Raw genomic sequence first — 126770 nt, 5'->3', positions numbered from 1 at the left:
GGATAAAGCAGTATAAAAGTCCACACAAAAAGACATTCATTTCAAATATTTAATCAGGTATCTTGAGTTAAAAATAGTCAAAAATGTTCACATCAATCCCACAGTAAATACTGAGGCGTGTAAACCAGTCTTCATTACAAATTCACAAGGATTTCTCCGACATTGTCGTATCCACTGAAGCCACAGTTAGTGGGCGCGTCAGGGTGTAATATTTCTTGCAGCACAACAGGGGGCAATGCTAAGCAACCATGAACTAGTGGACATTGTGAATGACTTGTTACAGTAATAACCTGGCTGTGAAAATCATAATAATGGTGATGGGTTAAGAGGTTGTCCAGTCTTTTAATCTTTATTATTCCTCATAGATATAAAATGGAGCTCGCCGTGCAGTTCACTCATCAATTAAGGCCATTTAATTTAGCTTATGTCCCTCTGGTAAAAATAACAATTTAGTTCAATAACAATTTAATTTAGGTCATGAAATCACATACCTGAGGCATTCTGAAATAAATTAGCATCCTATTTTAGCCTTTCATTTTAGTGAAAAGTATGCTGAATAATAAGTAAGTGGGACTAACAAATATATCAGATGGCATGCCGAGAAAACAGGTCAGAGAGAGATGCTTTATGAAAAGTTTATATTCGAGTATATGATCTGAAAAAGGCTCTCTAATAAGGCGGTGATATCTGGTGCGCTGGTCATGTCCTCTCCTCCTCTGACCTGATAGATCCAGCAGGCCATGAGGAAGGAAATGTGATTAGGAGCAGACAGCACAGCTTCAATAAGATTTCTTCTCTGTCACTGTCTGACCAGGTTCAGACCAACAGAACAGACCCCGGGACACAATAACACAGCCGGAAATGTACAATCATCAGCCGGATTACATCATCCTGTTACACAATCCTCCTTCTAGAAATCACCCCGGACATAAACATTATTATTAGGGCTCGTTTTGCTTTGCAGTTTTCAGATGGATTTGGGCTGAACACATTAATCACATTTCCTCTCCTCATTTCCAGATTGCCAGACCTTCAGACAGCAGTATCAGATCACTGATGTGAAAAACACAAGAAAAAAAATGAACAGATCAAACAAAAATCAAATTATTTGATACTAAATGCTTTAGTAATCCTTAATTACTTCGTTTGGTTCTTGGAATTACATTATGCAACTGTAAAATGAAAAGCTTAAAATATACATTTTGATATTACATGGGAAAACTGCAAACATAAAAAATGTATGAAATACTCAAAATTAAAAGATGATCAGCTCCATTTTAAATATTTAACATAAAACAGCGATAATAATTCCAATGACTTTCATATCTTGATGACTGAGTTACTTGTTCAGTTATATTTTCTGCAAAATTTTAATTTAAGAGACAGTTTGGGGTTTTTGAGGTGGGGTTGTATGGGGTACTTATCAATGGTCAGTGTATTTATTACCTACAGTAGATGGCAGTCAGCATGCTCTCAGTTCGGAGAAGCAACAGGAGTACCAGTGAAGGAAGCTTAGCAATGTCATACACTGTTACTCCAGCCTCTTCAAACTCGGGGCACGTTGACCATCATCTGCTGTAGCTAATACACTGACTATGCATAAGTACCTCATACAACCCTACATGAAAGAATCCGAACTATTCCTTTAAATGGAGCAGTTATTTCAAGGAAATTCCTTTGAAAACAAACACCTGTTTGTATAAGTCAAGTCTTGTTAAATTAACAGACTCAGAGCGTTGGTTTATTTTCCCTATAATTAGGACAAGATAACATGCTTTCCAGAAAATGTCCTAAGAAACTATTACGACATGACAGACCCATAATAAAAAGGGTTACCTCCATTTAAAGCTCTAAATGAAACTCAGTTTTATCTCAGGCCACAACAGCATTATGGTTCCTTTCAAAGGGCTGGTTGTAATTAGAAAACTACTCTATCTTGTCCCTGCATTTGATTATTTTTGGTTTTAGTAATAACTTAATAATTAATAATTAGCTCTGAAAGCAAAAGTCTATGAAAAACAAGGGAAGCTAATACAAGTGGACAACCATTATGCAAGTTATTAAAAAATAAATATACAAAGTAGTGTAAGACAAAGAAGACGTACCTCCTCGTCGTTAAACACAAACATTATTTCCTTTCTTATTAAGTTTTCTTCCCTCTGCATAATTTTTTCTCTTCTTTCTTTTCTTTTTTTTCTTTTCTTTGGCTGTTACTATTAATGGCACCGGCAACAACCACTCAGTTATTGTGCCACTGCTGGAAACTCAGGGTGCATTCAGGGACAAGTAGCTTTTGGACACCATACTTCTGTAACACAGCATCAAACTGCATTGCATTGTATTGTTTTGTATTGCAAAATATATTCTTTGCCAGCTTTCTCAGGGCCACATAAAATGACATGGATTTGGCCTTCAGCTTTGAGTTTGACACGTGGTCTAAAATGCTTTATCACAGTATTCTTTGTGTAGTTAAACATTTTCTATCTAAAATACTGGAATCCAGTTAAAAAATACCCAACATGTATATAAGATTTTAATTGTATATAATATACAATAATATACAATACATGTAATATACCAAGGGCTTGAACTCAGTGTAACTACAGCTCTGCTTCTACTAATGTTCAATAAGAAACAACAGCCCAGTCAGGTTTTCTTCAAGAAACTTAGACATAAGGCCAAACATCTCAGCACTTGAATAACAAAACATTTGTGAAGAGGATGATCCAACAACCTTGTCCGTGAGCTGTAGTCCTGTAAAAACTATCTAGGTATTGTGTTAAATGAAAGATTTAATTTTAATTTTAACTTTTATTGTCCATGTTTATTTGTTAATTTATTTCTTTGTAGCAGTCATGGGGTAAGTGGTACAGGGCAGAACTACTCAACTGGTGGCTTGTGGGCCGAATCTGGTCCTTCACTAACCTCAGTCTGGACATTTGATCATTTATAAATATAAGAAAAAAATAACATTGTGAATTAATTCAAATAAACTGCTAACATAGTACATGTATGGGTGTTTACATTGTTTATTTGAAGATGATTTTATTAGTAGGCTAATTAGCCCATTCATTGGTCATGTACGTTCCAATGTTGAAAACTTAATGAAGCAGAGAAAAACATAAAAAAGTGCATTTTTTCATACATGTATTTAATTTAACAGGTCAGATATAGGAAATGGAAATGGAAATGGAAATGTCAGACTCCTTGGCGCTTTACTTTTTTCAAAACTGGCCCTTCTCAAGAAGTACTCGAACAGGCCTGGTATATGGGATAAGGAGTAGGTTGAATGTGGTACTGGGTCTGTATTTGTGTTGTAAATCTGCTACAATTTAAGGTTTTCTTTTTTTATTTCACTGTAAAGGCAGAGACGTGGGTGCATACTGCGTGTGTTTGACAAGACTGTATACAAGCATCTAATTATGTATGTATGAGTGCATTCAGGCTCCTTTGTGTTATGTCACACTGCCCCCACCAAACTGGAAGGGCAAAACAAATAAAAAAAAAAACTTGTCTACGCAAAGGAGAGATTTTGTTTGAGTATGTGTTGCTGGGATTATGAAAGCACTTTGACATTGACTCGATTTATTGCTGAGTGGTGTGAAACTGTTTCTGCATCTGGTCTTTCCCACTTCTCTTTGTGTGGGTGTGTATCACAACCCGTTTCAAACTTTTCAAATTCATGTGAAACTCAACTGATCATTTACTTTCCACCATTCACACCCGGTAACTACTGTAAATGGCCCGTGAGACACAAAGAAGGACAGTGAGAGGGACTATGTCTGTTCTCTGCACCATGGGAGTCTTTTGTACACCACTGCTGTTTTGAAAATATTTTCCATTCCACTTTCCAGGACAGTTCATTCACTATGTCTGTGACGTGTTTGTGCTGCAAACCTTTGCGACCAGTCAAATATGGTGATTTGTCCGCCTCCTATGTTCTGTACGACCCACAGAGGCCTCGTGACCTACTTTCCTTACATAGCTGACTCCTTATCGACACAACCCCCTTCAAAGGTTGCTTTGCTTGGGGGAGTGTCCCTCCATGGCCTTCAGCTGTGAGCACAGGCTGACACACAGCTGAGTTGCGCAACTCTTTTAAAATCCAGACACTTTAAACAAGGTAGAAGAGAAAATAAAGTTGACTGTGGACTTGGATAGGACATAATCTGTCTGCTGGCTGTTTGTACTCTTTAGACTTGGACCTGCAGGCGACCATAAAACCAACCGGCAGAGCATATGATATCATGACCTTATAAAGACAACAGGGCAATTTTCAAAAGCAAACACTAAGTAAGTGCTGTAAGGAAGTAGAAAACACTGAACATTAGACCAATAAACACAATACCTCAATCTAACACATGATATATGAAGGTGAAAAGCTGAATTGTGAAGAGTAGAAGCCCTTTTTTTCCCCTTGAAATAACTCTCACCAAATGATGCAGAGGCTAATTAGAAACAGTAAATAATGATTTGATTATTCAGGAGTTACCACGCCAGAAAATTCAAAAAAACAGAGTCAATTTTAGTTTAATTTTGTGGGATGAACTGTTTTGTAATCGTCTTACTTGCTGGTGCATTACCTGCAGTTTTTTTGGAGATTTTTTTTAGCAACCCCCGACACACATCTTCTCTCCTGGGGTCCTTTGTAAACCATTTGGCTCTAGGCTAAATCAGCAACACACCGGGGGAAGGAAGGCTCTCGCTTTATAGCTCCCAATGACTTGTCCAGATAAAGATTTATGACAATATTAAGTTTATATGACTCTTATTTGAATAGTAGTATATTAACTCTGAACTGGGCCTTTGTATCAAAGCTCACACTGGTTATGGCAGAAAATGGTAGTAGCCTAACATCACATGCTACTGTATCCTATTGTATTAATCAAATATCAGTCTAAAGAGAGGAAAAACATCACCATCACTTTCCCCAGTGTCATTTCACCACTCTTCAACCAGTTTATAAAATGATAACAAAGCTAAAAAATCTCCAGCTACAACAAAATGATCACGGTTTTGTATTAAAAGGAGATAACAGCTGAAATGGGGGATGGGCAGCTCACAAACAGAGCTGTTGTGTATGATTACAGCCTGTTGCAGCTGTTCCAACAAAGCACAACAGGTTTAATCTACACAAACAGGAAGTGTTGAACAACAAACCGTTTTCTTAAAGCAGAAAAATGTATGCGAGTATGTCAGCACCTAAAATGAGTACGTGTTTACCTTATTTGATCGCGGGACTTACATTACATAACACACAAAACTACAGCTAATGACACCCCAAACCTTAAAGTGATGTTGTGCACGAGCTTATAGTTATTTCCTGTGTGATTTAGCTTGAGAACGGAACGTTTTTGGTGTCAAAAACGATTGGTTTCGGTTATTTTTTTTTTCACTTCTCTCAGGAAATACCCGAGCTCCAACAAAGGAGAAGAGAGGAGGGTCAACGATTGACGTCACCAGTCTGGCAACAGGCGTGAATGCGTCCGGCTGTCTCTTCGATGATTGGTCGTTCGGTTTGTACTCGGTGCCTGATTGGTCAGATCAGGGTAAGAGCGAGCTACATATCTCTGCTGTAGATTCCATTTTGTTGCAATTCAGACGGAGTCGGGAGAGAGAAAAGTGGCGACCTACGGCCACTTTTAACACCACATAAGCTTCGAAAGCGACGGATTTGTAGGAAATATAGCTTGCTGTGCTTCCTATATAGTCCGCCGAGGGATTTTCACAGGCTAATTTAACATTTTCTTTGACGAAGGGGTTTCATCCACCAGCCTGAAGAAGTCGGTAAGTGAATCAGTTTTGTCCCTCGTCGCCATATTGAGCTCGACGTTTCTTTGTTTTGGTTTGGTGCCAAGTAGAGTGACCGAGAAAGCAAAAGCGTTATTTACTCTAGTAATAGGTAAAGATATTGTCATTACAAGTAATCGCGATTGAGATTATTAATGAAACTGCTTTTTTAACATCGAAAATCGACTGCATAAATCGACTTTGCACCAGGGCTGCACTGTTTGGTAAAAAAGACATATTGTGATTATTTTGACTGAAATTGCGGTACGATTAGTGCAAATAATCAGTTTTCATTTACAATTTTCATGTTTACGGGGGAAAAAAACAATGACGATGATGTTTATTGTACCAAACAAACGTCTTCTTTAATCTGGAGAATAAGATTTCTAAGCCATGTCACCTATGTAGAACTACAGTATCTTGTTATAATGCTGTTTTCTTGTACATCTTCCCCTTTTCCAACAAAATGGACATTGCACTTGTCCACATTGCGAGTTTTATAGGGATTTATTGTGCAGCCCTACTTTGCAGGACAAAGCGACTGCAGTGAAGCCAAACAAAGTGAAATAACGTGTCACCGTTTTCTTATGTAACATTTGTTGTGATAGTTTTGCAGATTTTATGTAATGATATTGTTGTAATGAAAAGATGGATATATTCTGTTCAGCCGTTAATTGATTTTCAGCGGTGTTAAATGTAATGACGCACTATGATATACACGTCACCCTCTTGGAAGTAAACACAACATGCTGCGTTTACGACGGCAGATGATCCTTATTTCTTTCATGGTGGCGTAAATTCGTGCAATCTAGCATTTCTGACTGATATTTTATCGTCCCAAAGGTCTTCGACTTCTCGGAGCATCGTGTGCCGAGGTGAATTGATGTTCAGCTCGGTTTCACGGCACAACAACGCTCTTTGGCACATGAAAACCTTAGACCTTGCTGAACACAGAAGTGCAGTGAGAAGTAGACTGAGGACTACTTCGAGGACCTGGGGCCCGATTGGAGGCGAAAGATTGAAGAGAGATCTCTGCTTCGTCAACTTTCTGACAACAAAGAGGTGAGCTGCTGCTGCTGGAGCTGTTTTGCTCTGTGCGCGTGGGGGAGGGGCGACGCGGGCCTGCCTGTCTGGTGTTCCTGCACGTAACCACCCTGTGCTTGTTTTTGAGAGGCGGCGCGAGTGTGTGCGCGTGCGTGTGCATGTGCTGCGTGGACGGATTAACCATTGTCGAGTTTTCATCTGTCAAAACAGAACATTACCCGAGCAGATCAGTTAAGGCTGGGTGATATTTTTATGCCATTATGCAATATACTGCATGTATTAATATTTAAATGTTTGCTTCAAGGTGACATCGTGTAAATTCTTAAATATTGCAAAACTCTATAACAAAATTATTCCATCCTTTATCATAACAGGAGTAAATGCATACTCATAAATGCTGCTGTAAATTTTAATATAAAAAGTTGTAAATCACTGCAGGACAAAGTGACTGCACTGAGGTTAAACCAAGTGGGATGACATATTGCAGTTTTCTTATGCAACATCTTTTGTGATCATATTTATTGCTTTTGCAAATCTTATGCAATCATTGTGATTATTTTGACAGAAATTGTAACATTCACAGTTGGTGATCATTTTTGCATCACAGTTTTCACTGAAAATCTTGATGAAGTTAAACTTGTTCTTTAAAAATAAACCTTTTTACATCTGGAGAAGTAAGATTTGTAGACCAGGCCATCTCTGCAGTACTGCAGTACTGCAGTACTTTATTATGATGTTTTGCCTCACCTTTATCAAAACATTAACTATTAATTGTGCAGCCCTAATATACACACTTTCTCTAAAATGGCATACTGTAAATTCTCAAATAGTGCAAAATTATAATTATATCATAAATTACCCAACAATTAGGAGTTTAAATTAACCAGATCAACAATAAACAACAGTAAAATGTGACATACATGTTACCGCAGGTGTAATATTAATACGAAACATAAGAAATGTAACACACTGGATTGGAGCTAGGACAGTTTGCAAAGAAAAATGAATTACTTTACTGTAATGCAGCATTTAAAAGCATGAAAAACGACACAAAATCTGAGAGGATATCAAGTCTCCCATCACAATCAGGTGTCTATGTTGGCCAGTTCTAATCACAGCACATGGACTTCAGTGCACTGTAGTAATAATTTATTCTCATTATGTAGGTGACACGTAGTGCAGAAGCATTATGGGAGGTGGAGAGAGGTACAACATTCCAGTTTCCCACCCTGAGCGCCCTTTGCCTAAGAAGAACCATCAGCTTGGTCGGGCTAAGCAGAGAAGCCGTGACCAGAACGGGGCAGCAGCATCTGCAGGAGGGGTAGGGGGCCTTCACCATCATGGCCACCGCCGGAGCGATAAAGGCGCAGCTTATCACAGGTCTCCAGAGGCGCGGCAGGCCGTGTCTGCAGAGAAGAATGCTTCTGTCCGTTTTGCCACCAACTATGATCAGAACTGGGAGGGTGCAGTGTCTCACCTCAACACGCTCCTGGCCACCCAGGGAAGTCCGAGCTACGCAGGGCCGAAGTTCAGCGAGCCACCCTCGCCTAGCGTGTTGCCCAAACCCCCCAGCCACTGGGTGTCCTTTCCAATAGGCTCCTGTGACAACCGGGAGATGATGGCCTTCCAGCTCAAGAGCCTCCTCAAGGTGCAGGCCTGAGAGTGATACCCACACTTGATCTTTAAAAAAAAAAAAGCCAATGAACTGGGACTCTTCGAGGGCACGCGCCCACCAGGAACACCTCAGTGCTGTAATACTTTTAGCCGTTTTTAGATCGACCTCTTTGGGTGTTAGGAGGCATTTGCAGCAGTTTTTGTTGTGAATGTTTATTAAACATCCATATTTTTTTGTTTTTAAAGATCAATATTTCCAGATATTACAGCCTTGGAGTCTTGCTGGTCGGTGATGCTCTTAGTAGAGTCAGTTTCTGTGACTAATGACAAACTGGATATCCTTTGTACTTTTGTTTTGTTCTTTTTAATGTTGGCTGTTAAAGCAGATTGAGTGCACTTTTTCCTCAAACAATGGATATAGTATAGGTCAGGTAAATTCCCAACACTTTTATGGTCCATTTCTGTGGACAGACATGCCTTTTCATTTCCATAAGTTTTATGATGATTCAGTAGAATCACTCTAAAGCTTCAGGTGCTAAACCAAACTCAGATTTGTAGCATTTTTTTGACTAGGGCCCACCTTCTTTTCTTATGTATCGTGTTCCTTGTTTGGGATGAAAAAGACATTCAACTGCAGTTCTGCAGGGAAAAAGGCTATCTCACTGGAGGTAATAAGCTGTAGTGAGTATGTACAGGTCAAAAGTATAACCTCAAACTGAAGGGTAATAAGAGACCATGGCACACAGGCCTTGGACTGTCAACTCCTGTACCTTTTTTATTGCGCTGTGCGCACATGCACTATAGGAGTTGAGCTTGTCTGAGGCCCACAACACTCTATCATAGCATTATTTTGTACAAGTCCTTTTTTGTTGTGGTTGAAAGATGTATGAAGTGCTGTATGTAACCAAAGCAATGTGTTTGCTGTAATTTTTTTTTCTTTTCTGTTTTTTTTTTTTCCTTTTTGGGACATCCTCTGTGTGGTCGGCACTGTTGCCACTGCCACTTTAACCTTGCCAGCCCGAGTGGTGAATGAGTTCCCTCGGTCACTTCTAACTTCATCTGTTCCAATCAGTACTGTTATTGATCCTCAGTCTCAGCCTGTTCAGGACAGTGCTGCAGCGTCAACATGCGGAAGAGGGCCAGGCTTAAGTGTGGGACTGTTGGGTTTCACTCTGAGTCACTTGACATGGTCCTGTTGGCTGCACGCATTTGTAAGCAAGCTAAGGCAGAGCTGAGGAAGGGTTCCGAAGTGGCCCAGGGGACTCGACATGAGGCAGGAGGCTCGTGTTTATGTTTACAAAATAGGTCTCAATGGTTGACTATCCCATAATCAACAAACACTCTGCCTCTTGCCTCTGGTTTACCCTCTTGCACTGCAATCAGACAAGTTTTTAATAAGTTACAGGCCAGGATGCTATTGAAATGATGGAGGCGTAATTGACTATCTCCCTATGGATTCTCTATTTTTGTGATTCAATCCTCTATTGAGGCTCTCTTTGCTTTCCCTTTGCAGAATTGGAGCTGTTTATGGCCAGCCTAAAGATGACAAAACAAAGTATGAGAGCTTGTTAGTGTGTTCAAGAGCCATGTAAATAATGAAGTGTATAAAGTACTTGTAGCATATGTACATTTGCAGGCCAAGTTTGAGGCCTGTCTGACAAAAGTATTTTTAGTAATAACACTGAATGTATAAGACATGCTAAGGACATGTCTTGACTTCAATGTCTTGACTTCAATACTGAGAAGAATATTTTTGTTAAAAAAAAATCTGCCTATAGCATTTGTCAGTACCCCTGCACTGTTATCTTTCCAGAGATCTTGCACATGTTTTTTATTGTTTTGTATTATGCAGTGTAGGGTGAAAGATGCTAAATGCAAATTCAGTAAAAGCTGCAACTAAATATCAATTGGATCCCAGAGGAGACTTGCTTATGTATGAATTTGAGTTCCGAATGTGCTTACGGCATGTAAGCGTGATGCTTTTAATCTTGAGTTGACCTATTTGTGCCTAAGTTGAAACCCATGCTGAAACTGACCAGTTTCATTCGGTGGCAATGCCACAAACTGACCAAATGTTTTCACCAGAACCATCTTCACTTCTCTGCTGTTCTTCCGCCAGCCGACAACTGAACATGGTCCCATGCTGTATGAGTACTACCTTCTGTTGGTTGTTCATGTTAACATTTTCTTTCTAGCCCTGATTGAGTCATGCATGGCAGTCTCCTTATTCTAAATTGTAAACCTGTAATGAATTGGCTGTTAATTTATCCCTCTGAAATGTCACCGAAGATGATGAAAATGCCCATGTTTAAGATTGGTATCAATTGGTGTTTTTTAAAAAAAAAAGGCAAATGTTAAAGAATGCACTATGTGAATTGATGACAAAATTTTACAAAAAAAAAAAAAGAAATAAATCCCTTCCCCTTTCCCCCCTATTTTTGTCTGTGTTTGAGTATCTTCTCATCTTCTCAACACTCACATAGCCAAAGACCTTTCATGTCCATGTTAGGGCTGAATGAATGTACCAGTAATATTAATCCAAATGAAATGAAATTTAATGGTAAAACACTGACAGATAGCACTTTATTGCACAATGACTTTAGTTATTTTTGCTTAAATACTGACATACTTAAACCTTAGACCTTAAACCCAATATTTTTGACCAGATCGAGTAGCTATAACAGTCTGGTAAATTCATAGATATACATCACTTTACTGTGATGCTGTCTTAAAAGCCAGGAAAAGATATTGTTACTTGAATACTAGAGTATTCAGTAGCAGCTAAATGTACTCCACATATCATCCATTGCCACAGTAAATTAACAGCTACAGTGCAGTTTGATGGGCAGCTCACAGACAAGAGCTGCTGTGTTTGATTACAGCCTGTTGCAGCTGTTTCAACACAGCATGACGGATTTAACCGACACAACCGGGAACTGTGGAACAACAAACATATGTTCTTATCACAGAATAACTGTATGTATGTCAGTGTCTGTATTTAAACACTGACATAACACAGGACTAACTCTACTGATACCTCAAACTTTCATATGATGTTGTGACGGCGTAGATAATTCCTGATTTAGTTTGAGAGTGGAAAGTTTTGTGTTTGAACCTTACATGCTCATTACTATCATAACTGACCATGATAAAATAACGCCTTGCAATCACAGTGAGGTGCTGAAAAAATACAATCGGAGAGAATTCAGGTCTTTATTGACAAAGCACTTAAGAACACTTAAAATATTCAACTGAGTTTGTTTCACTCACTGATCAAAGTACATGAGAAATAAATTCAGCTCATCTTGAACATATTTGTACATGAAATACTGGAGGATTTGGTAGCAGCTAACTGACCCTACGTTGTCCACTGCAACAGTAATTATCAGCTACAACAGAATACAGTTTGGCTGCTGTATAAGAAATGCCACTGAAATCAGGCTTCCAAGGCCAAAAAACGTAGTAAGCAGGGGTGGAAGAAACAAATTAAAACTACTCCAGTTTCTGAAAATAAAGTCATTGTTTTGGGTAGTTGTATTTTTTCCAAGTCTGTAATTTTATTTGCATTTTGCAGTATGTACCGTACATAAATCATAGCTCCATAAGGCCTACAATTTCAATTTATATCCAAACCTTTGATTTTACCTTTTGTAAGCCAATAAATCATACGCCCAGGAAAAAAAACAAGATACTGCAGCAGACACAGGTTTGGAGAGGTGACTGTCAGCTGACCAGAACAGAGCAGCAGACCTTAGACTGAAAATCTGGAGAAACAGAAAGATTAAATACCTGCTATTGATAAAAAAAAATGTCAGCTGTTAAAAAGTGACTAATACTGAATAGTTTATGAGAAAAATGTTTTGTACTTGAGTGTTTTTAACAGCAGTAGTTTTACTTGTAGAGTAATATTTCAGTAATGTAACAGTACAGGTTTTCAGTACTCTTTCCACTACTCTGAGTGCAGGTAAGTCAGGGCCTTAAGGTAAATGTAATTTTTTTTCTTGTCTACATAACACAAACAGTGGAACCGAACTCAGACAGGCATAGTAACAACTCTATGTGAGTAAATATTGCTCAAGTACAAAAATATTATTGGCAAAGCCATACCGTAGCTTTTTTTTTTTCCCACCTTCAGCAACCCACATACACAAGTCCAAAAATGTAACCCAGCCACACTAACCAGGGATCAACTGTGCTTTCATTAATCACTTCAGAGCAAAAAATACCTCAGCTCCTGCTGCTCTCTTCCCTTTGGCAACAGATGTCTCTATAATGTGATAAACAAACGCAAACACAGAGTGTAACACATATTGTAGTTGAAAGCTGAACAGAAACGTCCTTGTAGACAGATAAAATAGATCTTTGGGAGAACAGTCAGTCAGTGACCTCCAGACTTGCGTCCAGCCCAGGACCTGGAGCGAGAGCGTGACCGGGACATGGACCTGGAGTAGGAGCGGGATGGAGATCGTCCGGCGGACTGTTTCTGGGAGCCGGAGGTTGTTGGGTGGAAGTCTTCAGCTGGGCTGTGGGACCTGGACTGGCTCTTTTTAGCTTTGGGCCTGGATCTGGAGGGGGAAGGGGAGCGGGATGCGGAGTGGCTGCGTGAGCCTGGTTCATGGTGTGTCCTCTGGTGGTCACGGGGAGGACCTCTGTACCTGGTGGGATGATCATTATTTATAAAATAAAATACATGCACTGTAAAGTTTAGAATTGTACAATCCTTATTTTATGTATTGCAAGACAACAAACTGGCCTACTTGTCATTTTCGTGGCTTCTGCTCCGCCTGTGTCGACCGTAGGACCGAGAGCTGTAGAGAGAGAACAAAAACAAACCAGTTTTTCAGGGTGTGACTTTAAAGATAACGTGACCATTTTATACATCGGATAAAAGAACAACGAATTCTCATAATTAATGGTGTATGACTTCCTGCTCTCTTTAAACAGATGGGACCGGTTATACGAGCTCCAGAGAATGAAATAGAATAATTACAGCAAGTAAACACAATGGAACAAGGAACAAATCCTTTAAAGCTTCAGTCTTCTTTGACTTTATCATCTTGCTCTTTCTTATTTGACAGTTAGGGAATAAACAGAGAAAAATCACACCTGATCTAAAACAAACATGACTTTCCAAATATGATACAATAAATCATATGAACTAAAAGCGACTTCACCTTGTAAAGGGTGTGTCATCCTCTCTTTCATGGTGCTTACTGTTGTAACATGAAGAACACAATCAATTCTCGTCAAATGGACAGTTGTCTCCGATAAAAGATCAGGGCTTATATGGACATTCGGCTTTTGTTTGTTTTGTAACCTAAATGTTAGTTTAAGTCACAGCTGGGTCTGTCTGACTGTTTTACAAACACTTACAGGATTGGGTAAAGGGATGTGTAATTGTTGACATTATAGTGTGTATAATTTGTTTACCTTTTGTACAGAGTATAATGCTAAGACTTAATTTAGATTGTATTTTTCCTTTAATTATTGTTTTATTTTGCGAAGCACCAACGCTTTTATTTTGAAGTTACTTGTCGCTCTGTTTGGCTGCTCATGCGTGGGTGGAGTTATTGGATGACAGCACCAGTAAGCTACCGGTCAAACACCTTTCTGCAGGTGGATCAAGAAGTTGTAATTCCCCTTTTTTGCAGTAGCATGCAGCCAACGAGTTTTCACGGTGGATTTGGCAACAATGGGACCAACTAAACCAGTAGTAAGAAAGCCACTTGTGTCTGCCTGTTTTTTGAGGGAATTATAGGATGGGCATTGAGAACCAGTTCCAGTTCCTGACTGATCAGTACCAAAATATTGAAAACAATAGCGCTAACAGTATTTATGTAATGTAACATAAACAGCTGGCAGAGAAAAATATTCAAAAGTGTGGGCTCACTTTATTAAATTTAATGAAAATGTGATGTGTTTATGTTTTGCACCAACTTATGGAAAGTGATATCTAAAAGTATCTGTATATGTAAGCAGTTTCAGTACAGATAAAATACTAAAGATACTGCAATTATTCAGTATCAGAGCCAATATGATAACCCTATTAGTGTAGTAAAACAAAGTCAAGAACAACTCACTCTCTGGGGCTCTCCGACCTCCGAGGACGGCGCTCATAGGAGGGGCTTCGGGATCTGCGTCGATCATAACTGCGGCTCCTGGATCGTCTTCGGCAGCTGTCCCGATCGTCGTCATACCGGGAGAAACTGCGGGGGGAGTGGCGCTCTTTGGACTTCATCTGGTTCGGGGCTTTATAGACAAATTTACATTAGGACATTAAATAATTATAAACTTGATATTTCCTAACAAAACTGAATGAGGCTTTTACAAAAGCAAATTATTCATACTCTTTCTGTCTCCCTGGGCAAACTGGATCTCGATCTGACGGCCGCAAACCCATTTACGGTCCAGGTTGTGAAGAGCGTCCTCTGCATCTCGCACATCCTCAAACGTGCTGTATTGTTAAGGCCTTTTATTTTGAAATTTGCAAAGTTGGGACAGAGAAGGCTGCACACATGCACAACAATTACACACACACACACAAAAAAAAGGAAGGCTGCAACACAGATTGACAGCTCCAGTCTATGAAACACAGCTACTGGACTTATATCAGCGTGTTGAAAAAATTATTTCAGGTAATGGATTAAAAGTGAAAATTAATGAAATTCAGTTGTCTTCAGTCTGAAATTACACAACATAAAACTGAAGACAAGACAAATACTGATGGTGATCAGATTCGGTAGGATAAAAAAAATTAGACTTGTTACCTTTAATTTGCTTGACCTTTGACCTTCAGCTTGATCTTTATTGTCTTGGCAGAAGAACTTGAGGTTTCCTGCTTGTCTTTGCCCAATAAACTCTTTGCTTTTCCTCGCTTTTGGTAGACAAATGGAAGCCTTGGCGCTTTCTGTTCTCCTCTTTGTATCTTCATGCTTTTGCTCTCTTTATTTTCCCAATTCCACTACTGCTTGTTGCCTGGGTGTCTCTGGCTTGAATCTACTCTACAAACCGCCTTTCAACTCTCTTTGGTGTGGAGTCTCCAGAACTGTATCTTTAAAATTCTAAGGCAACAACAGAAGAAATATTAGTTAGAATGTGCTCACATTTGTATACAATATAATAGATAACAAATGATTTTTGGAGAATAAAATTACATTAAAAATATTCCCATGCAGTGGGATTAACAGAAATTAACAAAAACAAAAATGAATCCCCACTCCCCCCTAACAAAGATGTCAAGTCAGGTGTCCTTGAACCCGCTGCAACCAAAAAGTCAGATTTAATGCTTTACGATCCCTCCTTGAAAACACCATTTCCAAATGAAACTAAAAGAATAAAGGATATTGAATGTAAGCAAATCCTCTTGTCCGCCGTGTATAGAAGTCAAGTGGAATGTAGACATCTACAATAGGTCCATAACGACCAAACTCACGCCGTAAATCCTCAGGCCTACAGTGTCATGAAATAAGCACATTTATTCTGCTGGCTGTCATATGGCTTTAAACTGGAGCCCAGTGTGCGAGGTGTGCACAAGAGCTGGTGCCAGCACAGCATATGACAATACTTGATTTGCACACAGATCCAAATCCGGTCTCTCTTCAAACAGGTGTTTCCTCCTTTAAAGGTGGAAACGTGTAAATAAAAACCCAGCCAGCAAACTTCACACATCCATTGAAAGCCAGAAATGGCATGCATTATCTATTAACAGAGGGGGCGAAGTCACACAGGTAGTTACCTGAAAATGATCACATTTGATTAAATCTATTAAAGTAATATTTAAAAATTCTAGATCCAAGAAGCTTTATGAGTATGAAGTGTGTTCTTAATGTAAAATGAGACGATTGAGTATGATTACAAAGTTATCAGCATATAAACTCATTTGCTTTATTTTGGACAATATATTTGTAAGTTTTAAAACACGATGTGAGAGTGAGAGAGAGAGAGCACCGGGATTAAAAATAGGCTGGTGAAAATTAAGACTTCAACAGTAATTTGCATGCACGTAATGTATGTGAAAGAAAACACCACAGACAGTCACACTGCAGTCATGCTGGATTATTTATGTCCACAATATAAAAAGCAGTCTGCATTTTTTTTTGGGGGGGGGGGGGGGGGGTGACGTTGCATTGCAACAACACAGCCTTTCAGTTACTTGATCGCTAGTTACTGCTTCTTTTTTTTTTCCAGATACTGTGTTAAATATAATTACCACATCTCTTCTGCCTCCATGTTACGTCGACGTCAGGTAAACAAACATTCTGGTGATGACAGATGTCTGCTAACTAACTAGCATGACGTTAGCTCAACCATGTTTGCAGACACACACACACCAGCGGGGTTAAAATGACAACATACCTGGACTCGTCGGCGATGTTTCTAACGAACAGAGATGTGTTTGGCGGCCTCATGTACCTCGCCATTTTTAACGACACGCTGCTACAATTAGGAGCCCGCAAACGTGTTATTTATAGCTATTTTTCGCTCACCCCGACCCTACAATACTGCAGCTGCCACGACCTACGTGGTCAAGTGTTGTTTTCGCACTGCGCATGCTCACAAATGTACAGCCACGAAGGCGGGCACACACACACACACACACACACACACACACACACACACACACGTACATTTATTTATTTAATTAATTTATTTATCAGTTTCTTGGTTGAGTATGGACTTGACCAAATATGAAAAGTAAAATTTAAAGTTAAATAAAACTCCTGAAAAACGAAAATAAAAAATAATAATAACATGAAAAAATAAAAAATAAAATTTATACATATCCAAATAAATTTTTTTACGATTCATAATCGTTAGCAGTTATAGCTCCTTCATGTGATTTACACAGGGTTTATTTAAGAATTAACCTAATAACAGTAAAATGTTGACAACAAAATCCAAACACCGATTTTCAACAGCACACATTTATTTTGGGGGACATTACATAGATATGTGTTAGTTTCCTGGAGACTTACCCTAATCTTTTCCCCAAATATCAGTATATGTGCAACTGGGGAAGTACAAGAAGCCTACACCATAGCAAAAATACTATATTAACTGTAAATGTCTGCACTGCAAATCCTTCTAGTACAGAAGTATGAGTTGTAGAGTGTACATAAAGTATCAGAAGTAAAAGTCTCCTGTCCCCATGTCTATTATTAGATTGTGAATAATGATGCTTCAATGCGTAAGCAGCATTTGAGGGTTGTAGCTGGCTGAGGCGGAGCTAGTTTAATTACTTTATACTATTTATAGTAGTGGTTCCCAACAATGGGTCAGGCACCTTCAAACGGTCAGCAGATAAATCTGAGGGTTTGTGAGATGATTAATGGGATAACACAGAAAAAAGTGTGTATGTGTTTTATGTAAAATATTAATCTGAAATTTAGTGGAGTAAAATTCCCTCTGAAATGTAGAGGAGTTGAGGTAGAGTAGCAGAAAATGGAAAATACTCAAGTAAAGTACCTCAAACACAGTTTTTGCCCCCAATTGCACCAGTCGTCCACACGTCACTGGTCTTTAGTCTTAAAGCTGTCCTTGAAAATAGTGTAAGCATGCAGACACACACGCACACACACACACACACGCACACACACACACACACACACACACACACACACACACACACACACACACACACACACACACACACAGCCACACCTCACCTAACCCCGGATCCAGTTATTTCACTTTAGATTATTCCATTTCTTTCTTAAATAGAATCTGTTTACTGTTCGCCTGTGAGACGAGTATGGTTGTTGGGAGTAGACCTCTGCAAAGAGTGTCATCCATGGTCATTTCAGGAAAAAAAACGACACAAACCACATTTATTAAGCAACACTTTTATTTAAATAGACATTGGTTTCTTCACTGCCAAGTTTACATCTTTTTGCTCTTCCTGACTAGAGTTGCTGAGCCCATGGTCAAAGTCTGAAACAGGACAAGGAACAAAGAAACGTGTTTAATTTGAGGCCTGGAGATAAATCATATTGTTTCATCTTAAAACATTCAACAGTGGGTGCATTTTCATTTTGTTTGATCTTGATCTGTACCTCAATCATCTCTCCTCCCTTGATCTCCTGGATGTGGCAGAACTTGCCGGTTTTGCAGACCAGTTTGCCACCCTCCAGATTGACGATGCACTGGGGTTCAGAGAAGACAACACACGTCACATATACTCAAAAACAGGCACGTTGGACCAAAAAGAAACAGAACAAAACATGACTGACATGCAGCACACGCCATTATAATAACTGATGGTACAAATAATAGAGTTCGTGAGACACTGTACACTTGCAGGCTCATTATGAACACACAAATAAGCCCATACCTCAAATTTCACAGATTTCAGTGTCAGGCATATTTATAGTGTACTAAATAAGATAATATGTGAAATACTGATGTGATATTAGAAATCTTACAGGAAGAGTTCACCGCAAAATCAAATATATATATTTTTCTCCTGGCCTGTAGTGCTAGTTATCTATCTTGATTTTTTTGGTGTGAGTTTCAGAGTTTTGCCGATGTTCTCCAATATAATGACACTAGATGGCACTTGGCTTGTGGTGTTCAAAGCACCAAAAAATGCATGTCTTTTTGTATGTGGGGAAAATGTTCTACCAACTGAGTTAAAAGGCCACCAGAACTACTGTCTTTCTATGAAAAAAAAAAGTAGACAAACCTTGATCTTCTTGCCGTCCATGGTGGTGATATCAGCCTCCTTGCCGATGGTAAAGGAGTTGGTCACAGTCTTTCCAGGGGTCTTGGAGGTGACAACAAAGTCGTTGCCGCTCTGCTTGATCTCAGTGATCGGCTTGATGTCCTTGGCCATCTTGATGACATCTGCTGGGAGCTCTGGTAAGCAAATCACATATAATAAACATCAGAACACGTAAACCTCATCAAAGCAGCCTCTTTGTCAACCCCTGCAGCAGTTCTCCTCACCCATTGCCTTGAGGAACTCCTCGTAGTTCTCCTGGGAATAAACCTGCCATGTTCCATTGAAGTCCATTTTTTCTAGACGGCCTGGATTCTCCTTTACCAAGACGGGCTGGAGGCTATGACAGCTGTGTGAAGCTCAACACAATGTGGAGGATGTGACTGTAGTGGTGCACCTTCTTATACAGTAAAGTAAGGAGGGGATCTAATGAGTAACCAAACTCTGTGGAGTAATCACTGCTGTTTGAACAACCTCCAGGTCACTTACTCCTGTTTGGCCAAACCTCAGCTTCCACCACAGATGAGTTCAGGTGGTAATTTTTGTCACTTGTGTTCAAGAGTTTAACTGATAAGAAAATGTAGATTTTCACAGCTCAGAAAATGATTTAATACTCATTTATGATTTATGAACCCTTTAAAAGGTCCTATATTGTTTTACAGATAAGAGGAAATAAAAACAACAAGGTGGCCTGAGTGCATTTATTTCTCATTGAAAAGGTATTTAACATGTGGATGTTTTTAATAAGATGTGTCAAGATAATATAAGGTAATGAAGAAATAGTATTAAAAATGATCTGGAACGCCCCCTTATGCACAAATGAACTCTTCCATGATGTTTTGTCGTGTCTAAAAAGTGGATCCCCAGAAAAAAACGTGTGGAAACCACTTCTCTCACATAAATGTAAAAGTGTTTATTGTCCATCTGTAAATGTTTGGATTAATGAGCTCTCTTCTTGCATAGCAACTGAAAGGCCTGCCTACACAAACAAAAAAAAAAGCCATGTCTTTCATAAGATATGAGATTCTTGTCTTACATTTCTGGAATGAGGACCTGATAATCTAACTTTGTTTTTTTAACTTTTTCTATATAATTATCATATTTATTTTACTGCTTCTCAGTTAAATGCAGGCATGCATGCACACATTTATACACCTGAGAATATATGTATAACAATTAATTGTCATTATTAATTGCTCAGAGTTTACAGGTGGGTTCGGGTTGGGAGAGAGGGAGGGAAGAAGTTCCTAAGGAGACCTAAATGTTGTTATAAAATAATTTTGGAAACTGTTCATATATGTTTGAACACTGACACTGGCGAATACACTGGTATGCACTAAATATTATCCATGTTTACATGCACTTTATTTAAGGACTCATGCATTAGGTGAACTTCATGCTTGTCTGCAACCTCTCTGCAGTGTGCCATTGAACTCCCTAATGTGAATCTACCTGACTGACTGGGGCCCTGTAGTAAGGTTAATGACACCACTGTCACTGACTGTTTGCTTTTAAAGTTCAAGACATAATCTCAGCTTGCAAAATCACTGACAAAGAAATCTGTAGTCCACATTGTCTTTGATAGTTGATCATACACTTAAATGATTTGAAATTGCTTTATTCATGACACACACAAACAAATGACACACCAGATTCACCAAAAGCTCTACAATACAGTAGCTAGAGTTTTAGTAGAGTTTTACAGTTTTTGTTATGACGGATGTTATGTGAACACTTGATAGGAGACGACGTAATTTTAAGGCCACAATTACAGGAGACTGGGGACAGTTGCAACCTATTTTGCATTTCTCTCAGTTACTCTGAGACTATTTGGACTAGACCAACCAAATCGTGATATATTAAACTCAGATTTGTCTGCTAATTACCCAAACCAGTTAAAGATGATTACATATGACAAATCATTTGCAATATTTATTTAAAAGGAAGAAGTCAGATGTTGCAACTGACCAGAGCCCTAACATGATCGGTTGGTTGCCACATATTAAAAATATATTAAATTTCACTAATTTTGCTGCATAGCATCTAAATATGCATAGTTTTACAATATTATAGTATTATTTATTTACTTAGTAATACTATATCAAATTCCATTTTTTGTTCATTTTTGTGTAGAATGTATGCATACCTCGAGTCAATGTGCAGCCGTTACCTATACTTTGCAATCTCTGTATATTTCATTGTGATACAGGAAGAATGGAACAATTTGCAATTAAACCTTTATTAAATAGGTACATTTGTGTTTGGGCGAACTGTTCTTTTACGTGCCACACAATGACTTGTGTACATTGAAAAATACTGCTGTGTGGTCTGTTTTGATGAGGCTGCTTAGCTTGGGGACGACTTGTTGCAACTGTCCCCACCACAGCCATGACAGAACATCATGTGCTACCTAGACACCCTGACCAAGACACATGCGAAACATGACACGTAGAAGTCAGTAAAACAATGTTTAAAACTAAGTAAGTTTTGATTAATCCATACAAAAGGTTCAGACAGTGTGACAGCCAGCTACGTTAGCTAACATTAGCTACCACAAGCTACTAGACAGAATTATTAGAGTTTTATATATTTCATTCATTTTTAATTTTTGTTTTCAAATTCAGCTTAGTTTCAGGGAGTTTCCAGATTGTGTTTCCTCACTTCAGTTTAGTTTTTATTGTTTAAAAATGTTTAGTTTTTTATTAATTTCAGTATTCGTGTCATTTCTTATCATAATATGTAGGGTATTTGTCAGGGGCAAGATTTATTCAATTCAGAATAAATATTACCATACAAACACAACACTTTTCACAGCAGCCATTTTGACATGAACTAATAGTGTAAACACAAGTGTTACCAGTGACACTAATTAAGGTTCTGTCCCATTCAGGTCAGAGGCAGTGTGCTGCTATGCTGCATGTTGGCACCTTAATTAATATCATTGGTAACACCTGTGTTTACACTACTAGTTCATATCAGTACGGCTGCTGCGAAAAAAGATCTGCTGACTCACAGTCATGTAGACATTCAAGTCTCAATAAACGTGATGCTAAAAGATTAAAACTATAAATATTAGTTTTCTGTTTAGTTTCATTTAACAGTATAAATCTTCCTGCTAGAAATATCAGACCAAGTAAGTCTGTAACAGCAGCAGCACTCGAGCAGTGATGCATTTTAGTGCTTATGGATTCAGCTTTTCATTTGCTACAGGGAAATTGTTATTTATTTTTCAAAACAAATTACATTTTTGATTAAGTCTTAGTGGACATTTTTCAAATGCTAAATAAAGTCAAGCTACCTCATGCAAAATAACGTTTCCTGATACATGAACAGTCCACACATTCACACCATCTACATATTCTTTTCTTTGTCTGTAGGGAGATGTCAATTTTAGCTTAAATCTTAGTCAAAAGTAAAGAGTGAATGTCAATTATTTATCTATTCTCAGTAAAAAGAAGCATAAAATCCCTGCAGTACAGTGTGCAGTCTTAACCCATCTCCACAGCATGAGCCGGAGGTTTCTCTCCGTACTTGTAAACGCTCACGGTCACATCAGCCGTTTCAGAGCCATACTTGTTGCGCACAAAGATGCTGTATTTTCCAGAATCCTCCATCTTGACGGTGTGGATAGTGATGGCGCTGCACTTGGGTTCCTTAGTGATGGTAAACTGGTTCTGGTCAACAATCTCCCTGTCGTTCCTCAGCCAGAAGACCTCTGGAGCTGGATCACCATCGAGGAAGCATGTGAGACACAAAGTCTGAAGAGAGGACGAGTCAAGAAAACACAAAATTATGCATTTTTAATATTATTATTATTGTTGCGCAGAGCAAATACAGTAAAGTTCAGTCATGAACCATTTTTCCCAGTTTAGATCTTATAAAAATCCAGGGTCCATCATCTCCATGGTCATATTCAAAAAGGGCTGAAGCTGCACGTTCCATCCATGATAAATTAATTATTATTAAAATAAATTAAAACAATTTCCCTCGTGGGATTTGAAATTCATCATGATAATGTGTTTAACTAACACAAAAGCTAAAGCAATAATGCAGTGCGTAAGCTTTGACTGTCTGTTTTCTGTCCCTGTGTCTAAGAGGCAGACTAATGGACAGTGAAGTATTTTTATATCCAAAATAGAAAAACCACAGCCATGCGAACATAAATGGGAAAGGGGGCGATCAATTTTTTGTAATCTGCATGGTCTAATATACGTCCTATAGATTTGTCATTCAGCAGCACTGCGTTCTGTTTATTTACAAAGCACTTCTGTGTTGTGTATCTCACATGTCTTTTACTGCACAAGGTCCCAAGACTATCTGGTCCTCAAAAATCATCTTATTAATACTGCGATTGGAAACTGGCTCTTAACTACTCTGCTCCACACAACTTTAACTTTGTTCTTATGTGTGATTTGTTGTGGATGTACGGGTTTTCATTGTTTTTATATGTACTGTAATCATCCATGTAAAAGAGAGCTTGCTCTCAATGAACCTCCCTGTTTAAATAAAGGTTTGATGATCATCATCATTCAGCACATCTGGATTAAAGCAGATTTTTTGTGCATCTAGAGTTTTATTTTTTCTCTTTTAACGAAAAATTAAGAGAAAAAATACTAGAATTTTCCTGCATGAGGCCTGTTGTGTTTCTAAGTAGAAGTGTGTGTTGTTACGTTGTCCTGACAGTTGTACCTTGCCCTCCATGATGGCTACGACATCAGGAAGACCTTTTGTCACTTTGGCTCGATCTGAAACAAAACAAGCAACAATAAATTCTCTTCCGACATCCACTCTAAAAAATCTTTTAACACTTGTTGTGGACAGAAATAACACATAACCCGTGACTCACTTTTCTCAGCGATGGCCGCTTGCCTGAGGAAGGAAAACAAAGGGTCAGATCAATATGTCACCACACAGAGTCAGGCAACAATAATCTATGCTGAGATGTTTTCGATCAATAGTTTTCAGCTATATTCGGTTACCTCTGACTGCTCAGTGTTTTCTGTTAGTGTCACAGCAAGCCATGCTAGTTGCATCATCCACTGCATGAAGTGCAGCACTTACTTCAACCTCTGGTACTCCTGCATGGCATCAGCAAAGGCTGTTCAAAATAACAGTAATAAGAATTAAGACAGAATAAGATAGCATCTTATCACATCTGCTCTGTAATCATCTCTTAATTGGAAATCATGTTTTACATCCTTCAAATCAATCTTGTCCACTTACCTTGTCCAGACAGGTCAAGATATCGTTTGTGTGTCTCTTTGCCGTCAAACATCTCCAAGGTGTATTTGCCTTTATCGTTCTCTGACGGGTTCAAGATTTCAATCCAGACTTTCTGCATACTGCTGCCAGGCTTCGCCCTGGTTTCTCCGTCAATCCTCTTCTCCCTACATGGTAGGGAGCACAGATACATTTTTTGCTACTGCTATAAAAGCTTTGGAAAGAGATCCTCATCAAAAACAGGTATGTTAATGACAAACTCCTGCTTTTGCTTCGGAGCACTGGCTCCCAACCTGACCCCTGCTAAGAGCTGCAAAATTTCACAGGGTGTCGCAAGGACTTGATTTTAAGGCATGTAAGAAAACTTTTAGAAATATATCTATATACAACAGGCCAATATCTCAGCATTTCATCTCTTTCTATGAAGAAAACTAAATGAAATTGCTATTTTAAAAGTTTAGATTATTACTTAAGAGTCAGGGAGAAGAAAACATTGAATTTGTCAAAAAAAAAAAGAAGTCTATTAAGTATCTATATTGTTAGAAGTAGTAGTAATAATAAGGGCATAGAAAAAAGCTCCAAATATTCACAGGAAATAATCTGCTGAAAATTCATTGCTCATTTTACACAAAAATTCTGGATTTATTGTGTTCAGTTATTAGTTTAATTTAACTGTTTATCAGTTGCTCTGTGCTGTTATTGTTATATACCGAATATAAAAAGGAATATCCATAAAATATGTCATTCAGGGGTCACCAGTTTACTTTAAGCTGTTCACTGCTTCTTGTAATTATGATCAGTTCAGTGCAAAGAATAAAAACCAAGTACTGTGTACAAAATGTAGTTGGCAAATTAAATACAGTTACAGTTCAGACTGGAATCATATAAAATGATCTAAGAAGATTTGTCAGTTTGCATCACACTGGTCATATTTACTTCAGCTGGTTGTTCACTTTTTTGTAAAAGTTACCCTTAAATCCCCCAGCAGGTGGTGCTGGTGGCTTTATTTAAGAAACCAGTTACACCCTTGTTACACCATGTCGTCACTGTGTTTCAGTAACAGACCACCTAAATATGATCCTATTAAAAATACATTTTTAGCACAGGCATTTTGTGATAAAAAGCATCTATAACATCCTAAGAGATCTAAATGGTGGTTCAGAGGTGGCTCTTAACCATTGCACCACCATGGTACCATTTTTTTCTTCCTAGAAAACATCACAATATTAATACAGACTACTTTCATACAAGGCAACATAAATTGGCTCTAATCCATACAGATGCTGGCATTGATTAACATAAATTTCAAACAAATTTCTTTAAATATCAGTTAAAATAGCATGTCTATTTTCTAAATATTCGTAGGTGTCAAACTAAAGTGTTTTGAGGAGTGCCTGGAAAAGAAATGATAAAAACTTTTTATTATAACAGATTTTGCAAGAAAACAAAAAGGTCATTTTGACCCACTACTGCATCTAAAGGTTGAGAAATTTCCTTTTTGCACATTCAAAGTTCTGCATTCAACTCCACGCCTCGTGTAAAACAAAGTTTCTGGTTGATTGTGGGCAGCACTGAACCTTTTGTGTGGACAAGCAGACATGACATTATTTTTTAACATGGATGGCAAAGGGAAACTGCAGCATCACTGACTTCAGTATTTTTCAACACTTTCCCCAACTTGTATCATTTAAAACTTTTGTTTGATATGTTATAAATATATATTATGATTTTCTGTTGCAACTTGTGTTGGGTCATGTCCTATAATGTCAGTAATATATATTCTTTGTCAGCTTGTTCTAAATCTTTGTTGAAGCTACGAGTGAAATATTCAAAACAAAGAAATCATGTTTTTATTTATTTTATATGTCCTGTTCTTCTTTTTTACACATTTATCAAAAAATTCAGACTAATCATTTTGGTATCTTTGTAAACCTCTGTAGATTTCTAAATAATGTTGAGCTTTAACAGAGTTTGGTTGCACAGAATGACGTGCAGTGTTCCACTTAATCGATTTGTAAGCAGGATGAACCAAGTGTCTCGGTGTCCAGATGTGCCCCCAGCTGCCACATGAGAACATTTGCATGCAGACATCAAGATCCAGCTCTGCTCTCGCATTTAGATGCTGAACTTTTGAAGTTGTTAGCTGAACTTTAATAAGCGTTTTACAGGCTGAACTTTACTAAAGGAGCCCCAGAATTTGTCACCATGAAGAGAAATGTCACAGCAAATTATTACACCTCTTAAACCACCACTGAGTTTTGTGTGTGTGCATGTGCAGCAGTAAGGTGAGCATGTGTGGCCTCTTTTTTTTGGTGTATATTGTGTACATGTTGATGACCTCTAGTACCCTACCAGCGAAACAGGCAGCTGCCATTCTGGTGACACTCATAGCGCTCAACCCTGTAATATGGAATATCCTCAGAAGTTATGAGCTACAATGCAAACTTCAACATGTACAACTAAATTTTGTGTACATTTATTGTCCAGTGATTATGTCTTAGTTGATCTGTCTTAGTCATATCATGTCCCCACAGGACGCAGCACCTTAATGGTTTTCCATGGTTGCCTGCGCCATCTAATATTAATCAACTTGCACTCTTACCTGCCCAACTAAAGAGCTCCTGTTGGATTGGCTATCGGAGCCATGCAGCACATACGTCTCCTGTTTTGAAAAGTGTGTGGATTATTATTAGTAACACGGTCATTTCTGGAAAGACACATTGATGTTGAGTTTTTCAGATGTAATCTTTGGACCTTTGAGCACCACAATCAAAGTGCCATCGAGTTATATTATATTGGATTGAAGGGAGACATCTCTATGGCCGATATCTCAAACTTGGCAACTGACGCCACAACCACGGAGATAGAAAAATAACACTACAGGTAAAAGGAAAAATCTGTATTTTTGATTTCTGGAGTGAGCTATCCCTTTAAGCAATGTTTTATTTATTTGACTTAAACCTTTATAGAAGTGAGGTTAGGTTTGGACTACTTCCTCTTTGGCAGCAGCTGCCCAGGTCAGAGAGGTGTTCTGCAGGCAGACTCACTTGAAGTACCAGCTGGTCTTCAGGTGGTTTATATAGTATTTGAGTGAGCAGTAGAGCCTGAAGCCTTCGGCGGTGCTCTGAACGCTCAGCGGGCTGGCTGACATTGCTGCAGAGACAGAGAGAGAGGGAAGGCTGAATTGCTGATTATTTGCATACATCTCAGTTTCTTGGCAATTTAAAACACTGTATCTCTTATCTGGGGAGCTCGACACATTAATATTCTGCAACAACACACACTGCAATTAATTAACACGGCTTTCAGTTGTATTATCCTCATCCCAACACAGCACAGCTGCTGTTAAAAAAAACACAAGTCATTGGCACATTTCACAAAGGTTGTTCTGTAAAGAAGAGCTTCCAACTGTGAATAACTCACCACAGTGTTTGCTCAGCTGCTGGAGAAGCTTGTCATACTCTGCAAATAAAAAGAACAATTATGCTTCCACACAGTGTTTATATTGCTTCTGGAGCTCAATAAATACTAAATGCATGATTAGAGGTCGGTAGTTGAATGCTGAGAACACATAATGAGATACGAAGGAAAAAAATAAAGGGCATTAATCGCCTCTCTTCCATTATGGATGGGAGATGTGTGACGACTGACATGTACGCAGAGACAAATGGAGATTGTTGTTTGTGGATACTTGTTCACCGGTGACAAGGTCGCGTCTCACCATCATCCAGTAACTCCAAGGTGCTGACGTCCTCGCCTCTCCCGTCGGACACCACCGCTCTGTACAAACCAGCCTCTTTCTTTGTAACCTGAGGGGAAAACGATCCACTGTTTTAAAATTAAACATTATTCATAACTTCTCAAATCAAATATTGATAGCTCCGGAGAACAATCAGTGCTTTAATTCAGCTTTTATTTCCAGGTTAACCTCAAAATTCACTCCAAGGTGAACGTGGGAGCATCTCACAATTATGCAGGATACAGAAATCCTACAAACATCGACTGTCTGTCTGTTAATCTTGTTTTCTCTCACTGCATCAGCAGTTATCATCTACAATCACGTTTACCTGAGATCTTAACTCCCCTCCATACCTCAAGTAGTCAGAAAATAGAGCTGAATCATTGTGGTTACCTGTGGGATGGTGAGTGTGCTGACGCCTGACGACTGGTCATACTCAAACTGCTTCACCGCCACGCCGTCTTTAAACCACTTGAGCGACGTATCCTTGTTTGTATTTGTCACCTGCGTGTGAACAGATAAACCATACCTGAAACAAAGTGCGAAGGCTATCCTCTAAAATTAATATTTATTAGTTGATCTATGTAATAAATGCAACCCCATGCGCTTGTTGCAATCACTGTAATCACTGGCTTAACATGTGATGTGTTATTTTCAGGGGGAATGTGGTTATTTACTTTCTTGTCAAGAGTTAGATGAGAAGATTGAAATGCCGTCCACTCAGTGACACTGGGGCAAGAAGCCAGTTAGCTTAGCTTAGCATAAAGACTGAAAACAGCTAGTCTGACTCTGTGTTTGTTTAATTTGTACAAAGACTGGAAAAGTAGAAAGAAATGTATTAATAGTATTAGTATTAATAAAAAAGTAGTTTATTGCCTTGGCTCCAAATGATCTGTGAACTTAGAAACACACTAGCAAATTTACACCTGTAAAATAAATAATTTGATAAATAATAATTAAACATTTCTGTATTCGTAATATGAGTCTAGGTTCGTTCTGTTGATGCCATTAGCGACCTATTAGTATTCAGTAAAATGTAAAAATGTACCTTGCACTTTATAATCAGTTCACAATCCTCATTTACACTCCATGACAAGAAGTCCTGGAAATAGGGTCCTTGGAAAACAGAACACATGAATGATTATCCATCTGTACTGAGCCTTAGAAACAGTGACCATCAGATGATAATTCATTCAGAGCAACCAGCGAAACACTAATGCATCATAATATGTCAATTAACGGCAATTATGGCGAGTTATGGCTGTGTGATGAAGCAGCGTACCAACAGTGACAGCTGGCTGAAATATGAATGCTGAGACAGTTCAGAAAAACATACAAGAACCAGACGTGTGTGGTTTAACGTCTCTTTTGCATCACATTGTTCAGCACGTAAAAGACGAAATGTGTTGTGTGGACTTTGAGTCTCACATGGACCGAATAGTGAACATGGTGTGAGAGAGTCTGTTTGAACAAGCGGGCACTGGGGCATTGACTTCTACACACAAAAGAGCTGTATGGCTTGTGTCCTTATTACATGTGAGAGCTCAGGTTATGGAAACATGGAGTTCAGTGGCACAGGAATATTTCTTTCTTTTTGAGATCTTTCATTGTGGAATCTTTCTGTCTTCGTTTCTTTTCATTCTGGAATCTTTCTGTCTTCGTTTCTTTTCATTCTGGAATCTTTCTGTCTTTCTGTCTTTCTTCCGGGCACCTTTCTTTATTTGTAGAGTTTTTCATTCTGTAATCATTTCTTTATGGAATCTTTCATTCTGGAATCTTTCTGTATTCGTTTCCAGAATCCTTTTCATTTCTCTCTGGAATCGTTCTTTATTTCTATAATCTTTCATTCTGGAGTCCTCTGTCTTTCTGGAATCATTCATCCTGGAATCTTGCTTTCATTCTGGCATCTTTCTTTCTTTCTTTCTTTCTTTCTTTCTTTCTTTCTTTCTTTCTTTCTTTCTTTCTGGTATCTTTCATTGTGGAACCTTTCTTCCTCTCTGGAATCTTTGTTTCAGTGTTTTTTTTTTCATTTTGTAATTTTTCTTTCTTTCTGGAATCTTTCTTTCTATGTTTCTGGAATCTTTGTTTCTCTCAGAAATCTTTCATTCTGGGTTCTTTATTTATTAGTTTTTGGAATCTTTGTTTCTTTGTTTCTTCTTTTCCGGAATCTTTCATTCTGGAATCTTTGTTTCTTTCTGGAATTTTTCATTCTAGAATAGGGTTAGGGTCTTTCCTTGTTTCTGGAATCGTTCTTTCCTTCTAGAATCTTTCATTTGGGAAATTGTTCTGTCTTTCTGAAATCATTCATTCTGGAATCTCTGTTTCTTTGTTGTTTTCATTCTGATTTTTTTCTTTGTTCCTAGAATCTTTCTTTCTTTCTTTCCTTCCTTCTGGAATCTGTCTTTCTTTCTGGAATCATTATTCCGTTATCTTTTCTCTTTTTCATTCCAGAATCTCTCTGAGTTTCTGGAATGAATCATTCTCCTTCATTCTAAAATCTTTCTTTCTTTGTTCCTTTCCTTTGTTCTGGAAACTGTCTTTCTTTGTTTCTGAAATCTTTCATTGTCAAATCTTTTGGAAACTTTATTGTTTTTTTAAAAATTTTTTTATTATATGTGCTTTTTCTTGCTTTCTTGTTTTTATCATTTGTTTTCTGTGCCTTTGCCTGTCTCCTCTGTAAAGTACGTTGGGTATGAAATGTGCCGTATAAATAAACTTGTCTTGCCTGGCCTTTATGTGACTCTTTGGTTTCAAGAGGTTTGCACAAGGCACAGCAGCTGTGTCACAAAAATCATCAAAAAGTTATTGCAACCATTGGATGTTATCTTCACCTTAGAAAGAGATGAAAGAGAGTCATGTTTGTTCCTTTCTAAGAAATGTGGTCTCCCTTGCTCACTTTATAATACACTGATAGCACACAGGTATAGTTTCAGCTGTAGGTTAAACACTCACAGAATATTAACTACAATGAGATTTTGATGAGTGCTGTGGAGCCACGCTGGGCCCAGCAGCAAAGGCTCTCATTGTATTTATTAGGGTGTGTTACTGATGTTCAGAGACTCTTACCAGACTTTCTCTGATGGTCGTGTCGCTTTGCATCAGCCAGGGCCAGCGTCTGACGAAACTCTGACAGAGACACAAACAACAAACTAAGTGCAAAACAGTAGAACCATACCAGTCATAGTTTTGATAACTTCACATGTGTGGGTGAAAGTCGACAAAAAAGGATGGTAAAAATAACAACAGATCATAACAGCACAGGTCATTGATATGCCGCACAAGAACAGAACCCAAAAATGTTGCATTTATACAGCAAAACATCAGAAGACAAGAATGGAAAAGATAAGTATAAGATAATTTGTTCATCTCAGCTGAAATGTCACAACTTTCTCTCCTTGATTCATTGTTTCAAAATGAGATCCTCTAATTATTGAGGATGAATGAAGAAGATCAGATATTTACTATCTTGACATAATTGCAGCATGAATGTAGACTTTAATTCCTGAAAAACTGTTAATTACAGAGAAACACCAGGCTTAAAGGGATGGATGAGATTATTTAAAGTGAGGTTGTAGTAAGTACAATCTGTGTATTACCTACAGTAGATACTGGTGGGCAAGACCCTTGTTTAGAGGAGCAGCAAGACTAGAGGTGTAGGAAGTGAAGCAATGTACTGCTGTGGACATGATCAGCAGCAAAACACACTTTTGTGTTTAAAATGGTTAGTTTGGATTCACCAAAGTCACACAATAACACAAACTAACCGAAGGGGCCAGTGATAGACCAGCAACCCCCGTGTTCAGTGAGGTAAGATTACAACTTTTGCCAAAGAAGTCTTTGAAGAGAGCAACATTTTGCTTATATAATGTTTTGAAAGAACCCTTGATTGCCTGATCCAAACACCATCACAATCAAATCAACATCATGATGCGATGCCTGTTCTGTTCTACTATTCTCCTACATTTAGTTTTTCATTATGTTCTGCAACAAAAACAACATGACAATTCAGCGGTAACTGAGCGCGTGACTTACTTTGATCCACAAAGACCAAAGTGAACTGGTTTTTGGCGCGGCCGTCCCGCAGCTGAGCCGTGTACGAGCCCTCGTCCTCCTGCGCCAGCTTATCAAAGAGTATCTCCACCAGACCTTTGGCCTTGTCAAAGTTGATCTTTCGGTGCTGCAGAAGGGCAAACAAGCATTGCCACACGCATGCAGCACATATCAGCTCATATGCAGACAGATGATCCCAGATGGCAGGTAAACACGCCACTTGCAAGCTACTGCATAGACGGTTAGTCATACAGAAGGAATATCGTGTGAATTAGTGCATGAAACGTATCTGAAATTATATATGCACACTGTAGATGAAATATTCCTTTTTTCTAACACATGCACACACACACAGAAACAAACAGAGACACACAGGAAACTGCCTTTGAGCTCATTTTCATGGCTTTTATGTTCATCAAGATAAGTGTATGCCTTGCATGTTGATAGGCCTCAGCAGTGGATGTGATTTGTGATGTATGGCAAGCCTAAGGGCCTTAATCAGCCAAATGGCTTTTGAATTCGCAAACCTCAGCTGTGATCATTTAGAAATAATGTGTAATCAGTACTGTTCAGATGGAGCCCTGATACTGGGAAATAATGGAATAAATGAAAATGAAATACGAGCGATGAATGGAGGCTGCTGAATATAAAGCAGTCGCCCGCGAACACGAGCACAATAAATATACTGTGTTATGTTTGTTCTTCCCTCTGTAGACACATCAGCGCATGGTTCAATAACCTCCACGGCAGGCTTGATTATTTTTAGCTTGATGTCATAACATATAGCAGCAGTGAGGAGGATTGTTCACATTCAGTTTATGTTCCTCGATGATGATCCTGTTGCTTTGTTTTAGCTCTTTAAAATGGCGGGGAAATCATTGTAGCTATGGTCCATGGTTGTTCCTGTTGTAGCATTCCATTATTTTGTCAGTAATGGGGTAAGAATGTTTATGAAATTGCTTTTTGTTTTTGTTGTAAATAGTTATGGCTTTTACCCAACTGCTTTATGAGAATGAATGAATCTGGAGGAGATATGTGAACCAGATATTAAAGATATTTTTTTTTAAAGTAAGGTTAAATGAGGTACTTATCCATAGTCAGTGTATCACCTACAGCAGATGGCGGTCGACACCCAGTTTGGAGAAGCAGAGAGGACTGCTGTGGACAGGGTCAGCAACAAAAGGCGTTTTAGCCACCTAAAGAAAAAGCCCACCTAAAAATTCAATATCAATTCAAGTGTATGCTATATATTTAGCTGACATATAAACCAAGTATTGCTCTCACCAAAGCCACCACACTCCACTGGCAAAAACAATAATTTCTTGCAGGACACAGGAGTTGCTGGTCTACCGTTGCCTTTATTGGTTTGTGTTATTGTGTGTTTTACAATGGATTCACTGAAGACACAAAGTAACTGATAGAGTCAGTGGTAGAAGAGCAAACTCACATGTGCTGTGTGGTAAACTGGTGTTTTGCCAACGGCAAAGTGATGTTGGCAAGAATGAGGAGGTTTCCCATTGGAAAAGGCTGTCTGACGGCAAGGTAAAGCGGTGAAAATTAGTTCTAAATATGCATCTTTCCCTATATTTTATTATATTTTCAACATCTGTGTTTTACAAAATTTGTACACAACCTATTTCATTTTATTATTGTATATTTTATTTCATTAATGCACATTTTATTCTATTACTTTATATTCACATTAGTGTATATTCTTCTTCTTCTGCCTTTCATTAGTTAATTTACTGTTATTTTGTAATGGAGCCAGCCAAAGTTTTTTACACAATGGTACTTGTATAACTTTTGTGACAACGGACATCTTGAATCTTGACTCCTGAATTTTGAATCTTCTCTCTTTTTTTAAGCTTCTTGTTTGGGATTTTAGCCTTTATTTGAAAGGAAATCCCAGGCTGGAACTGAGCCCCTGGACTCAGTGTCTGTATGTGGGCACACAGCAGTACATTGCTTAGCTTCCTTCTCTGGGACTCCTGCTGCTTCTCCAAACTGGGGATGTGCTGACCACCATCTACTGTACGTAATACACTGACTAGGGATAAATACCTCAGACAACCTCACTTCAAACAATATAAACTATTATTTCAAGTGCACGTATACAAAATTTCAGCATAACAGATGTGACAGGAAATACACTTAAAGAGGGTACATATACGTAATATCAATATATCTTAATATGTGTTACATATCATGCCATATGCCTGCAACCCAGTATTACCTAATGACATACTGTTGATTTACTGTCCTGAATAATTTGCTTGAAGAAAGTTCAGAAGAAAGTTATTCATTCACCTTTGCCTTTCTTTGACATCTAACCAAAGCTGACACCTGTACCAGATGTGGGCTCCTTCTCCACCTTCAGCTCAGTTGATCCTCCTGTCTCTCAGACTTTGTGAAATTAGCTCAGTTCACAGACCTTTCTGCTGCCGTGCACACCTGCTCTTCATCTTTACCGGCTGCCTCAATTTCCTCCTTCCAGGATGTTTATTGAAACACTAACAGCTGTTTTGGATTCATAGTAACTTGTCATAAACACAGATGGATGCAGATACGCACTAACATTATGAGCCTTGTAGACCTGCATGACATCAGGAAGTTTCCTTCTCTTTGAGCATGACAGAATAAAAGATAGATTTATTTGTTGTTAAATGTTTGAAAAAAGGGGAAAGAAAGTTTTGTAGAGGTCATACAGAAAATCTTATAGGGCATACAGTGTAAACCAACCTGTATTTCCTTATAGATAACTCTAACTTTAAATCAAAATAGAAAACGTAGTATAGTATGCAGTCTCTCACAAACTATTTACTTTCTAAACTTTCTGAGCCACAGCATCACAGGTTAACCTGACCAAGGATTCTTACCGGAGTGCTGGAGATTTCTCTGTCATTGAAAATGAGACGGAGCTCAGCGGAGTTACTCAGACTCTCTGTCTGAAGCCAAAGACGGACATCACCTTTCTCGGAAACCTCCACCTGCCAGCCTGACTTCAGAGCTATCACTGACAAAAAACAAACAAACACAGATAACATGTGTTTAAATAAAAACAAAAGGGTCTGTATAGATTTTAATCTGTTAATTTTAACAGAATATAAACTGCTTAGCAGGACCTTGCTTTGTCTTTACACCATATGTCTGAATGTGCACCAATACCAGTAATTCCAGTACAAGTTTACTGATGAGAATTACTCTGATAACAGCCGATGAGCTGCTCTTTTTGCAAAGTGTGATTTCTCTTAAAGGACCAGTGTGTAGGAAAGAGTGGCATCTAGTGGAGACGGTGCAGATTGCAACTGGCTGAATACCGCTTGTCTCACCCTCCTGTTCCCAAAGTCATGGTTATCTTTATCGTAACCTCAAGGAAATTTGTTGTGCTGCAAGGATTTACATGAAAACAATACAAAAGGGCAACATCATCAACAAAAACAATAAATAAAAATCTAGAACTAAAATAGATAATAATCATACAGTAGTTCAACTGATTGGAAATTTCAGATCAAGTACAAAGTTGCAGGTTTGCCAAAGTGCAGGTGTGCAAAATGTGCCAGCACATTGCAAAAACAGCAGATAATGTGCTAGTCGCTATTGAGTATATCTGTAGCACTGGGGATGAAAGAGGCATGGAGTCTTTTAGTCCTGTAAACAGGGGCCCTGAAACAGTAGTCTGAGGGCAGCAGCTCAAACTCTCTCTGGAGTGGGTGGTCCTGACAGATCAGTATGACATTAGCCCTCATAAGTACCTGCCTGTTACAAATGACCAAAAGCTTGATCTGATTTTAGTGGCAGTTTTAACAAGACTTCCAAGACGGTTCTTACAGGACAGATTCAGGTTTCCAAACCAAAGCACATGAGAAACACTGTCTGCTGGTCGCCACAAAGGCAAGAAAATCACTGGGGGATTCATGGGCCACACAGAATACTTTGTTAATTATTTTAATGGTGACAAATATGTCTTACAGTATAATGTTAATAGGTATAATCCTGTGAGCCCTCAGGAAAACTAGCAGAAAATTATCCAGGCTTTGACCTCTTCAGATTGTATTATTTCATCATTACTGCGTTCATTGTGCAATAAAAAACACCAGTTTATTGGAAGACAAATCAGTGGCTGCACCATTAAAAGCAACCAACTAATGTTAGCTAGCAGACATTAGCTGCTCTATTTACTTTGACACAGATAAACCACACAGAGACAAGCGAGAACAAGCTTACTTGTTGCAGCGCACCAAGTAAATACTTGTCGGTCCATTTGCTCCAGAACTGGCAGTTTTCACAATCATCTTTACGTCTCTTTGGCTTTCAGAAACACATTTTGAAGCTTGATGTTGCTTAGCTAATGTGAGTTTCTCTGTGTCCCACCAGCAACGTGCAACGTGAGGCTTGGCTGAATGAACAGCAGGCGAGAGCAAATGTAATCCTATTGCAGCTAATCACAACACATAGGTGCTTTAAAAAGACATAACTAATACCACACTGTGTCAGATGGTACAGTCTATGAATTGGATATCTCGGAGTAGGTCAGAGATATGTACCTTACTTTTATTTATTATATTACTGCATATCCTGATTTGCAAGCAGCCTCTTGCAAGCCTTAAAAAACTCAAAAGGGCCTTCTCCAGCCCACAGGCCACTAATTTAATAGGCCTGATCTAGGAGAAACTTCAGTGGCCAATCTGGGTTCCTGAAGAAACATGGTGGTTCAACATGGCAGCCTCCGTGGAAGAAGACCTGCGCCCTCTGTAGGTTTAAATGTCTCATTCCAAGGCAACAAAGAAGGTAACTCCTGCGGTATTCTGCCAATAGATCCTGTTAATCTTCCATACTGGACCTTTAAATGTTGGCGGAGCTGATTTAATAAAAAGTCTTCGGTACTTACATGGATTTCTGACTTGCCAGCTGAGTTCTTTGAGTCGTTCAAGGTCTGAAAAGAAGCGAACAGTAGCTGAAGGTTAATTAAACTTTGATCAAGACTCACATTTTATAACACCTACATACTGTCAAAGTACCAGTAGAACAATGGCCCTATTTTTAAGCTGAAAGTTGATTGAGAACATATGCCAAGTTGGATGAGTGACCTTGTGGAAAAAGGCAGTGAGGAGTGTGTAATTATTTGCTTGAGAGAAAAGCTTGATAACCCTTAAAATTAAAAGTCCTGCTGTTCCTGCTGCCATCAGCGTTTTCAATAACGCGAGAGACAATTGAGCTGAACTGTGTTCCTGTCATCGTGCCCGAGGTGAAGTTGTGAATTGGACAGTCAGTTTCCTAACCTTCTGCTCTGTTTCAGTTTACCTTCAGCAGTGAAGTCGTAGCTGGACGACAGGTTCGGGCTGTCGCTCACTTCCACCGTGTAGAGACCCAGATCCTCTTCAGAGGGGTCTGTGAAGGTGAGGACGGACCTGAGGGACAAATTGAAAAACAGACAGATGCATCTAAATAAGCATCCTCGGCCTTTGTTTATTCATCCACCCTGCAGCACAGGGTCAACCATCAGACTTCACAGTGCTCTACGGCCTAGTAGTGTCATCCCAACGCCTTTCAGCCAGCTGAGCCTAAAGGGACAGTTCAGATTATCTGAGGTGGGGTTATATGAAGTACATATTCATCGTCAATGGTGTATTAACTACAGTAGAAGGAGGCTGGCACGCGCCCTGTTTGGAGAAGCAGAGAGGAGTACCAGCACAGAAGCTAAGCAGTGTACTTCTGTGGACAGAATCAGCAACAAAACATATTTTATATATAATATTATATTTTATATTTCCTATATATTTTTATTGCTTTCCTTTGTCTACAGGCAGTCTTTTTTTTGAAGAGAAACCACCATATATAAGCCAAATATCACCTCTGTAAGCAGCTAAGATACCTTTTGTTGCTGACCCAGTCCACAGCAGTACATTGCTTCGCTTCCATGCTGATACTCCTCACTGCTTCGCCAAATTGAGGGCATGTTAACCGCCACCTACTGTAGCTAATTCACGGACTATGATATGTACAACCCCACTTCATATAACTGTAATTACTCCTTTAAAATTAAGTTATTATTTTACATGCTGTCACTGAGTGGAACTATGCATGGCTTCCCTAAAGCTACGAAAAGGGGTAAGAGGCCTTTTCCTCATGAGAAATACTGCAAAAATGTCTCTTCACAAAGCAAATTTAATAGTCCAGCCATATCTATGTTAATGTAATCTCTATATTTACATCCTATTATTTATAAAGTTGCAGGGCAAACAGCCATTTTTGGGTCACTGATGAACTAACAAGAGATGGCACATAAAGTGTGAAAAGCAAAGTGATGCTGAGGGATGAACAGACAGAGACCCTGGCTGAGGGGGAGTCTCAGCTGAGTGTGATGCCTGGCCGCCTTTCTCACTTGTTCATGCAGACGCACAGTCAGTGTTAAACATGAACATTACCCATCCTTCTTGGTCTCTGCTCGAGCTCTGCTGGAGTCAATGGGATCTGTGTAGTTTTTGTTCCAGAGGAACTCGCTGTCATCGTTCACCTGATCAGTCTTGTAACCCAGAAATATGAAACCGTCATCGTCCACTCCAATCTCAATGTTTTTGGTGCCTGAGGATGAAAGAGGCACTTAGTACTGATCATAAAGTTTACTCTGCAATGTGCATTCATAGCATTATTTAAGAGGTTTGCATCCCCTTCACATTGTGCACATAATGTAATATTATTAATCCATTTATCCACACTGTTACTGATTTTATCCAGAATATGATCAAATTTTTATTTCTGATTGATGTTTTCTCTCAGCAGTTTGTTCCACTAAATTGCATCTTCTTAAAATCACATATTTACATTCACATGCTTTTAATTCACTTTAATATAGTATGTTCTGATATCGCATTTGCTAGTTGCCTTTTGATTAAAGAAGCCATGTTGTGCTTTTGGAGTATTTTTTCCCCTTTCCTTCAAAGTTACAGAGACCAAAGTCTACTCCAAGGTTGTTCCCGTCTCCCACAGAAAACACTCTTGCCTTGTTTGTAATCAAGCCTTTTCCCCATTACTTGGTGACATTTCATTGTGACATGTTTGCATAATGTGCAGCAGATTTGGAACAGAAATTGGAATAGGCTCGGGGCCTCACACCGTGTCTTAACTGAATTCAAGTGTCAGACTATCGCCTCACATCGCATAACATCAGACGTTCTCTGTCCGCATTGTATCCATTAAATACGCACTTCTGCCATATAATCAAATCACATCACACACCCACCAGTTGGTAGATTTGAGACACAAAATAATGATAATGATGAGGAGTGGTGAATTTGAACATTTATCTGTCTCTAGCTGGTAGATTTTCACATATTAAAAAGCTAATTTTCCAACGTGCATGTACCTATCAGTTGTTACATCTCAGGTCTCAACTCTATATTGTGATATTTACATGTTTCATTACTGGAAATTACGTACAATATAGCCACTAGGTTTTTTATTAGCAATGGTCTTTTAACTTGATAAGTCACCTCCCTGGTGATCTCCTTCCAGCCACTCTATTAAGTTTCGTAGTTAGATGAGGAGGTATTGTATGGATAATTCCTTAACTTATAGTTGTAGGATGTTTAAAAAGGTCTTTCAATAAATAACCATTACCCAGACTGGAGTGTGTGGATGCTTTTCCTATTATTATATATACTGTATCTCAGCTCCAGAAAGCCTCAAGGTGATTTTTTTATAACAGTATTTGTAACTCAGGAGTCATGATGGCTGACCTGGTTGGGTCTCAGCTGTGACTGGCTCAGTGGGCAGAGAAGCACAGCCCACGCCAGCCTCGTTGACAGCAGACACACGGAAACGGTAGGTCTGACCTGCCTGAAGACCTGAAACCTGGATGTCATTAAAAAGGCATCAAATATTTACCAATTATTGTCAGAGTTTATAATGATTATGAAAACATTTGGCCCACAGAAACACAAAGGAATGAAATCCAGGAGCACTGCAAGTTTCTGGATGGGTTTTTAGAATAAGGATTTACTGCCACTTACAGTTATTAAATTCACTCACACTTAATACAACGCAGGAATTGTTTGCCCTGTTAAATCAGATAATGAAAAAATCCTCATTATAAATCATGAAAAATTGCTTCTTTATGCCTTTATCTTCCTGTTATCCTAAACTGAAGCTTGTAAACACTGTCACAGCTTCACCCACCTTGTAATGTGTGTCAGAGATCGGCTTTTCGTTTAAGGCCGTCCAGTCGTCTGATTGGTCACCCTGGCTGATTTCCAGCAAATAGCCAGTGACGGGGCTCCTTCCTTCATACAACGGAGCCGCCCACAGCAGCACGAGGGATCTGCTTCTCACCTCCCTAAGCTGCAGGTCATAGGGGCAACCTGAGAGGGAGGAGCAGGGGTCAGAGAAACAAGAAGCCAGGGACGTTGGGGTCAGAGTTTGTGTAGGCGCAGAGGAACAGAGCGTGTTTGAGTTCAAAAACCCAGCGACCAAAAAACTGTAATAATGTCTCACACAGAAAAAACAAGGAAAAATAGAGTTCTGTATATATTCCTTCATATCAAAAACAACCAACAAGATTTCTTCACCACAACAAAACAAACAAGAAATAAGAGTAAAGTCAAAATGACTTTCCTTAATCTCCCCCGCCTGACTACATGCCGGCATGTACAGTAGAAGTTCATTTGCTTAATGATTTTCGGTCACTTTTAAATTATTAACGGCATAGAGGAAAGCCCATTTTCCAAGATTAATGAGCTGCGCTTTAAAAGTGGCATTTGTGAGAAAGCCTCTCTCCATCCTCAATATTAATGTCACAAGAAGCTGATATGAGCAGGGCCAGAGCTGCCGGGCTGTCGACTGAGCCAACACACACTGGAGTGACTCTGTGGGTGAGTCTGTGTGTGTTTGTGTGCTTGTTTGTGGTAATAATGCAAGGACATATTTTCCACTGGGGACCCCTGCACACACTTTTCAAAATCCTATTTATGCTCCCTCATTTGTATTGTTTCAGGTTGTTTTTCTTACTAAAATCTCTCCAAACATCGTTCTCTTCTGCTTCTTCTGCCCACTCTAGTCCAAACACGAGAGGAGGAGGAGGAGAAATGTTGATGTTTTAATCTCCTTCAGTCATTACTGTGCAATCAGTAGTTCACGCCAGTTCACGCCAAAATGAAAAATATGTATTTTTCCTCCTACCTGTAGTGCTATTCATCCATCTAGTTTGTTTTGGTTTGTGAGTTTGAAGGTAGAGATGTCTGTAATGGAAGTGGATGGCACTCAGCTTGAGGTGATCAAAGTGCCATATAAAAAAATAATACTCAGTTACTCAAGATAATCAATAGACTTTGTTGAGAGCAGTTTAATGTCAGATAAACTGTATCACCGTGCAGAAGGAAACGTGCATCTAGTCATGAATGAGAGGAAGAGATGGGGGACTAGCGTCATATGACTTGACTCAAGTCAGACTTAAGTCCCATTTGAGGGCTGAAGACTTGCTCAGCAACACTGATTAAAGACTTTGAGCTTGACTTTGACTTGGTATTCATGACTTGAGACTTGGTTTAGACTTGAGACAGATGTCTCAAAAGGACGTGAATTTGTTTTATTAACTACATTAGTCAGCTTTATGTGTACAGCACATTTGATACGATACGGCATAAATTGAATGTGCTTCAAAATAAAAGCAAAGATACAGTGTACATGACAAAATAAAAAACAACATATAACACATGAAGGAGCAAAGCCATTAAAACATTTAAAAACAATAATAAGTATTTTAAAATCAGTTCTTTTTTACTGGGAGCCAATATCATCCATAAGTTTGCTTTTATATTTAAATTTACGTTTTCCTAGACAGACCAGCAGAGGCCAGTGCACAAAGCATCCATCATGGAGGGGACGACTCCAGAAATAATTAAATATGGATTCAAGGATTATGCCAAAGACAAATGGTGTGACCCTCCTGAAGGGGAGCAGAGCCAAACATGGCGATGTATATTTTCTGTGTCATACCTGTGTTTTCACTTTAGTGCCCTTTAGAACTGTAGCGCTATATGATAATTTCAGAGCCTCGCTCTCCGTTGGTATTCATTTAGGAGGCTTGTTATTAATGCCACAAAATCACAAACACCAGTAAGATTTCGAAGGGGTCAGCAGGCTGCAGCAGTTTTTGTTAATGTTAAAAATTAACTGATTTAAATGTGGAAACTGGGGGAGATCATCAGCATGTCATGTGACTTGACTTGTGCCTTGGTTGATTCGAAGACTTGAGACTTGTTTGTGAATTACTCCCACATCTGACGAGAGGCTAATGCCTGTGTCAACATGGAATATAAACATAAAAGCGTCCTCTTTGGCTGAGCTGTAACGTCTCGTCCATGAGCGAACGCACACTTCATTCTGTGCAGTGACACAGTTGGCGAGTAACTGCTCACAATAACATATGTGTATTATCTTGAATAACCGGGTCATGATTTCTGGACGCCAAAACAATCCAGATTAATTGATAACAATACAGTTGATGTATTTTTTTTATTTTAGGATGAACTGTCCTTTTACTCAGCAGCAGAGGGGGGTTCGTTCAGTGTTTTACAGACTTCTTTACCCTGGGGTTCAACTCTCGGGTTACATACAGCAGCAATTATTTGATGGTGGAGGTTGTTAGGGGTGTATTCAGCCTGGAAGAAAAACCTGCAGAACTACTCAGGACTGAAAAGTACCTCCAATAAATTCTTGTTGCTTCCTGAAAATATTGTTCATGTAACCTTTATTATTATTCATAGTTAACATTGTCCTAAAGGATGCTATAATAAAAGACTGATTTAAATGTAACTGCAACTAAAAACAGGTTAAATTGTATAAATGTGACGTGGCCCTGACACATGAAGAGGAAATCTGTTTCACTTTAGCACAGTCTTGCTCAAGGGCACTTCAGCAGCACAGATTCACACCACCAGCCTGGATAAGTTATACATAAGAAACCCCTAATGAATTCCATTAACTACCTCTAACTGGAGGCTGTTATTTCAGCTGCTGTATTATGCACTTGACTGCTGACCTCTGCCTCCATTCTGCACTTTAATAGCATAATATGCAAATAGCCTGTTTTTATTCCGGTACTTCATTTTGACCTGATCCATTTGGTTGTGAGATGACCCCATGCACTTCTAATGGTATTATTTTAAATAAAAATAAAATAATAGTAATGGTACCTTCAGTTGATGGATGGTATTAATATCCATTTCACCTCGCTTTTCTGAACCAGGGTCAAACAACTTTTATTATGTAAACTAACAGAAGAAACCACAGTTCAGGATGGTAATGGAGGCTCAAACGCTCAATGCTCTGAAATTGTTGAATAATTTGGAAATTATTAAATTTCCTTTGACTCAAAAATGTTTTTAATGCTATTTTGCTCACATTCACTGTGCAAAAAACATATGTGCAAGTTTCTCTGCGCTCACCCTAAATCTCAGTTTAAGTCACAATTAGTTTGGATATTGTCTACATGCATCTTACGCTTACAAGTGTGATGAAGAAAACAGAAACCTTCAGTTCACCTTCACTGAGAACTTACTTTTCAGTGGAGCAGAAAACATTGTCTGTTCAGTAGTTAAAATTTTGAAATGAAAAATATTTGCATGTTCATAGACTCTGATTTTTTTTTTAATGAGGCAGAAGGACTAGATGTCAGTTTCCAACCAGGAAAACATAAATAATCATTATTATTCTGCATCTTGAAATATATCTGCAGGGGATATTTAAATAATACCAGCAGTAAGCAAGACAGTGTGCAGGCTTTGTTTTGTTTTTCATTCAAGCTGTGCTGCCCTCAGACGCACCTGTCAGGTGTGCAGAGACATCTTCTCAATAGTTTCTGGTGCAGGATTAATACAGAAAATACGCTTTCTGAATGAACTAATCTATAATATGTAACATTTCTGCATTAAAATGTCTAAAAACATGACACCTATGTTGGGAAATGGTCAAACACAGAGAAATCTGCATTTTATTCAGTGTGACGGTGTGTTTCTTGTCACTGGTTGCTGTAACATTTGGGAAAACACAAGATTCGTCTGATACATCAGAGAGTGAGGAAGAAAGTTGGCAAACGTGACTTAACATAACATGTATAATACATTAACTCGTCCATGAACATGATTTCTGCCGGAGTCACATCAGACATTTTCATCAGCAATGATTGTTTCTTTACAGTGATGAAAACAAATCCCATGATGCCATGCTTCTTCACAACTATGTCATTTGTTATTGTTTTAACGCGAGAGACCCCATGGCAGCAGAAATTACATACTGTGCATTTAAAAGAGACGTTTTCTCCTCACCTGGTTCTGGCATCGTCCACTTCTCACACAGGAAAGCTTCACTGGCCTCAGAGGGTTTCCCGACGCCGGCCATGTTAGCAGCAAACACACGGAACTGGTAGATGTGTCCACTGGTCAGATTGCAAACCTACAGAAACACATCAGACATGGAAAAGCTTATCAACTCTAGTGCAATTAGTGTGAAACTGGTAGTGTGTCCACCAGTCAAGCTGAAGTGTTTAAAGGGATAGTCACCCCAAAATCAAAACTACATATTTTTACCTCTCTTGCCTGTAGTGCCTATTTTTCCATCTAGATAGTTTCTCAGATGTATTTTTTGTCACTTCAAGCACCACAGGCTGAGTACCATCTAGTTCCAATATATTTGAGAGAAGGCAGACATCTCATCAGCATGAAAACTTCATTCCTTAATTGATTTATTTTTCTAATTGATTTCATGCTCAGGGAAAAGATGTTTCACAAAGCTCAAAGCTTTATTTAGTATGTTGGTCAGGTTTGCTGCATATATTCTCGTCCTGGACTGAAAGCTGCTCTCAAGTTACCAACACATAGTACTATACTATATTATACTACTATACTATACTATACTATACTATACTATACTATACTATACTATTCTATATAGTAGTGGCAAATGTTTTTACATAAACAACATATGTGTATCATTCATACTCACATCTGTTATATGCATGTCCACAACCAGGCTTGGGGAGCAGATCACATGTAATGGGATTACGTAATATGGATACAAAAAAAGGTAACTGTATTCCAGTACAGTTACAGATAAAAAAAAAAATGATGTAATCACATTACAGACACAATTAGTAAAAATGGGGATTATTAGTAGGATTTCAATTCTTCATCTCAGACTTTGATAGACATTTTTTACTCTTTTCTGACATTTTATGGACCAAACAACTAATTGATTAATGGAGAAAATGTTCAACAAATTGATAATGAAAATAGTCGTTAGTTGCAGCCCTAAAAACATCATATTACGATTTCATCATATTTTATACTGAGGTAATCCAGAAGTAATGGAAGGTAATCAAGTTAGATTACTTTAATAATGTGATACTTGGATTATGTTACTGACTACATTTTTTAACAGGTAATTAGTAACTGTATTGAATATATTTTTAAAACCCTGCTCATAACATATGTATACACGCATACATACATACATACATACATACATACATACATACATACATACTTGCCCATAGACATATGCATGTCCATGCATACATTACAGATTATGCATACACACACACACACACACACACACACACACACACACACACACACACACTATACACTATTTATATACATATAAGTATACTAACATATGCATTCATACATTCAAATCTAATCAAGTGTTGCACTGGAGATTGTGTCTGTTGAGGTTTATAGTAACCTGCTTCAGGAAACAGATCTGTAGTGCTGCATTATCTTCTTATTAATCATGGCAGGTTATATTGTTGTAAATTTGTGCATTAATCTGATTTTAAGTGTCATGGGGGACATATATATGAAATGAGACATTTGTTCTAAACTTTAATGTTTTAGAGGATTCTAGCCAAGATTTCTCATTTATATTGTTGATAGTCTTCCCGTTAGTTATAGGGGCTATATCTTTTTTTGCACCCATAAATCCAACAGACATTTAAGTGGCCATTTTTTATTATCCATATAATTCAGAGTGTATAACTCAGGGTCTAAGGGGATGTTTTCTTTAATAATAGCAGTTGAAATAAAAGTAACTTTCCTCCAAAATACTTGCAGTTTTGGCCTTGCTTTTCCTTTCCTTGTCCTAATTACAGTGCCAACACATGTCATTGTTATATAACTTCATAAGTTTCTCATGGTATAGTAACTACTATTATTGTTTACTTATCGTTTTGTTCTGTTTTGCGCCATATTGATATTCTATGATTTTCCTGCCAGATTGATGTCCAAGTGTCAGGACCTATGACCTCTTCTAGATCTTTCTCCAAGATCTTCTTCAGAAAAGTGTTGACAATGTTCATCAAACTGTAGTTCATTCCTTCAAACAAATCAAAATGACCCGGATCACACTGACATTCTGGCTGTTTTTAAAGAAAACACGGATCAGTCTGAACCTACAGGAGCAAAAGTTGCCTGGTTGTACAGTTACATCTCTCCAGACTCAAGCAGGCATTTTACAAGGTATTAACTCTGCTGCTGCTGCCACAGCATTTTTTTGCTGAGCCCCCCGAGATGCTGTAGCTTTGGGAAGAGAGGGGATTCAGCCTTATTGATCTGTGCATTGATCTTCCTATTCACAGCCACTTAGACTTTAAGGCCCTTATCGCCTCCATGAACAGTTGTGAACTTCTGCTGCTGCTCTCGGCTCCCTCCCAGCAACTAATTGACACAACCACAGGGAGCTTATTTCACAGTAATAGCAATCGCTATCTTAAAACCAATTTCCCACCACCTACCACCCCCTCCATTATCTATAGATCCTCCTCTAACCACATTTAGGCAGAACGACAACCTTCTTATCAGATCGATATACAGTCCAGCCCGAGAAATGCAAAGGTTGTCTGCCAAAAATAAGTGCAAGAAATTACAGCTTTCATCCACTAGATGGCAAACAGGCTGCATTTGAGTCATTTGACTCATATTTTTCATCTTCCATCAATCAAACTTTGTTGAGTGTGCAGGGTTCACTGCTTTGTATAGTAACATCACCGGATTTGGCTGTTTCATCATGACAAACTTATTAATTTCTAACCAAACTTACTCATAATAAAGCCCATTTATATTTACTTGTCTCAAAACAATTTAGTTTGTCAAACTTAAAACTACTTTGAAAAAGTAGTTCAACTACATCCAAACTACATTAAGGGAAATGATCACAATCTGAGTCTGGAATCTCTCATTGTTACGTGGAGTTACAACTGAAGTGACACTGAGTAAAGAACGAGTGTGTTTGATTTAGAGATGACAGCAGGCCAATCATCACTCAGGCAGCCCAGGGATATGTTTTAAGGTGAGGATAGGGAGCAAGTGGTGAAGTCGAATCAGGAAAATAATTAATTTCTTGGGAAATTATTTGGTTACAGATGTCGTTGTCGCAAACCACAAGTGATTTTAAGTCAAAGAGCAATGCTTGTCATCAAGTGACAACTGTGGGCAATGAGCTGTGACACTGTGCCATATTCTGTGGCAAAAACATTGTGAGAATATTATGAATATGTAATTTGGGATTTACTACATGAGCTACATGATCCACTGAGATTTGAATGTAGTCAAATTAACACCCAGCTACTGCAAATTGTAGCTAAAGAAGTGGCTGAATTATTTGTAATTAACTATTCTTCAACACTGATTAAAATTAAAACAGCGATTCATAACTTTTTTGAATTGTAGCCTGTTATAAATAATCAACATGTAGTTGGGGCTTCTTGATGTTTCAGACCTCTATGAGTTGTTTTTTTAGATGATTTGATTGAAATAACTGTTCAAGACTCAAAAGGGTAAAATTATCCAATATTTGCCAAATATGGAAAGATAAGAGCAAAGTTCAATATATTAATATGAATTTCCTAGTTTTGGATGAAACTTTTATTTTATTTTGTGACCCCTCAGAGGGGACTGACCCTTAGGTTTATAACCACTGGACAAACCTACATAACTGTATATAAAGTAGTTCAAGTAATCTTCACCTTGACCAGCTACAACAGTAAAATGCTCCTTATGCACTGATGCATTAGTATTAATAAGCTTCATTCATATTTATAATGTTCCTTTATCCTTTACATAAATATGTAAATATCTTTTTCTATTTATGACATTGTATATTACAACGGTATATGCACTCTACATGCGTATGAGTCTCTATATATATCCTCACATATTTTATACATACAGTAAATGTTGTACATCTCTACTGTGAAATTATCCTGTGCAATTATATCTATTCATGCTGTGCAACTATCATGTGGATTTCCTGCTTGCATCCTACGCAATCAAATCTGTGCAATTATCTATATTACAGGCCAATATTGTTTATATTTTTGTTCTCAGTATGTTGTTATACACCAAGTGTGTATTACAATTATTCTGCACTCTCGTGTACAATTATGCTTATATCTGTAAGAGTGAAAGGTGTATATAGTGTACAGGTATATACATTTTTATCTTAATTTTTACATTTTATTTCATTTGCATCTTATTTATCACTCACTTTTTTCCTATCTAAATGTTTGATCCTTGAGCCTGATCTTATGTCTTGTGATGTATATCTATAATAACATCACTCAAAGAGGCTATATTTCTGTACATTTTGCCCCTAATAGTTCTGTACTTAAAATGGGATTTTAAAAGAAAGGCTTTCACTTGTAATGGAGTATTTTATGATCTGTGTAAGTACACAGTAAATTGTGTATTTCTACATGGTTTGCAGAGGAATTTTAATTCAAGCAAAGAAAAATACAACAGGTTTACATCTGCTTTTGTTCTAATGAAGCAGGATCGGTGATGTGTGTTCCTGACAGCTAAAGTTGTGGAAGCTTTCATAGCAATTACATTTTCTGTAACCCGGAAAGAAGAGGGGCCCTGAGCACAAAATCTCAGCACAATCAATATTCCAATTACACTAATTTGCATCCAGGAAGCCAGCGACCTGATTTAAATAACAGCAGAAAACAGCTCATGTGGGAGGTGATGATTGCACGTTTTGCAGTTGTTGAAATTGCTCATTTACCCCAAAAGGGGGCGCTGCATGTTCTCATGAGAGTGTCTCTTCTATGGTAAGGGTCTCCAATCCTCCAGACTCTGCACTTCACAACATGTGGGGCTAATCTTGATATACTGGCACCGTCATTTTTTTTCTAATTAGCTTTGTCTTTGTTTTTGTTTTTTCCAGGAGCTAAAAACAACCACTCACACGTAACCCGTTAGCACAATGTCTAATTACAGAGCACCTGTAATCTCCTGAAGACAGGTTAAAGATTTAACTTTCCTCCAGGTCTCCATGGACACTGCCTGTTGCCTAGTGACACAGTCTATGTGGATGAGGGAGCTCTAGCCAATGTTGCCATTATTTTGAGGTGACTGCTAAACAGAGAGATCATTTGTGTTGGTATAATCGTATTAAAAGGGAGCCCTTAATGGAAGAACTGACTAGAAATGTCTACCGCAGGAATTTTTTATTGATTCTCTTCTCATTTCTGTCATTAAAAGTTGAAAGATAAATTCTTGGCTCTCAAACACTGTCAGTGAAGAGAAAAGGAGCCATTGTACATTATGGATACCGCAAGTTCACATGTGCATTATGTAAAACATCTTTCTGCACTGCTTCATGCATATGATGTGAAAGGAAAGGAGACTATACTTAGAAACAAGTCAGTGAGTCGACAGGCATGCAAGAGGCTCTGCCAGGCTGTACTTTAGTGGCACTGGGAGAAGTTAGCCTACAGGGCTTTCTGACATAAAAGCCTTCTGTCAGAAAGGGTTTCGGAAGCAGGTGATGTACTACAAAGAGCAACAAAGTCCGTGAGAGAAGCAGGTTGTGGTAGATGAATGAGTCAGACACAGGCCTTTCACCTCTGAGAGTGGGTCCCTTCCTGCTGTTAAATGTTAAGTGTGTAACATTTAGAAGGGTCTATTGGCAGAAATGGTATATGACATTTGTATAAATGGATTATTAACATGTATTATTGGTTTATAGTCACCTGAAACTAAAAAAGTTTTGTTTTTGTTACCCTAGAACGAGCCATTTTTATCTATATAGACCGTGGGTCCTCACTGCACCGCCATGTTTGTCCTGCACACTTAGCAGTCAAGTTGGTTTCACCACTTGATGTCGCTAAATCCTCTACACTAGTTCTTTTAGATACATGTCTACAGGATCTGTCATTTAAATGCTTCCTATTCATTGTCTATTGACACAGTGGTGCAATGCATTCTGGTAGCACTGCGGTGCATTTCAAGAGATTTGGCAGGATATTGGCTGCTTCTTATTTGCATAAACTTGGGGTTGGGGTTACTTTATGCAAATCACGGGTGTTGAACATGAACCGCTGCCTCTGGAAAACCTCGTGAAAAGGTTTTAAACTAACGATCTACTACTTGATCTAAAATGAAGAGAAATTCAGCAACTGCATCGTGAAATATTTTTGCAATGTAAGAGGGAGGTTCCAAACAAGCTGCCATGTCGGTCTGGTTTGAAATGTGGGAGCAGACAGCCCACAAGTGAGTGTCCATACAGTCAGGTGCAGTGTGTTATAAGAGGCTTTAGCCAGTTGCTGGTAAAGCATCCAAAGCTGGCAAACAGCGCAACCCCTTGTGTCCAAAAAAACAGGAGTTAATATTACTCCCAACCACAAGAGGGCAGCAAGGACCTGTGTCTACCTGTAAGCTACATTTTCTACTGCCTATTGGTTTAGATCAGCATTTCCCAACCCTGGTCGTCAGGGCCCACTGCTCTGCATGTTTTAGGTTTGTTCCTGCTTCTGCAGAGGCTTGATGATGAGCTGATCATTTGAATCAGGCGTACTGGAGCAGGAAAACACCTAAAACATGCAGGACAGTGGGCCTTGAGGACAAGGATCGGGAAACACTGGTTTAGACAGCAGGATTTAATTGAAGAAGACCCACCGGATCCTGGATATGTTACCCAGTGCTGCTATAGTAGTTAAGAAATAATTTTATGATGAACAGTTGACATTAAACTACGATGAAAAGCAAGCTCACATGAACTTAACTGTCTTGCGCCACTGTAAGGTCAGTGACGTTAGATCGCAGATCAGCAAAGAAGCTGTATTTGTCTTCTACGCCTGCTCTCCTCTGCAGTTGCCTACTGTTTTCAGGTAAGACAAAGTAACAATTAACAAGCCCATTTATATTTCAGTATTAGTAATTGCTTTATTATTTGAGAAAGATGTCTACTTACTCTCAAAAGTAGAGGAATTACAGTAATCTCACCAGTTGTTACCAGTGACGCAAAATAAGGTCCCACTTAATGCAGCAGGGCTTTTCCAGTGAGCCAACATGCACAATATAATCATCCTGACCTTTAAGAACCTTAACTAGTATCACTGGTAACACCTGAGTTTACCCTACTATTTCATATCAATATGGCTGCTGTGAAAAAGGTGGTAGAATGACTGACAGACTGATTGACAACCATCCTTACAGCCATGCCACCAGCACAATACACCATAATTGCATCATGCTGGAGCATCACTGACCTTAAACTGCCTCTCTTTGGCAGGCTTGATGTTGACCTCTCTCCACATTTCTATGCCCTTCTCCCTCTGGTCCAGATAGTATCCACGCACAGGGTCTCCCCCGTTACGGGCGGGGGCCCTCCAGCCTAACACCATCTCTGATCCGGTGCACAGCAGCAGGGCGATGGCGGAGGGAGCAGAAGGAACATCTGGAACACGCAGGAGATATGATAGAGGAGAGGTGATAGAGGAGAGAATCTCAGCAGGCACCCATTCCTGCTAAATAGACCGAGAAATGACAATAACTCCCCGGCTGACTACAACTCCTGCCTGGAGTTGCAAATTCATAACTCCGGGCCTATATTAAGCATTCGTAAATGAGACTGAAAGAAATATTCAGCTCATATTCACTTTTATAAAAATGTATTCCCCACAAAGAATTGGACTCCAGCCATTTATCCTCAGGTAATGGCTGAGTGGCAGAATAAATGTGAGAATATTCTGGCAGTGAGTGGCATGCAAAATGAGTCATCATTGTACTGTACTCTAGGCTGCAGAGAGCATATTATCTGAGGCTGCAACACGGGGTGTACAAAGGGTCAGGAGCTCTTCAACAGGCGCATCTCATCTCCACACAGCTCTAAACCAACCATGATCCGAGGAAAGCATTCATTTTATTTACAGTCAGTCATTGCCTGAGATTCTTCATATGTTCTGTTAGGAAGCCTTCACCTTCGCCTTCACATGTGGAAGGAGCACAATAAAACACCAGCAGCATTGAACATTCTTGCGCTACAACATTCTTGGTCGTATGACTTTTTTTCTTTTCTTTGTCCGACTTCAGCGAAACATTTTCCAAAAAAAGAAAGCCTTTGTGTTTCTCCTAAAAAGCTGCAAACATGTGGAGGACACATAAAAGGTTTCCGTAAGGTGAGTGATGAAAGTGCTCGCACATCTTTCAAAATCAAGAAGAAAACTCACGCCTTCTCAGTGAGGGCCCCTAAGGCCATGAAAGAAAACTAACAAATATGAAGAAGTTTGTCTGGAATATTTCTTTAAGATCCAGTCAAAAGTGAAATTATTTGATCTCACAGGCCAAGAAAAGATGTGTTTTGGTTTAAATCCAAACTTAAATTTACATCAAAAAATGTCTCTGATGTTCAGTACATTTATCTATCTGTGTTCTTTACCATGTTAGTGTTTGAGCAGCTCAAAGAATAACAAATCTTGACTAAACCCTCGACAGAAATGCACTGTTTGATATATTCATCATTTAAATATAGCATTTTAATACTCATGCTTTAAAATAAACTTCTGCAAGAGAGTTGCAGAGTTAGTAAAAGAGCATCAGAATATTCAGAAAGTCCTTGATACTTTATTTGTGTCCTAAAAGAAAGACTGTGTCCATTATTTTGGGACTCACGGATGGCTGATTTGACGAGGACGGGCTGAGACTCATTTGAATAGATGCTGTTTCCTGCTCGGCTCACAGACTTCACCCTGAACACATACTCCCCTCGGGTCTTGAGGCCGTGGACTGTGAATCTGAAGAGGAGAGATGATCAAAGAGACGGCAATGTAATTACCTGGCTGTGGTAAGAGAAATATATTGTGGAAATATTTTTTAGCTGTAACAAGTTGGCAATTTAAGGGGGGATGAGGGAGGGCGCCATCCCCCTTGTTAACCTGCCGTCCACCCCTTTCCATACCCTCAGAGCAGAGAGAGTGGAGGGGTGGAGGGGTTGTTTAGTTGAATATTTTTGTGTAGTCTGCCTGACTCATTCAACCTTTATGAGTTTTGTGCAACTTAGAATCCCGACCATGGCTCTGAAATATCTGTAGTGTGGTGGTGTGTATATTGATAAATCCACGGAGCTGTCCGTGGTGCTGAAGTAGAAGACGGACTTGTAACCCTTTTCTCTTAACGGCTGTCTACACCAATAACAATAACTTAAACTGTAATTTTAAATAAATAGTTTTAAAAAATGTTCTAAATCAAGTGGAAGGCAGCATCAACACAACTATAATGACAATGACAGAGGCAAACAATATCACTAGGATCCCTCTCACAGTGATTTGATGAACAACAGAGACACTGACAGCCAATCAAAATCTATAAAATATTGTGGTATACAACTTACTTCAATGTTTATATAATGCAAGATTAGGATGCAAATTACGCATTTAAAAAAACGTAATTTCACCACAGATAATATGACCAAAGTCTTTGGTGCTGATGGGGTCGTTACTCATGTCCTCTTTGACGATCGCCCGGATGACATTGAATTGATGTTGATTCACTGAAAAGTTTCTGCATAAAATTTGTCTTCAAAAGATGACAGTTCTCCCAACAGAGTGCTGGATTCTCCTCTCGTCTTTGAAGAATCTCCTGAACCTGTATCCTTCTGGTTTTCTTTTCGTTTCTCAGCGCAACATACAGTAGTAACCGGTCATCAATATCCATTTTCCCGAGTCTCTGACAGAGTGGTGGTCAGTGTGTTTGGCACCACCTCCTCCAGACCATTTTCATTCACCAGAGTGGATACTCACATCGTTATCGTTATAGTTAATGTTATAGTTATTGTGGATGGCCTTTTTTATGCCTTTATGCTATTTTCAACTTGGATTTATAATATTTTCTAAAGCAAAGCAGCTCTGGTTCAGTGGTAGAGTGGGGTCAAGATACTGAACCCTAAATTGCTCCTGAAGGCATAGCCCTCAGTGTGTGTGTGTGTGTGTGTGTGTGTGTGTGTGTGTGTGTGTGTGTGTGATGAGTCAGTTCTGAGAAGCAGAGGCACCTTCCATTGTTAGTGTGTGAATGGGTGACACATAGTATAAAGTGTTTTGAGTGGTCGGAAGACTAGAAAAGCACTATATACTGTAAATACTCAATTCTTTACTATATTCTACCCTATATTCCCTATAGAGTAGTGTCACCTTCATGATCAAAATGACAATAGTAATGTGTAGCTGCAGAAAAGCTAAAGGATCATAGAGACACACTGCTGTCTGTAATATTCCTATTCCTGTAATATTTCTTTGATGATTCAGGTCAATTTAAACACATTTTGCTATGCAAAATAAAGGTATTTCTAATTTTGTGGTGGTTTCAGTCATGTGATGAGCCCTTCACAAGAGGAATAAGCACAGGATTGTTTATTTTTCAGTCCGATTGACATTATTTAGCAGGGAACCAACTATTGTACCTGCAGAAACATGATGACAAGATATGTTTCATTGTCTGTTCCCATTACCTGGTTTTGGAAACAGGCTTGTTGTTGACAATCTTCCAGTCTTGTTTGCCAGTCTCACTGTAGTACATGTAGTATCCCAGGATGTCGTCTTTGTCTTTGGGCTCCTGCCACTGAAGCAGCACCGAGCTGTCTGTGTCTCTGATGGCCATGACAGAGTGAGGGGGAGCTGGAACAGCTGACAGGAAGTAGATGAAAAAACATCACGTGAAAACTTAAGCTAAAAATCGTCAAATTGAAATGAACTACAAGTCTGAACAAATAAATAGGTAAAGGCATCATATTTCATCTTCCCACATATATTTCCTGCTTCACAAATTTGCTGCTTTTGCTTAATTTATATCATCTTTAATTTAATAATTTCTGTTTTTTATAGACTGTTGGTTCAAGGGCAAAAAAGTAATCTGAAGACTTCTATGGAGCCAATAAATTGACATAATAAATCACAATAAATACATAATAAATACATTAATAAAAAGTACTGTTAAATATTTCAAACAAAGCGTAAAAAAAAGACATGAAAGGCTAAAGCTGTAAATGTACAGCTTTTCCTTTAAAACACAAGCAGACAGATGATCTTAGAGGATGTCAACAAACCCCAGAAAATCAAGATAAACACAACCTGTTGTAATCATCCTTCAAATATGAAACCTATGTGTGCACATTTATAGCAGGTACAGTACAAGTTCATAAAAGAAGAGGAGCTACAAAATCCAATTGACCTTTACATCAGACAGAGTAATAAATGGCTACAGCACATGTTCTCACCTTGTGGCTTTCCCAAGGAGATCAGTTCGCTGGGCTCTGAGGGGTCGCTGACACCGTACTTGTTGATGGAGCGCACTCTGAAGCAGTACTGCTTGCCCTTGACCAGGTCAAACACTGGGAACCTGGGAGAGTTTACCATCATGTCCAGACTGGCCAGCTCCCAGCTGCTCTTCTCTGCCAGGGACTGATACAAGTAGAGCATTATAAAAATCACAGAGATGATTTCAAAAGCGCTATTTATCTCAAGGACGTGTTCATTATTCACTATCCTTCAAATATGCTCAAGGATTCAATCTGCACAAGAGTGAAGGACTGCCAAATACTCTTTAAAAAAAAAAAGAGTCCCATAATTCATTCCAGTCATTTGGAGAATCACTTAGTCTGCGGTTAACTGCAGATACTCTAGATTTGGAGCAAACCACTTAATGTACAGTCAAGGGCAAAAAGGAATAAAGATTGGCAGTTTGGTACGGAGAGAGGCTTACAGGGGGAAATATAAATAGATTTGTAGAGTCAGAAAGGCACAAAAATGTGCAGATAGAGAGAAAAAAGACAGATGTAGCAGGTGGACATGCAGCTAAACTGTTGAAAACCAGTGACTCAACCTTGTTTCATCTTTGCTAACCCTCTTTTTTGAAGTCTGTGCTTACTTCTCTCTTCTTCTCCTCTGAGTTAGCGTCGTTTTCATCATTTAACTCGGCTGTTTGAGGTGGAAAACCTAACAATAGAACGGGGCATGTCAAGAGATCCGTGATTATAAAGTGCTCGCTCAAGGGCGAAAGGGATATTTGAATGTTCCCTTCGTTATATAAGCGGAAGTGAAGCAGCAGACTTTAGTAATTTCAGATGCCTTTGACAGATTTGACAGTTTTATTACCCCGGTAACTTATTAAGTCCAATAAAAATGTATTTCCTGCGCTGATTTTCTGATTATTGGAGCTGATGGGTGTTGGGATTGATATTGGAGAGCTGAGGCCCTTTATTGCTGTAAAGAACAGGTCAGTCAACACACTTTGATATGTTGGAAACTTTTGTTATTTTGGCATCCTTTTGAACTTTGAATCTTGTGTTGGGGGAAAAAAAATAAAAAATTAACATGGATTCTTTTATAGATAGCACCTTAAATGTATCATTGAAATACTGCTACATAAGTTAAAAATAGAATTAACTTTTAAACCAAGTAAAACCCCCCAGATCACAGATACAGGTAGATTCAAATCACCAGCCACAAAGTGAAAAAACTCTTTTAAGTGTGCAAGCAGGTAAATCAAATCCTTGATGCTGAAGTGCGTGGCATGAAAGAGCAACATCAAGGTCTGTTTGCTTTTAATGAGTCCACAAATTCCCACTCAAACTGACACCACAGAGGAGGAAGTGTGTGTGCGCGTTGTTTCCTCCTGCTGTCTCTTTGATTAGTGCTGTGGTCAGGAGCCTGCTGTTCATTTGGCTCACGTTCCAGCACTGGACTGCCCAAACCCAACCAGCAACTGGAGGAACTGATGATGCAAGAACATTGATCCCTGTGTTCAGTGGATGTGAGGGTGTTACTAATTATGATGGGGGTTTGTCTTTGAATATACTTGTTTCTATTCATTTTTGTGCATGAGAGAGAGCATGTATGTATGCAGAATATCTCTTGTAGGTGTGTGTATGAGTGAGGGTGTGTGTTTTTTATACTAATTAAGATCAAAAAGCTCCACTGTGAGGCCATTTTCCTGCTCATCACTACTCGAGGAGGCTATTAGTGACAATCAGTTAGCAAACGGTTGCCTATTCTTTCAATTTATAAAAGAAAATTAGCACTCATTTGAAGTCTGACGACCTGACAAATGTAAGCCTCTCCTTTTGGCTCTGTTTTGCTCTCTACCAACTCCTGAGGGAAACATCTGTCTCTTAGGCAGGTAAATGCTCCAGTATGATCACCAGCTACACACTAACTGTGTCTGTCTCTTGTTCGGTACTGTGCAGGTAGTGAATAGTGGGTTTATAAGAGCAATTGTGAAGAAAACACCTGTCTGCTGCTGGAAACCAATGTCAGTTCAGCCCAAAAAGCGAACAAAGCACCTGCTTAGGGCCCCTGTGGCTGCCAGGGGACCAACAAGAGTGACTGAACAATAAGACAGCTATATATTGGACCTATATTAGTTATCACACAAAAATGCAATATCATGTCATAATGGTCTGCTTAGGTAATATCATCATCAGAGCTGGTGTGACGTTCATGTGCACTTTAAGGGAGATTAACTGCATTTTTATGCAAGCACAGTAAAGTTAGACAGGTTAGAGTCCTCTCCTCTGCATCAGACAAAGGGCCTGCATGTAAATGGATTTGATTGGCACAGGCGCAGCAGCGAAAAAAAAAAGAAAAAAAGACAGTGCCTCCACAATACAAGAAGGCTATTTCTGCAACATGGCCCAAAGAAAAATGAAGACAGACAAAGACAGAGAGCAGACAGAGACCATATAAAAATATTGATTATGGCTGCTTAAACTAAAAATCTTCTATAGTTAACATATTAACATAACTCCAGCCCATTTTTACCATACATCCTTAAACTAATTTCCCACCTTCAATGCACCCACCAGCCTCACTTCATTTCAACATGATATATACAGTAGATGAACTTGAACAGACCTAAAACTGCAAGACTGTTTTAAAACTAAAGGCTCATATTGATCATTCAGTATGTATTTGTTATTACTTCGTTGTTAATTTCACTCATTTGTATCTGCTTAGCTCACCAGATTACTTTTATATCATAAGTTGACTGTACTTTCCTATTGTATGTCTGCATTGTATTTCTATGTTTAGGACATCAGGAAGACTCAAGGCACATCCATGTGCTTCTAACTGGGATCCTTAAATAAATACACAAATAATGTCTTACAAACCTGAATCAAGTGGTGGTAAAGAAGAAAAGAAAGTGAAGAAGCATTTGAGTAAATTACAAAAAAGCCAGCAACTGCAGATAAAAAATATAGTTAAGGATTAAAAAAATATTTATAGATCAGAGACGTAGAGGCACAATCTGATCCAGTAATAATGTGTTTGATGATTTGCACTTGAAGAGGTGTCGAGGTTAAAATACAACGGATTTTAAATCTTAGACTCCATTTGGATCTTGGCTCACCAGCAGTCAGTGGCCTTATTTCAGCTACTTCAACAAATTTAGTAAATTTAAACACCTGTCACTGAAATGCTGTTGAACATATTCAGACTGTATGCAGCCTATTTAAAATGCTCACTTTCAAACTGCTTTCTGCAGCTGTAATGCACTCAGAAACATTAACATATAATTTCCAAAGTATAGGGTCCATCAGTGCAAACAATCACATCATAAAGTAATTGGTTCTACATTTCTAAAGCTTCAGCCTCCCAATTCTTTAAATTTACATATTATTATCACAGTTAACATTCTAGTGGAACAGCAATAACAATATATACAGCTGTCTTTTTTTGCACAGAGTCACAGTGAAAGAGAGAAACTCAGGGTTTGTTGAAGAAAACCTGCCAGTAAACAGTTTATAGTAACTGACCTAGATTTTAACTTACCTCTCCTTCTGGAGCTAAAAGTCCAGAGTTTCCCTCATCTCAGGGTTAGCAAACTTTTCACTAAACCTAGTTTCTGGAATACACCCCAGGGACATGAGATTTGGCAAAAACTTCTTTTATCACTTTTGTCCGTGACAACATAGCTCAAAAACAGCAGCCAACTCTAAAAATTCAGATGTCCTTGAATGCACCAGCTTTCAAAACATTGAAGACTGTTCCAAACTTTATTACGATTCAACAACTTTCACCCAAAAAAACATTGGGATACTTGTGATGGATTACCTATTTCAAGCCAAGTCCCTGCTCGTTGATTTCTTACTGCGCTGACATGATCTAAAACTAAAGTCTGCCTCTGAGAAATCAATCTAAAAACTTGCAGCATGTGTTGGAAAATGGTTCTCCAGTACAGTGATTTGTAGCTGATTTGTTGAAACCTTGGATATGGTTCCTCAGGAGGAAAGAGGTTTATATGAGGGGCAAGGGAATAACTGCAGTCAATCAAGGTCCCCAGAGTTATTGTAATATGAACATTTGTGTGTGTGTGTGTGTGTGTGTGTGTGTGTGTGTGTGTGTGTGTGTGTGTGTGTGTGTGTGTGTATGTGTGTGGGAGTTGAGACTGACCCGCTCCACATAGAAGGTGAGCGGCTCCCTGCCTCTGGGCTCAGGCTCAGTCCAGCTCAGCACCACGTAGGTGTCGCTCACCTCGCAGGCGTGAACGTTCGTGGGAGGGAAAGGAGCTTTGACCTGACCTGCAAAGCAAACAGAGGAGGAGGACGAGGAGGAAGAGGAAGAAAAAAGTTAGAACATGGTCACTCAGCCAAAAAGTGCTGGCTGACGCATTGCTTTTTTTTTGTTAAAATCTTTGCATCAGGGAATTTTAATGCTTTGTCTAGTGAATCTGAGTAAAACACACATTAGGTAGGATTTACTTTGCTGCCATGATTTCACCTCCATCCCTAACACATGAGTATAACACATAACATGTAGACAATAGGGTTGAGTCAGCAAACTTTCAATGACACTCTAAGAGACTCAAGGACTGAGGAAGTGCTCAGATCTTGCACCTGTCTGTCTCTCTGTAAGTCTCGTCTCACTGTTTGTATCCCCCATAGAGTTTCAGAGCTGCAGTGTGGATCAGAGAAGAACTCCAGACCAAAGAGAGTGCAGTGAGATGAGTGATGTTGATCTGGTGGTAGGAGCAGTGAGCCTGTGTGCGGCTGTGGGTGTAATCGTGCAGTCTGTAAGTAGTGAAACATTTTCCATTGTTGTAGCTCTGTGCTCCAGCACGCTGGATCTGAAATGAAACCATGACTGTGAGGTTAAAGTTGAAGTTTCGTTGTAAAAGTGCGGTGGTGGTGGTTCACATCCGTGCTGTGGACTCACAGCCCCTTTTTATTTCATTTTACAATACAGCAGGACACTGGGCCTCATGCAAGAACCACTTGTACAAACAGACTTGTTTTTAAGTAGTTTGTGCGAGTGAGTTTCTTGTATTATGAATTTACTTCTAGGAAGAAACCCAGTTCACAAGTGGCCCTGTCATAGCAGTTGTGTACAATTATTCTGCTACTTTTACGTTTCTCACTGATGGATTGTATATTTTATCACTTTAAAGCCATTTTAAGTTTGAAAATCCTCTAAAGATTATACTTCGTGATTTTGTTGACATTGTCCTGTTTGTTCTCTAATTTGAATTCTAATATAATTCAGAATTTATTAATATCCTAACAACATCATCATTAATTTAAATTGGCTATTACCATCACTGTCAGGGGTACTGGCTGTATCTTCACATGCTGGTTTATGCAAGTCGCTGTCTGGGCTTCTGTTGCAATACCTGACAGTGCAACAGCAACCATTATGTATTCTGTCATCCATCTCTGTGATGGAGACCTCCCCTTGACCTCCTCCTCTCATTGAAGTCAGTGATCGCCTTGCTGTTGAGACCTTTTTCTTCAAGCAATTTTCATATCGAACCATTTCTTATTTATTTCAGTGCCAGTATGACCCTCCAGTGACACAGCATTAACAGCACTCATTATTTTTTCACATTTCTTGACTTTAGCAGGCCCCCTACCTCCGCTGCAGATGCTGTTAAAATGACAAACTTTCCTTTATGGATCTCTGAAAGCAGGACTTCAATCTTTGAGCTCGTAAAAGTTCTTCTTTTTACTCTTTGATGCCATTTTCATGAATGACCCAGACATACGGGGGAAGAAAGCGTAGCCTTATATAGTATTATTGCGGCATTAATTATGCTAATTTATAAGTCTCATGAATGTGCTCTCACTGACGGACAGACGCATCATTTACACATTTATCATTTATCGCTTCTGCTGAATCTGATGTGGCATACTTGCACTTGCACAAAAAAACGTAAGAGAAAGTTACGACACAATATAATCGCCACACATTTCAGCAGCATTTAAAGTACGATTTGATTATTGAAGAATGTAATTAACAGCTTCAAATAGTTCTTAATACAATCAATATTTTTCTGACAATGTTTAAGCTTATTTATTAATAATCTGTGCTTAATTTTGATTGCTTCCTGTGTGATTTCTTATTTTTAGATTAGTCAGTGTGCCTAAATTAAAATTTCCATTTAATCCACAGGGAAATTAGTTGCCAGGAACATCCCTAATATGAAATATGATGACAATATTTAAGCTTATTTAAGCCCTTTACAAAAGAGGCTTCCCTCACTATTCCTCTGATGTTCACCTCAAATTAATGTTGAAAGTTGTAATTTTAACCTCATAGTTATTGTTTAAAGGGATTAATTGGCACTTTTCATGTGAATGTTCCATCGGTGTTCATGGTAAATGTAGTCAATTGAAGCAAATAAATTCCCCATTGTGTGCTATATTGACATAGAGAATGGAGTTGTTCTGCAGGAATCAGTTGTTCTTCCTGGATCCAGTGATACGACTGGATGGAAGGAAGAAGAACAGGCTATTTCAGCTTTGGTTTTAATCTCCTCCTCTGGGTCAAAAGCTCGAATGGTGACAATGCGGCAACATGGGTGGGGGAGTAACAAGCTCGCCTACAATGTCTCCCGTTACATGCTGGCTCTGCCTGCATGGTTCCTGAGCAGGAGAACTCAATTTTCTTGGTCAATATAGCACACACTGAGGATGTTTTTTGCTTCAGTTGACTACATTTGCCATCAACACTGATTGGACATCCACACGTGAACAGTGCCAAATTTTCCCTTTAATTTGGAATCCAGTTTGCCACATTACAGAGCTACAGTAATGACGAAATGTGTCATTGTCAAGTTTCATTTCAGACCACAATGAATAAGAGGACACTACACTACAATCAGCCTTTAAACAAGCCTGAGCATAGGTTTAGTCTATAAACAATATTTACAAAAACATGAAAAACGCTGGCAAAATGCTTCAGCTCAGATGTAACTGTCTTCTTATAATGCAATTCAATTCAAATATAGTGTTTAAAATGTGTGTTTGTGTGTGTGAAGTTACATGCATTGCAACATCAGTCCACGTTTGAAGGAAGAATCCTTTCACAAGTTTGATAAAAGCTGCACACAAACACACATCTGTTCTATACCTCCATTGAAGAATCAGGATAAAGAAAGCATGAATGCACTGCCTCTGCTATGTTTATTGTCTGAATGCCTCCTCCTCTCCTCTCTTTATCTCTCTCTGTCTGTGCGTTACATTGCCAAGGTTATCAGCCCTCTTCACAGACATCTGCGCCACCTCGGGCCATTGTGTGCATTTACCAGGGCACGGTCAGGGACTGTTCATTCTTTTCACTTCTGTAAATGGGACAAATGCTGATTGCCTCAGCCATACAATTACTGCAGCTCGTTGTTCAAAATAATATGAAGATGTATTAAGCCACGAGCCCGGGGCAGCCTACAGGCAAGGAGGCAGCACCCTGTGTGCCAGTAAAACAGAGATGCTGCTTGAAATCAGGCGTGAAAATGCTCAAATGGCATCTTTTTACGACAAAATTGCACGTGGCGAAATAAAAAAATATGGCATTCTCACCTTCAAGTTCATCTTTTGTGATGGTGATCGTCCTTCCTCTGTCCACTTTGACCACTGAGATGGGGGGAGACAGAGAGAAAGAGAGAGGGGGAGGTTGAGGGCAGAGGGAATAAAGAAGGAAGTCATCTCAGGGTAATGAAGTTATATGAGGGCTCATGATAACACTATTAGTGTTAATGTTAGAGGAGCAGCCACTGCTACGAGAGCCAGAGATACACAGAGAGGTGAGACAGAGCGACATGGAAGGATGGAGAGCAGGCTGGAGGCAAGTCAACCTTCTGTCTGTCCTTCATCTGTGTTTAATGATGCACAGCATCTGACCAGAGCCCATCTGTCCTCCCTCTGACACACACACGCCCACACTCGCACACACACTCATCTCATTCAACGGTTCTCATACCTCCACTGTATAAAGTATTCAACAAACCTGAATGCTTTACAAATAATCTTTAAGAAACAAAGTGTTCCTCTGCAGGATGCTGTTGAGAAGCTGTCGCAGTAACAACTGCAGAACCTTCAGGCTTGATAAAATGAGATCCGCATCTACACACCTACATCTGTTTTCTCCTCGTAGTGCTAAATTCTTTGCAGGTGTAACACAGCAACCGAGGCAGATGAGGTGAATTAACAGCAGGAATGAGTTGCTAACAAATCACTGATGCTCTTTGTAGTAGAGGATACAAACAAATTAATGGAAAAAACTGAATAAATGAGAAACATTATGAATGTAGATGCTTCCAGACAGGGTATGAGGGGTTACTGAATGGTGTATGAAAATTATCATCAAAAAACCAAATATCTTTGGAAGACTCGGTTTAATTTCTCTGGTAGAGTCTCTGAGACTTGTCAATGCCAAGGAGCACTGTAGTTAGTTATTGTGTTGGTTCATGGTGGCAAAACAAATTAGTTGTAGCTCGCTTCATTTGGCCAAACCAAGGAAATAAGTGATACATCATACATTTTAGTTCTGGTCATGTTAAAAGAGACATATAGTATTTTTTATCACATGCATTCTTCTTCTTTAACAAATTCTGCATGATGATTACTTTCACTCTCTGTACTTTAAGTTTAGTTTGATGCTTTAATTTCTGTATTTTTACCCAAGTAAAATATTTGAATGCAGGACTTTTAGTTGAAACAGAGTATTTCTACAGTGAAGTGTTGCTCCTTTTACTTAAAGCTACAGCAAGCACCTTTCATATTTTGCTGATTTTGGACACAGTTGGTTAAAAGTGTTTTTCCACTGCCATAACCACAAAACATAACATCAAAAATAAAATTATAGAAATAAAAAAAAAAAATCGTCCCGCTTCCTTTTAACTGGCTAACATAATTTTGCCTGAGAAAATTTAAACATAGGCTCTTTTGGTCCGTATGCTGTAAATCATTTCCTGTGATTTCAAGGTGAATCTGTCCAAACAACAGTGATGATGCTAGTAATGATGACGCCAGTGACCAGCTGTGCACCAGAATGCTAACACAGAATGAAGCACTAGCCGAGCGCTAAATATTTTTTGAATTAATGAATGGTTCTCTGTCAAAAGCGGGGGAGGTGACATGTAGAAACAGCTGTTGGTGGCGTACAGTTCTCTATCAGTGCTGTCCATGGTTCTGAAACAGCTTTGCTGCTGTTCACTCCAAAGATAATGTAAACTTCACGATGAGGAGCAGCTAAAATACAGTCAGACACAAGCTCAGCACATTTCTATTTTCAACTGCTTTTCATTCTCTGATTGATTAGGTAAAAATCCCCACACTGACATGCTTAAGTGCATATGTGTTACCATGGTTACCAGGTGATTATTGCATGATTTAGCAGATGATCAGCATTGGTTGGTCTATTTTAGCTTTCAAACCACAACGGCACTGATGCTTGTTTGAACTGCGCCAAACAGGTTATTTTTGTGTCTCTCTATCTGTGATGATATAACATTTTGCACTTTATATATGGCAATTTGACTGTCAGAGCGTGTTCTGTGTTACCCATGGTCCTGGTGTGTTCCAGGGGGTCAGCAGTGAGGACGGGTTTGGTAGCCTTGGAGGGGCGCCCAGCTCCAGCCTGGTTAACAGCACGAACCCTGAACTGGTACAGAGTGCCCTCCTTTAGCCCGAACACTGGGTAGTGGCACATTTTCTGCGTATGCACATTGCAGCGCACCCACTCACCCTGACCAACATCATATCTGAGACAGAGAGAGAAAAGAAAGAAAGAAAGAAGTCTGTTTGAATAATGTGTCAACAATCAACCAAATGTATAATGTTGGAACCACTTCAGGTGCAGTCTGCAGGATGTGATAATACAAAAAAAAAAACAATTGTAAAGCATTTTATTCTGCACAGCAACAAATCTAAGTCAGTAAATATTCCACCCATAATTGTCACCAGAACCATCATGTGAAAATAATGGGCCGTGAAACACAATAAAAATATGATTTTTAAAGTGGAATGTGAGCTCAGATTATACAACATCGATAACACTTGCAAACAAAATAAAGACAGAAAAAGAGTGCAGTTTTCTAACCATAAGGAGGTTGCTAGGGAACTGGGAGGTATCTTACATTTTTCTTTCCTCTCCCAATAGCCAATAATAACATTGAGGAGTTCTATCTTCTGCACCGAGTAGAGAAAATATGCAAAAACACACACACACATGTATAAATACTTGAATAGCATTAAGAAAAACACACACTCACATGAAAATGCACTACTGCACAAATGAACACGCTTTGTCTCTCTACACACAAACACACGCAAACGTACTGGATGTGATATGATTGATTGGTGTTGGTGAAAAGTGCGGCACCTGTTCTCCTGCGGGAGTCTTTGACTCTGCTGTTAACATAGTGTTGAGGGCTGATAATTACCAAGTATACCATCCATCTCATGTGATCTCTGCCAAATGAGTGGAACACCACTGCTGGCCGCTACCACCACCACCATCTTTATCTGCCTACCAGCACTACTGTAGTCTTACTGCAGGTCTATTGTTTGGTTGCAATACAGGAAATTGCTCTAAATACAATCTAAAATCAGCCTTTTTATGGAGATTAAATCAATGTAAGAGATCTAATCTTTGTGTTAAATATTCCTGGCAATGGGAATTTTAGTGATTAGTGATATATAATTAATAGCAGATTTTACAATTTAATTAATTAAGCAGAACCTATTTTGACAATCAATTAATCATTTTAGTCATTTTTCAAGCAATAATCCCAAACAATCTCAGGTTTGTTGTAGATTCTTACTTTGTAGAATTTGCTATTTGTCTTCATCTAATGCAGTGGTTCTAAATTGGACTTCTAGGCGGTCTCCAGGAAAAAAGGTGAATTTATTTTCATTGCACTTCCATTTATAAGAAACACAATAAAGAATGTTTGACTATTTAGGCCATGGGTTTCAAACACTTTATATAATTAAACATCTAAAAGCAAAGATGTTATTAGATTGGGGACTGTAGTCTAATTTGAGTCTGTTTAGGGATCCTTAACATGGAAACAGTCTGAGAACCACTGGTCTAAAAAGACAGTGAAATAAAGATCTTTGGGTACTTGGCCAGCTAATCAGACAAAACCATGCTTGCGGACTTTCGCTATTTTTGACATTTTATACACCAAACAATTAGTTGGTTAATCAAGAAAATAATCAGCAGATTAATGTATCATCAACTAATCATTTGATGCCTATTATGATTATGATATTTATATATACATATTCCTATTGACTTTTTAAAATAAGAATTTTTATTTTTAGTTTATCTGCTGATCCAATCATTTTCCACATGTTAAAGAAGACTGTACAGACTGTCACTTGTTAAAGGTTATGTTACTGAAAAACTCTGTTAACACTTAGCAATGACATCCTGAGAAATGGATAAAGCTAAAGCTTAATAAGCTTGATAATTATAGAAAATAGAGAGAAGTTTTTATTTATAAAAAAAAAGAATTTTGAAAGGTTACATTAATGACACAACAGCCACTAAATGGACCTTGGGGTGAGATTGTTTACTACTATTTTCAAGCTCTCAGTCCTCACTTTTCCACATAATAACCCTCAACAGGTGAGGCTCCATCAGCGCTGGGTGGTTGCCAGGTAAGGAAGACGTAGTCCTTGTTGACGTCAGAGACCTGGACGTCCAGAGGAGAGGCGGGGCCTCCCAGCACTGCGGCTGATGCATCTGCAGCGTGTGGAGAAGAAAGGCAGTTAGATGAAAAAAAAACTGAGGAAGGAGATGGAAAAACTGGAGAGGAAAAAATACTTTGGCCAGAGAATAAGCAATATGAGGAATTCGACAGATAGGAGTCTGAAATTGGTAGTTGCCAAAAAGGAAATTATAGCAGAGAGAAATGTGTTAAGAAACATAGAAAGGATGAGGAAAAGGGGAGATGAGATAAGAAAACAAGAGCAGATGATGTGAGGAAAATATCACTGTGGAAATACCTAAGGTATTCTAGCTCATAATATACTCATATTATTTGCACTAGAGAGTGAAAAATGATGGCTATGGCTGTAGGAAGTAACAGATTAACACATGTTACTGAAAATATACTATACCAGCTGATGCGATGAGACAGAGCGAAGGGAGAAAAAGAAATGAGTAAATTATGCTAAGCCGATTGAGGAGATCGGATGTGACATGTTCCCAAAACCTTGTCTTAGGGCTAAGAATAGATGTTTTTTCAACAAAAGACTGAGGCCAACATCAAGCACATCTCTCTCCTGTTTTAAATTTGCAGCCTCACCTTCTCTTCCTCCTTCTCTCTCATTTGTTTTTTGCGCTCCTGTACTGCATATTTGTAATGCAAATATGATGGCTGAATAAAGCAGAAAACCCACAAGCAGGAAAGTTTGCTGATTCACTAATTAGTACCTCCAGCTCTGCCAAAGATCAAGCTCCTACCCAAGCAAAGCTTGCAAGGGAGCCTTGCAGGTAGGTTCATTTAAGATTAACGTGTTTGCTTACATGTGTGTTTGTTTGGACTAGCTTCTAATTTTGGGTGTTCATGAATGATTCAGTGCACATTGTACTGTGACGGTGGCAGTCAGGGTGCAATACATGCATGAGTAAGCACTGGTATTATATTGAAACGCATACGCGTGCCAAGCCTCCTCGCAGCGCTGCCCAGACACATTTCAAATCTTTGATGAGTCAAGTGGGAGTTGTTCTCTGGTTTATTTGCATGCCGCAAACAATGTATGAGAGAAAACAGCAGTCTGTGAATATATAGTTTTACTGAACAAAGTTAACAAGCTCTCCACTGCAGAACAACTTGATTGATGGTGCAATTTCCCCGTATGAATCAGGGTGGTTTGCTGACAGGAAATGAAAGTAGAACCAAAATCTAGTGAATACAAATAGTGCTTTGAGTGAAGGTTTCAGTCAAAACACCATTTATCCAGCCTGTGACAACAAATAATGATTCCATCCTCAGAAACACGTATGCAACAGTCTCGAGGTCACTCTTAAGCACTTGTCAGGTTTTTCAAATGGATCATTTCAGAATGAAGCAGATAACTTAAAGCCCTGGCTAGCAGGATGTTTAAAGACACTGTTCAGTATTTGAGGGGGAGTTTGCTCAGTTGTGACCTAAGTGTGGAAACTGCGGTCTCCATGACAACTGAGTAACCTCCATCTTCTCATGAAGACTATAAGATGGTTGAAAGACCTAAGAAAAACTAGTAGGTGGACCCGGTGTTAAAGGGATAGCTTGGGTTTTTTGAAGTAGGGTTTTATGACGTCCTCCATAGTTGGTGTATTACCCACAGTAGATGATGGTTGGCACGCCCCCAGTTTGGAGAAGCAGCAGAAGTACCAGTGTAGGAAGTAAGCAATGCATTGCTGGGGAAGCGGTCAGCAGCAAAACATATTTTAGCAACTTAAATTTATATGATTTAGCTTTTATTTAACCGGAGAAATCCCATAGAAATACCCGGTCAAGATGAGGAGTGAAGAAGTTTGCAAATAAAAGTAAAGATGACAGACAGCAATCAGATACAAAAAACACATGTCACAGAAAAATACCAAAGCAGTCAGTTTAAGTGTAAAGTAAAGTGCAAAATATTTCAGTCACTCTCTTTAAAAGCAGCATTAACATCAAAAACCACATGCATGCCTTTCCTCACCTTTAACATAGATATAAGCACTGTGTTCCTGGACGTCATCCCAGGTTCTCAGTCTGACAGTGTAAACACCTTCATGCTCCTTGTATGCAGCCTTTAAAGTGACGGAGGCCTTGTTGTCGACCGTTGTAATCTCCACATTGCTCGACGGATGCAGCTGGATGCCTCAAGAATGAAGGAATTAAACAACAAACCTATAGCAGGTGTATATTCACTGCTAAACATCATCTGACTTGTGTAAGAGTACTCACCATCTCTGAACCAGCAGACATCCTGTTGGAAGGACAGCAGAGCTGAGGTGAAGGTACACTGCAGCCTCAGGGTGCCACCCTCCTTCACCCATGTCGGGGGGAAGGTGTTGTCAAACTGGGCTTCTTGCTCAAGCTTCAAGGCTAGCAAGGGGGGGTGAGAAAAGATGTAGAAGGAGGAGGATAGAGAACAATGGTCAGCCACATAGCAAGAGGGAAGGATTAGGATGGGGAGGAGGAGAGAGGATGTTTTGGGGTCAAAGGACCAGCATGCATATTGTCTTCCCCTCCCCTTCCAAGCATTTAGCAAAGGCCAATTCAATTACTTTTTAAAAAGGGACAAATTAAAAAAAAAGTAAAATGCCTAAGAGTTGATGTTTACATTTCCAATTTTAATTCATTAGTGTAAATCGTGCACTTTTTTGAAAAATCTTTTTCTCCACTTTACTCGTTTTCACAACTGAAAAAAGAACAATTATGTACAAAAGTACAGGAAAAACAATGCACATTTGTAATCCTAGATTACAAGTAGCTTGTTGTTTTAATGAACATATTGTTGCATTTAACATCTTAGTTTTATTCAGTTTGACTGTCCAAAATTTCATCTGCTTAAAAAGCCTTGAACAGTAAAACTTTAAAATAATTTGTGTCTCTGTGCTCATAACAATAACAAATGGACTAATGACCCTGCTAATAAAATCTTATCTTTTCTTTTTTAAATATATTGATGATTTTTTCTTTTTCCCCAGAAAAGAAAAAGAAGAAAAGAAAAGAAGAAAAATATCAAATAGACATGACAAAGCAGAATAAAATGATTATCTTCTAATATGCAATGTAAACACCCTTAAATTTAATAATGCTAGCCAGCTAGTTATATAAAATCACAATTATATACTTTTTCATATTTATAAATTATCAAAGGACTCAATTGAGGCAGTTTAAGGGCCAGATTTAGCCCACAGGCTGCCAACTGACTAAGGCGGGTGTAGGAGAACTGGTGGCCCTGAAAAAACATAACAATTCAGATTTTCAGGTGATTATACACTAAAGAAAACATGATTATGAATACTATATTCCATGTCTGTAATATTTTGCCACCTGAAAGAAAGAAAAATTAAAAGGAGAGCAGGACTTTTCATCACACACACTTGCTGCCCTTGCTGGTGCCAGGCAAAGATAAAATTGATACTGGGAAGTAGGTCCACTCCAAACACAGCGCTACTGCAGCAAAAAAATATCCCAGACATGATCATTTTGGGTGCTGCGCTATAAAATTGCACAGACCCCCTTTGGATTGCTGTACAAAGGGTGGAAGTATGACAGATAAAGAGGAGAGGAATCAGTAAGCGCAGAGTATGCAGGAGGTAAGTGGCAGGCAGGAAGAAATATGCTGATTCCTGATGATAAGAAATGAGAGCTCATTCCATCATCTCCCCAGCTCTGTCACCAAAACTGGTCAAAAAAAAAACCTGATGTCTCTGAAGTGTCAAGTACGTTTGTGCTATGACATCAGTTTTCCATTATTCTCTGTAAGGTAGCGGTAACAAGCTCTTCCTGAAACTGAACAAAGCAACCCAGAGGGTCTTAATTAACTAGAAAGACCATCTTATGCAGCCATGGTAGACAAAGACCTTCTGCTTCACCCAAGAGCAGACAGAGACACAGGACAGTCAAGAGAGGTGTCCCCTGGAGGAAACAACAGAAGACAGCAGAAAAGTTGAAGATGTGACTTTTTTTTTTTAAAAGTGAACAATTCCTGACAAGTTATTCCTTCAGCTACCATTCTCTCACTTGTCAAAGCACTGAAGCACTATAATCTGGAAGTGAGAGATATGTGTGCCATGACGTCCTGTCACATCCCATTCCCAGGGATGAATATGAGGCCGGGACACATTTCTTATAATGATCCTGTTCTGCTTAGCCATCCAGGCTATCACAGGAGTGTGTGTAGCTTTATAATCTTTGCTTGCAATCATTCAAACACTCACACCAATGCTTGCTTCGCTCAGTGCAATGATGATTATGATAAATTGACCACAGTTGTACTTTTGTTTATTGAGTGATTCGTGTTGGAAAATACGATCAGCCCCGTATGAGATAATCAAGCATCAGTTACATGAAAATGCAGCGAGCAGGCCCCGATGCCATTACATGCTGATAAATACTTCATTCAAAATGATTGCCACTTAATTTGTGAGTGTGTGGGGAATGTTTTGTATTGTACTGCACCCACATAAAACTTCTGCAGAAGCAATGGCGTTTTCACGAGATACTGTAGAAAGTGAGCAGTATAATAACAAAGACATCCCTGAATAAGGAGTGTCAATATCTAAATGTACTTGTCCTGATTAGATGTGCATAGTTTGACTTTACTTTAGAAGTTTTGTGGAATCTTCAAAATCATTTTGAAATATTTAAAAATTATCAGTCTCTTAGTCTTAAGACGATCTGCAAGAACCATAACTTTGATTTGAAAAGCTGATTTACAATCTACTCATGACTTTTTTTTTTTTAAAGGAAAACAGGTTTAAATAGCTTTGTCCATCAATGCTTTCTTTTAGAGTGATTTATACACCAAAGTCATTGTTGAGATCTGGGGCCTTAAAGAGACGAGCTGTAAACACTAAACCTTTGACCTCTGACCTTTGATCAACAAAATCTAATCAGTTCATCTTTGAGTAGTGGATCTTTATGTGAAATTTGAAGGAATTCTGTCAGGGCATTTTTGTGAGGCGTTCAGAAGAATGGGACACACGTAGAACAGAAAGACAACCAGAATGAAGCCAGCTACAGCTGTTGCCGGCGCAGAGGCATAAAAACAATTTCTATATGGGTAAATAATGATTGACTTCGGGCAAGTAGATTTCTGGCCCACTTGCCTGACTAACCAAGTGGAAAAAAAAACATTAACATTGAACCTTGAAAAGAAATCAGTGTTGACTGTTGGAAGGAAATAGTTGACAGTGGTCTCCCCTGTCAAAGTTACATTCCTGACCCATTCATCGACGCTGACCTTCTCCCTGAGAGATTTCCTGACACTAAAACATCATCATGATACTTCTGCCATCAGCAGTCACAATTCGCATTAGCATGAGAAGCTCTTTCTGGTAAAGTTAAACAGGTTATTTTCAGCATTTGAACAAATGGCCAGTGTCGTCGTGTTTCTGGTGAAGACAGCTGACATGGTGGAGGCTAATCTAGGCCAAAGAGTGCCACAGCCAATATGAGATGCTCCCCAGCTTGGAGCAAAACAGAATAAATCCCCTGCTGTCCCTGAAATGAAATATACATGACTGTCGTTCCCGCTCAATTGGAAGCAAGTCTTTCTATCCCTACAGCAACTATCCCACAAATATTCTTACTTACACCCCCGTGGACACGGACACCCACACAGAAACGCAAACTCCCATGACAAACAAACACTGTAAAAACACTGCTCCAGTTCAATCAATCCATATCTGTCTTTATGAGGTGCAGCATGCACAGCAGAGCAGAGTGTTGTGTCACCGTCTTCAAAGCCAGCCAGCCCTCCCTCATTTACCGGTGGAGGGAAGAACTTCAAAGGGTAGCAGAGAAAATGAAAGGGGACACTTTTCATTAGGCCCTGGCGTGAAACTTACCGGAGGTCTGCGAGTGCTCTGAACCAGCCATGGCTCCTTGATATGCTGAATCACAGAGTGGCAGAGCGGCAGAGCAGGACAGATTGAAGAGAGGCAGGGAGGGTCAGAGACGGAGACAGAAACAGGAGGAAGATATTGTGAAACTGAAGGGGTACGACACAGAGAGAAATAGCAGACAAATCAAACCAGGCAATGCCACATTTAAGCAAGTCACATATAATATTCCCTTTAACATATTTTTAACAACTGAAGAAAGCTGACGAAATATACAAGGCAAGGAGATGCCTTGAAGTGTCTCATTAGAGCCCTGACCATCTAATTCATCTATAACATTAAGGGAACCGCAAGGCACCAGGCACTGTCAAGAAAGAGTGCGTCATTTAAAAGGTGCAAAGAAAAAAAAAACATTATTACTGTGACTGTTTCTACCACAGTACTGTAAGGCAATGATGCTCACTGGAAATGTTTGACTATTAGTCACCACTACACCCACTGTCCTCATTATAATGCAATGAGATCTGTTTTTCTGATCATTTTAGTCTGGTGTTGATTCTCGCCCAGACATCAATTTTATATAGAAACTCGAATAATGGGCATAGAAAAGTACAGTGCATGAGGGAAAAAAAGAGAAAATAGCATTCACACTAGAGATAATTCCCTTTAGGCTTTCTTCAAAAAGAAAAATACCTGACTTGAGCAATGACAAGATTGGAGGCAATGTGAGGATATAGGTATGGATGTGCGGCCGAATTTGGTCAAGATAGTGTTAGCACCGACCCGAGGGGCTTTAATGACTGTCGGTGCCTCTGTGAAATAAAGTCAAAAACTGAAATGCTCATTTTCTAGCCTGACCACTATTGGATTTCTGAGGCTAATACAAATATTACTATTTTAAAGTTTTAAAACCTGATGACCGGGATAGGGAGGAGTATCAGGCACTAGGGGTAGTTACTAATTACCTGTTAAAAAAGTGTTGTCAGTAAAGTAAACCAAGTATTATAACATTAAAGTAATGTGACTTGATTACTTTCCGTTACTTTTGGATTACCTCAATATAAAGTATGGTGAAATTCTTTGATAGTTTTATAACATAGTGTTTTTAGAGTTGCAACTAAGGATTATTTCCATCGATTAATCAATGGATTATTTTATCAGTTAATTGATTAGTTAAAGATGTCTGATATTCAAAGATATTCAGTTTGCTGTCAGAAAGGAGTTAATAAACAGGACAGTATTCATGTTTAGAAAGCTGATATCTGCGAATTTGTATGTTTTTTCTCAGAAAATGACTTAAAATGAGTAATCACTTATCAAAATTGATACAGATTAATTTAATAGTCAATTAACAATCGATTAATCATTGCAGTTCTAAGTGTTTTGTGTTCATTGTTAGGTTTATTAGTTTGTCCAGCTGTTCCTTCCTTTGTTGTCCACAACTGATTGATTGATTTATTGATTGAAAGACAAAAAATGGCCAATTTTCCACCCAGTGAAGCATTTTTTCACTAGAGGCTGTGATAATATAATTGGCAACTATATTGTACTGGTATATTGTTCTTTATTTAAAATTGTAATATTACTAATAATTCCAGTTTTTTCTAATTGTATGCATAATCTGATTACATCTTTTTTTCTGTAACTGTAATGGAATACAATAACCTTTAGATATATTAGATATGTGTAGATATCAGCTGATACTCAACCAAAACTTAAAGCTCAAACTTAAACGCAGAACATCAAATAATTCTGAAAACTGTCACCAAGATATGTAATGCGCCAACATTATACAGTTAAAAAAGTGCTATCTGGTGGATTAACTGTGTAATGCTTAGACCATTTTTTTTTTTTTACATATGTCATTATCATTATCATTAACACATTTGGCTAATTTATCAGTTGGACAGCTGGATTTGTCACAATGAGGAGCTCACATTTAATTCTCAAATACAGTATTTGGAAATTGTTTAGCCACGGTAAACAACCAGTGTATAGCATTTAGTGGTGAGCTTGCAGACTACAACCACCTCGCCTCACTCTCATGGATGTACTATCAAGAACTGGATGCCAGAATATAGTAGTGTTTCCCCCATCTGCGAGTTCCTGCAAAGTCCTCGGCTCTTGCAAAATTTAACAAATAAAAAATTTCCTTGATCAAAAATTCATATTACAGCCATATTTGACCTTGTTCACATGCAAAACTACGGGCATCTCTTTTATAATGTTGGTTTATGGGCAACGTGCTTTTTGGGCCTCAGTAGATATACTTTCAGGTGATCATACACTAACGAAAAATACATATGAAAATTATATCATAAATTCAAGTGGATTTAGTCTTAAGATCAAGGTTGGGAGGGAATTAATGATGCTAATTTCATGAGAGCAGCTTAAGAAATAACTTTTATTACCTTACGTACCCCTCTCTTGCTCCAGTAGTAAGCAGCTGAAATGCGTTTCACACAAAATCGGTCGCCATTTTTTTAAACTGTGAGTCGCTTAGCAACAGCTATACCATCTACTAAGTGAGGGGGCGGGACCTCGATTAGGAAGAGAGAGCAGTTCACTTGAGTGGCTGATTATATTAACGCCAACGCTAGCTAACTACAGATAAATTATTTCGTAAATTATTTTACCTTAATTTCTTGTTGTGACACGAGGTCTGCACTACCAGTAGGGGGCGGAGATGTTGAAACACATGTGGGAAAAAATCAGCCCAAGGCGAGTGCAAAAGGTGAGGAAAATCACCTAAGTTAGCTAGCGGCTAACTAGCTAGCCTGTTGGACAGGTGCTGCCCATGATCCCTAGTGTCCATTTTCACAGGCCGCTTGTGCCGGCAGTTTAGGCTCTAGATAACGTTATGCCTTATTCTCAGGGCCCCCCAGATTCTCAAACGTTCTCAGTGGTGTAAGGACTAAGACTGATTGGAATATACTGGTAAGACAACATGCTGTATGTTGTTTCTACAGTTTTGACTGAGGAGCCACTTACCTGCACAAGCACAGATGATTGACAGCTACCCAGAGATTCAACTCCATTACTCGCTGACATCAACGAATGGTGAGTAGGCAGTAATCCTATATTTTAACTCTCACGTTGTTTATATCGTGGCACGCATCTGGCTGCTTTTGGATTTTTGTCAACATTGTTGCTGTCAGTGGTATTGACTTGTGTGCAGTGATGAGGTTTCACACCTAGGATGTGTGTTTGGCTCTCTGAGATGCTGTGTTGCTACTGGACCTGTAGTTGTGTATTCAGTAATTTGGTTTCTTGGGTTGGTTTGATTTGGTTAAAGCTTTTGATCTCCTTGTTGTTTGGTTGTGCCTTAATGTTCAAAAGCCTCTAAGCTTGTCTGTAAAGTCTTAGATTTCCTTTATTCTTATTTTGTCCTTTATCTGACTTTCTTCTTCCAGAGGTTTTAATCACAAATAAGCTAGCATGAATAAAACGCATATCAATATAATATTAAGTAAGTGACTTATCACTGGAGCTTTAATAAATGTTCTTGTTTCATTCAGGATAGTTTCATTGTTCTTTAAATATAAATACAGTACATAGGCTATAAAAAACTAAACAAGACATCAGTCAAACATAATTAGTAGGTGCAGGTATTATTACTACATATATCACAGTGGTAGCCCTATTTTTTTCTTGGTTTGTGCTCTTGTTTCATAATTTTGCTCTTCATCTGCCTCACCCATTGATGTGTATAAAAAACACCAAAGAATTATAACTGTGTGATCTTTATAGCATTATTATGATGTTCTTGAAAGCAAACTGGAAAATTACGATTGCTCTTATGTCTCAAGGAGGACTGTATCAAACATTAACCTACAATAAAAAAAATCTTAAAATAATTTAAAAGTATCTATAAGTATTGATATTCAGGAAAAAACAATTTCCACACAAAAGATGAGACATGCACAGTTTAATAATATTGGTAATGATTAGACTAAAAGCTATACTGTGTTTACAGTTCTCCATCTAAAATAAATCAATTTTATGAATAGGAAGAAGATATTTGTATGACTTCAAATGCAGTATATGCCTCAAAACAGATTTTAGTTGTGCACAAAATGTTTGCTCATGCTTGTTCAATTATTAAGCCTACTCAGAAAAGTCACTAGGGGGCAGTGACATTAATATATAAAGTTTTTGACCAGTTCATAGGGCTGACCAGTTCATATTTTTGAGGAGAGGAAAGGTGTGTGCAACAGGTTTTGTATGCCTTACGGTGGAAATCCTGCAGTGTAAAGGCTCTTTGGACTAGTTGCCTTGCATCTTATGTCTCTCAGATGATTTCTTTTACTAATACCCTACTTCAGTGTCTCATTACCACTTTGGAGTCTGAGACTGAATTCCTGGATTTCAGTCAATGTATTGTAACCCATCTTATCCACCATGGTTTTCCAGCAAGGTGGAGGTGATATGAAACAGAAAACTACTTACAGTTCACCACAAGTGTTCCAAAAGTCATAGCTTCACCCAGGGAACTCTTGGCGACCACTTTATACTCGCCAGCATCATCGGGAGAGCACCTAAAGATATAGAATTTTATGTGTAGCTGTGAAAATTGGAAGTGGTTGATGATGGATCTGAAACAAAAATATGTCTGTAGTGCTACACATCTGTGCTTTTATTGCACTTATTTTTTTTTTAACCAGAAGCATACTTAACACTATTTTGATGGCTCATAAAGGAACAATTGTGCATCCAGAAATGGGTACTGCTGTCCAAAAGTGAGTTGTTTACCCCCACCCCCCTCCTGCCCAGACCCGAGGAAGCTCAGGTAGGCTGTAGGAACACTGCAGGAGTGCGAGAAGAGTGCAGCATTGTAATTTGAGAATAACAAGCGAGGATGAATCGTCCACTGTGAGCTGATCAGCTGTTTATAACTGTCAACTGTCAATATTAAGTTAAGCCTGTTATCCTGAAAACAAAAGCCCACTGCTCTGAAAATACACACTCTGGAATAAGGTTAAGTGGCTGCCTGTCTCACTGCCTGACAGACTCCATTAACATATTGCTCAATTTAACTGTTATTAACATCTGCTACTTATAAAAGATTATTGATTATTTCTTACAAATCTTAAACTGACACTTGTGCATTTGGCGAACATCCAGCATTAATTTGCACTCTAATATGAAACTAGAATACGAGTTATGGCCCGAATGTAAATGTCACAACAGCTGTTGCGTTGTTGTTGTCAGAGAAGCGAGTATTTCAATTTAGCATGCTTCCTTAATCTCTGATGACATATTACGGTCATTTTCTGATTTGGTACAGTATATATATGACAGGCCTATCTTTTAAATGTATCCCAAATGCATCATTAGTTGTAGACATGTCATCAGACCGCTCAGCTTAATTGACTGCCTTCATTCTTTGATTTTAGGTAATGTGTCAGACTTATAAAACAGTACCAGCATTTATATCTCAGTACAGAGCCATATTTTATCTCATAACACCACAATTTCCTAACTTTACACTCAAGTTTGTTAAATTTTAAATTTTATTCTCAGGTAGTCAATGGTAAATTCATGCTTTCCACACATGCTCCATCTCACACACCACCCTGCGTCATATTAATCCAGTTTTCTGCAGAGAGATTTTCAGCTTTAGTTAGGGATTTAAGCTAGTGACCTACCTTCTGATCTCCAATGAGTTAAGACCAAATTTTTGTTGAAGACTGTAATTCCATGGTTGATCTGACAATCTCAGTGGAAGACCATCTTTATACCTGAAATAGAAAGTTAGAAATAGATCCGAGTGTGTTAAAAGTTAAGTGTTTTTGAATATCAAAGCAAACAACAGGCTTCCACTGATTACTTATGCACGTCTTTCACTAATCAAATGTTGGTTTGGCTGACTCTACAACAGCCAGAGGGGGCCTTTGATCTCTCATTCTGTTTTGTGCCAGGCACTGTTGAGGGCAGCCTTTTGCAGCTCATTGGGCTCGATGGGTCCCATATGGGCTGGTGAAACCCACGAGCCTCAGGTTATCAGGATCTCAACTTAGGTTCATGAATACTGAGCGCACGCAGTCTATTCATCAGCTAGTCTCTCAGCAGCTCAAGTGTCAAGGTCGACAGTTTGGCACGTTGCCTGAATTAACACAGGTAATTTCATATTAATACAGAAGGCGATATTCAGCTCAGGGTTCAGAGCTGTAGTGTCATGACTCTTGTTTTTTTTGCAAGCAGCTCATGGGATCTGAGTCTGTCTTTATATTCAGTAATTTGCATGTACAGGTGTATAACCTTACATACCTCCTTTACTTTCACACTATCTACTTCTGATGATCGCAAGACAGTATTTCACTGTATTATGGATGAGTTATGAATTAACTATACATTGTAGGGCTTAAGGCTGGGCGATATATTTGTGTTATCTGTCCTCATATGAGATAAGATATTGTCTTACATTTTGAATATCATATTACATTGTGATATGGCATAAGTGTTGTCTTTTTCCTGGTTTTAAATGCTGTATTACAGAAAGGGATGTGATTTTCTGAATTATCTTTCCGAATATTCTGATATTTGAATTTATCCAGATCGTGCAGCTCTAACAGTGTGTTACTTTAGAGAAAATGTGTATATTGAGATAAATATATTGTATGTCACAGAATCGATATTATCTAAAGGCCATATTGCCCTGCCCTAGTAGGGCCTCATGAAAGGACGATAAATTTGTTGTTTTTTATGCTAGACTGATTTTATCTTGTTGTCTATAAAAGGTCAGATAGAAAGTAAAATGTCAGTTAAAATCTTCCATGGACAAATGTGGCATCTTCCAATTGTTTATTTTAGTTGTGTGACATATATATGTATGGCTAAAACTACAGATTATTTTAATTATTGCTTAATCTGCCTGTTATTTTCATGATTAATCCAGAAGGGAACCCAAAATTTGTGAGACTATTCATCGTCTCAGTTAAAATGTTCACTCTTGTGAGGCCTCGTGAGTCTGGGGTCGTCTTCTAGAGAGCATGTTTGCTGCTGCCTGCTGAGCATGACAGCAGTGATAAATTGGATTGATGACATTAGACAATAGTCCTCAGTGACAGATGAAGGTACTTTTTGGGGTGTATATTATCCTATAATCATTAGGATATTAATGTTCTTGAAATTTTACATTGTAGTTAGACGTTGGTTGTCACAATAGCCAGAAATGGATAGTGGATAAAAGAGAAGAGAAAAATGGACTTCCTCTGCCACATTTAAATGATGAGGCACTTTGTAATATATATTAAAAATATGTATGAATTCATGTTTTTCGTCAGGTATTCAAGATTTTCAGGAGCAAAGTTCCGTTTAGTATTCTTGACTCATTTCTGACGAGTAGCATGGTTGTCTGTATGCTCTGTGAATCTCTGTAGTGTGTATGGCCTCTGACAGGGGCACTCTGAATAGGTTTGTCCCAACTTCCTAGACACTGTTGTCTAAAGTAACAAAAACTAAAGGTAAAAGTAAGGTAAAAGGCTTGTTAACTTCTGGTTTGTTTATAGTGATCAAGTAGTCTGATTACAGTGTTTATATTGGGTCTTTTCATACATGACAACATATGGAAAACCATTTTAAAACTACAGTAATAATAATAGCATCGTACTACAGTACAGTCACAGTAACCAGTCCACCTCCATCTGAAAATATGTGGCTGGTGGTGCGTGCACAGTTGCACATATCATGATGGGGAAAAAAAAGAGTCATTTTCTCTCAAGCAAACTCTTGTCACCTTGAAGCTTATGAAAAAAAAACAAGCCAACAAGATTCAGCAGCAAAACATAGTGTTCCCTGGTTACCTTGTGTAACTCAAACAACAAGAAACAGTCTGCTAGTGAATGAGACAGAAAAGTCATATAATGCCCCCTTTATCTTTTTATAACTATTTGTTGTCAATTAGACTTTTTTGATTGACTGATTGATGATTTGACTGATTATTTCAGCTCTAATACAGTCTCAAAGTAAGATATATCAGGAGTGCACATTATTATGCACCTTGTGTAGTCATTCCCTGAAAGTTACAACTTTGGGCCATGAGAATTTTTCTGCTCTAACTCACTCCAACCAAGCGAGAAACTAAATTAAAATGACACCATTTTGCTGTATGACCCGAGCAATAGAATTTAAAATAAACTGCTAGACGGGGAATCACCATAGGCCAACAGAGGCCAAATGAATGGAGTGCAGACAGAAGTTCTTACCATGTGACCGTTGGGGGCGGACAGCCCTGGACGGTGCAGGAGAGTTTGACTGTCATGCCCTCCCAGACAGTGTGAGCCCTCAGAGGGATTGGAAAGTCTGGGGCCTTCTGACTCAGACGCTCCAGGTACTTCATGTGGGCAGATGCCTTCTTTTCTGCCTGAAGCACAGATACATCCAGGAAAGACAAAGTTTGAAAAGGATAAATAAATATATTTTGCAAATAAGATGAAAAGTAATGTGCTGATATATTCTGTATCTTTTAAGTAAGGTTTGTTTATTCTCTACATCCAGCACCCAAGTGCTTCACAAGTCATTAAAACAGAATAAGAGAAATAAATAAACTAAGGAACCACAAAAATCAAAAATAAACTGTATATAGCTTGGATAATCTGGTGGTGGATGTGCATTGGATAAACATCACAGTAAACAAGAAGTGAAAAATACATATATTTAGCCACCAACCACTAAAAAACATTGATATTTTTATCTCTGATAGATCAAAGTACTTCAGGTCAGTAGCGTTTTTATTTGTTTTTTATAACATCCACTCTACAGCCAATTTCAAAGAAATTGCAGACACTTTGCATTTCCTTCAGTGCACATGAATAAAGAAGGCAAATGTCAAAATACACAGTTTTCTAGTTTATTGAAGATATAGCATAACAAACCTACAAGATCTGAATTTAAGCTTCATCATATTAAACTAACTGGAAAGATGCAACCACTATCATTACATAGTTTAAATCATTTTATTTACTAGACAGGATGGAATTTATCCACCAAGCACCAGCTTTCTCAGGAGACATCCAAACACAATAATCAGTCAGAACAGAAGCCAATAAAATTAAATTGCATGAGACATTCTGAGTAGCTTAGTTGGTACAGCATGATGTAACATGGTCAGAGTTAGTGGTTAAGTACAAAAGTGCATGCACTAATGTTAAATCAGTGATATTCAATTATATGTCATATCATCAGACCTTTCATTGGAATGAATCGTTGCCTCTGCTGCTGTGAAACCTGATAACTCTTAAACTTTGATGTTGCATGGTTAACAACATGATGAGCAAGGTTGAGCAGCAACCTTGAATTGAGCTTGCGAAGTAGAAAGTAAGCCAAAGGTGACATCTCAAAAAACCAACACCATTTTACAGTATTTTGATCTAGAAAATGGAAATAAGGTTCTGTGGAGACTGTGTCGGAATCAACTGGCATATAAACACTTAACTGAAGGAATCCGTAACCACGTTCAACACAGACGTGTGAACATTAACCTGCAAGGAGAACAGTTGCTAGTGGTAGCAATGCTAACGTTAGCCATGCAAACCAGTATGACGTTATTTACCACCCCAACACGCAGACACTGTGTTCCCTCATGGTCTGAAAAGATAATGCCGTTTTAAATGACCAAAACTTCTCTTTTACCTGCTTGCGAAGGGCCAGTTTGTCAATGCGCGTCCGTAACAAATGCTGGTTCCTGATGACGTCTACTTCAACCTTCTCAACCTCGTTCCCAAACATTGTCCACTTGTCTCTGTGATACTCTTCATCAGCAGCCAGAGTTTCCTTCAGGATTTCCCTGGTGGAATGCAGCAAGTTTTTAATATATCCAGGACTATTGTTTGTTATGTGTAACTGTACTTTGCAGAATGCAGATGCAGAACACATAGATTGTCACAAACATATAACTTTACAGCAATATAGAAACATTCAGATTACTAGTTCATATATAATCCTATTTTGAAGTGGACATTTTAGCTGCACCAAAATGTTTTCAACCAAGAGTAGACAGGAAGTAATTAGCTTCACTTAAAAATTTTGAGTAGGCTGTCAAAACAACCCAGCGCTCCATCAGAGGAGGTGACAAGAGGAGAGACAGCGATTCAGACAAAAGTATGAACATGGTTTGTAAAAACACGGGTCGACCTGTAGGAGAAACAACACAGCAATTTTACATTGATTTTTTTTTTTTTTTTTGTTAGGGGGTACGTCAATATTTCTTTCTGTCTCAGTCCATTTGCAGACAAATGCCAGTTTTATGATATTTGGCAGTTTATCATTGAAAAGGCTCAGCAATGATGTTGGTGGTTTGCTGCTCCATTTATACCTACGTGTCATTCCACATGAGCACCATTCTGACACCCGTTCAGAGGTTTGGAGAAGTTGGTCTTTTATCAGTGGAATATCAAGGCTCACTGCCATTGTTGATTCACATCACTGTGAAGAGATGCTGTGCTGGTGCTCTAAAAATCTCTCTCATGATGATGTGCGCCTCCCCAGGACTCCTTCACGTGTGGAGAGTTCAAATCGTTGCTTTGTCTCCGCCTGTGTGACATCCTTTCATCAAGTCGATTGTCGTGGTTGATGGCAGGCAGTTGTGATGGTCTGTTCACTCTGAAGAAACAAATTTTATCTTTCTTTGTTTGGGAAGCAAGGTGGCAAAGTAAGTAGGACAACAGTTGTAACTGGGGACTGGCTCAAGGTTTGTTTTTGATATACATTCTTGGTATAAAAAGGCAATTATCCAACACAGTGAATCCCCACCAGCTCTATGGATGCTGAACCTGCATTCTAAAATCATTGTAAAGGTTGTTAAACAAAACAGAAGTCCCTTACAGACGTCAATGAAGCCCTCTGATAGTCTATAATACATACACATGTGTGCGACAGGTTGTAGGTGTGAATATGTATATGGCATTGCGCATTCTCTTGTGTGCATATGCAGTTCATCCATATGTATGCATGTATACGGTCTCCAGCAGGCACAATCATGAATTTTGCCTGCCTTTTAAATGCAGCGTTTTAATACTCCTATCTCTCGTCGCCAGAGGGGTGTGTATCCTGAACCATCTTTTGATTGACAGTCCCCAGGGTTTAATTATTTGAACACATACTTCACACACACATTGCCACAACAAACAGAGGAGACAGAATCTTAAATATTCACAAACACTTCTCTGAGCTTTGATGGCCACTAGAGCATGAATGGCCCTACAAATGGTTGCGATAATTCAGTGAAATGCACAAACGGCATGAATAAATATGCAAATAACTCTGTGCATGCATAGATGCATATGCAGACAAGTGCAAACTCACACACTCTCACACTCCCTTGCGCTCAGAAACACGGTTTTGACTTTTTCTGCCACAGGCTCGTTTAGTTAAGTTTGTGCCTGTCACTGTTTTTAATCTCTGCAGGCTCAGAGATTTTAAGCCTTGAGGGAATGAACCACTGGAACACATCAAGCCAGTAGGGTATGAGAGGGTTTATGGCTTAATTATTACTCAAAATGGAAATTTTAATGTTGCTTATTGGTGCGAAGAACAGCAACCCCCCCCTGCCAAGACAAACCAGGCATGTATGAGTCAGCTGCATAATTTACTTGTTACCCTTACCATGAGGAGACGATAATAGAGAAACCACTGTATGAATCAGATTGTAATGTGCAACTGGAGGCACACTTGCCAACATGCAAAGATCTTGCTCATTCATTTCCACACAAATCAAAACAAATGTCATGCTCCCGGATCTTGCAACACTCAGGCCTTCCAGGAATAGTGTGCCAATCCTCGAGAGCTTTCAGCTTCATCCTTCCGTCCTCCCTCCCTTATCCTGGGAGGAGTCACCCATTTTCAGCATTATTAGATCCTAAAATATCCATTCACGCCACATTCATCTCAGCCCTTCTGAGGGCGGTAAGAGATGTGAAGTATTGAGGTTTGATTGAGAGAAATTGAGCTTTAGAGGGAATTGACCTTGCTAATTCAAGACTCTGAGGTAGAGGGCTTTAACAGGTGGAAAAATCTGAAGTTGAGACAAGACCAGCGAATTAGAGCTAAGCACTTTAGTGGATAGGATAGACACTTGATGAGATGGAGGGTTATGGTGGTGGCATGGGAGAGGGCAGCTAGTGAAATGCCAAGTTGGCAGGGCCACATCGCTGCAGCTGAGGCTCATTACTGTCAGATATGTTTTGTCTTTCAAGAGGATGTGATTGCATCCTCAATGACTTCCCCCCTTTTTCACTCTCCCTCCTTGGTAACCCTGTCTTCTAGTCTTACCCATCTTCTCATTCAATACCCATTGTGACCTCTGTCAGTCCATCTATTTACAGTAGCCAGCCGCAGCTTCCATTCATGGCTTAAAGAAAAAAACATCTGTTATTTTTAGAATTGATGAAGAGGTCTACATTCATGCAGAGATGTTACATCCTTTTGAGTCTACTCAATTTCTGGATGAACTGGAGAACAAGAATGAAGCTGCCACTAAGCCTCCAAATGCAGAAGTGCTATTGAATCCCAACACAGATACTATGAGACACAGACACGGCAAGTTGTCCCTACAGTAGAGAAAGGATTTTGGTAAAGCGAATCATGTCACAAGAGGTAACAGTCCCCTAGCTTCCTGTTCTTAATGACCTAAACCTCTCTATTCTAGGACTTTATTTTTAGATATTATGACATCCTCTCCATGACAGCTGAGCAATAATCCTGTCCTGGCAACATGATCATAAGACACTTAAAAATTAGAAGATGGCCCACTCATGTCATCAACAAAATCCTCTGACATTCTGATTCAGTAATGAGTTAAAATACTCTGTGCGGACAGGAAATTAAGTCCAGCTATCAGCTACTTACTGGCTTTTTTTCTAGTGTCTGGTAAATTGTTTAGTTGACCTGTTAATTCTGTTGGTAATGACATTATAATTCCCTGGATTATCAAATCCAAATTGAGTCATGCCTTAAGAAAATCTTAAAGAGGTACCGCACACTTAAACATTTTTTATGAGCTATAAACTAAATTATATTAATGTATTCTGATGAACTATATCAGTCCTTTTGTTAATATTGACATGTCTAATTAAATTAATAAAAATAAGCCTTTCATGGGTTGACAGTGTCCCAAAACTTCACCTACTGTTTTAAATCATTCTGGAACTTGCAAGGCCAAGTATAAAAGAATGTTAAAAATCTCTAATAAAAGTTGTAGGATCACCTCTCCAGCCTCCCCTCTTGAATGGGAGTCTTTGAAGCTGTGCTCATTTTCAAATATATACAGATTGAGATGCATCTTTCACAGGAGTGTACACAATTGATCTAAGACTAAAGAAGTAGCAAATTTTAGATTCACCTTTGAGAATCTAGAACCAGAAGAACTGTGGCATTTTCCTCATAAAAAATAACTTAATGATTAATAAATGATCAAAATAGTTACTGTTCATTGATTGACTGTGTAATCATTTCAGCTCTACTTTCTTCCCAGTAGGTTATGAGGCACCCTCCTCTTCTGCATCGTTGCGAAAGTACAAATACAAAGTTCCATTGTATGAGTCTGTTGAATGTTTGTAGCTTATTGGCTGTATGACAACTTTGAGACAGCAAATCATGGTTGATGTCCCCAGCTGGCCTTTTACAGACACATCAGTGAAGAAAGCCCTGATTTCTGTTGTTTATTGAGACTGTCTGTTGGCATAAAAGCTCTGTGCTGTCAATGTCTCACAGGGCAAATCACCAGTGAAACTTGACCCACTCCACATTATCAAATAAAGCGGAGAGAGAGGATGTGCTGGTGACTACTGAGGGAGAGGCATAATTTTATGATGAGCACAGATCATGCAGGAAGGAAGTCCTCTGGAACAAAGTGGCGTCTTTGAGAACAGACTCATCCGCAGTTGCTGCCATTTTATACCCACAAAAGATTCCAAAATAAGAAATGGAGATAATGTGCCCTGGCTGAGAGCTGCAGATGGACAAAATTTAATTTTCCTTGTGGTGTCAGTGAATTGTTGTTGTGAAGCTTGACTATTAGAAGAAAGACTTTTACTAATGATTATTTTTGTTAATTAATCTGCACATTATTTCTTGATTAATCAATCAGTCTGAAATGTCAGAAAATTGTGTGAGCTGTGTGGCAGAGCTGCAGATAAAGGAGATCTGAATTTGTTCCATGCATTGGTTTGTTGAAATATTTTTATTATATTAACTGATTGTGCTGCATTATTTCAGCATTAGCTCATCAGCTGCATTTGTGAAATAAAATGTCTCTAAAGTAATGAATAAATGAATGACCTACAATTGAGGGGTTACCAGCGAGAGATGTCCCGAGCCGACCATAAGGATCAATATCAGGACCACTCCAGGCATTATATTGGAGTGATATCAGCTAAACCAAAGCTGATCAAATAGTGATCCTTTAATTATTGCACTCTACTTTACTGTACTCTGTGTAGGGATGTCACAATACCAGAAATATAGTAGTTGATACCAATACTAGTGGAAAAAAACCTCAATACCTAATTCAATACCACCATAAAAGACAAAAATAAGAATAAAATTCTGCCATTGTTGTTGTTCTTTGCCACCTGAAATAAAATCCCTTCTGAAGTTCTAGGACAAAAGACTGAGGGGGAGAGTTACTGAACCCCCCACAGATCACTGTAATGGGGGCATGTTGCCATGTCTGGAAAGTAATGCAAAAGTGATAGTAACCTATTTTGTTGTGCTTTGAGCACCGATCAGCTGAGCTGACAGAGCGCACTGGATGCACTGCTGAGTACACCACTGCAGCCAGCGTGTGTTTGTCTGAGAAGGAGACTGAGAGAAGTGAAGTAATGTAGTACATGATCTTTCTGAAAGTCATCAATACTTACTCTGACCACTGCTGCCCACCCCGTGGGTTAACTGGGTCAATCTGAGCATCACTACTTTTTCTTTTGAACGAGACGAAGCAGAGCTGTTGCTGCAGCTGCATATGCATGTGTAGTTGTTTTTGTTCAGTACTGGTGCTTCTTCTCCTTATGCTGGCACTTGACAGCAGACCAACACTTGTAAGCATTTATGCTGTCCCTGTCATGTCCAGAGGGATTACATCTCTTGTACCTCCGGTAGCTATGGTACTGTGAAAGAACAAGTACTGTCATGTTTTCAAAATTTTGGCATCAACTTTGTACCAAAGTATTGGTCCTCCTGACATCCCTACTGTGTTTTGCTTGCATCTGCCGGCTTATGTGTCAAAGATACTCTCCTTTGACACTCACCAAGTGACTCAGGTTTGATACCTGGATTGGCAAAGTATATAGATTCTCTATAAGCGTGAATGCTAAAAAATCTATTGTTGAATATTTTTTCTATTAATGGTTTTGCAGTACAACATATTAACAGCAGCTTCTCATGTTTAGCTGTTGCTGACTGTTTTTGCCGGTGGCATCCAGCTCATACCAGCCATCGATAATTAACATTAATTACGTGATGTCATGCAAAAATAAAAATAGGCTTCTGTTGGCTTTCTGCAGTCAGTGTCTGTAGTTAACCAACGATTGTCTGTGATGGAAGAAATTTCTATCTGTAATGCCGCTGTGTAATCACAAATGGACTGAGCATTTTTGCAGTTGTGACATCTTTAATAGAGTTAGACATCCTCTCTCTCGTGTGGATCATGTCATGAGTCCCAGTTGAACTTTCATTCACATCAGATCAATAATTTAAGCTGATCCGGTAATTAACATTACATATAATTTGCTGCTTTGTAAATATAAGTGATAGATCCAATTGAGTACTGCGAGATACCCTATATTAAAAGGCTCAGATCAGTACCAAAAAAACTTTATTGGGACATTCCTATTATGAGCATATTAGTCTTGTTATGGGTGGGTGATAAAACAATACTGTGAGACAAAATACAAATCAAATGTCCAAAACTTCTTCTGCCATTTCAGCTTGGGGCAGGTGATATCCTCAATCACAGCCTCATGAGGCTGAATTCTCTGCAAGCTCTCCCTTTCCTTTCATATCTTTAGCTGCCCTATAAAATAAAGGCATACAAGGCACCAAAATAAAAACTGTAATTGTTCTGTAAAATCAGTTTAAAATTGTTTAAAATTTGCATCTTCCATATTAACAAAATGACAATATCAAATTTGAATGATTCATGTATCAATGTGATGTGAAACAGACACTCCTGTCTAATCAATTAGTATAGCTATTAATAATTTCTCAACTTATATTCCATAAAATCTATTTTATGGATGATCAATATCATCCACCCCTCAAGTCTTGTTGCTGATCAACAACAACATATATCTACCATATATTTTACTGGATCTTATGTCTCACCATGTCCTGTGGCGGGGGAGGTTGTCCATGTTCAGGATCTCCTTGACGGACATCACGTCAGCGGGGATGATGGGATAGAAGTCAGAGTAGGGGGCTTCCTCATCGCTGTTAACATTCAGAGAACGTTTGAAAAATAAAACAAAGTCTGATTAACAGAAGATATGCTGCATGTCATCAAATGACACAGATGAAAGATTAAAAAATAGATATTTTCCCTTGTCATCCTTCACAGTTGTTTATTCTGTTGATGGGAGGATTGAGGTTCGAGTGTTCACATTAGCATGCCTGTTCATTTTGTCATGGTCTATGGCACATTATCCAATCTCAGGTTCATCAGATCATTATTCTCCTCTGCCACTAGAAAGCAGTAGTGGCTCTTGTATTCTCTGTCTGAACAGCAGAGGTGGCCATACGTCAGAGAAGGCTCCAGTTACGTTGGCAAACATTATATACATGAGGTTTCATTTATTCAAACACTATGGGGATTCAGTTTAAAACCAGCAACTCTTATTATAACTCCAGACTGAAAACAGCTTTAATGGATATTTTTTTTGTCTCCTCTTCCTCTTGTGAAGCAATAGCGAGGTAAACAATGACAACCCAAAATCAAACAAGACAACATGAACTGCAAAGAAGTGAGAATCCATGAAAGACAGGCCCTCTTTGAAATACATTGTCAACGTTGTTTGTTGCACTAATACCCTCTGTCAATCTGTGCAGCTCAGGGGTAAGCCACCAAGTGTGGTTCACTGTGTGGCACAGCAGATTTTCACTGATCAGTGTAAGCACACCCTACAGTGTTTTCTAAAATATTACAATGGAATTCAGCTTGTATTCCAATGAGAATTACACGGTTTTTGCCAAACCAGAGGTGAGAGTTAATATATAAGCCACCTAAAAAAAAAAAAAAAAGGACCACTTTGGAAAATCAACATCAGTTTATGTCTTAGAATATTTTCACTACTTCTCTTTGCGATCAGGCAGCCTTCTGCGACAGGAAACTTCTGCCATCTATGCTCTCTGCAAAGCCACCAAGACTCCTTTGACAAAAACAGTTACCTCGCAGAACATGAGAGTTGCTGGATTATCGTTGCTTTGACTATTTTTTTGTTGTTTTGTTTTGTGTGACTTCTGTATTTTAACATGTTAGTTCAGATCTAGTGATATTTGCTATGAATTGAGGCAGTGATAGTCCAGCAACTTCCATGTTGTGCAAGGTAAAATAATTTTTTTTCCAAAGGACTCTTGGGTTTGAAGATAGCATAGAAAGCGCTTCAGCAACCAGCAGTAAAGTGCTAAAAATATTCTAAATATAGCATACAATTAAACTGATATTGATTTATTTGTCTGGAGCATTATAACAACTTCAGCTCCCTGTTGTTGCTCAGACTTGGAAGCAGAGGCCACAAACGTTTTGTTGCATCCATTAATGTTTGAAAACTGATGTGGATTTTGACATGGAAATTAACAGAGGTAGAAAAATACATTGATCTGGATTAATCTGGAATGATATATTGATGCAGTGTTCAATGATCCAATATGATTGATGTAAATTGGTATAATATCGTATCATAATGAAACTTGTGATTCATGACCCAAGAAATTAAATGCGGAATTTTTACAAAATAAATACAAAATATGAGCATAAGGATGAAATAAAAGCATTTTTTTTTATTACCTACTAATATGTATATAAGACCCTAAATTACATAATTAATAGGTTATTGTGGTTTTGAGTTTCAAGTGGTTTTCCATGTGCATCAAGACAATTATCAGTTACAGTGGCAGCAGTATTGGTGCTAGCCACAGTTTTGTGTTTCAGTGTCTATTTGGCTTCCTCAGTTTGCTTCTAGCAGGAACTCACGGTACAATGGTTTTAACATTCTTTACTGAACAGTAACATCATATTTTATCTGATTAATATACTAGCTTCCTCCCATGTGAGGGGTGCAAAACCTAATCCAGCTACCCAATCAGGTCAGTGTATGACCTGTTTTCTTTCAAGTGAGAGAAATGTTATGACCATCATCAGCTGCTTCTGCTCTGCCAGTGTTCCCCTTTTACTCACTGGTGTGCAAACACACATGCTGTTGTCTATAGGGAGCTTATATAATCAGGAGGAACATGGAGCTGATGATGTGAGCACAGACAAATGGTGACTGTGTTGGTGTTTATGAGCCAAGTGGTTTTGGATCTGAGCCAATAGGTTGTTCATGGTACAATGGCAGTTTTAATTGTTCATCATCATAGCATGCGGTCATCTGCATTGTTCAGTTTTCAATACCCAATGTGTCTGTGTCAACAGTTAGCAGAGTTGTTTGTGTTCCAGTTGATGAACTGGAATACAAACTGAACATGATGAACCAAACAAACAGAGCGGTCACTGGACTCGTACAGTAAAGTGATTTTAATTCAGAGGCACTGCCAGTTGCTGTCTTTCCTTGTATGGACTTAAGTAAGTCTCTTCATCCTGGACATGTTGTCATGTAGAAACACATATACAGAGACAATAGGCACACATGTATAAGCCTAAGCTTGAGCTCTCCATTTAAAGCACCAACAATAAACTGGGCTGACCTTTTCTATGTGCACCCCTATAAACAGGAGAGGTATGTTTGTTCCTAGTGACAAGGTCACTTGAGGCAGTGAGCTGAAAGGCATTTTTGTAACAAGAGAAGCATTAATTTTGCTCCCCCTTTATCTACAGATGACAGTTGCTCTTTTAACAAGAGTAATTACGACCACAGTGAGAGAATATTATAAGTTTAAATGCTTTCTTTGTTTGTCATGTGTTATTAGATCTATAGTTGTAGCATGGTTTTCCCTAACGTTGAAGTGAAGTACATTACAGTAGTATTGTACTTTACAACAATGCTCCTTTGAAAGGGATGAATACAAAATAGCTTAAATAGAGTGTATCTAGTAGAGTGCAGATCTACAGATCATTCTACAGTTTTTAAATTAATATAACAATTAATTGACCAAAAGTAAATATAAAAAACTTATGTAATTAAAATTTAAGTATTTTATTCAATCATAATCCTGAAAAACAGACACATAAAGCGCATTAGAATCATGATAGTAGTGTCATATTTTAAAGTTAGTCTAATTTCCACCCTGTTTAGTAGACTCCTGATGCCTGATTAGAAAAAAACTCAACCTCAGATTCAAAAGTTCCTGTGAAGCATATTAATTTAATCACTAATGACAGCCCTTCCCCTGAACTGGACAATCAGTATCTTTACGCAAGTACTTGGTTATTAGTAAGCACTGGTTATGACATTGATTTATTTTACCACTGCAGTTATATGCAGGTAAGATTATTATAAGCCATGCATTTCCACATCAGACAAGGAAAATAACTGTACCAAATTGCAGACTATAACGTTAGTTTTAACCATGTCTAACTCATACTTAGTCTTAAGAAAACCTAAATAGAAGATGGCTGAATAACACCGTTAGATGATGTATGAAGTTACCAGCTGTGGTGCAGACATTACTTTAACGCGGGAGCAATGAAGAAACATCTTGAAAATCTATCTTGAGTGTTTTCTACTAACAGAAACATGTTCCACAATTTGATAATCCTGATGTGCTTGGGTGTAGACAGAAAGTAAACATGATGCTGGTGTCTCACTGCTGCCGCTGCAGGAGGACAGAACGCTCACTGCTTCACTTACAGCCCACGTGCGAGGCAATTGTCCTGCTGGGATAAGACATGTCCAGTTTGTAGAGCTCACAAGGGAGCCATACTGTTGCGTCTCTATTGAAAATACTGCCTCACTTTGGATGATCACGGTAAAGCTTGCTCTCTGCAGCTTGTTTTAGGGCTGAATCCATGCTTTGACCAAGGGCAGCAGGTCATAGTGACGCATCAACACACGTTATGCAAATTGACAATATTTCCATAATCAATGATGTTGACTGGTGGGAAAAGTTACTCAGCCTGGCATCTCTATGTGCAGCCAGTGATCTTTGCTCTGGGTCCATTACAGTCAAGATGGCGACAAAGATAACAGAAATTATTTATTAATCTCGTGTGGTGCCCAACTTTAGCGGCTCATGACATGTCGGGTATGGAATTAATCTGCAGATGCTCTGATTTGCGATGAGACCAGACTTTTCTGTGGATGTCAGTTTTTGAGCCGTGGCAAAGGCCAAAATTTCTCCTGCAAGAGACTAAGCATTGTTTTTAGTCAAGCAGTTGTTGATGACTTGAAGCCCCTACTGGCCAGTTAAGAGGAATGAGGAGTCTGTAGTTGGTATAAAATAGAGCTGTCAGTAGGTCTAATAGGTAGGGGTATTAGACTTGATCGCTCCAGTACTAGTATGTGAGATTAGCAGACAAATATAACACACATATATGACCAAACGTATGATCTCCTTTAGTGTTACGCCTGATGGAGATAAAAATCTTGAAGTTTGTCTGGCAGAACTGTATATTTACCCAGGTGTGTATAACAAAACCCCCAACTACCGTTGCTGCTAACATCTAGCCTCAGGCATTACTTTCAACAAGCCATCTTACAAATAGCGATGCAAATTGACATAACTTCTCGTTTTCTTTTCTTTGTAAGCTGGAGAATTTCCCCATTTCATGGCATTCAGAGGGCAACTTCTGCTTTTGCTGTCTTATTTTTCTCTTTTTCTTTGTTTAGGTTCCCTTTGAGTGTACTGAGAGACTCGGGCCGTTGAATAATGTAATGCAGAGCCTGCGGCTGGGCAGTATCACCTAAGTACAGCCCACAGATATACACACACAGAAACACAAACACTCATGGCATGCAAACAGGAACATGCACACACATGTGCTCCCACGCAAGCAAACAGACACATTAGAAAGACCTGATACTGTGTGCAGGAGAATGAAGTTGTGCACTTATGTGTTCATAAACAACAGGCTTCCTAAAAATATTAACTTGGTGTAATAACTAGAAAATAAAAAAGCGGAAAAGTTCTGAGAGGCACTGGATGACCTGCACTCAATGTTGTATGTATGTCAACAACTTGTGCTGAAAATAGTAATATACCTATTGTACAAACACAAACCTACTCTGTAGGTAAAGCTGTTCTCTACTTGAGTGGTTTATTTGCTAAACATACCCAGAGGACATTTTCTAATCTACGTGAAGTACAAATTTAGCACTGCACCTGCTTTGTCTCTCTTGATTCTTTTTAACAAAGAGAGATGAACTCTAAGTTTGTCTCAACTAAGCTTGATGGAATAATTGCTTATTTTCATCATCCCTAAGGAGAAAATGGGTTCTATTGCCTTTATTCTGCAATGGAGATTGCAGACCGATAGGTTAGCCTAATTTAATAACTCACTGCAGCAGGGGGGCTGTGAAAATGAAGGCAAATTCGACTTGAGACTATTAGGGCAGGACCAGAAGTGATTTCTATTAGATTTCACTGGAGTCATGTGGGAGCACTGGTGTGCCTGCTTTTTTATTTTTAATTTCATAGTAAAATGGAATAGGCTACTAATAAATTCCTTATATTTTACTTGTGTAATAATACCTGTAAAATCATCAGAAAGCTTGTGAAGTCAGCAGCAAATGGGTCAACTTACTGAAACATTTTATATAGAATACAAAATAAACAGAATATGGTTAATGTAGTCACTGTTCAGGAGCTTTGAAGCATACCACATAATCTTTATCAGCAGATGGAGTTTGACAAGTTGTCATGGAATTGTAGAAATCAATTTCCTTGTTTTTCTGATCAGTTTGACTTTGACGGGTCCATATTTGCCTTAAAGTTGAGGTAAAACTTTAATTCTTGTTCTTGTTTCCCAGGTCAAGAATTAACTTTGACCATACCATCATTATTTTTACTACAGGACAAAGTGGATACAGTTCATGCATCAGGCTGACATTAAAAGTAAGCTACTACTAGTGTCTGTTTCTTTTATTTTGCTCTGAAACTAGGGTTTGGCTGATGAATGATGGCATCTTCCATCACCTGATGGATGATAATCATCAACCACTGAATCCTTAACTATCATAATCGTGATTTAAAAGCTCTCTGTGTATGAGGTACTGTGTCCCCTTAGAATAGATGTGAGGCGTAGTTTTTCTGTTGTTTCTGGTCATTGCACCAATGTTACATCTACATGTCCCGTCTACATTATTTTCTTATTGAACCTGCCCAGTTAGGAGAACTCATGATGCTCAGTTCCGTTTGTAGCAGCAGTATTTTTTTCCTGGGGGCCACTGTTATTTGCGCTATTGTTTTCGTAGTTTAGCTTAGCGGAGATGAAAACCCACTGTGGGGATGTATGCTGGACACTCGCCTGGCAGGGATGTGAAAGCTGATCTGACTGCTTCCTTCTCCCATCATGATGTTTCATTGTGGACATCGTCTTATGCCTATTCAGTGGACATCACCCAGCCCTGTATGACACCTCATTGTCTTTTAGCTTATTTGAGAGCTGTTGTGTTCTCAAATTGTTTGGATTATTCCAGTCACACTTGATGCTGTCCATATTTGTTTTTCAAACCACTAGTTGACTGCAACACCTCCCATTTAATGAGTAATGTATGCTGGCTGCAATAACACTACTAACCACAAAGTACCTGAACTGCAACTGCACACAAAGTTGTCTTCATTTATTCAGTGGTCAGCTCCACCTAGTTATTGTGTGTGCCAAGCGTTCATGTGTATATTCTGTCCTGGTCCTGAACATTGCCGAAAACATGTTTGATTGAGCTGTCTCAGGGACACACTGCAACATAACATTGAAATATTGAGAAACATTGTTTTCATGAGTATGTTTGTGTGTGTGTGTGTTGCAATGTAGTGAATCAGGACTTTATTCCTAACAAGAGGCATACTAGATGTAGACAATGGTGGAGAGGGTCTCAGCGGCGTGTTTGTGAATACTGTAGGTCTGTATGAATTTGTTGTGCTGGCAGGGACCATCAGTCGCCCACAGGGTATGCTTCAGTGAATGTAATGTCTCATTGAGCTCAGAATAACCAGCCTGCCATATGTTTCTCTTTAATAAATACTTAGTGTCACCCTGCAACTGTAAAAACAAATCAGCTGCGATCAGTCAGGACAGCTTTGCCCACATTGAGCAACATAATACTAATCAATTGTATCTGCTTTATTATAAAAAGTATGTATTTAGGGAGAACACTGTAAACACCTTTTTCTAATATATGCAGATGTTCTTTGCTGTTTATGAAATGGAGATTTAGTGCAAAACAGTCTCACTCTTCACAAGTAATTAAATCTATTAATACACATCATAGCTTTTTGAAACATGAAAAATCTGGTTGAAAGGGTGAGATAATATAGGCTTGGTTCCAATATTAATATGTTTTTTTCATAAATTTTATAGCCTTAAACTATTTGCCTGACATTAGTGCAGCAATTTCCTTTATTTTTTCTCATTTCAAGAGACTCATTTCTGAAAAATGCCTGAAACAAGAGATACTGCACTGGAATAAAAATGAACTATCTCATCTCACTTCTCTTGGTTTTAATTAAAATCAGGGTTAAGGGCTAAATGTGACACTTGATGACTGGTTGAGATGAACATTTTTTAGTATTATAATATTACAGGTGGAACCTCTCAAGCTACTACTACCTAAATAATATTGATTATACAGCTTCTTCTAGTAAGACGATACAGAGGCAGTGTTCCCTAAAGGTGGGGACTATGTTTGTGTTCACTAGGCTCGTAGTTCAGATTTCCAAAAATGAAAAATGTACAGGTGGTAAAAACAAATGAGCCAAGAGTCTTTTCCGCCTGTTAGCTTGCATGTGGTGGTTGTATTTGAAAGTTGAAACTTTTGTTTTAAAGTAAATCTGAGTAAGTAAATTAGAGTGTTTCCAAAAGGATATGTCCATTAACAACTCATTTGTTCTACTGTGTACATAATTTAAAACTAGTCTTGAATACAGAATTTAATTTTTTCAAAAAGATTATTTCCCTAAAAAGGTTAGGCTAAAAAGGTTAGGCTATTTCCTAAAACAGTTGTTAGGAAATGTTACTCAAACAGGGCTAAATAGCTTATTTGTTGCTAACTGTGTTCTGCTGCGGATTTGGTGCACTTATTTGCAATTTCCATTTGAGTTTCCATATTTATCATAATGAAGGAAAATGCATTGCAACAACAAAACTTGCTGATGTGTTTTTAATAGATCTGGACAACGATGATGGTTCATGGCACCGTGAATAAGCCATATCAGGCTTTGACTACATAGATATTACTTGTAGGATCAAATTATTCATGGGATTTGTTCATGTTAGAAAAAATATCCCTGCTCTATAGTAGCATTAATCCCTAGGAAGAATAGAAGTTACAAAAACGATACTGTTATCCTATACTGTGTTCTACTGTATGTCAGGCAGTGGTGGAAAGGAATAAAGTACATTTACTGCAGTAGAGTTGAGATACTTGTATTCTCCTTTTTACTCCATTTCATTATATAGTTAGCATTGGTTAGTTTTCAGATTTAGATTAACATGAAAGTATCATAATATAATATTATACAATACAACACATTGTTAAACATTAAACTGGTGGTTTCCAAGCCATTTTGCTTGTGACCTCTTTAAAAGAAACACTGTGTAGTTGGAGCTCCCTTGTCATATTTCAGATACTTAATAGATTTTAGCATTTCCACTTTAGAGATGTTTTTCCTTTAAACTTTTTCAGATTCTTTACTTATTAACTCTTTGGGGCCCAAACAGTTAAAAATAGGCCTATCTGATATTTCACAAACTGATGAAAAAAAAAATCCATCTAAAGTGTTTTTTCTTCCTTTCTGCTGCCTTAATGATCTCATGACCCCCCTTTGGAGCGGCCAGACCCATTAGTTGGGAACCACTGGATTAAATAACTCACAGAGATTATATTAGTAGTTTTGCTTTGATAGTTTAAATAGCCTCCATTTTAAAAGTAATACTTGTGTACTTTTGCTTAAGATTTTGAGTACAGAACTTGTACGATGTATTTTGATGCTGTTGTATTTGTACTTAAAGCTACTAGTGTTTCCTCTGCCACAACTATAAAGTATAACCTGAAAAATCAAACATAAATCTAAATAAAAAAATTCTCCTTCTTCCTGTTACCTGACTAGCATACTACTCACTCTGTAACTTTGCCAGGGAAAATATAAATTTTTCATTCCATCTGATATCAAGGAGATTACAACACTGTGGCAGGCATCAAGGATAATGATATACAAATAGCTGGTCTTCTCGCAGATGTTCTTGTTTGCTTATGTAGGTCATATAGATGCACCACTATTCAATTGAGATTGTTTTGTAAGCACTTAAAATCTCCTTGTAGTAGGTAAACTTCCACACTTCCATTTATCCTTATTAACTTCCACTACTGATGTCAGGTGAGCATATTTGCACCTGGAAGTGAAGGTCTTCTTCTTTATCTGGGAGGACAGTTGCATGCTGTGAGACATCTGGGACGACTGCTCCTCCTGCTCTCGCTTCATCACCGTCCTGGTTTCCATGGTAACCCCCCAACTGGCACCTGTAGAGGGAGGGGAGACTAGGAGTGAGGATGCAGAGGTGTGTAGGAGGCAGTGCCATATAGAGTCACTGGGAGTCAGTAAGGCACAGTTGCCACGGCCAGAAACATACCTATATTATACTTGTAAGCAGTCAACAGACACTCAGATCTGGAGCAACTCAAAGCTGTATGTTTCATATTGAGAGCAAAGGAGTTGCCAAATGAATGGCCACTTAACACTGCAGACATTTCAGCCATGGCAAGAGACATAATTATTTATGTTGTGTTTTGTATTCAGATAAAATCATACTTTGTTACATTTCTGGTACATTTCTCAGTTGAAGTGGTTAAGTAATGACTGTTCTATATTGTGGTCATTTAGATTTATGAATCTGTCTCAAACCTCCTCCGTAGAGAATTATAATTGAGCTCAAAAATGTGCTTAGTGTATGCAAAATGCTAACTACACCATTTAGCTCTCTGATAGATGGTTGGTATCTAAAGGGACACAAGTCCTTTAATATCCAAAATAAATGTGTTGGGTCTTGAAAACCAAGGACACAACATTGTGCTACTAATAACATAATGCTTCTGAATCAATATTTTCTGCAATTACATCCTGGACCAAAAGAATAGTACATCAAACTTATGTCAGCCTCCTAACTTCTATTTGCTAAGGAGCGACAAACACACCTACCATAAGTGGGTTTCGATTGAAAATGTTATTTATGCACTTTGGGGAGGAAAATTGCTGTCTGAAATTCAATAGTCAACACTTTAAAACCGATGCGGTCTTTAAATATGTAGCTGTTTGAAAGTTCTGTATTTTCCAAATGTTTTCACAAAGTGACTAGGTCTGCAACTTATGACTATTTTCATTGATTAGTCTGCTGATTTTCTTTCAGTTAAAGAGTTGGTCTACAAAATGTCAGAAAGTAATGAAAAATGCACTCTTGTTTTCCCAGAGGCCAAGATGATGTCTTCAGATGTCTTGTTGTTTCCAACAACTAGTCCACAAGTGAAAGATATTCAGTTTTCTGCAATAAAACACCACAAAAAATATATTTTATGTTTTTTGAATTAATATTAGGGCTACATTCATGTGTGTGTTGCATTTTACTGCTAGTGATGTCTAAAGGTTTTAATACACACAGATAGAACCATAATTAACCATATAACATCAAACAAGATTTTAACATTACAATTTGCCAAAACCACACATTTTAGTGGGGACTCACTCAGTTTCCCTGGAACCCACTCAAATAACCACCTGTGGGTTCCTGTCCTGGTTAGGTCTTTAGTTTGAGCTATAAAGCATATAAACCAGGGGTCAAGTCTGAGACAGTGGGCCTCCACTTAGTTTTCTTGCTGAGTTTTGCTCAATTCCTGGATGTCTATTGGATCATGATTAAGCTCTTTGATCCGTTAGACACTCAACAGTTGAGCCAAGATACCCTAAAGCCCTGCTCAGACAAAGATTCAAGTTAAAATCTGCAACTACTTGCAAAATGCTAGTCTGCAACTTTCTGAAAATCTGCCAGTTCACACCAATGACACTAGATGAGATTGTATATCATCTCCATAGCAACTAGACTCTGTACTTGAGCTCTGGCAGCTGTGATGTCTTTGTTGTAGCTGGATATAATTTGTAGTGACTGAAAATATAAATGATCTCAGTGATGGTGAGTTACCTGCTACAGTTGCATTTCTAGTATTAATTAATCAGCGAAAAACCTAAAAGGTCTGTGTGGAATGAGAGTGGCTGAGTATAAGGAGAGAAGATAGAGACACTGTTGTGTCTAGATCTATGAAACATCTTGTGAGAGTGATTATTTTAACCCAAACCGTGATCTTTCCCACTACAGCATTGTCACATTTTAGAACATTATTAGTTTGTAAGGGGCACAATGAAGAAATGATCTTGACAGATCTTGTGCAAGTTTAGCAAATGAAGGGCCTCCTTCAAGACACGACTAAGACACAGCAAGCAGCTGTCCAAAATTCTGCCATTACTGACAGTTTACTGACTTTTCTATGAGCTGATCGACTGTTGAAACTGGCCATGTTCTAAAATCAGCCACTGGCAATTTGTACAACTCAGTTACAGGCGATGCCATCAGCTGGCTGGAGTTGAGCTGATTCGGGCCAGTTTAGTCTGCTGCAGCATCTCCCTGCAATGTTCTTGTTGTGAATATTTCGTCTGAACTCACCTTAACTTGTTATACTGGGAAAGTGAGAATAGCCGTAAAAATCTCTGTACTCTCCCTGTAACCAGATCACTCACATTTAGGTCATTTTATGTGATCTCCTTTTCATGACTAATGTAATATTTTTTCACTTCCATTTGCTGAGCCTCCTCTGGAACTGTTTGGAGCCCCTCTGGGGGAGGCCCGCCTCCCACTTTGAAAACCTCTGATACGAACGATTGTGCATGTCAGGTTTTTCTTTTTCACTGGAGTCCAGTGTGGTTTTAGGTGTTGATGTGGAGAAAAGGTGTGTTTCAGTCCCACGTTGAATGAATCACCCCTTTGTGGGTCGCTGAGCCACTAATAATTCATCAGTTGGGTCCGCCATGCTGCTGCCCACACCCTGCCCATCATTAATCATGTGGCTGCTGTGGGGAAGTGAATGCAGAATGCACCCAACAAACAGAATCAGGTCACGCCTGACTGATAGCTTCATTCACCCAGTCCCAATAGCAACCACCTGTTTTAGCGCAATAAACAAGCGTAATGTGTTATTTCTTCTCATCTCCTTCAATTACCTTGAGGAAAACATGACTGAGTTAGCTAAAAGGCTAATAGGCTAGCGGGCCAGCTGATTCCCCTGTTGCTCTTTTTGTGGCTCACTGTTGTTCAATGGGGGCGCCTTGTTTGAACACTGTTAATGGAAGGTCGACCTCTGGCACATTAAAATTGATCAGTCTCCATGGGTAGGCCTGGATCCTGGGCCCCTGGAGGGAGTGGAGCAAAAGCAAAGTGGTGCTCTTTTCTACACACAGCGCAGTTTTCAGTCTCTAGAGTGAATTGAGAGCTCAGTTTCCGAGTCTCTGGTAATAAAAAAAAAAATATGCCAACAGAGGAATAGGAGGACAAGTGATTTACTATTCTACTCGTTGAAGGGGAAAGATTTGTCTGAACACTACAGGAGCTTACTTTATGCCTTCCCCGGAGAGTAATTAAAAGCTACATCCACTGAGGCCATCAAAAGATGAGACCATTAAGAAGTTCAACTAGCTGGAGAAGCAAGAAAAGCGTCTCAAAAGAAACAACACGAGAAAAGAAACCTTTTTGACAACACAAAGAAAGAATGATAATTAACAGCATTATGCAGACGTATTATAGAGGCATTGAGTGTGTGTTTTACTCCTGCTTAGTGATGTTTGATTTCATTGAGTTATCACATACTTAAATGTGTCATTAACCTGTCTTAAATAATCTTTATGCCGTTACTGTTCGATTTAGATGAAGGCCGAGTAAAGGAAATCCCACTCACGCTTTTCTTTAAAGAAACCGTTGAAGTCCTCTGGGTGTCAAAGATCTGTAGGACAGATATATCCCACTTCCTTTTCTGTCGGCCTGTCTGTCTCTCTTCTTGAAGATCTTGTTCAGTCTTGCTGTCTCACCTCTTTGTATTACCTCTCACTGTCTGTCTGCTTCTTCCTCACTCTCTCCTCTCTCTGTCTCTCTTGATGAAGTGGTGAGGGTGACCCTGCACACAAAGTGTCCTTCAGTGCCAAGAATGTGGACGACACAATGCTGTCTCATTCTTAAGTTGGTAAATATAGACCAATGACACCTCCCCTGTACACACACACGCACAGACACACACACACGCACGTTCAACTTCACAACACACTCAGACCTAAATGGACACACATAACCACCACAGGCACAGACACAGATCATTTCCATCAGTCAGATTGGTTTACAGAGCGCTCAGAGGACAAGCAGCTAAGAGATGACACAATAGTTCCCTGTACAATAAGAGAGGCTGGACCAAATGACCTGAGCAGCTGAAAGGAACAGCTGGAACGGCCTCAGGAGAACAACTGGCTGGTGGTGGAACTACAAACGTCTGCTCAGTAACTGTCACTAAAAGAAATATATATATTTATTTCATCCCTCTCAGCACTACTCCACCTGGGTACAAAGAATCCCAAATTAAAGGCGGAGAAATGACAAGTGGGAAGACAGAGGAGGCAGAAGGCTGCAGGGAGAGAGATGACATACAGAGAAAAGGAGAAAGAGAGGATGGAGCATGGAGGGAGAGCAGATCAGCTGTTGACTAGAGAGTCTTTGGTTCCTGCTTATTAAAAATCTGACCTTGGACTTTGTTTTTCCTTTTTTTTTTAAGTATAAACACATTTTGTATATAACATATACAGTATAATGCCAGGCTAGCACTATACCACTAGTTATAGCAGTTTTGGTCGATCAACCACAGTGAACCACAATTAGAGATTTTCTGTTTTTTCCCTTCACAATATGATTCTGATAACTAAACTTTGTGATATGATTGCTATTACTGTTTTATGGCCTGGCCGAGGGAAAAAAAAAATGCATACAGAATGCAGGATTAGTAGCAGGATCATGTTTCAGGGCTAATAAATATGTGATATCGGTGCATATACTCACTCACTTACCTGATCCAGCATTTTAAGCTGTTTCGGAGGCATTTCTGATTCATGGTTCCCTGAATCCCTCTCCTGACCTTTGGTCTAGTGCCACCAAAAGCTCAAAGTTTGGTGCTTATTGTGCCATGAATTGTGATAACTTTTGCAATCCCAATCTTTTTTTATCTAGTGTCATCCAGGCTCCCAGGAAGAGTGCCAGACTTTGAAGCCAATTTGACATAGTGGCCAAACTGTGTAATGACCGGAACAGGAACTTTTTGAGAGTCACAGCCCACGCAAAATGACTCATTTCACTATCAGGATTTAATCCAATTTAGGCTTAAAACATTTGGAAAGTCTAGAGGAGTTGTATGAATAAATAATTTAATCTCCAATTTCAAGTTAGTGGAAGATTACGGCAGATGTTTGCCACTTGGCCAGCAGTAGTCTCTTGTGGGCTTGCTCTATGGGTGGCATGATGTCTGCTTCAAGCACTACTGAGCAGCTCTCATAGGAATAAAAACACAGTATCCAGTTCTCTGTAATATATTGGTGGTGGTGCCATCATCGTGACATAAAGGTGCATTAAAAGGCTACTATAGTATAAAAGCAAAGGCTAATGCATAATCTCACTAGTTCTGTAGTAGTAATAGCAGTTGTTGTACGTGTACTGACTTTTTATACATTTTTATACATCTAGTTATCTTTTTTCTTCTTCTATATTTTTTCTATTCTTGTAAGGTGCATCTGTAATGTGACCAATTTCTTCCAGGGGATCAGTAAAGTATTTCTGATCCTTATTATGACTTGAACTGATTCTTGCACCGTCTCCTTTTCTGTATTCTCCTTGTTCTTGCTTCTCATCCCATTTTACAGTGATCTTTGATTAGTTCCTGGAACGTGTCCACTGTTCTGCTCATTAAACAGGGTGCTCTTTCTGGCAGAGTTCATTAGAACTGTGTGTGTTTGTGTGATATCCATTTAGACTAGTGGCTGAAGCGATAAGTTTTCTTTTATTTCTCTGCAAACAAAAACTTGAAGGAAACCCACATACTTAAATGATCTGTATCATTTGTGTCATGGTTGTATGATTATGTGTGTGTTTGCTGAAAGGTTTTATTCTTTCTTTGTCTGCAAATCACTTGAAGGAAGCACATGTTTTATTATAATTAACTGTGTTGTCATGGACACATGGTTTTGTGTGTCCATTGGTGCTGACTGACAAGGGCTAAAAGCACACAGGGGCCGTGAGGAAAGAAGGCATCACTCAAGGCCACAGCATTGGATATGGAAGGATGGAGGGTTATTTATAAGCTTTTAGTAGCCACACCTGCCTCTGGAATATCACCACACAATACAAGCTACGGTTGCCAGGCCGTCTCCTCTCATCATACATCAACAGTGACTGTCAGACTAAGAATAACTACTGGGACAAAGCAGCTTAGGCCACCTTTATTAGTTCTTCTTCTTTTGGAAGACTCCTCAGCTTCCAGATCCACCAGAGACATCTCATGCTAGTGTTGTCTTCTATTTCCCGCAGTGCTCATAGTAGAAAGGGGGCTGCTGCTGTGTTTTCTTGAAAGCTCTGACACATTCGAACATTTATAACACTTACTTGCTAAGAAGTTTCTGAAGTACTGCCAGGCATTAAAACTCAACCAGTGTGGCGTCTGTCTGTTTAGTGCCTGATTTATTTAAATCACTTATGCAAATCAATTTGGTTGCACTTTCCCAGAGCACCTGAAGCACAAAATATGTAATGAGTTTGAGCATATACCAGGTGAAACATGTACAGCAAGCCAGCAAGGAATAAATATTTGCTGCACACTCAGAACGACATATCGTGTTTTATTAATCATTAATGCTTATTCACAATTCATGCTCGCTCTGTGCTTTTACTTGCATAAATTATGAATAAAAGCCAGAGCCAGTGTGACTGTGTGGCAAACATTAATTCCCTGTTGGATATTCTTGCATTTATCTGCACCTCACAGATGCAGAGGATATCATACCATTAATGTATGGGTCGCTGTGGAGGGAAGAGAGTTTGATATTGAAGCGGTATTTGATGCCACATTCAGGTTACTTTGCAGGAAACAAGTGACAGAAGTGGGTGAGGGTGGTACAACAACATAGAGGGGCTGACATGTGTAACTTGTTGGAGTGCCCACATCTGAAATATTTTATTCAAGGATTTAAAAAGTCAACCATAAAAGAACTGTAGCAGCTTTGAATAGAGTTGGTTGTGTATCATTTAATATAACTGCACTGCTGGCATCTCTTTGTTTAATGCAGTGTTTGGAGCCAGAATGGTCATTTTTGTGAGTGCAAGTTGTCCTTTAGGGATGGGAATGGGCAAAAATTTATTGATACGATGTCATTATCGATTCTGCCAATCTGTCTGATCTTTATTGATTCTCTTATTGATTGCTGAATTTTTGTACCACATTTCTTTTCCTTTAGGTTTTCTTAGTCAAAGAAAAAAAATCTGCTAAGCCTGTCTGCCTGCGTGGAACTGATGTTATTATAACATAAGATATTTTCCCCCAGTAATAGATCTGCTGCTTGGTTGGGAAGCAGTTGCCCTTATGTGCAGAGTGTCAAATACATGGCATTCCTGGAATTTTTTCCGTGTTGTATAGAAAGATATGTCAGTATATTGCTGGTCATCATTTTACAGATGTACAACAAGTACTGTTGTCATCTTTCTTTGTGAAATTAAACACTTTGGATTAGGACTGCACAGATAATTAAAATATTATTGAAATCTCAGTGGTCAAGTGCAATATTGACAGTTATAGAAGCTACAGTTTTAATTTGTTTTCAGTGAAAATTGTTAGACAAAAATGATATTTGATTTATAATTTAATCGCAATATCTGTCAAAATATGATATGACTTTTTTTTATGCCATATCATAGCACTCCTACTTTGAGCTACAACTCCTTGTTATGAGTTTCTAGCAGTGTTGATGAGTTTGGTGTCATGTTTTTGCAATATGCAGTTGTCAGAAAAACATGTTGGCAGTGTTAAAATGAATTGATAGACTTGGAGGTATACAATTCTGATGGATCAGATAGTTTGGAACTGGTTCTGAAGTGTAACTGGTTCTTTATTCCCTTCCCTAGTTGTCATATAAAGTCTGAGATCTCATAGCACAGAACATACACACACCATATTTGTAATAAGGACTTGGAGGCTAGTGTTCATATTTTTCCTCAGTTTGCAGTTCATGTTCACAGTAAATCTAGCATGACATGAGCCAGAGGCCAGGATGTGAAGCGATGTCAGACAATTTAATATTGTAGACATGGCAAGACTTTCTTTGATGTGGGGTTCATCTTCATGTTTTGACAAGCTATATTATAATAAGATCATAATTTTTTAAATATATAATAATGAAAATGACTTAATGAATCTGTCAGTTTCATTATGCATATCAACTGATATTTGAGTTACTCTTAGCAGCTCTTTATTCTTTCGACACCTTCTTTACCTGTCATGCCTTTGAGCAAATAGAACTGCAGCCATGAAGGTCTTAGACTGAGAGACGTTCTGCCTTTTGTCGTGTGCTGTATATAATATGTGCGAAAAAACGATGATGATTTAGTAAAAAAACAAAAAAGTGAGTTATGTATCTACACACTATTGGCATACTCAGACTGTCAGTTTGAAGAGGCGATCGTTGTTCCACAGGGGATTTGCTCGGTGGAAACTAAATATAATGAAAGTTTCTTTTCATCTTCTCACCTACCAGTGATTGGGCCCAGAATAGACCTTAATGGACACCAAAGTCTCTTCGATGATCCATCATTTCCTGGCCAGCCTTGACAGCTGTTTTCGTGCCTTTTTCTAATCAAGGACCCATTAAGAGCTCATTAGAATGCAAGAGAGGAAAGGGAGGGGGTGAAGTGATTGCATCCAATTACATGCAGACTTCAATTCATCAAGCGATTTGGTCTGGGAGAGGGGTTGGTGCCTTTTCAATGGGCATGGCAGGAAAAGGGCTGCTTGTAGTGATTCACTTATGTCACATCAAAGTGGAAAAAAAACAGTGCTTGTTGGATGCTCTTAAACTTCACATTGCCTGTCATCAGTGTTTCGAAATGATGGTAGTATAATAAACCTGATTTAATATGTGGTATTTCTTCTGTGGTATGACAGAAACTGGAATAATGCCAAATAAAAGTTGAAATTAACTCTTATGTCATATGCCCAACAAACAAATCACTTGCAAAACACAACACAATTAAAGAATAAAACATACCCAACCCATACAATAATCATAAAAGCATTAACCAATAGGTAAAACATAATCCAACATATAGGAACCCCATAAATAAAACTTTAGCACCTTTAGGTAAATTAGCAGAAACATAAAGAGGTCCACGAAATAAACTGCTTTAAGTGTTTTAAATGCATCTGTCTATAGCCATCTGTGGCCAGCAGTGCTATGTTTGAAATTTTAAAGAGGTGGACAGCTTTAGGATATGTGCTCTTCTGCAACCTGGATGTTCTGGTTTTACTGCTTTCTCATTCTGAACTCGTTCTACTCGGAAATGCATCTTGATACGTAAGCTACATACCCTTTGTCCAACCAGTGGAATTACCACAAGACCAGACGACCAATGAAATCTAAATTGGTGAGATTAAGAATAGGGACATCATCTTTCTCTTTAGCTAGTTAGCTACTTGCTAGCAAATCTGCTATGTAAATAGGAAAGCCCTTTGTGGGAAATTTGATTTTGACCTGTATGAATAAACTTGACTATCTAGCCAGACTCATAATTTATAGTGACAGAAAAACAAACTGTCGAAACATAGGGCAGACTGGTCTTTGGCAGTCTTTCAGTAGTCACCCTTTTCTATCCATTATCTGTTTGAGAGTTAATGAGAAACGGCCATGAAGTAACGTCATTGTGCTGTATCAGACTTGGAGATCAGAGTACAGAATCATTAACAGTGAGGCACGCATACATTTCAATCAACCCATTTAACTCTATGTACCTTATCAGAAAAGATAAATTCATAAAAGAAAAGATAGCTACTGCCAATGTTGGGTTATAGTTTTTATGACTAAGATACTCAAACCTATCCTTGTTAAGTCTTCTTCAAACATTTTCTGGTGTATTATAATTTCTTCAAAGGAGTTTTTTCTTTACTCTATCTTGCTATGCTGGAATTGTGCCTTAAATGTGGATAGTGGATACAATAAATTAAGCAATCATTATTGCGTATACCCCAAAATAGCTTTCTGGAAGACTGCTTTAGAGTTTAAACCTCAAAGAAGCCATTAAACGTAAGTGTGAATCTCTGCTGCATCAAGACGATTTAAGAGAATAAGTTTCAAGGACACTTTGCACTGTGTCCTTTTTTTATTCTGAGGGAGGAAAAAAATCAAAGTATGCATATCTGGATTTTGACCCAGCCTTTAACTTTTCTGGCAGTGATCGAAATAAGGATTTCTCTGTACAAGAGTCAAAGCTTATTTCCTCCCATGTGCTCCCAGTACCTGAAATGACTTTAAGTGGCCATCAATATATTCATTGATCCAAGGCAGGAACACACGCTCTGCTGTGATTGAAATTCTATTTGTGTAGAATCATTTGGTTCATCCAAACCATACAAAGTTCCATCATGCCTGTGGCACTCAAGGGTTTTCCCTACAATCTCCTGTTCCATCTTCTCTGAGCTTGGAGAGTTGAAAGAGGAGACAGACAGTTGTCTGGCAGACAGAAAGAAAAGAACCCGTCAGCTGCGCTGCCAGCCAAGTTAAGTCACCTGTCCAAAGAAGAGCCAGATGAGAAGATAGAGGAAAAGAGCAGAATGAAAAGCTGGACAATATGCCGTGTGCCACGTTTTCCCTTTCCAAACACCAGATATCACCCTGACCATGAAAACACTCGCTTCTTCCCCCTGCTTTTGTTGTCAGGATGATCGGCTGTGAGATACAATTCTCTTTCATTTCCCAGGCTCACTCTTCTTGCCATTTCACTTCCTGTTTGATTTACTTGGAGGTAGTCATCACAACATTTTCTTGACTGAACTGATCCCAATTTCTTCCTACCTCCCACTTACTCCTACTAACATGAGCGATTTCACATATTCGTTTCTTTGTAGTTTTTTCAGTGTTACCCCCAGCAGTGAACTTTGCTGGTGCATTGCCAGTTCCAGCTCTCCACTCATGTTAAATCATCATTTGCAATGCCCCCTTTTTCCTCTGCTTCTCTATCAGCCCTGTTCTCACTACAAGCACAGAACCCACTCATATGTCAAGGTCAGCAGAGCTGACTCAATCTCAAATAGCAGAACAGAAGCATCATGTTCATTGACATGCTGGAGCTTTGATCAAGGGAGGGTCACAGACTGCCTAAAGGCTATGGAACATAATGGGCAACATACTTGTACTGATTTCTACTGGTTTGCACAGAACGACATAAGACAATTTAGTAGCAGCCCCCAACATCTACTTCTGCTGTAGCTGTTTTCCTGCAATTGAGAAAATACATTTTTGCTGTGTCCCTGGTAAGCTTTAACAAAGAAGTCCTTGTACAGCGGCTGTTTAAACCTTGTAGACCTGGCTTTGTCATTGACATGGCAGCAGTCTGAATAGATTAAAAATATAGTTTCTTTTTATCCAAGAACGAATCCATGTGTTATGCATGTGAAAAGCTCTTGGATATGAGTATTTCTATAAGGCAACCTTGCTATAAATCACAAGCATTTGACATGTTCATAATGTGCAGTTTTCTTGTTGATACAAGTGTTACAGGATGTATTGATTCAATTGTGCCATCGTTTTTCATGGTGAAGGTTTTTAGCATTTAGCTACTATCCTGCAAAGTGTACTGTATATCTGCTGAGTATATATATCAGTGCAGTTTGTTGTCATGATTTATGAAACTGTTCCTTTTGTCACATTGAATGATTTTTCTGTTTTTGTGACTGATGTACCTGAAACTCTAAGATTGTATTTTTGGTCCACTTTTCGCCTTGAAAACATACTATGTAAACATAATGAATGTAAGCAATCACGATGCCTGTGGCACCCTGGGAGCCCAGTTGTTGGAATTTGCACCCAATGTTCTGAGTCTGGGTCCTGTGCAGTGGCCAGGGGCTTGAGTCCAACCTGTGGCCATTATCTGCATATCATCCCCTTACTCTCTCTGCCCCTTTTCTGTCACATCTTTGAGTGTTTATACAAAAAGATGTAAAAGCCAGCTAAAAAAAAATGGACTTTATTCTATCTGATACGATCAATCCAAATCTGACCAGATTGGCCTTGATACAGTCCTTATAATTGTCTTGGGGCATCTTTATCAAATAATATAGAAATGATATAAGAATAATAAGCAGGCTAGGGTTGGGCAATTGGACAAATACTGCATATTAGTGATTAGCTGTGGTCCAAACAGCCTTTCGAGCCAGAATATTTTCAAATTTAATGCAGTCAATTAAAGGTTTATTTTGACCGATCCAAGGATGGGGATTGTTTTTACCAACGGGCTTGGTTTGGTAAGATAGAAAAACTTGGACTCTGATGATGTAAGATTGTATTTGTCTGTTTAAAAAGGAAAATTTCCTTTCTTGACATTTTGTGACTTTATTTTGTTTATTTATTGGACGTAGCAAACTTAATGTACACAACATTGCAAATTTGCAAAAATGCACACATGCACACACATGCAAACACACCTGCACAAATATATTGGCAGCCGTCGGTTGTTTCGGGTTGACTATGACTGGCTGGAAAATTCTAACATATTGCCCAATCCTAAGGCAGATCTCTTTTTAAGGTGATAAAATAATGCTAATTGATATTCTCTGTGTAGCTTCCTCTGTAATTGTGATTAGTTACTTAAAAGCTAAGACCTTATATATGTTTACTTCTTCCCTGATACCTGTAATTACGTCATTCTTGTTCTTTAAAATATCCATGAGGGTATCAGGTAGCAGTTGCATAACCAAACACACAATGAGAGATCCACCCAAGGCTTATAATATCCCTTGGAAAAAGTCCCATGGATGCAGATAGCCACACTGTTTCCCTGTCTGTTTTGAACAGTTAAATGGGAGGATCACTTCCTCGTCTAGCTGCTCGGAAAGGAAGGGAAAAGCAAGGAAAGGTAAATCCCCTTTCAGGTTACCAGATCTGCTGTGTTTTTGAGATGCTTTCAAACCAGATTCAAAATTGGGTCATCTTTCCTTCAAACTGTGCAAACATACATTGTTGAATCTAAAGGAAAATGTTTTTAATGTTCTTACTAATTATATATCCATTTACCCAGTTTTCCACATAGAAATACACTTCGACTTAACAATGGACTGGTAATTCAAACTGGTTCTGTTCACATCAAGATTTATACAGTGTGGACATGCAGGCAGAAACACACGTTCCTTCATTCTTGTCCTCATTCTTTCTTTGAAAACATACATTACTTAACAACAAGCTGTTGAGTTGTACTTTGGATCCTTTGCACAATCCACCTGTCTGACCTCTTTATTGTGCGAGACAGTGACTATGTACAGTATGTAACAAGGATCATTGCCTTGTTAAATACAGCACATTTTATATTTAATAGCTGGGTCATATAAGTTGAACTTTATTGTTCTGGCATATTCTATTCACCTCACCATGAGACTAAGAAGTTAGTGACTAAGAATGTTATTGTTGGCCACTAGGATGGTTAGTGACAACTGAAGCCCCTTTTATACTGGTCAGAAACCCACAAACACCCTCTAACCATCTGGCTTATGTCTTCAGTTATAAAGGGTATAATTATCAATTATTCTATTCAAATGATTAACATAATTACCGGTATATTTTAGATCCAGCTTAGATCGGCAGTGATGGAAATGAAGTTGGGCTGATGCCATCTTCCATCGCAATGCCTGATAGTCCTTGACCAAGAAAAAGGTGAACTAAAAAAGTCCCTTAAAACTAATGAATATGTGTTTTTAGAAGTGTAGCCAGTGAGCACAAAACTGAAGGATGGGTTTATTATAATAGTACCCTGATTTACTGAAGGTAAATTTTCCATACACATGTGCTGGCTTGGCTTGACTTGGTTTGACTCAATGCGTCAGTCCTGCACCTTCTTGAAGATGTTTATTTAACTGATGATGTGCTTGTCTTGAGTTGAGCGCCAATGGAATAAAAACCTGCTGTTATTTTGTCATGTACTGTGAGGCAGCAAAATTAGGAAATGTTAGGTTTTCATCAGCAGTAACTTATCACAACTCACATACATGTGAAAGCGAACATGAAACAGTAAAATAAAGCAGATTTGAAAAAGGCAGGCAAACAAGCAAGAAACTAAACCTCAAACCACAGAGATTCAGTTACAGTACTGAAAGCTAAACACACAGAGCCTCTTTGTCTCTGCTCCACTGCACAGACATGAGTTGAGTCTTGCAATACACTTGTTTGAGGGAGAGGGAGGTGGTTGTCATGGGTTGGCCATAATCAACAAGATGTCACAGCAACTCACTTGGAAGTGGGTTGGGCGTGCTTTGTCCCTACTTGGGAATTGTTCTATTGACTTGGCACAGCTTGGTGAGTTATAGCTGGTTATAGAAATGTGATCAACTTGGCATGGCTTGACTCAGTGCGGCTGGCTCACTACCTGTCCCAACAAAGTCAATGAATACACATCAGCAGTCTTTACAGTCTCAATTGCTCTTGCTAGAGAGTATCAGTCTTGGAAAAAAAAAATCTGAATTTCATTAAAATAACTCAAAGAGCTTAACTTTTTCACAGTTGTAGATCAACAGATGCATAGGAGGAGACTGTAGGTTGACAATACACAACAAAAGACTTCACTTGCAATCAGAAATATTTAATAAAGTTTTTTGGTACACAGACCTTCATCAGGTTATTTTACAAAACAAAAGTAGAAACCATTTTAAATAGGTTGGTTAACCCACATGGACCAATCATATCACACTACAGACTGACATAATTCATTGAATTATATGAAACCCACATGGACCACTCAGGTCACACAACAAACTGACATCACTCTTTGAGTCAAACAGGAATAATATGTAATCACATCATGGCTCAATAGGCCTACATGACACAATACATAACATCAAGTACAGAAAAATCTGTCACATCAAGCTCAAAATGCACAGTCAGGAAGTCAAGAAGAGCTGCCATACAAAGTTAAATATATGTGATTCATGTGTGAATAATACAGGGGATTCAAATTTGGTTGGAGCTTAAAGCTAGGGGTCGAGCTCTACTCTAGACAAAAATGTCTCCTAGGGTCTATGTGAGTGTGAGGGAAGAAGACAGTGTGTGGGAGTCTTTTGTTCAGTAATATAACACAAAAATGACAAAGTTACTGTAAATAACAAAGGTTATCATGTTTTTTTTTAAAGTGTTTACTATCTTAGAATGCAACACCAACCAATCAATGTGAACTTTCTAATATATGTAAACGTTTAGTAGAAGTTCTGTAAATACATACTTAAGTTCATTTACATTCATTCAGCATTTTTGTCCACATTATAGAACAATACATCTGTATTGTGCTCTACAACGTGTCCATATGTGACTCACATCACACCGATTCACCACACCTGATGTTATTACTTTACAACTGTGTATGAAAGATTGTGCTCAGGCTGTTAAAACTCAGCTGTTATCAGGGTAGCTTAGGTTACGCCATGACCCAACCTTCTACTATATTTTTACACGCTATATTTCTTCCCCTGAAAGAACAGCAAACAAGGAGGGAAACAAAATGAGTTCATGAACTTAGTGAGTCAGGAAAATATAAAGCCTCATTTTTTTTATGCACAGACGCAGTCATTCACATGTATTTCAAACACGGATAATACTGAAATATGTTGGTAAGTGTAAAAATAGGAATATAATTCATTTCTAGCAGAAATTCATCCATTTTAGTACCACTTCAAATGGCACAATAAGTTAAGATTGGCATTGCACTGTATCTGATGCTTTGTTGAGCCACAATGCAGTCAGGTTTGTTTACATTTCTAATCTTTAAGGCTGGCTGTCCACATTGTAATTTAAATGTGACCAGATTGGGTTTGTGTATTTAGAGAGTGTAATAACTTGTAATAATGTGTCGTCATAGTAATGGAACACAAATGCACTTGCTAAGTGTGTGACTAAGACGGGGTTTATAACAGATTAATTTAATCTAATATTAGTTCTAAGTGGAGTTTAGCAAAACTAGGTTTATTAATGTACGATATTAAATAGTTTAATCAATATAGAGATTCTTGCTTACCCAAATCAAAGTAAGTAGTTCAGTTTTAGTGCTGTTGGGACCCAGTAAGTAAGATTGAAAAACGGACAGCAGCACAGTAAGGAAAAAAAAGAGACTGCCTGACAGCAACTGGCAGACTACTTTTATGGATCAACTGGAGTGAAAGAAAGTAGAGATGCATCATAAAATTCAGCTGGGTTGAGTCTGTCCCTTGACTTTTTTTAAGGAACTTATTTTGCTCAAAAACGCAGCCATTTTACACGTTAAACCTCCTCAAGTGAAAGTTTAAAGTTAATAGCTGATCACATTTTAAATTGGAGTTTAAAGTTTTGGTGCAACATAAATATATTAAGTCTAGGTTTAGAGTAAAAACTAAACTTAGGTTTATAGAGAGGTTTCATTTTAGTCTTAATTTTAAGGTAGTTTAAAAGTTTGGTGCAACATAATCTGAAGTTAAACCATCCAGTATACAAATGAATCCTTTTTGGCTCAACTCAGGGTTTTAGTTGTTGTGTATTCAGCATGAAGCCGCTTCCTGTGTCCAGCTGCAGAACTGCAGCTTTGTTGGTTGCAGCTCTTTCAAAGTGAGAACATTTAACTGATTTGAGTCATCAGTTTCATTGAAATTGGATTTTTAGAAAGTAATTTGAACTGCATGTCAAACCACTTAAAGTACAAACATGACTTGTGTGATCATGTTTTTTTTTTTTTCATTATGTAAACAAATCAGATTTTCACTGCCTGAGCATAATGTAAAAATGTAAAATACTATTGCTGATGTGGAATTTGCTGAGATAAATGGAAGTACTATGATTAAGGGACACTGAACTTTATAGTAGTTGATATATTCCGTTTGGTGCCAATGCAGCATTTGGGTACAAAGCAATTATTAACTCACACCATAAATGCCTGACAAGAAGAGATTAAGTCCAGAATAGATTATATCAATTGTGAAAGACTTAATCATAGCTTTCAACAATTGAACAGCTTTGAAATACAAATTGTGTGTATAAAGATGTGGTTATTTTCTTAAACAACAACTTGACAAAGTAAACAAAGACTTCATAATGTGCTGTATGTACAATGATTTCTAAAAGCGCAAAGTCACAGTTTAGGAATATCCATACATATTTCAACTTTTTACAAATGTGGATTAATAAATAAACCAAATTTACAGCAATGCATAATATATCACATCTAGGAATAACGGTGTAACTCTATTTGAGTTCTGCATAGTCATTAAAGCACCTGTCAGTGCTCCCATCAACCTCCTCCTCCCCTTTTTGCTACAAAGGGTATCGTGATGAAATGTCTTTAGCGTTATTTGAGGGTCCAAATGAGAGAAAAGCTAGTTTGAGGTCCTGAAGATCTTAGAGAGGAGAATTATTCTTGAATTTGCACCATCCAACTGCCAAGACGAATCTCGTTTGATCTTCCTTCTCCTCCTGTGTCTTCCGCTTCCTCCTCCATTTTGGATCCAGTCCAGGTCCAAGGATAGTTTGTCCTTCTGTATTCACAACTGTCTTTGGATGCGGTTCCTAGAAGGATTTCTGGCATCCAGTTTTGTTTGTAACCTGATTCAAATGTTGCATCACTAGATGGTGTGTTCTGACATCCCTGGTGAAAGTAAGGAACAGCTGGCTGAGATGGGAAATAATGGGTGTTGCAGTATGGCTGGGTCGGTGTGTTTAAAGTCGAGTCATCACAGCCAGAGTCTGACCACTCTGAGCCATCAAAGCTCTGCAAGGATGCTAGCAATGGCCCCTCCTGCTTGGAGTCTATGAGGTCAGATAAAAGAGGTTTTCTCTCTGTGTCCCCTGTGCTGCTTTGTAACTGAAAATTGAGCAAAGGCAGCATGAGTTGTCCATTGCTATCGCGCCGTGTGTGCAACAGCAGTGGCCCGGCTTGATTGCTGTCACAAGGGTCTGGAACAGGTAATGGTGGTTCTCCCTGCGAGATGAGCTTTGGACTCATCCCACCTTTATCCCAGCTTTCTCCACTAGAAGACAATGGTAGGTTGCTGGTTTCTCTGTCTTTAATGTAAGGCTGCTGAAAATCTTTAGCCTCTGCGGGGACATGGACAGCCACCACACTGTAGATTTCAGAGGACTGGGCGCTTACGTCCTCGGGATTTGGGATCAGACCGTGTGCACCTGTGCCCACAGAGGAGCCAGTGCTCCCTGGCCAGGCTTGGCCGGGGATGTCCTGAGGAGAATAACCTCCACCCCCAACTGACACCACATTTGGCTTCACCTGGATTGTTGCATAAACTGTTTGGTCACTTTGAGAGCAGATCACTGGTTTGGAAATGATGAGATTCCCATCTGGAGACTGCAGTATTCTCTGTGGGGTGCTGGAAGTGATTACCTGTTTTGAAGATAAGAAAGACAGACCCATAACAGTCAAATAAGTGCTCAATGTTTGTAGATGAATTAACAGGCTTTCATTTGATTAGATATGTGCAGAAAATTAAAATGTGAAGATAAGGAAGACAGACCCATGACAGTCAAATAAGTGCTCAATTTTTGTAGATTAATTAACAGGCTTTCATTTGATTAGATATGTGCAGAAAATTAAAATATGTGACTATTTAATATCACAATAAAAAAATGTCTAAATTGGGGATAGATGTCCTTAGGATTTTATTGATACTGATACTGCTTATTGATACCGATACTTATCAATACTCTTAGCGATACTACGTTCCATAATTTAATGCAAAAAATAAAGACATGACATGAAAATATGTGAAAAAAAGTCTTTTTGTTGGTGTAACTGGTAACTGTGGTTAAGGGCTGTGGTTATCTCCTGAGCAAAAGAATAGCGGCATGTCACTAAACTGAGGTAAAATAGCTGGCCTGGTCCACCTTAAGTATCAGCCCACCTTGAGTGAGCATGTGTTGTAGTTGTTACTGTTTCAGAGCTAACAGATAACCCCCTCCAGCAGCAGTCTAGACAGAGGAACTTGGATTGGAATTTGAGGAGCTTTAGTAAGTGTCGTCTCTGACAAACAGCCTAAACTGTACAGAGACACTGCGCATCACTGCTACGTTCACTCTGTATCTCTGTGTCTCTCGTCCCGACTGTGCACTTGCATGACATTAACAGGAGGGGATGCCTAAAAAAAGGTAGCGTTGTGTGGAGGAAAAGTTGAACCAGTCCCTTTTGGAGAAACACAGCACTCCCAGCTGTGTTCCTTGCTTGGTTTTCAGATTTTTTCACAGTGGTTATGTTCTACACACAACTAAACACCTCCCATACCCCCACACAACCCTGTGGCTGATCGCTTCAACCCCCGTTTCTGCCTGAAATGTGTGCATGTGTGTGAAGGTGTGTGAATGTGTTCATGCCAATTGGCTAAAATGGGGCATCTTAATGGGAGTGGCCTAGTGTGCACAAAATCTCCTCTGATTCTGTGACTCACAAGGGATTTTGTGGAAAGGTTGGTCATGAGTCAGAGGACAGCTGATCAATGATTTCATGACAGCTGGTAAATAGGGGGTGTGGTAGTGGAGTGGTGGGAGTGGCCTATAACAAAAAGGCTTATAACTTCTAAATGGTGTCACGTAACATGACAGAACTCATGAACCATTTGTCTTATACTCTTGTGGGAGGCATCATTGCACTTAGAAGTTTCTTTATCATTAGTGACTTATGTCCTGCCTTCTACACTTTGGCCACACCCCTTTTCATAACCCATGAACAGTTTGTTGCAGACTGTTGTGGACTTTTAAGCATTTCATTGGTGATGGTCTTCCTCGCCCCCCTACACTTTAGCCATGGCCTTTTTCATAACTTGTTATCCGTTTGTCATAGAGTCTTGCTGCAGGTGTCATCAGGCTTGGCAGAGTGTTCATTTTTCCATTGGTGTAACTTAGTCACACTCCTTAAGCCACAGAGGTATGTGGTTCTGTGTGTGTGTGAATGCAGTTGTCATTTTTCTTTGTTTTTAATGATAAATAATGTATTGTGGACTTTTTATGGTGGTATTATTGTACCATGGGTTTTTGTAAATGTAAAAAATAAATATGCAAAAATTGATTTTTATAAGATCTATCAAAACATCTGAAAATAAATTAAAACATTTTATACCACATTGTTCCAAGACAAAGCCAAGACAAATAGAACCACATAAGACTTTAACAACACTACATTTGTCATCACTGAATCACTGAACATTCTTTCACTTTACACCTTCACAAAGACAAACACTGTGAATGTTGTTTTAGCACTAACACAACATCCATAATGTTTGTCTTAAAAATGTCTTAATCTTTAATATCAGTACACATCTTGAACATGTGTAGAGTAATTGTGTTAAAGAGGTTGATTTTCCAGTAAGGCAACATTTCCTTGTTGTGACCTGGACACACCAAAGGACACTGCAGAAAGAATAGTCTTACCAAGTGCTGTGGCATGCTCTTTTCCTTCCCACCCTTCACATAGTTGCACATCCACGCAGCTACCATTATGACTATGGCCATCAGAAGAGCAGCACTTGTGAGAAGCCATGGTAAAAGCTTCACAGGCTCACCTGAGGGAGAAGAGAGTTGTTGTCATGTACTAATCTGGAAAAAAAAATAACACATCTGTGAAATGAGATATCCTCAAGCGCTTTAAAACATTTAGTTCTAAAAATTCCCATTGTGACACACAAGCTTAGGCATGCCTGTGACGTAGGGCTGTTGAATACATTATATCACTGGATGTTCCAGTACATATAGGCTAAGTACTTCCCAGAAACTTATCTGAACTGAAATCTACACAGCTGCCTATAGAGGTGGATTTACCCCTTTCAGGAAGGATAGGATAGCTATGGTTGCGAGTGTCTTTTGAACGTTGGAATTGCTTGTGCGCTTGTATAATATCAAGTATAATGTTGACTGTAGTCGTCTACATTTGCTCATGTTAGTTTTAGCAGTAGAGAATAAATAACAACATAAGCGAAGGTGAGAAGAATGTCACCTTTGCAAACAGACTGTGTAATCTAATCTCCTGTCTCATCAGTATGACGACAAACACAGAGCAAGAGCACACAGGCCTACTGTTTGTCTTGGAAAGGCCCATTTTTACTATCATATAATAGTTGACAAGAGTATAACAAATGGCATGGAATTACAGTATGAACAGTATGAAATGAAAGCTTGAAAGCTTCCCTGTAAGATGGTGATTGTCACACTTCTGCTCAAGTGAAACCAAGTAGTTTGGTAAATATAAATGTATATCTGCTCCCCTCACTTAAGCTTTTAGAAATGCACGTGAAGTTATTTATTAACTTTATCCATTCCAAATCGCTAAGTGATTACCAGATTATACAGAAAAAGCCTATTGTGGGTTAAATATGAAAAAAAAAACACATTTCTTAACAGGTACATCACCAACACCTGAAATTTATTTTAACATATGTTTAAAATTAAATGTAAATAGTATTTATATTTAAATATTGAGCTCATCCTATGCTGATAACACATTTCTTAGCTATTATTGCCTAGTATTAATGTGCTTATCAATATAGTATTTTGCAGTTCTGCTAAGTGTGAGAAGAGAAGAGGTTGCATCATAAATATCCACACCTGGCATTTTGGCACAGAAGGAGGCTTTCTCGCTCTCTGGACGTCCCCATTCAGCATATGGCCTGTAGACCACATAGCCACAGTACTCTGTTTGGTTGTTCTTCAAGTTGATGACGAACTGGCCAGTCGTGGTTTCATTGCCCTGGAGAAACAGTGGGTCATATGGAGGATAATTAACCTGTGCAACCTGTAATGGACTAAACCAATCAAATAAACAAGGAAACACTGGAAAATCAAGAAACATTTCAGCTCAGTAAGAACATACATAAAAACTTAAAGCCAATAGGAAAATGTGGGGACAGATAGATAACAGAAAATAAATTAAAAACACAATTAAATGTCAAATCCCTACATTTTTAAACTAAGAAATGAGTTTAAGCCGCATAGATTTAATAGTTTAAGAAAACCATTAATCCGTATGTTTGTCAGCTTATAACTGAAAAAGTGTAGTTCTTACTACTATGTAATCATAGTATTAACAGCATCGGAAAACATTAGTAATTTCTGTCCAGTTGATTTTTCTGTATTAATTATTTTGTAAGAACTATAAACATGGTCCCAATCCTGTGTGTTAAGTTTTGATGGTTATACAAGCATCTCTTATACTATATCTTTAGTTTTATTTCTTTGATTTTATCATAAGTGATAGCTTGTGTAGTCTATGACTGACTATTTGTACAGTATATTCTGTTGTTCAAATGGAAACTTACCTGTGCAGCCCACTTTGGGTCTGTGATTTTTAAGGTATAAAGTGCTACATGTTTGGAGGGACGATTTTTGGTTCTGGCAATGATGTTTCCAATGGACTCTCCGTTTGGCCCCAAGGGCAGGGTGACATTAACATGCAAGGATGTTGCCGTTGTTCTTATAGACAAGGTGGGTTTACCAAAAGAAGCTAGGGAGCACAAAGCAAAGATGAATGAATAAATGTTGAGAAAGAAAATACAGCTTGGTGGAAACAAAGAAATGTATGAATAAGTGTGGAGATTCTTACTCTCTGCTATAGGTTTAAATCTCAAGGTAGTGCCATGAATGCGACCGTGTACGAACACCTTAGCCATGTATTCAACATCACGGACTGATGGGGTTTCTGCAGTCAGGTCACAGGACAGAGCAGTAATGTTCTGACACCCCTCTTTTATCTGGTACGGATTCCCAACACTGTTAAAAGTGCAGAACAAAGTGATCAAACTGTGATACTGGAAGCACATGAACATGACGGTGTATTGCTATAGGTTCACAGGTTACAGCATGGAAACCAGAATGTGCTGCGTCCTTGAAGATATTAACTGTTTAACATGGTTATCTATTCTGTCTGTTCTATTATCTATTATCTTATACTCACATGCAGTATGTACTTCCAAAAATAAATATTATTAAAGGCATAGTTGAGATTATTTGAAGTGGGGTTGTATGAGGTACTTATTGATGGCCAAATTTCGTGCCTACTACATGCTGCTCAACATGCCGCCAGTTTGGAGAAGCAGAGACAAGAAACAGCACAGAAGCTAAGCAATGTACTCCTGTACACCAATTCAGCTAGTGGTACAACTAACAATTATTTTCATTATTGATTAATCTGCCTACACTGTAACTTTTACTTTCCTGTTTTATCTTGTTTTTTTATTATTGTTTTACGTAAAGCACTTTGAATTGCCTTGTTGTTGAAATGTGCTATACAAATAAATTTGCCTTCCTTAGCGTATAAAATGTCTAAAAAGGGGAAAATGCTTATCACAATTTCCCAGAGTCCAAAGTGACTTCCTCGAGTTACTTGTTTTGTCCAACTAGTCCAAAACTGAAAGGCTCTTTCACCATCATAAATGATTAAGCAGCAAATCCTAACAGAATGAGTGAATGTGCTGCACATTGTACTGATGTAAAGCCCCCTGAAATTGGTGACTTTGGGCTATATTTGTCTTGACAAATGTTTGACATTTTTACTTAACAATTACAGCAGCAAAACGTTTTTTAAACACTTAAAAAATTAAATAGTAAATTATGTTATTTACCCAATTCTCTTTTAAACCTGTACTGTGTGAAAGCTCCCTAATAGAGGTTACTTTGCCATCAGACAGCCTTTTCTGTCAGGAAACTGCCTCATCTTCTGCAAGGTAAAATGGCTAGTTTTACCAATGGAGTGGTTGGTTTAGAGGGGGATATTTGACTTATATAATGGTGGGTTTCCATTGGAAAAGGCTGTCTGATGGCAAGGTAGAGCATTGACAATGTTCTAAATACAGTGTAAACTTAAACTGATATTGATTTTCTCTTTTTTCATCTTTTTTAAATGGGCCTTCTTTTTAAAGGGAGTAAATACAGTTTGCTGCTGACCCTGTCCGCAGAATTACATTACTTAGCCTTCTACACTGGGACCCCCGTTGCTTTCCCATCTACTAGCTATACATAGATTATGAATTAGTAACTCATACATCCCTTTAAACCAAGAATTAGGTATGGAGCTCTGAAAACCTGCACTGACACTGAAGAATTTCTGTGCAGCACATGGCTACAGTGAAATAACCACACAAAGGTCATCCTGACCCAAAATTGCTCATTCATCATTTGAACATGCAGTGCCTTTTTGAAGGAGACGAATGACAGCTTCTTGTTTTAACAAGGAACTCATATTGAGCGGCCATAGTTAAACCATTCTTCCTCCGCAGCTGATTTGATGCTGGGAGTCACTCCAGCAATTCCAGGTGACAGTGGTGGGGATAAAAGTCAATAGGATAGGGGTGGCACTTGACATTTGTCTGGGACACTGCGTCATGAGTAATTAGATGAGATGACATTTCCGCTTTGTTGAGACCATTTGTAGAGACAAGTGAAAAGAAGAAAGAACAAAATTCTATTTGGATGCCATGAAAGTGCATTATGAGCGTTCCTTCTTTCAATGAGGAGAGCACAGTGCAGTCCATACTAATGACTGGCAACAGGGCCTATAGCTCTTTAGTGTTGCCTCTTAGCCATGGGCAGTTAAGTTTAATCAAAGGTATGGCATTGTACACTTCACTAGCTGCATGGTAGTTTTTGAGGAATACACGTATAGAGCCAATAGCCATTTCTAGAAGATAGAAGGATAAGAGGCTGCAAAGGAAAGCCAGAAATGCACTATTTAAGTGCTTCCACACTAAAGGATAAGGCTGCCTATTTTCTTATTTTTTCTTATTTATTTCTATTACTTTTGTTATTTTTGACAAATCTCATGGAAAGACCAAAACCAACTACTCCTTATTCAGTCTTGCAAGACTGACTGTGGCTCTAAAGCCCAAAGCTATCTGAGACAAAAATCTAAAATAACAAGTCACAAATATAGATATTTCCTTTTAAAGAAAATAAAAAATAAAAAGTTATTTACTTTGATCAGTGGATCATTGTAGTTTTTAGCAAACTTGACTTAGTAAGTGGTGTTGGAATTTTCAATCATTTTCAGCTATGGAAGTGGTGTCCGCATCAGTATTTATAGCAGCAGGATGGTGCAACTGGGATCAGCACAAAATGAACTTTGTAGTCCATTTTTATCATAATTAATCAAATGGTCTCATTTATTTATTTAGGACAGAGGTTGGCAAAAGAGAGAAACCTAAATTCAGAAGGTGCAGGGTTGTATTTCTCTGTTTAAAAGGGGAAATAGGTGTGAGAATATTTAATTTCTTGACACTTAGTTTATTTTGTTTGTTGGACATGGTGAACATTTGCAGTTTACATAGCATAATGAATTCACCGTTTGTGCGCATCTCCCTGCTGAGAATCAAGAGGATGGGAGGAGGAGGGAGGGTGGACGAAAACATCTCCAATCACCGGTTAATGGGTTAATGAGTGGTTGGAAAATTTTAACTTATTGCCCTAGTCTATGGCATAGAGTAAGCTAGTATTTATTAGTAGGATCAATTAATTGTTGCTTTAGGGTAATTTCATATGGTACATTGACAATAAGAAAATCATTGACTGTCACTCGACCTATGTGCAAGGTTTTAGTTACATCCAGTGTGTCCGTGCACAGTATATTTCCCATATAGATAAGCACAGACCATCTGGTGACCAGAGTTGTACTTAATCAATAAAGCAATTTGTTACCGTTCTACAAACAATGACACTATGAGCTGACCAAGTGTTTACCCTACAAACACATTTGTCCTGCTTTGATTAACCTCTCCATATGAGTCTGTAAATGAAAATAACGCTGCGCAATTAATTTAAATATTATTGAAATCTGAGTGTGACCAAGTGCAATATCCAAATCGCAGAAGCTGCAGTTTTTTGACAAAGGAAAAATGTGTGACAAATCAGCATTATAATGAGGTATTGTATGGCTGCAGAGAGGCCTTGGCCTACAAATCTAGATCTCCACATGAAAGAAAATCATCATGATTCTAGTAATTTTTTATGGTGAAAATTGTGATACAAAATCATCTTTCCCACTAATTGTGAATCATATCGCAATTGCAATACCTGCAATAATAATCATAATCTTTTTTTTTTTTTTTTTTTTTTTTTTTTTTTTTTTTTTTTTTACTGTATCTTGCCGCCCTACATGGAAACTCAAAAGTGCAACAGGACAGTGGAAGTAAAGGTGCGATAATAATCAGTCATCAGGGTCTTACCTTTTGTACTTTACGGTATAGGTGATGTTTTCACCAGGGAAGGCAGGCGCTGCAGGAATCCAGTGAAGTATGTTGTAAAAATTCTGAGCGACAAAATACACTGGGTTGCTGGTTGAAACACAAGCTGTTGGGAAAAACGGACATAAGAGCAAAGTCTACATGAATCGTTTTATGGCAGACGCTAATACTGTGTCTTTGGTCTCATACCACCTGGTTTATTTTCATAAAATCCAAACCCTAAAGAAATGTCAATTTGATAATGCAGTACATTTGCTTTTGAATTTATTTGTTTTAATACTTTGTGATAAATTGTAAATAAGTAAGGACTCTGTTCTCTCATCTAAAAAGAGCTGTTGACAGCCTGTAGTACTTTACGCCTCTCTTTTATCTGTGTTGCAGCCCAAATTTTCAATCACAGCACATACTGTAAAGCTGTTCATGACCCAGCATCCCCAGACAGTGCACCTCCCCCATATGTGAAATCTTGAGAGAGGAAAAATCACTTAATTTTTGTGATATCATTGAGGCCTGAGGGCCACAGCACAAACATATTTAATACAGGATGACATGAAGATTATGTAAGATGGACTTTGTTCCTGCCAGTGGAAGAAACTAAAAACTGCGTGTTCCTTAACTTTGCCCGTCACATCTTAGATATCAGGAAATAATTGTAATCTCTAAGGCTAGAATATAAGTAAGGGTTACAGAACTCCATCCTCAAGTGCAACCAGAATAGTGAGCAGTTCATACATCAACCACATTTCCATACATATCAGCTACACATAGCTAGCGATTAACCATTACTGCATAATAGTGTAGCCTATGTGGTTTATTGAATATGCGAACGACACAAGGTTGAAAATTACACAGTGAACAGTCCATTCAACTTTAGCATTATTATAAGCTGTACAATGATATAGTCAATAGTACATCAGCCAGACTCTAAAATGAAATAACATTTTCAATCGATCACTATCATTTAAAATGACCAAAGTCCTCATTGTGTTGTGTCTGGGACTCTCCTGCATTTCATAACCGAGGAAATCACTCTCTGTCAAATATGTTATTAGGCTTTATTGCATTTCTGTTGTTGTTTATTTCTCCTGTTAGAACTTCTTTGTTGAAAAAAAGAATGTGCCATTAAACGTTTGACTGCCTGTAATCAACATCTGTAAATCAAAGCAGATCCATCTTAGCTCCTCTGTACTCACCGTAGCAGAACAGGAGGAGGATGATGACCTTCATAGACCACATCTTCATTGGGTATGTGAGTCACAAAAAAATACCAGAACACCAAAGTCCTACTGTGAAGTTGCTGCTTTTAAGTTAGTTGTGAGTACTAAACAACAGCAACATTCAGTATAATACACACCACAAAAACAAAACACGAGTCCCTAATCTCCAAAATCCTCCCAAACAAAATCAGAGTCCGTGTCAAAAAAGCTGCAAAATATTAAAGTTGAATGGGATTTCACTGCATTTCTCTTCCTCCGCTCCTCAATCATCTCTGTGTCTTGTGAAAGGAGTGGCTATACTCAGGTGTGCAGGTGTACTTTGGTATATGTTATCACCTTGTTCCTGTTTTTCTGCTTACTGTATGTTCCACCCACTTACGTTCTCCCTCCTGACTGTCAACTTCCCTTTTCCTCCTCCTCCCTT

At 38.6% G+C, this 126770-nt stretch overlaps 5 protein-coding genes across 5 annotated transcripts; 1 reads left to right on the top strand and 4 right to left on the bottom strand.

Annotated features, from left to right (window-relative positions):
* The first annotated feature begins 5572 nt into the window (after nt 1–5572).
* On the top strand, nt 5573–10883 carry pnrc2 (proline-rich nuclear receptor coactivator 2). Its single transcript, XM_084727050.1, has 3 exons — nt 5573–5787; nt 6634–6852; nt 8001–10883. The coding sequence occupies exon 3, from the start codon at nt 8024–8026 to the stop codon at nt 8492–8494; it is 471 nt and encodes a 156-aa protein (XP_084583176.1). The 5' UTR covers nt 5573–5787; nt 6634–6852; nt 8001–8023; the 3' UTR covers nt 8495–10883.
* Nucleotides 10884–12321: 1438 nt separating this feature from the next.
* On the bottom strand, nt 12322–16990 carry srsf10a (serine and arginine rich splicing factor 10a). Its single transcript, XM_084727049.1, has 6 exons — nt 16804–16990; nt 15793–15897; nt 14796–14899; nt 14529–14697; nt 13206–13256; nt 12322–13103 (listed from the first exon to the last, which is right to left on the bottom strand). Exons 1-6 carry the CDS (start codon nt 16866–16868, stop codon nt 12827–12829), a joined length of 771 nt encoding a protein of 256 aa, XP_084583175.1. The 5' UTR covers nt 16869–16990; the 3' UTR covers nt 12322–12826.
* Nucleotides 16991–18274: 1284 nt separating this feature from the next.
* On the bottom strand, nt 18275–19554 carry fabp10a (fatty acid binding protein 10a, liver basic). The gene is made up of 4 exons (XM_084725734.1): nt 19393–19554; nt 19130–19302; nt 18501–18590; nt 18275–18378 (listed from the first exon to the last, which is right to left on the bottom strand). Exons 1-4 carry the CDS (start codon nt 19457–19459, stop codon nt 18328–18330), a joined length of 381 nt encoding a protein of 126 aa, XP_084581860.1. The 5' UTR covers nt 19460–19554; the 3' UTR covers nt 18275–18327.
* A 1662-nt stretch (nt 19555–21216) lies between these two features.
* myom3 (myomesin 3) lies at nt 21217–102750 on the bottom strand. The gene is made up of 37 exons (XM_084727048.1): nt 102570–102750; nt 98969–99095; nt 89590–89694; nt 82903–83056; nt 81477–81634; nt 78918–79010; nt 77719–77807; nt 73276–73320; nt 69659–69799; nt 69411–69572; nt 67323–67464; nt 65274–65473; nt 63291–63344; nt 59890–60017; nt 55716–55899; nt 54951–55125; nt 53120–53241; nt 51718–51905; nt 44495–44621; nt 40350–40531; nt 39911–40025; nt 38600–38756; nt 37476–37582; nt 37063–37107; nt 35051–35187; nt 32157–32301; nt 31191–31250; nt 29173–29240; nt 28518–28628; nt 28107–28194; nt 27809–27847; nt 27433–27538; nt 24389–24552; nt 24227–24263; nt 24012–24034; nt 23855–23910; nt 21217–22923 (listed from the first exon to the last, which is right to left on the bottom strand). The coding sequence occupies exons 2-37, from the start codon at nt 99073–99075 to the stop codon at nt 22654–22656; spliced, it is 4284 nt and encodes a 1427-aa protein (XP_084583174.1). The 5' UTR covers nt 99076–99095; nt 102570–102750; the 3' UTR covers nt 21217–22653.
* A 13400-nt stretch (nt 102751–116150) lies between these two features.
* ifnlr1 (interferon lambda receptor 1) lies at nt 116151–126489 on the bottom strand. The gene is made up of 6 exons (XM_084727047.1): nt 126323–126489; nt 125112–125235; nt 121215–121665; nt 120505–120646; nt 119335–119465; nt 116151–117298 (listed from the first exon to the last, which is right to left on the bottom strand). Exons 1-6 carry the CDS (start codon nt 126369–126371, stop codon nt 116315–116317), a joined length of 1881 nt encoding a protein of 626 aa, XP_084583173.1. The 5' UTR covers nt 126372–126489; the 3' UTR covers nt 116151–116314.
* Nucleotides 126490–126770: the final 281 nt, after the last annotated feature.

The sequence above is a fragment of the Lutjanus erythropterus genome, chromosome 9 (genome assembly GCF_056507025.1).
Source record: "Lutjanus erythropterus isolate fLutEry1 chromosome 9, fLutEry1.hap2, whole genome shotgun sequence".
In the NCBI taxonomy this organism is placed as follows: Eukaryota; Metazoa; Chordata; class Actinopteri; order Lutjaniformes; family Lutjanidae; genus Lutjanus; species Lutjanus erythropterus.
This window is presented reverse-complemented; position numbering and strand designations above follow the sequence as displayed.

What these genes read in the sequence shown, in the direction of transcription:
- pnrc2 (XM_084727050.1), top strand. Translation starts at nt 8,024, where the DNA reads ATGGGAGGTGGAGAGAGGTACAACATTCCAGTTTCCCACCCTGAGCGC.
- srsf10a (XM_084727049.1), bottom strand. Translation starts at nt 16,868, where the DNA reads ATGGCGAGGTACATGAGGCCGCCAAACACATCTCTGTTCGTTAGAAAC. An exon ending in AGAGGATTTGCTTACATTCA is followed by an intron (nt 14,900 to 15,792) that starts ATATCCTTTATT and finishes ACAATACAGCAC; the next exon opens with GTTTGAGGATGTGCGAGATG. An exon ending in AGAAGCCACGAAAATGACAA is followed by an intron (nt 13,104 to 13,205) that starts GTAGGCCAGTTT and finishes TCATCCCACCAG; the next exon opens with GTACAGAGGTCCTCCCCGTG.
- fabp10a (XM_084725734.1), bottom strand. Translation starts at nt 19,459, where the DNA reads ATGGACTTCAATGGAACATGGCAGGTTTATTCCCAGGAGAACTACGAG. An exon ending in TGGACGGCAAGAAGATCAAG is followed by an intron (nt 18,591 to 19,129) that starts GTTTGTCTACTT and finishes TCTGAACCCCAG; the next exon opens with TGCATCGTCAATCTGGAGGG. An exon ending in AGGGAGGAGAGATGATTGAG is followed by an intron (nt 18,379 to 18,500) that starts GTACAGATCAAG and finishes GTCCTGTTTCAG; the next exon opens with ACTTTGACCATGGGCTCAGC.
- myom3 (XM_084727048.1), bottom strand. Translation starts at nt 99,075, where the DNA reads ATGGAAACCAGGACGGTGATGAAGCGAGAGCAGGAGGAGCAGTCGTCC. An exon ending in GAGGGTTATTATGTGGAAAA is followed by an intron (nt 65,474 to 67,322) that starts GTGAGGACTGAG and finishes TCTCTGTCTCAG; the next exon opens with ATATGATGTTGGTCAGGGTG. An exon ending in GCAGAGACCAAGAAGGATGG is followed by an intron (nt 37,583 to 38,599) that starts GTAATGTTCATG and finishes TTTGTCCCTCAG; the next exon opens with GTCCGTCCTCACCTTCACAG.
- ifnlr1 (XM_084727047.1), bottom strand. Translation starts at nt 126,371, where the DNA reads ATGAAGATGTGGTCTATGAAGGTCATCATCCTCCTCCTGTTCTGCTAC. An exon ending in TATACCGTAAAGTACAAAAG is followed by an intron (nt 121,666 to 125,111) that starts GTAAGACCCTGA and finishes CACTTTTAACAG; the next exon opens with TGTTGGGAATCCGTACCAGA. An exon ending in CTTCTGTGCCAAAATGCCAG is followed by an intron (nt 119,466 to 120,504) that starts GTGTGGATATTT and finishes CTTCTCCCTCAG; the next exon opens with GTGAGCCTGTGAAGCTTTTA.